This window comes from Crinia signifera, chromosome 2 (assembly GCF_055691185.1).
Source record: "Crinia signifera chromosome 2, ASM5569118v1, whole genome shotgun sequence".
Lineage (NCBI taxonomy): Eukaryota > Metazoa > Chordata > Amphibia > Anura > Myobatrachidae > Crinia > Crinia signifera.
In genome coordinates this window covers 369,456,753-369,600,931 of record NC_139218.1, presented here as the reverse complement: position 1 = coordinate 369,600,931, position 144,179 = coordinate 369,456,753, and the positions used below count along the sequence as shown (strand labels likewise).

General features: G+C 45.6%; 5 protein-coding genes and 2 pseudogenes across 7 annotated transcripts; 2 read left to right on the top strand and 5 right to left on the bottom strand.

Moving 5' to 3' along the window:
- The first annotated feature begins 15,359 nt into the window (after positions 1-15,359).
- Positions 15,360-25,472, top strand: LOC146058059 (hydroperoxide isomerase ALOXE3-like). Its single transcript, XM_083170022.1, has 14 exons — positions 15,360-15,527; positions 16,533-16,737; positions 17,056-17,137; positions 17,663-17,785; positions 19,221-19,321; positions 19,527-19,699; positions 19,791-19,937; positions 22,115-22,318; positions 23,021-23,107; positions 23,253-23,422; positions 23,631-23,752; positions 23,940-24,040; positions 24,842-25,012; positions 25,193-25,472. Exons 1-14 carry the CDS (start codon positions 15,381-15,383, stop codon positions 25,370-25,372), a joined length of 2,013 nt encoding a protein of 670 aa, XP_083026148.1. The 5' UTR covers positions 15,360-15,380; the 3' UTR covers positions 25,373-25,472.
- A 5,926-nt stretch (positions 25,473-31,398) lies between these two features.
- LOC146058566 (polyunsaturated fatty acid lipoxygenase ALOX15B-like) lies at positions 31,399-45,155 on the bottom strand (annotated as a pseudogene). The gene is made up of 13 exons (XR_014469869.1): positions 45,113-45,155; positions 44,846-44,927; positions 44,181-44,303; positions 43,389-43,489; positions 43,010-43,182; positions 42,738-42,884; positions 34,842-35,045; positions 34,123-34,209; positions 33,172-33,341; positions 32,837-32,958; positions 32,543-32,643; positions 31,762-31,932; positions 31,399-31,578 (listed from the first exon to the last, which is right to left on the bottom strand). The product of XR_014469869.1 is annotated as a polyunsaturated fatty acid lipoxygenase ALOX15B-like (transcript).
- Positions 45,156-45,251: 96 nt separating this feature from the next.
- Positions 45,252-49,783, bottom strand: LOC146058565 (arachidonate 12-lipoxygenase, 12R-type-like). The gene is made up of 3 exons (XM_083170847.1): positions 49,776-49,783; positions 48,879-49,057; positions 45,252-45,461 (listed from the first exon to the last, which is right to left on the bottom strand). Exons 2-3 carry the CDS (start codon positions 49,023-49,025, stop codon positions 45,252-45,254), a joined length of 357 nt encoding a protein of 118 aa, XP_083026973.1. The 5' UTR covers positions 49,026-49,057; positions 49,776-49,783.
- Positions 49,784-63,749: 13,966 nt separating this feature from the next.
- LOC146058564 (hydroperoxide isomerase ALOXE3-like) lies at positions 63,750-92,264 on the bottom strand (annotated as a pseudogene). Its single transcript, XR_014469868.1, has 15 exons — positions 92,043-92,264; positions 88,518-88,731; positions 86,656-86,860; positions 86,211-86,292; positions 85,179-85,301; positions 78,321-78,421; positions 76,760-76,932; positions 76,504-76,650; positions 75,923-76,126; positions 75,057-75,143; positions 74,722-74,891; positions 74,250-74,371; positions 73,755-73,855; positions 64,405-64,512; positions 63,750-63,929 (listed from the first exon to the last, which is right to left on the bottom strand). The product of XR_014469868.1 is annotated as a hydroperoxide isomerase ALOXE3-like (transcript).
- Positions 92,265-99,565: 7,301 nt separating this feature from the next.
- LOC146058064 (hydroperoxide isomerase ALOXE3-like) lies at positions 99,566-111,009 on the top strand. Its single transcript, XM_083170027.1, has 15 exons — positions 99,566-99,667; positions 101,974-102,149; positions 102,651-102,815; positions 103,133-103,254; positions 103,793-103,915; positions 104,941-105,041; positions 105,251-105,423; positions 105,545-105,691; positions 107,630-107,833; positions 108,523-108,609; positions 108,755-108,924; positions 109,132-109,253; positions 109,441-109,541; positions 110,343-110,513; positions 110,697-111,009. Exons 2-15 carry the CDS (start codon positions 102,003-102,005, stop codon positions 110,874-110,876), a joined length of 2,013 nt encoding a protein of 670 aa, XP_083026153.1. The 5' UTR covers positions 99,566-99,667; positions 101,974-102,002; the 3' UTR covers positions 110,877-111,009.
- A 5,954-nt stretch (positions 111,010-116,963) lies between these two features.
- LOC146058563 (polyunsaturated fatty acid lipoxygenase ALOX15B-like) lies at positions 116,964-131,415 on the bottom strand. Its single transcript, XM_083170845.1, has 13 exons — positions 131,384-131,415; positions 131,108-131,188; positions 130,443-130,565; positions 129,684-129,784; positions 129,305-129,477; positions 129,034-129,180; positions 120,402-120,605; positions 119,687-119,773; positions 118,741-118,910; positions 118,404-118,525; positions 118,110-118,210; positions 117,327-117,497; positions 116,964-117,143 (listed from the first exon to the last, which is right to left on the bottom strand). Exons 1-13 carry the CDS (start codon positions 131,413-131,415, stop codon positions 116,964-116,966), a joined length of 1,692 nt encoding a protein of 563 aa, XP_083026971.1.
- A 96-nt stretch (positions 131,416-131,511) lies between these two features.
- On the bottom strand, positions 131,512-136,521 carry LOC146058562 (arachidonate 12-lipoxygenase, 12R-type-like). The gene is made up of 3 exons (XM_083170844.1): positions 136,511-136,521; positions 135,116-135,294; positions 131,512-131,721 (listed from the first exon to the last, which is right to left on the bottom strand). Exons 2-3 carry the CDS (start codon positions 135,260-135,262, stop codon positions 131,512-131,514), a joined length of 357 nt encoding a protein of 118 aa, XP_083026970.1. The 5' UTR covers positions 135,263-135,294; positions 136,511-136,521.
- Positions 136,522-144,179: the final 7,658 nt, after the last annotated feature.

Below are 144,179 nucleotides of genomic sequence, written 5' to 3'. Positions count from 1 at the left end.
TTATTACTTTACACTAAAGTCTATGCTGCCCTCTGCGAGGGTGTGTGTATGTCCACTGTTTAACACTTTCTGTGAAAGTCTGTGTTGCCTTCTGTGAAGGCATGGCTGAATAAATATATACTATACACATTTTGTGCTGTCTATATCTTTCCCCTGTGGGGAGAATACTTTCAAAACACCACAGTATTTTATATTAAAAATTATAGTATGTATGTAAAACATCACTATATGTACAATCATCACATTTTCCCCGGTAAAACATTGCATGTCCTCAGGCAATGAACTTTATAAATTTTTAAACATCAATATACTACATATCTATATTTCCAACATTGCAAATCATCACATGTTTTCGGAGTCAGAAAGTTTACATTTGTATCAGAAATCATGCTTTATTTTAACATTTATGTTCAGTCTCTGAATCGGAGGGGTTTTACCCCTCGAGTACTTCTGACTGGCCTTTCTGGTCTTTGTTCTGGTTCAACTCTCTCATGAAACAAAGCCGGTTCAGGCAGCTGAATGATTTCTGAGGCTCTATCATCCCTTGACTGGTGCGACGTCACCCTGCGAACTCCGCAAGGTGGCACAGAGCCGTTCATAAGAAGTAACAAGTCCATAGGGTCACGCAAAAAGTCCTCCAAGTTCGGCTGAAGGTCCTCCGTTCTGTGTTGATCTGCTTCGGAGAAGTCTTGTTCTGTCTGAGCCTTATAGATTTTCAGGTTATTCCGATGGATCATCTTCACATCACTATTTTCTTTTCCCTCTTTCACAATTCCATACACTACCGTCTCTGTTGAAGGTAAAAGAACAACTTGGTATGGAGTACTCTCCCAGATAGGGTCCAATTTACTGTTTCGGTGTTGCTTTTTCTTCAGAACTCGGTCTCCTACTTTTAGTGGCTCTGCTCTGGCATCCTGATTATAGTCTCTTTCTTGGCGGTAATGAACTTCCCCCATTCTCCTGACGACGGCTTCAGCAGCAAGATCAATCCTTTGTTTGTGCTCCAACACCCAGTCAGTTTGGGCAGGATTCGAAAGTTCAGTGAGAGCATTGAGCTCCAGGTCCGCTGGTAGTTTGCCTTTTCGCCCAAAGAGCAAGTAGTAAGGAGTATGTCCCGTTGAAGCATGCTCAAGATTATTGTACACGAAGGTAAGTTCGGGCAATAATGAAGGCCAGGTTAACCGTTGAGCTGTGGACAGGCCCCGGATCATTCCCAGTAAAGTCTGGTTTGCTCTCTCGCAAAGCCCATTGCATTGTGGGTGATAGGGCGTAGTTCTGATCTTTCTACACCCATACGTTTTGCACAGTTCTTGGAATAATTGCGCCTCGAATGCTGAACCTTGATCAGTGAGGATCTGCTCTGGAAACCCGTAGGGCCTAACAAAGTTCTTCATAAAGGCCTCTGCCATGGCTTTTGCAGTCAGATCATGGACGGGCACGGTCACCATAAATTTTGTGTAGTGATCCATTATCATTAAAGCATACTGGTAACCAGCATCACTGGGCCCCAACTTGACGTGGTCCAATGTTACCATTTCTAGTGGGAAGGTACTTTGAATGGGCTGTAATGCAGCTTTCTGTCCGGGTTGCACATGGGCCTTAACTGCACAAGTAGGACACTTTTCAATCCACTTCTCAACATAGGTATGAAGCCCTACCCAGAAGAAGTTCTTTCTAATGGCACTCTCGGTTTTCTTGACCCCGAAGTGTCCAGTTTTGTCATGGTAAGCTTGTAACACTTGAGTTCGCTGTTCCGTGGGGACAAGTATCTGGTTAAGATGGTCATGGGTGCAGGGATCTATATTGCTTTTAACCAGGACTCCATTGACGAAGCTTAGTCTGTCTCGGTACCTCAGCAATTGGACCAATTCAGTTGGAAGTCTTTGACGTTCTTCCCGGCTGGGAACTCTTTGTGAAATCAGGAAGTGTTTTAATTGTTGGAGTATAGAGCATTTACCTTGTAATTCCTTCCAATTTAAATCTTGATGACTGGATGCACCCCCTTGGACTGCTGAAAGGACAACTTCTGCCCCACGGATGATAACCGTTCGTTGTTTAATGGGCTGTGGCCCAAATAAGGGTATCTCGACATCTTCCCATAAATCTTCCTCTTCCGGTTCCACTTCTTGGGGCAATCTTGAAAGGGCATCCGCATTTGAATTCTTCTTCCCGCTTCTGAATTTGATCTTATATTGGAAGTTTTCTAATCGGGAGACCCACCTCTGTTCTAACGCTCCAAGTCGGGCAGTCTGTAGATGGGCCAGAGGATTGTGGTCAGTATATATGGTGCATGGGGTGGCGGCTAAGTAGTCTTTAAATTTTTCTGTCACCGCCCATATTAAAGCCAATAGCTCCAACTTGAACGCGCTGTAATTTTGATCGTTTCTTTCGGATTTCTTCAGACTCCTGCTGGCGTAGGCTATTACTCTTTCTTTGCCGTTTTGGTCTTGGGCTAGGACAGCACCTAACCCTTGATTGCTGGCATCCGTATATACTTTAAAGGGTGAGTCATAGTTTGGATATGCCAGTAAGGGGGCGTCGATGAGAGCCTGCTTCAGCCGTTGAAAGGCATCTTCCTGTCGATCGTCCCATTTGACTCGGGTATTTCCTCGGATTTCCTTTCCCGGTATACCCCTTAACAGATCGTGAAGCGGGGCGGCAATTTTCGCAAATCCAGCCACGAACCTCCTGTAATATCCTACAAATCCCAGAAACCGTCGGACATCTTTAACAGTCACCGGGGTGGGCCAGTCTTGGACTGCTCTGATTTTTTCTGGATCTGCTGTAATCCCTTCGGAACTCACAATGTGACCTAGATACTGGACGCTGGCCTTAAGGAGGTGGCATTTAGAAGGTTTAAGCTTAAAACCATATTTGGCCAGCCGTTGGAAAACTTCTTCTAAATGCTGAAGGTGTTCCTCATAAGTATGGGAAAACACGATGATGTCGTCTAGATACAACAGTAAGATGTTGAAGTTTCTGGATCCTAAACAGCATTCCATCACCCTTTGGAAAGTGGCTGGAGCATTCATGAGTCCGAAGGGCATCTGCAAAAATTCAAATAAACCCATGGGGATTGTAAAAGCAGTCTTTTCAACATCTTCCTGGGCAACTGGCACCTGCCAGTAACCACTCGTCAGGTCTAAAGTTGAGAAGTACACAGCCGATTTTAGGGCAGCTAAAGATTCCTCTATTCGGGGGAGAGGGTAGGCATCTCGATGAGTCACTGCATTCAGTTTTCGATAATCGACGCAAAAGCGGAGTTCTCCATTCTTTTTCCGAACTAGGACTATCGGCGCAGCCCACGGGCTGTGACTATCCCGAATCACCTTAGAAGCTTTCATGTCTTCTATCATCTGCTTCACTGGTTGATATAGAGCAGGCGGTATCGGACGATGCCTTTCTTTTATCGGGGAAGCAGTTCCAGTAGGGATGTAGTGTTGAACCCCTTCCACTTTACCAAAATCGTCCGCGTGTTTACTGAAAGCCTCCTCATTCTTCCGAACAAGCCGTAGTACTCCTGCTTTCTCTTCTTCTGGGGTATCAGGTTCTCCAATCTGTAAACTTCTCCACCATTCCTCCTGGCCATTGACTTTTGTTTCTTTCTGATCGGTGACAGTCTGTTGGACGGCAATGGTGCTTACATCTAGGATATCTTGGAAATTTGCTTCGTAAATCTGTGCAATGGTTTGAAAACGGGCCACCTTGACGGGGTAATTGTGCGGATTCAGGAGTCGTACAGGAACTTTTCCTTGCACAACGGTGACCAGGGCCCGGGCTACAACGAATGGCTCAGTCCAAGTGTCCTTATTTCTCTCCACAACAGCATCGTAATCTCGCCCTCGTGGGCCAACTTTAGTCTTGCACCAAATCAGATGCTCTGAATTTGGGGGTAATATAATGTTTCGTCTCTCAGCACTGCGAACAGTTCCTATCTCCCCTCTCTTGTCAGCAAATCTCTGTTGACTCTGAAGGAATCGGATGGTCTGTTGTACCGATCGTCGTTCGGGGAGATTTCGAGTAGACAATTCTTGTTTTAAAGCATCAATCAATTCTTCTGGGCAATTCTTTAGGACATTCATGCCAATCACGATGGGGGGTAGCCATTGATCTTTGACGGCTGTAATCAAGCATCCCTGATTGAGAAGTCTGGCTCGTCCTATTTCAATCTCAGCCTCCCAATATCCACAACATTCGATACTTTGCCCATTGCTGGCCAATAGTGTCAGCCAAGGCGGTGGTGGAGTTATGATGTTGTCTTCTCGCCAGTGCTGAGTAAATTTATCCCATTGGATGGTGGTCACTTGTGACCCAGTATCTAATAACGCGTGCAAGTTGACTCCATTAATTTTAATTTCGATGATGGGACAACACCCCACGAATTTCGGTGTCCATTCTTGCGAGGTGGGACCTTCTATTGAGGAATCTCCCGACGGTTGGTCCCTGCCCTCGGGATTTCTTCGTTTAAAGGGGCGGAGCTACGGCAATTTCTCTCTATATGCCCGCTTCTCTGGCAACGCCGGCAGATAGGTCTTCCTTGCTCGTCGAATTGATCTGTAGGTAGTCGTCTAGAGCTCCACGAAGTTCCTCGCCCTGCACTACCATAGGGTGGTTCCCTCCCCATCCGCCATGATCTCGGTGGTGCCTGAGTTTCTTTCAATGTTTTCAACTCTCGACACAGTTCAGTCATCCCTTGAGTTAATTCGGCCATTTGCCCTTTTATTTCTGCGATAGGATCTTTAGAGGCGGTGGATTGACTTTGCTGAAGAGTGGTTTCAACAGGTACAATTACGTTTCCCTTTTTGGGTTTATCGCCTAGCACTTTTCTGATCAACTCCTTGAAATTTGAAAAGCTGATGGGTGCTTCTTGCCGATGTAACATTTTTAATTGTCCTTTGGTATTCACATCATAAATTCCGTCTAGGAATTGGTTGGTTAAGGTCTCGTCTTCTTCAATCGGCTCTTTTGGGGCGCACAACTTTATATCCCGGAAGGCCTCTTGCAATACTACAGCATATTCTCGAAGTGTTTCATGCGGCTGTTGTTTCCTAGAATAAAACAGTGTTTTAAGTTCGGACAGAGTCTTCTCATCGAACTCCTTTGCCAACTTGTCCAATATGTCCTTTGCCGATTTCTTTTGGCTTTCCGGCCACGACTTCACTTCTCTTTTCGCGAATCCCTTCAGTTGAGCCAAAAGAATCTCCACTTGTTGGTCTTCATCTAATTTGTATACCTGGAACATGGTCTCAATTTGTTCCCTAAAGTCGCGGAACGCATTGGTTTCAGTTGTCTTGCTGTCTCCAGTATAAGTGGGAAGCCAGGGTGCCCCAAAGTAATAGGGCATGGTTATCGATGCCGGTTGACGCATAGTAGAACTTACTGTATCCGCTGCCTCTCCTTCTCTTGTAGTGTTTATTTTCCTGTTAGGTGAGGGATTTATTGTTGGTAGGAACCTTTTTCCGGATGTTGACGCAGGAGTTTGCGGATTTGACATTTTTCCTTCGTCTCCTGTTCGTGGACGCCAATTGTGAAATCACTTCTCAGTTTCTCCAGGTAAGTATGTAGAAAGTTTCTTTTGTCTTCAAAGATTACACGTTGTTTTCAAAGACTGGTTTTCTTTTATTATTATTCGTTGAACAATGTATTAAACAGACAATATTACAGTGTAATTTTGCTCTCGCAGGAGTAATCACATGAAATACACTACCATTTCAATGCAAATTTTATTAAACCGGAACCTGTCTGTTCTCCACTTGAATTCCTCGGTTGTCAGTCTCTCACGATAAACATAACATAGTATCCTACCTTTGACGCTAGTTATAACAAAAGTAAATGCAATAACACTTAGGTACTCTACACTGTAGGTGAAGTATGTACTAAAACACAGACCAAGATATAGGACTTATTGCGCAATAAGGTATACTTATATAAAGTTTAGAATTTCCTAACCGTAACTAAACCGTTATATCAAATGTTTCTAAGTTGAACTGTTCTTTTTCTAGGTTGAGCTGCTAGGCACCGACTATAATAGACGTAGAGGTACGTTGACTGTAATTTCCTGCTCTGACTCTTTCTACTTTAGTCGTTGTAACGCTGTATCTGCTACTCTGAAGATCCTGTTGGAGGCGTCCCCTGGCCCAACGAAAGCCGGGTTTAGCCCCTGGTGCTCCCTATATAATTTCTCTCCTGTATGCTACGAGTTGTTTCTCTGTCTCTGGTAGAGATGTTGTAGTTCCCTTATGTCAGCTAGGACGATTATAACGTCTCCTTAGGCGTCCCCTGGCTTCTTGTAAGCCGGGTTTAGCCTGTTATATTTATATATGTAGAAGCGAGCAGACCACGGGATAAGTATCTAAATAGTACAAATTTCTCACGCTTCACTTGTATCGGTACTCCTTAGGCTTGGCCATTCAGTTCTGTTATTCTAGACCCTGACTGTTGCTCACGTGACCAGTATATCTCCTCTGAAGGTATCTCAGCCTATATGTAATCTGCCAAGGAAGTGGCTATAGAACTTACATATAGAGTGCACTGGGATGACACAGTCGTTAACTATTACACTGGAACAGTGCCTCCAAAGCTGGACGTCTTATTCTGTCCACTACTGGGTAAAGACTGACAGCAGGATGCTTTTCAAGACACCGCTGCAATTCCTTAGTCAGCAGCTGTACTGTGCTCTTCTGTGTATAACTAAGCTGCACTGATTCCAACTGTACAGAGATGCTTAATAGTAGATTTGCAGCTGTATCGTGCAACCGTGTATGGGTGATGCATTGTCAATCTGAGCTGAATTACCCTGTAACAGTAGTGATAGTCTGCACTGGAGATGAACGATACAGCTTTTGCTTGTACTGACTCTGAGCTGAACTGCTATGTGACAGGAGTGATAGTCTGCGCTGGTGATGTGCTGTCACTCTGAGCTGAACTGCTATGTGACAGGAGTGATAGTCTGCACTGGAGATGAACGATACTGCTTTTGCTTGTACTGACTCTGAGCTGAACTGCTATGTGACAGGAGTGATAGTCTGCGCTGGTGATGTGCTGTCACTCTGAGCTGAACTGCTACAGTATGTGACAGGAGTGATAGTCTGCACTGGAGATGAACGGTACTGCTTTTGCCTGTACTGAGCTGGGTGTAGTGGTGAAACTGGCTGAGGGGGGTATAGGGTTAAATATGGGCTGGAGCAATACACACTCACCGCGCCCCTCTCTCCTTCTCTGTCTCTGGATCCGCCCAGCCTCTGTCTCTGCGGCCGGCTTACTGTGCTCTCCCCTCCTCTCAGGCCGCCCAGCGATGACGCTGTTGACTCCGGCCTCAATATGGATGGACGCCGCCCCTCGATGACGCGCCGGCCTCTCAGCGGGGATCACCTCAGATGCCGCCGGTGATTGCGCCTCTCACTACAGAACTCGGCGTCGGGATCGTCTGCACCGTCCACCGGAGCTCTTCACTGCTGTCACCGGTGACGCTGTCAGGGGACCGGGCACACTGGTGAGTATTAACGCCCGCCGCAGCACCGCTCTCCACACCTTATCCTGCTGCGCAGCTCTGCCGTGTCCTCTCTCCTCTCTTCCTGAGGTAACCGCTTCCCTCCACTCCTGTCAACTGCCTCTTTTATCCCTTTCAGTTAGGCGGGTAAAACCCAGGGAGCTCGTGCTGGTCGCGAGTCTCCCAACTTTATTAATTAGTGTTCATGTCTCAGACACTCGGGGATCAGGCTCCCCTGTAGGGTTAAGTTGATAATTCCGTCCCCTGGCGTTGCCATAGGGCAGATTGCCCTGTGAAGTCCATGCTGCCTGAACGGGGTGGATCTTTTCCTCCCTAGATTGTGCATTACCTTCCATGAAGGTGCCAAGGGAGGCATTTATTACTTTACACTAAAGTCTATGCTGCCCTCTGCGAGGGTGTGTGTATGTCCACTGTTTAACACTTTCTGTGAAAGTCTGTGTTGCCTTCTGTGAAGGCATGGCTGAATAAATATATACTATACACATTTTGTGCTGTCTATATCTTTCCCCTGTGGGGAGAATACTTTCAAAACACCACAGTATTTTATATTAAAAATTATAGTAATTATAGTATGTATGTAAAACATCACTATATGTACAATCATCACAGCAGCCCCCAAAACGGGTTCTGTGCATGCGCAGTACCGCAGACCATACTGTGCATGCGCCGGACCCGGGAATCCGATTAAGCCTCCGGGGGCTGCTACAAAGGCAGCCCATGGAGGCTTGGGCCAGCGTATGCGCAGTATGTATGTAGTTACTGCGCATGCACTGGCCCTGTGCAGAGAACCAGCGCCCGGGGAGCACGGAGAACGTGGTAGTGGCAGTAGCAGTGGCATCAGAGGGGGGCCCTGCATTGCGGCAGCCCCCCATCTCAAGAACGGTAAGAGCCGCCACTGACCACTATGCTACGGTAAACCTTGGTATGCCATTTCAATGTACTATGCCTTTGGCTCTTTTTTTGCATTTAGCAGACCAGCCTGACATCCCCAAACATGCCAAAAAAACTTTTTATATTGCTGTTAGCGGTAGGTGAAAAGCCATCATACAACAATGGATTCATGACTCTGCACCCACATGGGTCCATATGGCCACCTCTAGACTACTTTTTTTTACTTACTATGATTTGCCTGGAGACAAAATTACACAAAGAATATTTAACCCCTATTTTGTTTCAATGTAAAGCATTGCTGGACTGATATGGCACACATGGGGCAACCCTGGAATTATACAACACACATGGCAGCACCCAGGGAATTATACACGTCACATGGCAGCATTCCTGGAATTATACACGACACATACAGTAGCAGCACCTCTGGACTAATATGACACACATGGGGCACTCCTGGGATTATACAGCATACATGGCAGCACCCAGGGAATTATACACGACACATGGCAGCATCCCTGGAATTATACACAACACATGGCAGCATCCCTGGAATTATACAGGACACATACAGTAGCAGCACCCCTGGACTTATACGGCACAGATGGCAGCTTCTCTGGATTTATACAGACGAGCCACAAGGCAGCTAAACCCCATGGACTTACTAGGGTAAGTAGATAAGCATGTATCCAGTAACATGGCTAGTATTGGCAATGGCACAAAGAGGGGGGGCGGGTACTATTTACCTGGGCCCAGGTCTAATACAGGTGCCCAGAGCCCGCTACTCCCTCCCACATGCATAGACCCAGGCTGCAACAGCCTCTCTCCAGCCCAGCACACGCTGCTCAGTGCTGTATGCTGAGCTGGTGAGAGAGTATGCAGGGCCGTCTTTTCGTATGGGATTAATGGGCACTTGCCCATGGGCCCCAGGTGTATAAGCTTAGGATCCCCTTTTTCCAGGGATACCAGAATTTTGAAAATCGGCCCTGGGGAACTGGAGATATCCAACTTCAAAGCAGCAGTCCACAACCGACCTATTAATTACAATTCCCAGTCATATATATTTCTCAGGTTTTCTTTGACAGAGTTTTTCTGAGAGTACATTCCAAAAGCTGGGACTCTCCCCTTTCTGACGACACTATCGGCTTGTCTCTATCATGCCCAGAACCAGAGATATCAGCCTTCCAGCAGCCGGTCCCTGCTCCAGCTCCAAACGTCTGGTGTACAGTTATATATTTTTGTCAATGGATTGCTCTGGCTCCTGATCTCTGATCCCCAAGTACCCAGCACCTCCTGAAAGTTGGGACTCTAGGTTTTTATACTATTGAAGGCTAAGAAATCTATTTCCAGATAATGGCGATATCTGCATTCAAACAAGCTGCCCTTCCACCAGATAATGACGAATATTAAGCCAACTCCATTATCCAACCCTCCCCTGCGTATAAAACACCCCCTACCTCCCTGGAAGTAATTTACAAGGGACCCTTCATTCAGCTCAGTGCCCCCTTCCACACATTAGTGTTCTCCCTCCCACCACCTGTGCAGTAAAGGGGTAATTAGCAGAAGTTACTGCTCCAGGTCCTACATGTTGAGTGGAAGATGGGTAAGGGCCCCAGTGTATTGCTTTGCCTAGGGGCCCACACTGCTGTTAAGACGGCCCTGAGAGTATGTTGCAGCGGTAGCCTGTCCTCTGTCTCTCCATGAGCAGGAGTGTAATGCCGCCTGCAGCCCACAGGCGCCTGCAAAGTTTTTCTTTTCTGTTTAACAGGGGTGTGGCCACGCCTCCTCATTTTACCAGGGCCCAGTAGAGCTGTCACTGTCCTTGAGTATTGGGCACAGCAATATAGAGATTTACATGAGTAAATTTGACGTGAGACAAAATGACTGCAAACCACTGAGAGCTGCAGTGGCAAACGCAGGATTTTCAGAAGGGGGTTTCCAGAGGGGCGGAGCAAAGCACGGAGATGGACACTTAGGTGACTCAGTATATGCCGGGTCAGTTAAAGTATTATAGATAGACCAAATGTATATTAATAATAATAACAATAACAATACACACACATATATACATACATACATACATAACAGCAGTGTAGACCCCTGGGCATAGCAATGTATTGGGGCCCCTACCTATCCTCAAGCGGTAGGGGTGGGGGAAGCTTTGATGTCCCCCGAGTGGTAGGGGGTATTCTATCAACTGCTCATGCATTTAGGGCCTGGATCAGTAATTTCCACTAATTGCCCCTTTACTGCACAGATGGTGGGAGATGGGGTGGAAGAAAGGGGCATTGGGCTGAATGAAGGGGTCCTGATACATAACTTCCAGGGTGGTAGAGGATGTTTAATATGCAGAGGAGGGGTGTATAATGAGTGGGCTTATTATTCATAATTTTCTGGTGGGAGGACAGCTTGCTTGACTGCAGATATCTCCAGTTCCCAGAAATAGATTTCTTAGCTTTTAATGGAATTAAAAACTAGAGAATCCCATCTACCAAATGGTATTGGGGACTAGGGGATCAGAATTCAGCAGGCAGAGCAATCTGCCAACCAGTGGCGTAGCTACAAATTATTCTCCCCCCTGCCAAAAAAATTCCAGCATACCCCCCCCCACACACTCACACCACCACCACCACCTGCTCGACGGGGCGAGGCGATGGACTATGGGCACCGCTGGCTGAGCTGATAGCTGACAGGCGACCCAGGCAGCAGTGAGCGCTGAGCTGGTCCTGATCCATGGATATCTAATGAGCGGGGACCCAGCGCAGTGCATATTTAATGAGTGGGCCCCCGCCTCGTGCATATGTAATGAATGGGACCCGCTCATTACATATGCATGGGGCGGGGACCCGCTCATTAGATATGTACAGGCCCGCTCGTTCAATATGCACTGTACTGGGTCCCCGCTCATTAGATCTGTACAGGGTGGGACCAGCTCAGTGCTCACTGCTGCCTGGGTCGCCTCTCAGTTCAGCCAGTGGCGCCCACCACAGACCCTGCTGGTACCGCTCCCCCAAGCCGCTGCTGGGTCTGCCACATATGTAGCTACGCCACTGCTGCCAACGAGTATATAAAACTACATACCAGGTGTGTGGAGATGGAGCAATAACCAGCTGCTGGAAGGTTGATATCTCTGGTTCTGGGAACAGTAGAGACTAGCTACTAGTGTCCCTCAAAGGGGAAGAGTCCCAGCTTTTGGAATATACCCTCAGAAAAACTCTAAGTCAGACAGAACCTGAAATATCTGACTGGGAAGAGCAATTAACAGGCTTGGATGGGGACCACTGTTTTGAAGTCAGATATCTCCGGTTCCCAAGGGCCGATTTTTTAAATTCTTGTACCCATGGAAAGAGGGGACCCTCAGCTTTCAGGCTAGGGCCCCTAGACTCCTGGGGGGGGTTTCTGGGTACTCATAAACCCCCCCTGCGTGCGCTACTGCGCTGCCACACAAAAACCCTCATACTATCTTAATTTACATCATCTTCAGATATTGAATCACTGATTATGCTGTTTACATGTGTTACAGATTTGCTTTGTTGCCTGTGGTGCGTCCTTTGAAAAGTTATCTTTATCGCACTGTAAAGTAGTTACTTTCAAACACCTGAAGATGCATACACACGGTGAGATTTCACTTTCTATTAAGGTGCATACACACTCTACAATTTTTTTGACCAACTTTTTGACCAATTTCGTTCATTTCGGCCATTCTGAACAAAATTGGTCAAAATATCTTTCAGAGCGTTTGCGACGAACGACGAATGATGATGCGCATACCCGAAAGTTGTTCATCAAGGTTGTTCGTTAACTGTGCATGCAGCTCAATTTGGATATCTCTCAAAAAGAGCCTATAAACTGTAGCTAGATCTTTCGTCTTTCATCTGTTGTCAATATCTTTCGTCCAGGACACTGGGTTCAAGGGAAATTCTTTCAGCAAAATTGGTCAGAAAAATTGTACAGTGTGTATGCACCTTTAGGCCACTATGAGATCTGGGTCTGTGTCTGGATCTGGGTTAGTTACAAGTCTTACAACTGTGTTCACATTTGATTTGACTATATAGTACAGATCTGTATTATATATTCTTGCCTGCCAAGACTATTTATCTAATCGATTTCTATTAAATTTTGCTTCTATAAGCAAAATCAAATAGAAAAAAAGGGCATAGCCATCAACTCTCAGAGCGGGGGAAACAGGGGCATGGCCTCACAGGAGTACTGCATTCATAGGTACTTTGCGTGCACACAAGTGTCCCTACTCCACTGCCACCAATGTAGGGAGGTAGTCCAGAGTGTTAGGTATCTGCTCAAAAGAGGTGACCTCAATATTGGTGTGCAGGTTCATATATTTGACAAAAGATTTGATTAAAGCCTTTAATATTATAATATAAGTATAATAATAAGCAATATACAGTATATGTTAGGAGTAATGATTAGTGCACCTGCATCTCCCTGTCTCTTGCATTTAACTATAAATCTCAGCAAGGTAGCACCTCTCATTACAAGCAGCTAAGGAGTGAGGTCTAGAGCCCAATTTACTATATATTCCATGGTATGGGGATACCTACACACCTGAGGTTGGAGATTGCCTCAGTCTAGATTAGTTCCCCTCCCCCACTGCACTCACACGGTATATAAGCAGGGACCTAGCACTGACTGCTCATTACTGACTCAGGCACAATCCAAAGTAAGTGCTCTTCTATAGTGGCAGGTTTCTTGGGGTGAATGTTTGGGTTTGGGTGTGGGACCCCTGAACTTGTCTGGCTGGGCCGCTTTAGGGCATCACTACTTAACGTGTAGATTCACATTCTATACCACTTTCTTTGTATGTCTTTCATCCGTGTTTTTTTTTTTTTTTTTTTCAACGTTTTTTAAATTTCCTTCAAACATTGAGTAGTTGCTTTCACACAATGCTCTGTAACACTTCACAGCTATATTTAACTCATAATGTCCTGTGGCTTTTATTTTAGCTATGATGATTTTAGGGTACTATGTTCCCACAAATGTAACCCCCCCCCCCCCCCTTGCATATAACTATAAAGCTCAATAAGGTAGCACCTCCCATTACAAGCAGTTGGTGTGCAGTCTAGAGACCCTTTTCCTATACAGTGTCATGCCTCCGAACATGACCCCCTCCAGGAGGGACATAATGCTGTTACTGGACTTCTCTCAATTTATGACTACCCTCACCTGTGGTGGAACACCTTTCTTAGCAATTATCCTGTTCAAAGCAGGTGATGGCAGTCATGAATTAATAGGGAAGTCCAGGAATAGAGCATTGTGTCCCTACTGGAATGGGTTATGCTGGCAAGTATGCTGTGTGTGTGGTCTATATGCAAACACACTAACCATCCACAAGCTGCTCAGCTAAAGGCTGAAATTGCAGTCAGGCTCTCCCCAAGAATGCTGTCATCCCACCTACTCCCAAGGTAGAACACGAAATGGGATTTTCCATGTATCCCGGTGGCAGTGGATAAGACTAATGGTCAATGGACAACAAACACCAGTTGCCTCCTTATTGTCCAGGAATGCTGGCATATGTGGTTCTCCAAGTCTGATCATGCCCGTGCAGGTTTGCTGGACATTATAGTCCATCTTTATTCCCCTCCCCTGCTCTGCCCTTACCCATTATCACCTCTGCTATGCCCAAAGATGTTACATCATGCCCCAACTTTCCCTAGCATACAGAGCTGCCTGCAGGGATAGTCGTGTTGGGTGAACATGGGTTTAGGTTGACAAATGCGTTAGGTTGACATGGGTTAGCTCATGAGGTCAACATGGGTTCTTCACTGGGTCTTTTTGAGCTGACCTGTGCCGACAGGCGGTATTTCATGCCCTACCATCCACTAAGGCGTGGTGAACAAACCCCTGTCGGGTTGACAATAGGATCCACACCTCTTCCTGCAGAGGGCCATCAGAACATCAGTAAATATGGATCGTTCTTGGCTTTGCAGTGCATCAGCCAATCGCTACACCCACAGGCAGGGCTATATATTATTTATGTTGTACATTTTGCTCAGCTGTTTGTGGTTTCTATCTGGCTTACAAAACTGATGGTTACTAAATCTGAGCTTTCTCTGATATGAAACTATGGCATTTTGTTTCTGATGGTTCATTCAGACAGGATATTTTTTTGGCATTGCCATTTGTACATTTGCAGAATCGATGGAGGGTCATACACAAAACAAAATTGAACCCTTAGGGGGGTAATCAATGTCAGCCACTATTCCCAATGGGATATAGCGCCTGCCACCTATTCAATACTATTTCTGATAGCATTGAAGGGGGATTTTGGGAAAACAGATCCACCCTTTAGGTGGTATGCCTGGAAAATTTCCGGGTATACCACTAATATGAGCCCATCACAACACCCTTATCACCTCTACTCTGCCAGCCGCCATTCACTTTACAGCAGTGACGTAGGCGGCAGGCTCGAGGATGTTCGGTGGAACTTGGGAGTGATTAGGAGTTCAGGCACCTTAGTCCTCCTGAGCCACAGCGACCATCCTTGAGCCTACCGCCTGTGGTCACTGTTATGACTAGCGGATGGGGCAGGGGAGCTCAGCCTATGGTGTACATATGCCAGAGCGAAGGTGAGGGGGGGGGGGTGGGCTCTTATGATCTGTGGTGGGTTTTGCTGGGGCAGGACAAACCTGCCATGGTAGGTTTGTCCTGCCCCAGCAAAACCCACCACTCAAGGGGTTAAAGTTGGATCTGTTTTGTTGGAAACGGCCATGGATTGCTAAATTCACTGCTGTTACTCCACGTTTCATGGCTGCTTTCACCACTCAGAAGGCAGAAAGTTAAATTCAACCAATCGAGTATCTTTCAAGCTTTGTGGAAATGGCCTGGGATTCAGACTGTCAGTATGTTCCAATAGTTGGAATCCTGGATTCAATATCGCCCTTAGTAATTTATCCTATTTCTGACACCTTTCTGACTGGTCTCGTTCCTTCCAGCACTGCTCCGTCAGGCATTACCTGAAGACATGGGGACCTACAAGCTAAAGATTGCTACAGGGACTGACCTGAGTGCTGGGACCTGTGACCAAGTCTCCATTGTTCTTCTGGGGGTCCTGGGAGAAAGTGCTAAACATCACCTGGATCATAAGTGGAGTAACTTCAGACCTGGAGCTGTAAGTACTTATTAGTATGCTCATAATACCAGTAATATAAGCTGTTACATGATGTATGAGCTTTGTATCTGATCATTGGACTGTTCAGAGAAAAAAATATATTAATTTCACAAAAGTAGGGTGGGATGTAAGAACATCCGCAGCCCTCTACCGCCCCCCTTCGCCGGCCACCGCATTCTTAATGTTAATATTCTCTTACATATGCGGTCATTAACCCAAGGGACAGCTCTTATGATAAGAGCTGTCCCTTGCGATGCGGCGCCGTTGCTGTACTTCCGGGTATGTGACCCGGGAGTCCATCTGCGCATGTGCAGGGCATGCTGGGAGCGATTTCGTGACGGATCCCTCACACAGCGCTGCGGTAAGAAGCCCATAGGCTTCTGCAGGGAATTGCCAGCTTCGGCTGGTGGTTCCCTCCGCAGCGCTGCCACTGCGGAGGGGCCATACAGCATACAGAACTGCAGTAAAAACCCAGATAACGGGGTTTTTACCGCATTTCTGTGTTAGAGAATCTCCCCCATAGTCTTAAAATGTGAGTTCTCCTACACTTTCATTTCTCAAATGTACATGAGGGCTTGGCCCACTGCCTTGATGTGTTTTCTGTAAGGGCATTTCCTGGAGAGAGTGGTTGGCATGATGGGGGGGCCCACACCCCATACCCAATATGATTGCCAGTGTTCAACCACTGTCCAAATTGCCATTGTTCTAACCAGAGAACATTTGTTAGCACAGACACATTACTACAGGTGTATAGGCAATCTCGTTAGCCATGTGTGCTGATGCCCTTAGTGTAAGTACTTACCTGAACAAACAATTTATATATATTTTTCTTGGTTTTAGCTTTGAATAAATCACAACCCCATTGCTTCAAACATTGCAAAACTTATGAACAATAGAAGAAAATCAGTAAATTGATGCGTAATTCTGTCTGCAAATCCCCTGATCCATAGTGATGTTCTGTGGTTCCTCGGTGCATGTTTCTCAGAAATCGCTCTGCTTTTCCAGGTGACTGACTTTGAAGTTGACACAGTGAAAGATCTTGGAGAGCTCCTGCTGGTTCAGCTGTCAACAAAGACCTACAATAACTTTAATACAGTTGCTTGGTATTGCTGCTATGTCAATGTGACCTGCCCTAATGGTCGGCTCTACCAGTTCCCGTTTCATCAATGGATACCTACGGGAATGACTGTGGAAATACCAGAGGGCAAGGGTGAGATTCTATCCAGACTTGTATTGTGCTCCCTTGGGATCTCTTCCATGTGGGTGGTCACCATTGTGGGATAGGTAAAATTGCTTAAACCAATGTATGACCACAAAGAGCTTCAGCTTACTGTTTGTGTACAGTACTGTCTATTATACAGCTGGGATTGATCTAAAACTAGCTAGCACGCATGTAACACTACAGATGGGAAGGTTTCCATGTATGGGCACTTCCCTTACGGAGTCACAGTATTGATCTTGCATACAGAGGAATCACCATCCATAAACCAGGCTGACTATGGTACACTTGGGATCTGTTCTGTTTCAGGCATCATACTATCCAGCAATACTCACCCACTACTAAAGAAACAACGGACAGAGGAACTGGAGAAGGAGAGAGAAACTCACAAGTGAGTGGCCGATTTACAGCTTTATTGCTGTTTCTCTGTGATAAAATGCATTAATTCTATGATGGCGCCTCCCTAAAAGGGAATACTTTCCGGGAGTTGCGGCCATGATAGGCTTACATGTTTGCTATGTGTAGCTTTCATTAGCATGAACTCTACTGTTACTACCAATTTAGATATGTCTTCAGCCTATGCTGTCATGTGACTAGGTCTGAAATATCTCCGTTCCCGTCTCTGAGCCTTTGCAGATTGAGCCAGTTCTTTCAAGATTTCTTTTGGGTCGCTTATTCTACATTAAGCTGCCTCGTTAATTTAAACAGATCCCACTGGCTGTAAAACATTGGGGCAGATGTATTCAGCCTGGTGAAGAAAGTGGTCTGTGTGTTATCCCCTTCCACTTAATCTCTTCAAAAGGCTTAATACATCTGCCCCATTGAGAGAAACTGTTCTATAATCCCTACATCTAGGAATGGTCCATGTAGTAAAATCATGCATTTCTTTTATACTACAAACCTCTGTATCCTGCAGGTGGAAACGTTATGCAGAAGGTGCCCCTCACTGCATTGCTGTAGACAAGGTTGAGGAACTGCCCAGTAATGACCAGTACTCCTTCCTAAAACTGAGCAGCTTCCAGCATTCCAAGTCAGCCGTGTATGTATCTAGTCTGAGTAGGAAGTTCTGTATATCCATAATGTATATTTCTTTACATGACTGGCCAAATAGTCCTTTGTTTTTACAACCCCTTTAACCTGTTAGTATTATATTTGTTTTATTTGCTTAGTGATTGCCTGGCTATAGTTTTGTCAGGAATATAATGGTTTAATGTGTACGGGGCTTTGGAACCTATGCCCAAGTGCCTTTCCAGGAACAATCTCGGGTTGTGGCAATATTTGTTGGGTGCCAGCATCAGCAAGTGCTTACACACTTGCTGTGAGTGATGGAGGGGGAGCAGCAACATGGCTGTCATTTACAAGGACCTACATTATCTGTACATGTTCAGGGAAGGGATGGGCAATGTACCGGAGCATCCATTGTTAATCTGTACACACACGGGGCGGGATGTTGTAACATCCGCAGCCCCCCTTCGCCGGACATCGCATTTTTAATAACGGCATATGCTATAACATATGCCGTTATTCATGCAAGGGACAGCTCTTGCGGTAAGAGCTGTCCCTTGCGATGCGGTGCCGGCACTGGACTTCCGGGTCTGTGACCCGGGAGTCCATCTGCGCATGCGCAGACCCCGGAGCCGGCCGCAGGGCACGCTGGGAGGGATCCGTGACGGATCCCTCAAACAGCGCTGCGGTAAGAAGCCCATAGGCTTCTGCAGGGATTCGCCAGCTTTAGCTGGCGATTCCCTCCGCAGCGCTGACACTGCGGAGGCGCCATATAGCATATAGAAATGCGGTAGAAACCCCGAAAACGGGGTTTTTACCGCATTTCTGCTATATAGCATCCCGCCCTAGGCGATATAATGACACCATTTTGCTAAGTAGGTCCCTTCTGAGAAATCTTTTACTATATTGCTTAGTGCAGGGGTGGCCAAACTGGTCCGAGATCTAACAATGATCCACTCTTTCCAGGTTACCTAGCTGTAGTCATTACTAACTGTCACAATTTAAAACATGCTGCATTCATTCCTACTATAGATCCGCAGGCTGCCTGGAAAACATGCACCGTTGGTAGATCTTGAGGACCAGTTTGGCCACCCCTGGGTTAGTGTGTATGGGGCTTTAGATCACAATTTGCAAATCCCACTTTTTTTTTTTTTTTGTAGTTGTGGAAATTTAAATGGTTTGTCCCCAAATCAGTGTATGTATTTGTAGGGCTATGGGACATATTAATTATATTTTATGTTAGTAAATCTCTGTAGTTTATTTGGGTATGGTATAGGGTTCCCGACTGCCTGGACTCAGACAGCCTGGTGAGCCCAACCTATTCTATTCTCCCTCTATGGGGGTCGTGGACTCCAGAAGGGAAAATAGTGGGTGGCCGTCGGGCACCGTCGGCGTTTTGACAGTCGGGATCCCGACTGTCGGGACCACGTCCGGTACCCGTTTATTTGAATCCTCAATTTCTTTCGTAGGGGACTTGCAATGATGCTGGAAGGCTTCACAAGTGCAAAATCATGGACTGATCTAGATGAGATCAAACGAGTCTTCTGTCTGAGAGGGTTTGATAACTCAGGTACTTTTTGGCAGTTTCCTTGTAAGGTGAATATCTTGGATAAGGGAGTAACAGAAGCTTGTCTTGTTTGTCACCTCTTTAGTCATAGGACACACTCAGCTTATATGGTGAAGTGCTCTTGTAGAAGCAAGATCAGAGCTATCCCAGTAGTCCCTCTGTCTGCAATAAATGATATCAAATGTTCCTCCATGTCTTTTATCCCCAGATGTGGTAGCTGAGATGTGGAAGGAGGATACCTTTTTTGGTAGCCAATACCTGAATGGCATAAACCCTATACTCATCAGGAAATGCTCCCACATTCCTGAGAACTTCCCAGTTACTTGCAACATGGTGGCTGCATCTCTGGGGACCACCACCACTCTTGAGACAGAACTAAAGGTGAGGGGTCTATTTATTCCTATGAAACAAGGCAGCCCAAAAGCATGGCTACTGACCCAGATGCACTGCAATAAACATGTTTGTCTTGCAGAAAGGTAATATCTACTTGGCAGATTACAAGCTGCTGCATGGGGTCCCTGCCAATAACTCTGTAAATGGAAAGCAACAATATATCGCTGCCCCTGTGTGTCTACTGTGGAGAACTCCTGAAGACCAACTTATCCCAATAGCCATCCAGGCAAGTCTTCTAATGTCTGCTTTCATTTATATTTGAGGAAACATCGTAGTTGTAGGATTATGGTTAATGTGGTGTATAGAAACATGTATTTCAGGTGTCCATATACAACAGACCCATTTACACCATTCCAGTCATGGTCAACTTTAAGATTTTTAAACTGGAACCATGTTTTATCCTTCTGAGGTCACAACAATTTCTAATAAGAGCTTATTAGTATGCCACAGCAATATGATGACATGGAAGGGTAATAATCAGATAAAGGTTATGTTCATATGTAAACATTAACGAATGTGTTATTTTACTCCTGGACCCAAATTTTCTATAGAATCTGGACTAGGCAGGGATGCTGCCTTTTGCCTGTGTTTGCACTATGCATAGAACCTTTGGTGGCAATTTTATCTATTTTTATTTTTTTATGTGGACTATCAATTAGTGTAACGGTTACCCTTGCATAGCTTGCCTCACTCACAATGCTTCAGACACTATTTTACATTCCCTCTATCCTAACATGGATGGTGACCTAAAAGCGCCTTGAGTCCTCTTGTAGAAAGTCCGCTATATAAATTAAACTTCCTAAAAGTCCCAAAAAATAAAAAATTCTGGGAATGACCATTTTTACACGATTGACTTACTGTCTAGACACTGTAGCTCTATTAACTGGATACAAAACCTACTCTGCCACCACAGGACTTCAAGGTCTTTAAGTGAAAATATGAATGTGTGAAAATACTTTGATTGTAGCTATGGACCCAGATCTGTGTGGGTTCCACAAGGGATGACTACTTTGCTAGAGCAGAGTATTTTAATCCATAACTTCTTACAAGGTTGTTACAGATAATGCTATACATGTGGACAAACTGTCTATACTGCATTAGTTTCAATAAAAACTAAGCCTGGGAAATTGAAGTAAAATAGGAGATATTGCCATGGAACGAGACCCATCAGTATCGTACATTACACAACCGGTTGCAGGACTCTCATTCAGATTATACAGTTGTCTGTAGCTCCCACGTATCCTCACTGCTTCTAGTGCCCCAGTCACTGGGTATTTTGTTGCTGGAGGTTAATGGATCAGTCAATCATAAATAACTGTCAGTATATAGAGATGGTGGGTGGTCCAGATGGACACAAGTCCTCACAGAGGTGATTCTCCTATATGCTTCCATTTTCATTCTTCCTAAAAAAAGGTTTGGTTAATTGTTACTGGGCAGAATTGTTTGGCCTTTATTACCAGTTATTTATAAAGCTCACATTCTGCAGTGCTTTGCAGAGTATATTTGGCCACTTACATCAGTCCCTGTTCCAGTGGAGTTTACATGTGGTAGGGAATCTAGCTTATAAACACTAGTTACATTTTGCTCAGGGCTAACTAACCATCCTACCTCTAGAGGAAACCCATGCAAAAGATAAAAAAAAAAAAACAACCTCTGTTAGGGCCATGGTGGGAATCCAATCCATGATCTCTGTGCTGTGTGGCAGTAATGCTAACATTACACTTGCTGCATACATCCTTCGTGGAACTGGTACAGTATTGTTAGTAGTTTTTTTTTTTTTTTTTTTTTTTTCTCCCCCTTTTAAAAACCCATAGTCGGTTCTTCTCTCAGGCATGTAGACAAGTCACACACAGGACCCAGCATTTCTGCGGTTTGTTATCCAAAATCTGCGCTCACCTAGGTCCATAAAATAGTTCTTCTATAAAGTAGATGCAATATCCTATTTTAGTAATTACTTCAACCTTTTGATGGATAGTGGATGGCATATGTCTTACTATTGTATAGGCAGTACTATTTTTCTGGAAAAATAGGTCCAGGAACTTCAGGTCTGGGGGTGGATCAATGAAACAAATAATAAAATAATAAAAAAAATATATATATATATGAGAGAGATCTATATATTTTATTTAGAAACAATGGCACTCACAGGTGACTTTAAATATGACATCAGTAACTAAAAATGTACTTTCCATAAGAAGTTTTATTTTAATTAGAGGTTCAGGAACTGAGTTCCTGCTGGTTCTTCCTGAAAAATAGCACTCTGTGTAGGTGAAACTTGAACACATTCTGTAGGGATATAGATAAATTTTATGCATTAAAGCTTAATTATGAAATAGGCTCATGTGCAGATTTGCTGCCCACTTCTAAACCTCTAATACCATATAATCATCCTGTCTCTTACAGTTGTCTCAAACCCCAGGAGAGCACTCTCCAATCTTCCTGCCCAGTGACTCTGAATGTGACTGGTTATTGGCCAAGATCTGGGTGCGCAATTCTGACTACCAGGTGCATCAAGTGGCCACTCACCTTCTCCGTACACATCTGTTTGCTGAGGTCTTCAACATTGCAACCACCAGACAACTTCCAATGGGCCACCCAGTGTACAAGGTGAGATCTGGCTTCCCAATATTGATATGGAGTGGCAGTCTCCTCATTGGCATATCTGTGGAGCCCCTGTTGTCCTGTTAATGTGGAGGCTTAGGAAGTGTCACCAGTGGTGGTTTATAAGGATATATGTGCAGGCTCTAAGCAGGCCTCCTTAGGTCTGGCAGTGCTGTATATTCTAAATCAGGCATGTCCAACCTGCAGCCCTCCAGCTGTTGTGAAATTACACATCCCAGCATGCCTTGTCACAGTATTAGCATTACCTAATAGCAAAACTGTGGCAAGGCATGCTGTGATGTGTAGTTTCACAACAGCTGGAGGGCTGCAGGTTGGACATAGAGGGGGTAAGAATAATTTTATGGCTGAAGGGAATATGTAAACCCTGTGCACTGCACACCTTGCACCCATTCGATAGGTCAGTGTGAGTCAACTAAAATAGTACTGTCACATTATCTTCTGTTGTAGGCAGTGAACCATTGTACTGCATTAACTTTCAGACTAAATACCTGTACTAGTCATTGGTTTGATATTTTGCATTAATGTTCATAACATAGTCTGGTTTTACGTAAGGATGACGCGACTGCTAATGCTAGAGCAAGAATTAATTTAAAAAAGTATTCTGGTGTGTTCTGTATTTCAAATATATTTGTTACTCCATAAAGGTCTATATCGGATGGGATCCTAATGGCAATCTTTCTCTTTCAGCTAATAATTCCACATCTTCGTTATACCCTTGAGATCAATATCATTGCCAGATCTACTCTCATTGGTCATGATGGGGTCTTTGATAAGGTGAAATCCTTTCTTGTACAATGGTAACAGAAAAGCTAACATTTTATATGCAAGTTAAACCCTAAATCACACACCTGGCCTAAATATATCAGCTGCAGTATTGCACCGGAACAAACATCCACCCTCTTGTAATTATTTTTTCCAGATAATAGTAACTGGGAAAGGAGGGATTCCAGTACTGCTGAAAAAAGCAATGGAAGAGGTCACTTACAGCAGCCTCTGTCTCCCTGATGACATCCAGGCAAGAGGAGTGGAGGCCATTCCCAATTACCTCTACAGGGAGGATGGGATGAAGATCTGGTTGGCTGTGGAGAGGTAGGTCTAAACCTTCTAGCTGACCACCCAGAGGGAGATAAATAGTGGAACATGTGGTCGATGATTTGTCACAACCTGGTCAGTGAATAGGATGTAGAAACCCTTAATGTTGCCAACATATCTGGTCAGCTAAAATTCCACACCCTGTAATCCCTTATGTACATCACCCATACTTTATTCACTCATTGTAACTCTTTATCCATTTCAGCTTTGTATCCAATATTGTTAATTACTATTATGAGAGTGATGTGGTGGTCAGTACAGACCCAGAACTTCAGGCCTGGGTGGCTGAGATCTACAAAGAGGGATTCTTGGAGTATAAATCTACAGGTTAGTGACTTGTTCGGTGATTTTGGATCATAATGTCCACACTAAACCAACCTGATCTTTGAAATGATGGTAATCCTGGTATTATCAAGTCATACAGCACCAAATGTGATGGTCCAGATCTTACCTTGAATGTTCCAGCAGTGTATAGGAAAGGTCTAGATGACTAATGGCTTATTCCATTTGCTAGGAATTCCCTCCTCCTTGACGACCAAGGCCTGTTTGATTAAGTACCTGACCATGGTGATCTTCACTTGTTCTGCTCAGCATGCAGCTGTCAACAATGGTCAGGTGAGTGACTGAATATCACCAGTTTGCAGTATACTCCCATGTGGTGCATTTCATACTCTGTCCTTGATTTGGATAATTGTAGACCATATTGACAAATTTGAGATCAACCATTGGAGACATTGACCTACAGGGTTGCTGACCCTAAACTGTGCTGTGCAACATTTCTCTACATTAGGCATCCATATTATAAATATACTGTGTGCATTCAACACTCTAAACTGTAACATACATGTCACAAGCCTAATTGTATATTCTATAAACCACTTGTGTATTTTTCATAGGACAATGTGCACTAGATAATGTGCTAAGCCTATATACCAGGCATTCCCAACCACGATCCTCAAGGCACACCAACCGTGCAGGTTTTGTAGATATCCAGACTTGAGCCCAGGTGACTTAATTAGTATCTGAGGGATTCTGATTAAACCATCTGTGCTGAAGCCTGGATATCACTAAAACCTGCACGGTTGGTGTGCCTTGAGGACTGTGGTTGGGAATGCCTGCTATATACAGTAGTTCCAGAAACACAATGCACTACAGTAGTTTCCCATACTCTGCCAATACATTCCAGGTTTAAAGGCAATTGCTTTTTAAATCCAGATGGATAATCAAACAGACTGAGGTAGTAATGAAGTCCCCTTTGCATAACCATTGAGATCATCATAAAAACCTGAACAATTGTTAACCAACCCAATTTTGTTCGGGAAATGCTGCACTACACAGTAGCGTGGCCTGTAATGTATTATGATGTGTTGTCTATCCTTTTCTGGTCTAAAGCATTCCTGTCTGGTTTCATTGCAGTCTGACTTCTATACTTTAATGCCTAATGGTCCCACATCGATGAGAAGCCCCCCTCCCTCAGTAAAAGGGGTCAGCACAACCCAAAGTATCCTGGCTGCATTGCCTGAAGTAAACACTACCAGTTTGGGCATATCCACTGTGTGGCTGCTCAGTAAAGAGCCAATGGACCGGGTGAGTACTGGGACCAGTATGAATACTGTAATATGCTCAGAAGAGGAAGTACTAAATCAGCTGATCTAACCAGTGCAATCCCACCATCTATGTATGTGCATATCACTGTTATTTGGTGAAGGGACTTATTCATTGAAATAACTTTGAGGCTTTTATTTAACATTCTCTGTTCCCCTGTAGAGACGTCTGGGGGATTACCCCAATGTGCGCTTTACGGAGGCGGTTCCACAGACCTTCATAAAGAATTTCCAGGAGAAGCTGGCTGAGATCTCCCGCTCCATTAAAGAGAGGAACAAGAACATGCGTTTGCCATATCCCTACTTGGACCCGAGTGTGATTGAGAACAGCGTATCTGTGTAATCGGACTAGTGGCTGATCTACTGACTAAACCGGACCGGATTTGCACTGGCCATCTGTGTTGGCAGAGGACTGGACAGTTGTAGTGGTTTTCAAGCTGTTGTCAAATTATGATTAAATATTTCAGTACAACTTGTGAATTAAATTTCTTACATAGTATGTACAGTACCTCTGATGGGAAAAGTGTCTTAGAGTGACATTCCGCCCCAAAATCTGGACACCGTCACTATATAATGATTAGGGTGAGTGCTGGGGCCATTGGATTTGGCTTAGTCGAGCGGTGGTGAAAAGCTTTGGATCTGGATTTTTTTAGGAAAATGGTCAAACGCCCACAATATTTTATTTTTTGCCCCTAGAGTAATATTCACCTCCAATAACATTAATTTCCAGACAATTTTAACCACTTTGCACCTCACTATTTATAGGGCAAAAGGTTGCACCGAGGTAGCTGGATAACTATGCTAAGCCACACAAGTGTGCGGCACAAACACGTGGCACTGCAAAGGCAGACAGGATTGCTGTCTGAAAAACTAGGCCCCGATCATTGAGATCCATGCAGGCTTCAGTGAAATGTAAAAAATAAATCTTTCTTCATGGTGAAGAAGGCCTCGGGAGGTTTTTGGACCTGAGACGCCTGAACAGGTTCGTACATGTAAGGCCGTTCAAGATGGAGTCTATAAGATCTATACTTACAAACCTAAAAAAAGGGGCTTGCATGACATCCATAGATTTAAAGGATGCCTATCTGCATTTCCCAATTTTTCCAGGTCACCAAGGTTCCTTCGTTGTTTTTTTTTTTTTTTTGTGGCAGGAAAAGATTACCAATTTGTGGCTCTACGAGGACTTTCTTCAAGATCCTTATCATAGTAATAGCAAAATTAAGACAGGAGGGAATTGCTAATCTGGATGACCTCCTAGTAGTAGCGGACACCGAGGAACAGGTCAAAAGGCATACCGACAGAGTAATAGATTGTCTCAAACATCACGGGTCGCTGGTCAACATTGGCAAAAGTCATCTGACTCCCACAAGACTGATAGTATCTGGGGTGCATGATGGATTCTCAGAAAATGAGCTTGAGTTGAACCAGCGAGAGCAATGTCCCGGAAGACAGTGGTGTCCTCAGACAACTGCATGAAGATGCTGGGACTGATGGCAGCCGTGTTAGACACGGCTCCCTGGGCCAGGCTTCATACCAGGAAACTACAAAGGTGCTTTCTTGAACAATGGAACGGGGATTCCAGGGACTTGTCCCAGAAAATAATGCTGTCAAAATTGGCAAAAAGAGACTTGGTGTGGTGGCAAAACAGAAAAAGACTGGTGGAAGGGAAGTCTTTTTTGCCAGGCGAGCAGATAACAATAACCACGCAGCTCAGGTTGGGGAGCAGTATGTGGCTCTCGAACCACCCAAGGCACGTCAGAAGGGTGGAGCAAAAAACACTCAAAAATAAGGGAAATGGCGGCAGTGGTGTTGGCATGCCAACATTTCCAGGAAATACTGTGCAGAAAAGAGGTAGTGATACAATCGGACAATCGTTCGGTCATGTCTATGTAAATCGTCAAGGAGGAACAAAAAGCCAGACTCTGATGGAAGAGGCAACAAAGCTGTTCAAATTGGCCAAACAGTGCATCACAAGCATCAGAGCAGTGTTCTTGGCCAGGAAAAACAATCAATGGGCAGATGGACTCAGCCGAGGAGCTTGCATTCCAACCAAATGGGGGCTCAACAAACAGGTATTTATGGAGCTGCTGCAAAGATGGGGTATGCCACAAGTAGACCTCCATGGCCACCTCAAGAAACAATCAGGTGCCGGTATTCTTCTCAAGGTACCGGGATTGCAGAGCATCTCAGGTGGATGTACTGTCAACTCCATGGGACATGCAACTGGCATATGTGTTCCCTCCTTTTGCGGTGATTCCAAAGGTTCTGCTGAAACTTCAGAGAGAAAAGGCTCTAGTCATAGCAGTGTTGCCTTATTGGCCAAGGAGGGCCTGGTTCACAAAAGTTCTGCAAATGGCGATAGATGGAACAATGAGACTTCCCGACTTACCAGATCTACTGTTCCAAGGGAAAGTCTGGTGGCCTCAGCCAAAATCCTGGAACCTGACGGCATGGCTGCTGAGTCCAGGAATCTGAAAGATCAAGGGTTTTCAGATAATGTAGTAGAAACATTATTGAGGGCAAGGAAAGTGTCAACGTCTAGCTCATACTAAACAATTTGGAAGAAATTCAGTTTCTGGTGCAAGGAGGAAGGAAGCAATCCAGAGGAAATATCTACCATATTGTTTTTTTTTTTTACAAGCAGGGTTGGACAAGGGTCTGGCTCTGGCTTCATTAAAGGTACAGATCTCAGCGTTAGGAGCCATCTTAGATCGAGACATGGCTAATCGATATGTGAGAAGATTCGTACAGGCGGCTGGGAAGATCAGGCCCAGGATTAGGCAACCATTAATCCCATGGGATCTAAATCTAGTACTCAAAGCGTTGACAGAACCTCCTTTTGAACCATTGCAGGAAGTTCCAATTAAGTTTTTGATATGGAAAGTGGTATTTTTAGTTGCGGTGACCTCAGCAAGGAGAGTTTCAGAACTGCAGGCGCTAGGGGTAGAAGAACCCTTCCTTAATTTTTTTGAGGACAAAGTAGTAATGTGTACAAATCCCCTTTTTCTTCCGAAACTAGTGTCCACTTTCCATATCAATCAAGAGATCGTTTTACCTTCCTTGTGTGCAAAGCCGAGAAATGGGAAGGAGGAGAGGCTACATACACTGGATGTAGTTCGGGCGCTGAAGTTTTACGTTCAAAGGTCACAGGAAGACAAAAAGCTTGTTTGACCTATATTTCTACCCTCATTTAACACAGAGGGCCTCAAAGGATACCATTGCAAGATGGATAAGAAGTTGTATCTAAAAAGCCTACGAACTGAAAGGCGAAGAGCACCCGAAAGGTTTGAAAGCTCATTCGACAAGAGCAATAGCTACGTCGTGGGCAGAGAAAGGATCTGTCACGGTGGAAGAACTGTGCAAAGCAGCAGGATGGGTGTTGGTACATACTTTTACAAGGTATTATCGAGTCGACGTCTGGTCCTCGGCAGATGCAAGTTTCGGGAGACGGGTGCTCAGAGCAGTTATCTGAGGCATCGCTCAAGAGGAGCGAGATTTGTTTTTTTTTCAAATGGGAAATCTTTTTCGTTTTTGAAACATTATTATTTTTTATGGTTAGTATGAATTATCCCTCCCTATATTATTACTGCTTGGGTAACACCCAGTGTGTGGCTGCCAGGTAGAGGAAATATCAGATTATTACCTGATATGTTTTCCTCTACTCCTCCATGGGCAGCATATATTCCCGGCTCTTATGTGGGTTGGTGGAGTGAAGTAACTAATGAACTGTGATTTGTTTTAAATCTGGAATCTGGAATACGGAAGACACAGACCAAGGGAGGAGTGACCCTTATATAGGTGTCTTTTTTTCCCCTTTGAGAGTACTGCCCAGTGGGGAAGGAACCCAGTGTGTGGCTGCCATGGAGGAGTAGAGGAAAACATATCACGGTTTGCACAAAGTTCCACTGGCGAGGTAGTTGTGGCGGGGGAGGCTGGCGTCCCGTCCTCCACGCGGTGCACGCTTACCTTGCTTCTTCGGTCCCTCGGTGTCGGCTGTAGGTCCCCACAGCGTCTCATGGCTCAGGGGCGGCTTGCGAAAAAGGACGGTATCACCGGACTCCGCCTGCTTGCTGACCGGATCCCGGGTCGGGCGCTCAACTCCACTGGACAGGAGACTTGTTGAGGGTATAAGTGTGTCTTCTCCAACGCGTGTCGACTTTGCGGCCTTCTGTGGGGACCTACAGCAGACACAGGCAAGAGAGCCAACACCGAGGGACCTAAGAAGCAAGGTAAGCGTGCACTGCGTGGAGGACGGGACGCCAGCCTCCCACGCCACGACTACCTTGCCAGTGGAGCTTTGTGCAAACCGCTCCTGGTGACTTTGCCCTTTGCCCCCACTGCCCTGCCCTCAGCCGAGGTTCACCCCCACCCCCTTCCTTCATGCATTATCAGCCAATAAAGCGGATTGTTTTAAATCTATCCATTTGTACAGCTCATCACTCCAACTTGCCTCACACTATATATATAGGGGTGCATCAGGTTACCTGTTATAGCATACTATTACCCTGCACAATTACTCCTACTGTACAACCACAGATAGCATTACAAAAGCGCAGGTCTCCATACCCCCTGTTCCCATACTGTCTGTTGGAGGGTGGCCCCCCTCCCTTGGAGACCAGCAGCTACCACACGATTGCATCAGGGAGCGCAGTGTCTATTCACATACCCCCATGTTTCAATTGTTGCCTTTCAACTTCCAGGCTGCTAATCGTAACTTTTGACACAATACAAGGCACTCAGCAGATTGGGAGATACAGGAAGAAACCACGGCTCTGCCACCGTCATGCTCTCCACCATAGGGCACATTCTGTGCCAGTATGGAAGGATGAATATCACTTGTACTTGCTCGGTCCTTATTTTCCACAACACCTTGTGAATGAGAGCGAATGGTGGAAAAATGTACACTAGGGAGAAGTACCAGCTCTGGGACAGGGCATGCACTCCGCAGAACCCTTGGGCTGGATACCTGGAAAATAACCAAGGAATCTTTTTGTTGACTCATCACCATCCGATCTATCTCTGGCTGGCTGAACTGATGTACTATCAGACAAAACACTGAATCCTCCAGATCCCACTCTCCTAGCACAAGACAGTTCAGACAGGAAAGCTGCCACATGGTTATCTTCCTCTGGTACATGGAGAGCTGATAGTAGATGTTTCTCGGCCCATATCATTATAATGATTACTTCTTCCAACAGTGGCCGACTTCTTGTTCCACCTTGTTGGTTAGTGTAGGAAACTGTAGTAACATTGTCCAAGAACACACAACGGTGAGAATCATCGATATCTCTGCCGAAGATCTCTATAGCTAACCGTACTGCCCTGAGCTCTTTGTGGTTTGAAGAGAACTCCGCTTCTTGAGGAGACCAGATGCCTTGACAAGTTTTGCCCAGACAATACACTCCCCAGACAATACACCCCCCAATCACACATCTGGAGCCCTGACCCTGCGCTTGTGGGAGGATACATCCCTGCGCTAGGATACCATTTTACAATGCGTTCCTGGGTTGTTGCATTCTGCCCAGATTGCATTATAAATGTGATGGGTTATAGATGGGCCCCTAAATAATTCCAGTAATAGGCATTTAGTAAACTTGGTACAATGTCAACTCACGTTAAACAAATCCCTAAATGCTTCATTTACTGTAGCAATATGGCTACATACCTACAGTAAATGCAGCACCATCTTATGGCCAGAAGTCTACCACTTACATTAGTTCAAAGGAGACCTATAATTACCTGCATTAATCCCCCCTCCCCAAACATAAAAATACCTTCCTGCATGTCCACACCTTAACCCCATCACCAAACTCACTGGCTGGATAGTTGTCCAACATTAAGTACCACACCATTTACTCATATGGTGAGGAGTGGATAAAGCTGCACTTGGGCTTTTAATGACTGCTTTTTCTTAAGTCAAGGCATTCCCTGGTGTGTACAGAAACTCTGCTACAAACTGTATACACATGTCCACAGAGCTCCTGTATATACTGACCACGAGGTATTGTACACTTACCGACTGGTCCAATGCTCCATGTTTGGTTGGGTTCAGCTCCCATAGCAGAAGATAGATATTTAGCTATAACCATTCCCTATACTGATCCTCTGGACACCCCTATGATATTCTGGGGTGTGTTCATTCTAAGAGCCAACACTTTCTCTCTCCCCCTCCCCCCCCCATCAGAGGTATACACTATGTAAGAAATGAAATTCACAAGTTGTACTGAAATATTTAATCATAAATATCTGATAATGGCTTGAAAAACAACTGTCCAGTACTCTGCCAACACAGATGGCCAGTCCAAATCAGGACATTATACACTGGTAGCTAGGTCAGGCATGGTCAGTAGATCACAGACACCAGTCAGTTTATACAGATACGCTGTTCTCAATCACACTCGGGTCCAAGTAGGGATATGGCAAATGCATGTTCTTGTTCCTCTCTTTAATGGAGCGGGAGATCTCAGCCAGCTTCTCCTGGAAATTCTTTATGAAGGTCTGTGGAACCGCCTCTGTAAAACGCACATTAGGATAGTCCCCCAGACGTCTCTACAGGAGAACAGGAAATAGTGTTAAAATAAAAGCCTCAAAATGTCAATGAATACAGTAAGTCCATTCACCAAATAACAGTGATATGCACATGCATAGATTGTGGAATTGCACTGGTTAGATCAGCTGATCTAGTACTTACTCTGAGCATATTACAGTATTCATACTGGCCCCAGTACTCACCCGGTCCATTGGCTCTTTACTGAGCAGCCACACAGTGGATATGCCCAAACTGGTAGTGTTTACTTCAGGCAATGCAGCCAGGATACTCTGGGTTGTGCTGACCCCTTTTACTGAGGGAGGGGGGCTTCTCATCGATGTGGGACCATTAGGCATTAAAGTATAGAAGTCAGACTGCAATGAAACCAGACAGGAATGCTTTAGACCAGAAAAGCATAGAGAACACATTTACATTACAGGCCATGCTACAGTGTAGCACAGCATTTCCCCAAACAAAAACTGGGTTGGCTAACAAATATCCAAAGTGCAGGTTTTTATGATGATTTCAATGGTTATGCAAAGGTGACTTCATTATTAAATCCAGATGGCTAAATCAAACTGACTGAGGTATTAATGAATAGCCTTTAAACCTGGAATGTATTGGCAGAGTATGGGAAACTGCTGTAGTACATTGTGTTTCCAGATCTACTGTATAGGCTCACCACATTATCTAGTACACATTGTCCCATGAAACATATACACAAGTGGTTCATAGAATATACAATTAGGCTTGTGACACATGTTACAGTTTAGAGTGGTTAAAGCATACAGTATATTTATACTATGTATGCCAAAGGTAGAGAAATGTTGCACAGCAAAGTTTAGGGTCAGCAACGCTGTAGGTCAATGTCTCCAATGGTTGATCTCAGATTTATCAATATGGTCTACAATTCTCCAGATCAAGGACAGTATGAAATGCACCACATGGGAGTATACTGCAAAGTGGTGATATTCAGTCACTCACCTGACCATTGTTGACAGCTGCATGCTGAGCAGAACAAGTGAAGATCACCATGGTCAGGTACTTGATCAAACAGGCCTTGGTCTTCAAGGAGGAGGGAATTCCTAGCAAATGAAATAAGCCATTAGTCATCTAGCCCTTATCTTGAATGTTCCAGCAGCGTATAGGAAAGATATGGACCATCACATTTGGTTCTGTAGGACTTGATAACACCAGGATTACCATCATTTCGATGATCAGGTTGGCTCAGTGTGTACATCATTATGATCCGACAGCACAGAACAAGAAGTTACTAACCTGTAGATTTATAGGCCAAGAATCCCTCTTTGTAGATCTCATCCACCCATTCCTAAAGTTCTGGGTCGGTACTGACCACCACGTCACTCTCATAATAGTAATTAACAATATTGGATACAAAGCTAAAATGGATAAAGAGTTACAATGAGTAAATGAAGTATGGGTGATGTACATAAGTGATTACAGGGTGTGGAATTTTAGCTGACAAGATATGTTGGCAACATTAAGGTTTTCTATATCCTATTTACACTGACCAGAAGGTGACAAATCATTAAACATTTGAACATGTGGTAGTCTCCCTCTGGGAGGGCAGCTAGAAGGTTTTTCAAGACTACCTCTCCACAGCCAACCAGATCTTCATCCCATCCTCCCTGTACAGGTAATTGGGAATGGCCTCCAATCCTCTTGCCTGGATGTCATCAGGGAGACAGAGGCTGCTGTAAGTGACCTCATCCATTGCTTTTTTCAGCAGTATTGGAATCCCACCTTTCCCAGTTACTATTATCTGGAAAAAATACAAGAGGGTGGATGTGTGTTCGGTGCAATACTGCAGCTGATATATTTAGGCCAGGTGTGTGATTAAGGGTTTAACTTGCATATAAAAGGTTAGATTTTCTGTTACCATTGTACAAGAAAAGATTTCACCTTATCAAAGACCCCATCATGACCAATGAGAGTAGATCTGGCAATGATATTGATCTCAAGGGTATAACGAAGATGTGGAATTATTAGCTGGAAAGAGAGAAAGATTGCCATTAGGATCCCATCCGAAGTATGGGTGATGTACATAAGGGATTACAGGGTGTGGAATTTTAGCTGACCAGATATGTTGGCAACATTAGGGTTTCTACATCCTATTCACTGACCAGGTGGTGACAAATCATCGACCACATGTTCCAATGTTTATCTCCCTCTGGGTGGTCAGCTAGAAGGTTTTTCAGACCTACCTCTCCACAGCCAACCAGATCTTCATCCCATTCTCCCTGTACAGGTAATTGGGAATAGCCTCCAATCCTCTTGCCTTGATGTCATCAGGGAGACAGAGGCTGCTGTAAGTGACCTCATCCATTGCTTTTTTCAGTAGTATTGGAATCCCACCTTTCCCAGTTACTATAATCTGGAAAAAATAAAAGGATGGTGGATGTTTGTTCTGGTGCAATACTGCAGCTTCTATATTCAGGCCAGGCATGTGATTTAGGGTTTAACTTTCATATAAAAAGGTTACAGATTCTAAACTCTGTGGATGGCACAATATACTGTTACCATTGTACAAGAAAAGATTTCACCTTATCAAAGACCCCATCATGACCAATGAGAGTAGATCTGGCAAGGATATTGATCTCAAGGGTATAACGAAGATGTGGAATTATTAGCTGGAAAGAGAGAAAGATTGCCATTAGGATCCCATCCGATATAGACCTTCATGGAGTAACCAATATATTTGAAATACAGAACACACCAGAATACATTTTAAATTAATTCTTGCTCTAGCATTAGCAGTCGCGTCATCCTTAAGTAATATCCAGAACCTAGTCCGGTTTTAATGTGTAAAAACAAAAAAAAACCCACACATGACTTACAGGTATTTAGTCTGAAATTTAAATGCAGTATAATGGTTTACTGCGAACAGAAGATAATGTGGCAGCAAATGTTCAGCCATAAAATTATTCTTACACCTCTGGATGTCCCATGTGCAACCTGCGGCCCTCCAGCTGTTGTGAAACTACACATCCCAGCAGGCCTTGTCAGTTTTACTATTAGGGAATGCAAACTGTGGCAAGGCATGCTGGGATGTGTAATTTCACAACAGCTGGAGGGCTGCAGGTTGGACATGCCTGATCTAGAATATACATAACTGCGAGACCTAAGGAGACCTGCACACATATCCTTATAAAGCACCACTGGTGACACTTCCTAAGCCTCCATATTAAGACAACATGGGCTCCACAGATATGACAATGAGGAGACTGCCACTCCATGACAATATTGGGAAGCCAGATCTCACCTTGTACACTGGGTGGCCCATTGGAAGTTGTCTGGTGGTTGCAATGTTGAAGACCTCAGCAAAGAGATGAGTACGGAGAAGGTGAGTAGCCACTTGATGTACCTGGTAGTCAGAATTGCGCACCCAGATCTTGGCCAGTAACCAGTCACATTCAGAGTCACTGGGCAGGAAGATTGGAGAGTGCTCTCCTGGGGTTTGAGACAACTGTAATGCAGGATGATTATATGGTATTAGAGGTTTGGAAGTGGGCAGCAAATCTGCACATGAGCGTATTTCATAATTAAGCTTTAATGCATAAGATTTATCTATATCCCTACTGAAATGGTTCTAGTCTCACCTATACAATAGTAAGACATATGCCATCTGATATCCATCAAAAGGTTGAAGTAATTACCAAATAGGATATTGCATGTTCTTTATAGAAAAACTGTATTTTATGGACCCAAGTGTGCGCAAATTTGAGATAATGTGGTTATGTAGCTAAGGACCATTATGTAAGTATTTACACACATTTTAATATTTCCAACTTAAAGACATTGAAGTCTTCTGTTGGCAGAGGTCTCTTATCCAGATGAGAGCTACAGTGTCTAGATAGACAGTAAGTCAACAGGGTCAAAAAAGGTAGACCTTTCTCTACAAATTTTTTTTTTTACTTTTAGTTCACCATCCACATTAGCGTAGAGGGAGAATATAAAATAGTGCCTTAAGCATTGTGAGCGAGTCAATCTATGCAAGGGTAAGAGTTACACTAATTGATGGTCCACATCAACACCCCAAAAAAATAAAAATAAAGTTCTGTCCATGTTAACCTTTTAATGTCGACTGACTATCTAGACACTGTAGATACATCCACAACCTTGTATTTATCCTACACGACTCATCCATTGTGAACCATCTCCATTTAAAAGTGGTATCTGAGTAAAGGCTGTTATTGTAACACCAAGTAATTATTTACCTCTCAATCAAGGTTTGGATCACTTTCAGCCTTTCATTCAAACAGCTTCATAAAAAACAGTAGCAGAAATATATAAGGCAAAAAAGGTCCTTGAGGGTTGGTGGAACTATTAGTCTGCCACCAACAACCTCCACCCCCATTAGGCGGAGCACATGCCAGTGCTAGGGTTTTTGGCAAATTAATGTGAGAACCTCATATTTTACAAAAAGGGCAGTGGTATGAAGACATGGTTACGCAACCCCATTCAAGTTATGCCATAGTAACACAGTATTCACATATCAATTGTAGTGCCCCCAATTAGCACCCCTTATGCATGCTACGACACACCAGCAGTGCCCTTTATTTGTGCTGTTAAACAGTGCTACTCCTTGTGTCCACATACAGTAGTAGTGTCACTCAAACACTGTCCGTTTTATTATTGCCGCCTACACACACACACACCTGTTTGTCAGTCCAGTACTCACCACCCATGTTCCATCATCAGATCCATTCAACAGCTTCCCCACCACCCTGTCAACTAGTCTTCAGCATGCACAGAGACTAATTTTTAGTGGAGTCGCTGGAACAGGCTTTTCGGTTGGAATTATTGTGCAGGGCTATGTTGGAGGTGAAACTAGTACCTTTTATCTTTAGAGGTGACAGAATTCCATTCCACACTGTCTCCCTCCCCCTTCTTTAACCCCAAGGTTTAAACCGAGGATAATACAAAATATATGTACATACCTCTGAAAACGGATTAAGAATTGTCAAATATTTTTTAAGTAAGGCACAAAATCAGAAAAATCCCAATTGTATATCCAACAACTATTAAGTAGGTAAATATAAACATGGCTAACAAGACAAAAAGTACTGACAAATAGCCAGTGAGAAATTAGTAGGGAACAGTAGGAATGGAAATTGAACCATAGGCCCAAGATCTATTGATCTTGGGAAAATATGCGAATTATACTCACCGATAATTCCTTTTCTTCCTAGAGATCCCATGGCAGCCATGACAGTGGGATATTCCCCTCCTCCTACCAGATTAGACAGGACTTTTTTCAGGGACCGCCCACCTTGGGTATAATAGCTCACACCTCCCTTCCCTCTGTGTCTTTCGAGTGTCTCCGCACCAAACGTCCCTGAAAAAAATTCTAACACAAAGGGTGGGAAATTAGTGGCTGCCATGGGATCTCTAGGAAGAAAAGGAATTATCGGTGAGTATAATTCGCATATTTCTTCTACGATCCCCATGGCAGCCATGACAGTGGGACATACCCAAGCTGTATAATAAATGGGAGGGAGCCAATATGAATGCAATAGTAATTTATTCAAGAGACTTATCTTATGGACAAGGCCGATTACAAGATTCCCAAAGTGGGCTGTAGACACATTCAAGGCATAATGGTTAGTAAAGGTATGAACGGATGCCCAGGTAGCGGCTTGACAGATCTCCGATACCGACGCCTTGGCCCTTCTAGCCCATGATGTGGCGACTGCCCTGGTTGAATGTGCCTTGATTATAGGAGGTGGTCTCTTATCTTCATTTTTGTAGGCGAATACGATAACTTCTCGTATCCATCTTGAGATGGTTTGTTTCGTGGCCCTCGAGCCCTTCTTCGGACCCTCAGGAATAATGAACAAGTGATCAGACTTTCTCAACTCTTTTGTACGGTCCAGATACACTGAAACTGGTCTCACCAGATCCAGCGTATGATAGGCCTTCTGTTCCTCATTAATCGGATCAGGGAAAAACCTAGGCAAGGATATTTCCTGATTTAAGTGGAACGCTGATATGACTTTCGGCATGAAGTCTGGATGAGTTCTCAGCACAACCCTGTCAGGGAAGATCACTAAGTACGGTTCTTTGATCCAGAGGGCCTGAATCTCGCTCACCCTCCTCGCTGATGTTATAGCTATCAAGAATAGTACCTTCCATGTTAGGTACTTTACCGAAGTCTGGATGAGTTCTCAGCACAACCCTGTCAGGGAAGATCACCAAGTACGGTTCTTTGATCCAGAGGGCCTGAATCTCGCTCACCCTCCTCGCTGATGTTATAGCTATCAAGAATAGTACCTTCCATGTTAGGTACTTTACCGAAGTGTCTTCCAAGGGTTCAAACGGTTGTAGCATTAGTGCCTTTAGCACCAAATTCAGATCCCAGGGGGCCACTAAAGATTTTCTTGGGGGCCGTATTCCCTTGATTGCTCTGCAGAACTTCTTTACTAGCTTCTCTTCAGCTAATCTTCTGTCCAACAGTACACTGAGAGCAGAAATTTGTGACTTATAGTGGCTACCGCCAGCCCCAATTCGAACCCTTCATACAGGAATTGCAAGACTTTGGCCGTAGAGATATCGGCAAACTGCCCCTCGAACTTCCCCCATGAAATGAACCTCTTCCAGGTCTTGTAATATATGAGCGAGGAACCTTCTTTCCTTGCTTTCAACAACAATTCGGTCACTTGTTCAGACAAGTTATGACGCTTCAAAGTCGCCCGCTCAATCGCCATGCCCTCAGCGAGAAGCTCTCTGGCTCTGGATGACGTATTGGTCCCTGTTTTAACAGATCTGGTATCACCGGCAACACCCAAGGTGGTTGCACCGCCATTCTTAACACCGAAGTAAACCAGGCTTTTCTCGGCCAAAATGGAAGCACTATCAGTACTTCCACTCGGTCTTCTCTGATTTTCTTGAGAACTCTGTTGATCATGGGAAATGGCGGGAAGACATATCCCAGAGTGAACTCCCACATCACTAAAAATGTGTCCAGTGGCTTGTGGGTGAAAGAATTGCGAGCAGAATCTGCTCACCTTCTTGTTGGAGAACGAAGCCATCAGGTCTATCTCGGGTTCGCCAAATCTGGCGACTATTTGACTGAGAATCTTCGAGTCCAACTCCCATTCTCCTGGCAGAATCCTCTTGCGACTTAGAAAGTCTGCTACCGTATTCTCTGGGCCTGGAATGTACACGGCCGAGATTAATTGCAGATTGCTCACTGCCCACAACATGATCTTCTCCAACACTCTCAGTACAGGTAAACTCCTTGTACCCCCTTGGTGGTTTATATGTGCCACTACTGTCATATTGTCTGACATGATCCTTAGGTTGGCATTCCGGACCTTGTCTTGTAGGTAACAGATCGCTTCCCAAACGGCGAGCAATTCTCTGACGTTCGATGACCTTGCACTTTCTTCTGTGGTCCAAGACCCTTGTACCGAGCTTTTCCCGAGGTGAGCGCCCCAACCTTGGAGACTCGCATCGGTCGTCATCACCACAAATTCTGTAATGGAGCTTCTTGTCCTTAAGCCAGAGCTCCACCACCTTTACGAATTCTTCGTCTTGGCATTCAGAACTATCTGGAACCCCTAGTGGGTTTGATTCTTCATGAATGGGAGCAACTGCCACTGTATCTTCCTCATGTACCACTGGGCCCATGGGATGATATGTATACACAATGTCATCATCCCTAGAAGCTGTAGCGCCATCTTCAGGGAGCATCTTCCTTCTGTTAATAACAGCTGCGCCAGATTTTGTATTTTCAGACAGCGGTCTACCGACAAACTCACTGAAAACTTTACTGTGTCTATAAGAACACCCAGGAACTTGATCGTCTGAGTTGGCTGCAGCTGACTCTTCTTGGTTGATCACCCAACCATGCTCTTGCAGGAATTCTATTGTAGTTCTGACACTCATCTGGACCTCTTTCACCGATCTTCCTGCCAGCAATAGGTCGTCCAGGTACGGCCAGACTTGGATCCCCTGCTTCCTTAGTTCTGCCACAAGTGTCACCAAGACTTTTGTGAACACTCGGCGATGTCCTGAGCCCGAAAGGAAGGCAGGTGAATTGATAATGTTGCTCGAGAAGTGAGAACCTGAGACACTTCCTGTCCTCTAGTGACACAGGGACGTGATAATAAGCGTCTTTTAGGTCTATAGACGCTAACCAATCTTCTTGCCTGAGACCCATAAGGATAGAACTTATAGTTTCCATTTTGAAATTTAGTTTCTTGATAAAGAGATTCAATCCTCTCAGGTCCAAGATGGTCCTGAAACCACCTGTACTCTTCTCCACTAAAAAGAGATTCGAATAATACCCCAGACCCACTTGGTCTTTCGGGACATGATTCTATTGCTCCTATTTGTAGAAGCTGTTGAATCTTCAAGGTGAGAGTCCTTTTCCAGTTTCTTCACTGGAACTCTTGACCTGACGAATTTGTTCTTCCAAGGCCTCCTTAGAAATTCTATTTGGTAGCCCCTTTCCACAATCTTGATGACCCATCTGTCTGAGATTGATGTCTTCCAGATTTCCGAAACTGAAGCAACCGGGCTCCGACTCTCACCATTGAACCACCGTCATAACTTGGAACCTCTCCGATATTGCTGCCTAAAGGACTGGCGAGTCATATTCGGATTTCCCCTACGGAAGTACTGGCGTCCGGGCCGATAGCTTCTTGCTTCTTGCCTCTCTGTAAGTTTGCCTGCTAGACGTAGGGATGGGAAACCTATTCCTCCTATCCTGGGGTAGTCTCACGGATTTTCCCCCCCGAAATCCTCTGGATCATCGAATCCAATTTTGAGCCGAACAAGAACCCGCCTTCAAAGGGTAGCGCAGTTAGACGATTTTTGGAGTTGGCATCCGCACTCCAGGGCTTGAGCCAGAGCGCCCTCCTGGCCGTCACCCCTTGTGCCATCGCCTTAGCTGAGAACGACACCGCATCCAGAGAGGCCTCACAGGTATTCGATAGACTTCTGTATGGTTTGTAAGCTTCTCAGCAGATATTGCTTGGAAATCTTCTCGGTTATGTCTGTATGGAGCTCCGACGACCATAGCCTCATTGCCCTTGCCACCGATGCGATAGCCACGCTGGATTTAAGTGCCACGCTGGATTTAAGTGACAGCGCAGAGGTCTGGTGCAATTTCCTAAGCAAATTTTCAATCTTCCTTTCCATAAACGCCGCCCCATCTTCCAGCGGTATGGTTGTTCTAGACGTCAGCTCTGCCACCGCTGCATCAACCTTGGGCACTAGACACCACCTCAGGAAATCCTCATCCTTTAAGGATACATCTTATCCACTCTCGCCCATCCAGCCATCCTTTTATCCGTGTTGAACCACTCCTTATTGATCATCTAATGGACTACTTTGTGAGCCGGGAATGTTCTTCCTTTCTTAGATCTATCTTCGAAAAGTGGATCCGCTGTGGTGTCTGAAACTTCTGGGTAATTCATCGATTTGTAAATGCTTGTCAACACTTTCCACCAATGCGAGGTTGAAAGATCTCACATCTTCCTCTTCTCCTTCCTCAATGTACTCTGCTTCCAATGGTTCTATCTTCTCCGAAGAACCACCCCCTTCTGTCAGCATTCCAGCCTGCTCTCGAGACCTCTTGGGTTTCTGAGACTGCAAGAACTCCTCTTTAGAGACAAATGACTTTTGCATCCAATCCATTAGTTTTTTAAGGACATCTGATTGGTCCAACTTGTCCACCTTAGGCTGTGGAATTTTGTCACAATCTTCACACAGTCCTCTTATCGGCACTGGCAAATGCTTTATCACAACTCATGCAGGTGCAGGTAAGGAATTTCTTCTTAGCTGTCCTTTTTTTTTTATGAACAGGTGATTTAGGCACACTGAAAACAAAGCAGAAACCTAACTAGTATCATGCAAAATAAAATCAAACTAATGCCCAAAACCAAAGGGCTTACCTCAAAGGGGCAATGTCAGGCTGCTGGGAAGAAGGTGCTTGCTGCTGGCTTTCCTCCATGGTTCTGCTGCTGTACAACACCACAGCACCTGTAATCCATGTCCGTTTATATTAGGTCAGCTTTAACCCTTCTACAGCCAGTAGCGCTTCAGTATTGCTATTTTAGCGCTGATTTCCGCAATGCGGAACCAAAATATCGGGTCCCCATTTCCGGGGACACCATTCGGCCACACACTTGGTGCACAACGCTGGCGGAAGTGACGTCTATGCGCACTTCCGCCGCACGCGTCCCAGCACCCGGCAGCGTCGGCTCCCAGCCGGATACCTACACGCGCTGACGGCCGCCCGACAGATCTCCCTGCCAGCTCCATCTTCCGGCGTGCTCGCCACTCAGACCCTTATAAGGTACTGCCGCCACACACCCACACTGAACGGGGGTTTAGTATGCCATATGCTGCCGGGGTTTTAGTAAGCAACTGGCGCTAAGCACAGTCCTTACTCCGCCCAGTTGCTGGAGGCAGGTATCTCAGAGGCCCCACTCCTCCGCAACTCTCCTTCTTGGGAAGCCATCCCATACAGTATACCGAGGTAGCCCTGTTTAAAAGTAAACTAACGCCCTGCCTGTCCTATCTAGACGGAGACAGGAGAAAAAGACACAGAGGGAAGGGAGGTGTGAGCTATTATACCCAAGGTGGGCAGTCCCTGAAAAAAGTCCTGTCTAATCTGGTAGGAGGAGGGGAATATCCCACTGTCATGGCTTCCATGGGGATCGTAGAAGAAAATAAGGAATATATTCCTTGAAGGATATATACCACAACCTGTTAATTCATACATTTGAGATTGAGTTTGTGTGGCTTTCCAGTGCTTGGCTATGAAGAGCCCTGAAGGTTACACATGCATAAAGCAATTTGTTCTGCCTAATGCCAAACGCAAGTGGCCATGAAGCAAATTAATGCATGGATCCAACAAGGGGATTCAGGCCACCATGGTCTGTAGGTTTAGGTAGAAGCAAACTACTCAGAGGGGTTTTTGCTTGCCCAGGTAAAATTTGGCAAATAAAGTTTACAATGATTGTAAACTATGCATTGGTACCCAGACATGGATTGCTTGGAATACAAGTCTGGGTATGGTATACATTTTTACTGCCTTAAGCCTGCCTATCAATGATCAACACAGATGGAACCACACTTGTTCAGCCCACTGGAGCGTTCACCTCAAATATATTTGAAATTTTTAAGCAGACGTTAGAAGACTTGCCTGGATAGCTATTGGGACAATCTGGTCTTCAGGAGTTCTCCACAGTAGACACACAGGGGCAGCGATATATTGTTGCTTTCCATTTACAGAGTTATTGGCAGGGACCCAGTGCAGCAGCTTGTAATCTGCCAAGTAGATATTACCTTTCTGCAAGACAAACATGTTTATTGCAGTGCATCTGGGTCAGTAGCCATGCTTTTGGGCTACCTTTTGTTTCATAGGAAGAGATACAAAGTTCATTAGCCCCCAATTTCCAGAAATAGACCCCTCACCTTTAGCTCTGTCTCAAGACTGGTGGTGGTCCCCAGAGATGCAGCCACCATGTTGCAAGTAACTGGGAAGTTCTCAGGAATGTGGGAGCATTTCCTGATGAGTATAGGGTTTATGCCATTCAGGTATTGGCTACCAAAAAAGGCATCCTCCTTCCACATCTCAGCTACCACATCTAGGGATAAAAGACATGAAGGAACATTTGATATTATTTGTTGCAGACAGAGGGACTACTGGGATAGCTCTGATCTTGCTTCTACAAGAGCACTTTAGTCATATGACGCACTCAGCTTATATGGTAAAGAGGTGACAGACAAGACAAGCTTCTGTTACTCCCTCATCCAAGATATTCACCTTACAAGGAAACTGGCAAAAGAGTACCTGAGTTATCAAACCCTCTCAGACAGAAGACTCGTTTGATCTCATCTAGATTAGGCCACGATTCCGCACTTGTGAAACCTTCCAGCATCATTGCAAGTCCCCTACGAAATGGAGGATTCAAATAAACTACAGAGATGTACTAACATGAAACATAATTAATATGTCCCATAGTCCTACAAATACATACACTGACTTGGGGACAAACTAATTTAAATTTCCACAGATATGAAAAAGGGGATTTGCAAATTGTGATCTAAAGCCCCATACACACTAAGCAATTTAGTAAAAGATTTCTCAGATGGGCCCTACTTAACAAAATGGTGTCATTATAGCGCCTAGTGTGTACAGATGAACAATGTCTGCTCCGGTACATTGCCCAGCCCTTCCTTGGACATGTACAGATAACGGAGGTCCTTGTAAATGACAGCCATGTTCCTGCTCCCCCCTAACCATCACTCACGGCCAGCATCAGCAAGTGTGTAAGCACTTGCTGATGTTGGCACCCAACAAATATTGGCACAAGCCAAGATTGTTCCTGGAAAGGCACTTGGGCATGGGTTCCAAAGCCCCATACACATTAAACCATTATATTCCTGACAAAACTATACCAAGGCAATCACTAAGCAAATAAAACAAAATAAAATACTAACAGGTTACAGGGGTTGTAAAAACAAAGGACTATTTGGCCAGTCACGTAAAAAAAAAAAAAAATATATATATATATATATACACACACACACACACACACACATTATGGATATACAGAACTTTCTACTCAGACTAGATACATACACGGCTGACTTGGAATGCTGGAAGCTGCTCAGTTTTAGGAAGGAGTACTGGTCATTACTGGGCAGTTCCTCAACCTTGTCTACAGCAATGCAGTGAGGGGCACCTTCTGCATAACATTTCCACCTGCAGGATACAGAGGTTAGTAGTATAGAAGAAATGCATGATTTTACTACATGGACCATTCCTAGATGTATGGATTATAGAACAGTTTCTCTATGGATCAGATGTATTAAGCCTGGTGAAGAGATTAAGTGGAAGGGGATAAGCACACAGACCACTTTCTCTTCGCCAGGCTGAATACATCTGCCCCAATGTTTTAAAGCTAGTGGGATCTATTTAAATTAACGAGGCAGCTTAATGTAGAATAAGCGACCCAAAAGAAAGTTATTTTTGAAAGAACTGGCTCAATCTGCAAAGGCTTAAAGACTAAGTCTGAACTATCTCCTCCAGTCACATGACAGCATAGGCTGAAGACCTGAATATATTTTAGTTGGCAGTAACAGTAGAGTTAATGCTAATGAAAGATGTGCATAGGTAAAATGTAAGCTTAACCTGGCCCCAATTCCCTTGGCACCTCCCTAAAAGGGAATACTTTCCATCATATAATGAATGAATATCCTCAGAAACAGCAATAAAGCTGTACTCAATGTATTTTGACCACTCACTTGTGAGTCTCTCTTTCCTTCTCCAGTTCCTCTGTCTGTTGTTTCTTTAGTAGTGGGTGAGTATTGCTGGATAGTAGGATGCCTGAAACAGAACAGATACCAAGTGTACTGTAATGTACCATAGTCAGCCTGGTTTATGAATGGTGATTCCTACAGTATGCAAGATCAATAATGTGACTCCATAAGGGAAATGCCCATACATGGAAACTTTCCCATCTGTAGTGTTTCATGTGTGCTAACTTATTTCTTAATCAATCTAAACAGTACTGGACACCAACCGGGAGATGAAGTTTTTGACAATGTCATACATAGGGGTAAGCCGGTTTACCTATCCCACAATGAGGACCACCCACATAGACCAGATGAGGAGATCCCCAGAGAGCACAATATAAGTCTGGATAGAATCTTACCCTTTTCCCTCTGGTATTGCCACAGTCATTCCCGTAGGAATCCATTGATGAAACGGGAACTGGTAGAGCCGACCATTAGGGCAGGTCACATTGACATAGCGGCAATACCAAGCAACTGTATTAAAGTTATTGTAGGTCTTTGTTGACAGCCGAACCAGCAGGAGCTCTCCAAGATCTTTCACTGTGTCAACTTCAAAGTTAGTCACCTGGAAAAGCAGAGCAATGTCTGAGAAACATGCACCGAGGAACCACAGAACATCACTATGGATCAGGGGATTTGCAGACAGAATTCTGCATCAATTTACTGAATAAGTCTTCTATTGTTCATAAGTTTTGCAACATTTGAAGCAATGGAGTGATTTATCAAAGCTAAAACCAAGAATATATAAATTGTTTGTTCAGGTAAGTACTTACACTAAGGGCATCTATGTGCTTAGGGTTCTAGGCTACAGATCACTCAGCACACATGGCTAACGAGATTGCTTATACACCTGTAGTAATGTGTCTGTGCTAACAAATGTTCTCTGGTTAGAACACTGGCTATTTGGACAGATGTTCACTACATAAACTCAAGATATGAGCCGGTGAACACAACGCGTGGGACAGCACATCGCCATCAGGCATACACAGCGAGCAGTTTAAACTTATTTTCTAAGAGATTTATTCAGATTGCTTTGAATATGGGCTGTTATCACGGTGTATGCTCCTTAATAAAAAAGTTCTGCAAATATTTTAGACTGTTGAATTCAACCCTGGAGCTTTCTTAATGGAATTTCCAATAATTCAACTCCACTATGAACAGGCAACAGTCTGGTTTGGGGAATATGTAACTTATATAATATATTGGAACCAGCTGTAGAAATCTAATTTTTTCTGGCAGAAAATCAAAACAAGTCTGTTTAGGTATTCAATATGGTCACATACTGGTGCAGAAGCCTTTGAAAGCTGTGGAGACATCACTACTGCCTTTGTCCAGGGTCAGACTGGCCTACAGGGGAAATATTTAGTGAGCCCCACCCCCTCAGGTCCCAGCCTGTGCACTTGATTCTACATCTATTACATATTGCTGCACAGGACTATTAGGTCATTATTACAGTGCATTGCCGTTACTAATCTGGTTATTCTTCCATGCACTATGTACATATTTAGGCAGAAGCCAATCCGGAACTGGGTCAAATAAATTGCAGGATAAATTTGGTACTTGTGTATTATCACGGCGCCCACGACTTCCATCTTATACAATTTAAAATTGTATATGGCATATGATGAGATGAGATTTTAAAAATTGTATAAGCACACTAATGGGTGCTTTCAAGGTCAATTGGCCCCCCTATAAGATTTTTAGGTACTTGTGGAGTATCACGGCTCCCACGATGGCCATCGCACAGGAAAAAAAAAAATATCGCATTGCATGCGATTTTTAACAGAAAAGCATCCAAATGCATTGAAATTAGTATGAAACATGTTCAATGGCCCCCAAATGTCATTTTTGAGGCTGTACCACCCCCACTAGCAACGTGAACCTGAAGTGTGGCGAGCGCAGCGAGCCCGCGGTACACGCCCTACGACCTTTTCATACCCCCACTATCCACGTTGGCGTGGAGAATAGAAAGTGTGGTGAGCGCAGCGAGCCACAGAGCCCGAAGCGTGGCGAGCCCCGCGAGGGGACACGGATACCTTCACAGGTGTCCGCGTCCCCTCGCCACGCTTCGGGCTCAGTGGCTCGCTCAGTGGCTCGCCACACTTTCTATTCTCAACTCCACGCCGACGTGGATAGTGGGGGTATGAAAAGGTCGTATTACGCGTACCGCCACCACTCGCCACGCTTCGGGTTCACGTTGATAGTGGGGGTGGTACAGCCTCAAAAATGACATCGAGGCCATTGAACATGTTTCATACTAATTTCAATGCATTTGTATGCTTTTCAGTTAAAAAAATGCATGCGATTTTGTAAAAAAAAAAAAAAAAAAAAAAAAAATCGCATGCCACTATATATGGCATGCGATGGGAGCCGTGATAATCCACAAGTACCGATTTTTAATTGTATAATCCATGTCGGCGTGGAGTTGAGTTTATATAGTGTGGCGAGCGCAGCGAGCCCCGCATAATACTTTACATGTATTACGCGTCCCCTCGCGGGGCTCGCCACGCTTCGGGTTGGCGTTGATAGTGGGGGTGGCGTGGGGGTGCATTTAACATTGTAAGCACCCATTAGTGTTCGTATACAATTTTAAATTTCATCGTATGCCATATACAGATGAATCATGCCTTGTCCTTGCTGGCGGATCGCCAGCAACACGACGCCGCTATCTGACTGACGCGCGTGCGTCCCCCACGCACGCGCGTCACAGTATCCGGGCGGCAAGGCGGACGCATTACTGTCCGCCTCCCGCTCGAGGGGGACCCAAGGAGGCTACGGGGGAGTGCGGTCGCCCGGTGTGGGCACCGGGAGACCGAGGGCAGCACCGTCGGAAGGGGACGCTTCATGCACCCCCTTCCGGCATACAGATGGCGGCGGGGCAGGGGATGGTGACGCCATCGCCATCCCCTGCAAAGATGAATCCCGCTACATCTGTACAATGGTATACAATTTTAAATTGTATAAGATCGGGTCCCATCGCAGCACATCTCATTGCATACCATCTTAAGCCTTATGTTATGCAATGAGATGGGATGAGATGGGAGCCGTGATAGTACACAAGTACCAATAATTCAATGCCAGTTATGAAGGGTGCAATTATATTGTATGTGTAGGCCAAAGGAACAATCCAATATATTACAGTACTTCAAATAAGGGTCAAATAACTTGAAGGATAAATAATTGAATGGCAGTTATTTATCCTGCATCTGTATGTAGGCCAAAGGAACAATCCAGTCTATTACAGTACATAGGACACAAAATAGGTGCAGTACTATAGCATATGATGAACAGTATTCATCCCTCACTAAAAAAAAATATATATAGATATACTGTATTACACAGGTATAGTGCACCGTCTGCCACCTTATATTTATCACACTTGGGCGGGATGTACTAAACTGGAAATATGGTAAAAACCTTTTTAAACACACTTTCATATGCATTAAAGCCCCACCGCCAGGGCTTTGCCACGGGCGGGGTACGCCTAGGTGTTTCTTTTCACATCCCTCCCTCACCTGTGTCCGGGCAGCAACCCTCTTCTGGGTGCAGGGAGGAGCCTAGCAGTGGACTGAGCAGGAGTATTCTAGCCACAGCAGGAGGGGGAGAGCCACAGACCCGCGCACCTTCCCCACCACCAGTTTCACAAAAGGGCAGTTCTCATGGCAAGAATTACCCTTTGCAATGCTAATCACATATGTTAGTACAGAACTGCGATGTGGCAGGATGTACTGCAGTTGCTTGGTACATCCCACCCCATTTCACAGTCTTAATCTAGACACACACAAAATGCCCTTACAGAAGACATCATGCCACTGGGCCAAGCCCTAATGTACAATGAGAAATGAAAGTGTAGGAGAACTCACATTTTAAGACTTTGTGAAATGTATACATTTTTTCCCTGAACAGTCCAATGATCAGATACAAAGCTCATACATCATGTAACAGCTTATATTACTGGTATTATGAGCATACTAATACTCACAGCTCCAGGTCTGAAGTTACTCCACTTATGATCCAGGTGATGTTTAACACTTTCTCCCAGGGTGCCCAGAAGAACAATGGAGACTTGGTCACAGGTCCCAGCACTCAGGTCAGTCCCTGTAGCAATCTTTAGCTTGTAGGTCCCCATGTCTTCAGGTAACAATGCCCGATGGAGCAGCGCTGGAAGGAACAAGACCAGTCATAATTGGGCATAGATTACTAAAGGCGGTATTCAATCCGGGATGCCAACTATTGGAACATACTGACAGTTAGAATCCCAGGCTGTTCCCAACCAGCTTGAAAGATACGATAGGTTGAATTCAATGTTCTGCCTTTCGAGTGGTGAAAACGGCTGTGAAATAACAGCTGTGAATTATACAATCCACAGGAGTTTCCAACAAAACAGATCAGACTTGCTTTAAAGCTGGATCCGTTTTGCCTACGTCTGCCTTCAATGATATCAGAAATAAGGACGGCCTATAATGTCCAGCAAGCCTGCCCTGAGCACACTTGGAGAACCATAAGTGCCAGCATTCCTGGACAATAAGAAAGCAACTGGTGTTTGTTGCCCACAACATCATCTCTCAATTGACCATTAACTTCTCATCCACTGCCACACGGGATTCATGGGAAATCCCACAGGACATCACGAGTTAAATTTAGCAGTGAAGTGTTACAGAGCATTGTGTAAGGTGAAAGCAACTATTCAGTGTTTGAAGAAAATTAAAAATGTGGAAAAATAAAATATGGATGAAAGACATACAAAGAAAGTGTATAGAATGTGAATCTATGCGTTATGTAGTGATGCCCTGAATTGCCCCAGCCAGACAAGTTCCAGGGTCCCACACCCAAACATTCACCCCAAGAAACCTGCCACTATATAAGTATGAGAACTTACTTTGGATTGTGCCTGAGTCAGTAATGAGCAGTTAGTGCTCGGTCCCTGCTTATATACCGTGTGAGTGCAGTGGGGGAGGGGCACTAATCTAGACTGAGGCGATCTCCAACCTCAGGTGTGTAGATATCCCCATACCATAGAATATATAGGAACATAGGGCTCTAGTCTACACTGCACTCCCTAGCTGCTTGTAATGAGAGGTGCTACCTAGCTGAGATGGGATACGGTCATTGGGTCACCAGCATGATGGTCGACACCATTAGGTCAACATGCATTTAGGTCGACATGAATTAATGTCGACATGCAGGGAGGTCAACATGACTTAAGGTCGACATGGGTTAGGTCAACAGGGTCATTAGGTGGACAGGGTCATTAAGTCGACATGGGTAAGGTAGTCAGGGTCATTAGGTCGACGTTTTTTATAATCAACCTAGACTCATGTGGACATAATGACCTGTCGACCTAGACCAGTGGTTCCCAACCTTTTTTCTCTCCCGTACCCCTTGATTAAGCTTTTCATTTATAAGTATCCCCCTCCTCTCAATTTGAACTATCCACAGTACGTACAAGTGGAGTGGAAGTGAGCGGTATGTGTGTCCTTATGCATGTCATTATATTAAGGAATAGCTGAGGAGTAGTGTGTGGTCAGGAGTCCCTCTGTGTCTGGCCTCTGGCTGTGTACTGTCTCCGGGGTTCCTGCTAAGAATAATGCCACTGATTCCACCACCTGTGGAAGCGCAGGTAGCTCCCAATGGATTGCTGATCGGGCAAAAACATAAGAAGACGCTAATGACGATGCAGACAGAACCGGAAGTGATGTAACATGATTCATCTCCATGGCAATGGGAGACTTATCCTGGATACTTCTTCTTCTTCCGCCATTACCAATATTATTTTCAAGTACCCCCAACTGGTCTGCAAAGTACCCCCAGGGGTACTAGTACCCCAGGTTGGGAACCACTGACCTAGACCCATGTTGACCTTTCAGCATGTTGACCTAATGGTGCCGACCCATTGCTTGTCAGCATCCATGCTGTACACCAAATGACCATATCCCTTATAAAGGTCCATGCTGAGCTTCATCTGTGGGATACATGGAGTTCTATAGAACTCCATGTATCCCACATCCGGGTAGATCTCCATTATGTTACAATGTTTATAACTGCGGTAGACCTGCTCCATAATTGATAAGTGAATTTTCCTCCACAAACAGACCTTACTATAAAGATACCTGCTGAGTACCACCTGAGGGACGCATGGTATTTTATAAAGAGTCTTATTTTGTTACAGTGTCTACATTAACAATTTACATATTTCATTGAGGGCTACATTATCTCAACTTGAGCTACAGGACAAATGCTATGGGTGACATTCTATGGGATGCGATTTGCGTTTTTTGGCGTTAATTAGACCACAAAATGGCGATATCGCATTTTTCCTTAAAATCGCCAATTTAATGGGTACGTTAAGGGACTGAAATCGCATATTATGTGCGTTAAGGTATGCGGACCAAAAGTGCAAGATTAATTCGCATTTTTATCGCATCCAGATGTTTTCCAATACAAAAGTATAGAAATCGCTTATTTAATGCGATGCGCATTCGCAATTCGCACTTTTTAGGTGTCTAATTATCGCACTTATTTCAGACCAGGTTCTGTTTGGCGATTTGGCACAGAACTCATTTTGGTCAAGTGCACACATGGTTAATTTCACCACAGGTGCCCTCATTTTCACTCACAAACACCCCTACATAAACCCCAACATCAGTAAGGACACCTGTGAGGGTTTAAATCATGTAGATTTTGCTGACTATTTTGAAGTAGCTTATCTGAGATGTGTCCTATTTGGAGGAGCTACGCAGGAGGGAGTAAGCTGCGCAACAGATCCTGGTAGCCCCCCGACTACTGGGTACCCCACGTATGTATGGTGCTCGCCTGTACCTGGACTCCCTGTCGGATCAACAGGTTGTGGGGATGGTTACGCTGAACCCCATTAACCTGTTGGAGTTATATGAGCAGGTGAGAGATGATTTTTACCATTTTGTGGGAGCCAACTATGCAGTGTCTGCCCAGCACAAATTAATGTGGACTATTTGTCCACAGCCTCCACTCAGTCTGTGACCTCATGGGCCTTGGTGGTATCACAGTCCACTTTGTCTAAGCATTTTACTCAACTGTTACTTGCTATAAAGAAGTTGTTGCGGACATACATCAGCAGCCGTTACTTTTCTGGTAAGCACATGTGCCCTGTACTCCAAAATGTACCAGTGTTGTCAGTGTACTCCTAAACAAATTATTGACCAATGCCATCTGTTTCCACCCACATTTAACCTAATACAGTCCCCAACGAATGCACATGGTGGTGCTGACCTATCCCTTGCTGCTATCTAGCTTGTAAGTACTTTTGATACATGTATGAATGAAGTTTGCAGTCAAACATGGCTCACTGGTGTTGTGGAACTACATGTGCCAGCATGCCCAGACACACTACAACCATTACAGTCCAAACCATGAGTGTCAGAGCCTGCTGGAATATGTAGATCCACAACCTTTGCCAGCCAAGGAGTTATACCACACTACTTTAGTGCAATCCCATAGTCATATACCATTACAATATGTTATAATTCACACATTAATTTGTATTTAGAAAAAGACACAAACACAATGGTATGCGGGTAGCAATTTTTACTTCTGTCTTTTTTTTAGAAGCATTCTGCATTTTGACATGTGGAAAATAACAACTGTGGGGCCATGTAACAAGATGTTTGGCATTTCACAAACTGAACAAACATATATAGCAGCTACCTTCTCCCAGCATCAGGCAGCCCTACACCACTTCTAGACCCTGCACCAAGCCCAACACGGGTCCTCACACTCCGACGGGGTGGGGAAGTGGGGGAGCCACTTATTGGGGTGCTGGATACACTGCTGAGGGTTGATGCTGCGCCACCTCCCACATTGGCTTCCTGCTGCTGTATTTGGGCCTGCATAGCTAGTAAGGCATTGGTCTGCGCTGTGCATGATTGGGTTAGTGCTGTGATACTTTGCTCCAGGCTGCCAATATGCCTATTCTGTTCCCTTATTGCAGCAGTTAGTTCTGCAAAACGGGTGTCAATGCTGTTAGCAATGCGCACATGAGTGCCTACACCTACCCGTACACTACGTGCAATTTTGCGTAACTGAAGGAAGGTGTCACGCATGTACCCCTGTATATTACCTATTTGGAGGTTTTGGGAGGCCATGAATTCTAACTGTTTGTCCTTGAAATTAACCAAGGAGTTAGCTACTTGGGAAGCAGAAGCTGCTGTATGGGGTGTGGGGGTGGGTTGGGAGACACCCCACTTGGGGGAAGATCACTCTGTGACGAGGTCTGCATTTCTTCCTCTGTCGCAAAGGTGTCGACCGGATCAAGAATGATGTCCATTTCGTCTAATACCAGTATTGAAGAATCTGTTTGGTTTGTCCCTAGTTGTATAGCACCTGTGGATACAGATGAAGAGGTAAGTATTGATGCATATATACTATATAGGCCACACTGTCGTCTATACTGTTTTACATAGGGCTATAGATGGCTGACGCACATACCTAGGGGTGTTATGTACTTACACATGTACCCCGATACAGCATGCAACATTGACATTAATAATATATCACATGCCTAGCTCTGATAACATTCATTTCCGTTGCAATGTAGCTGCTGGAGCTGAATGTAGTGTGAGATATTGTTGATGTGACATGGGTGTGTGTACTGTATGTGTAATGGCGTGTTTTTTGTTCATTTACCTGCTTCCACAGATTCTGTAGCAATGGGCCTTCTGTTCTTGGATGCGTGAGCACTTCGGGATGGACAATCTGTGCAAGGAAAGATGGGCAGGCATTATGGACCTTGCTATGGCTAAGCTGTTTCTGAAAACATGCATTGAATTAACAATAATGGACAATACCCAATGGATAAGGACTGCATTATTTCTTCACCACCTTTTTTTTTGTTTATAGGCAAAGATTTTATTTTAAGATTATTAGTAAACTAGTGTACACATGACAACTATTGGTTAATCGGTGGTATGTTGGCATGGCAGCTAAACCACCAGTACACCTCAGGGTTTTTGTACACATACATGTTAGCCTGCTAGAAAGCATGTTACAGTGTTAATCAATATGAGTAGTTGTGGAACTACAGGGCCCAGCATTATCAGCAATTTAAAAGTAGGAGCAGGAATTTTCTTGTGCATGCGATTGCTGGGCTATGTAGTTCCACAGCAGCACTTTACAAAGCATAACAATACAAGTGCACATTACAGCTATAATACATTGGCATGTATGTTAAAGTTTGCATGGGGTCACACTTACCAGCTCTGGATGGCGTTTGCGGCCTATCGGTATCCGCCACGTGCATGCCAGGCAGGACCTCAGGGGGTATGATGCGCTTCAGCTTCACCTCATACGCATTGTAGCACACAGTGGTGGGGCTTCCTCCTCCAGTCTTGGTGGCCTCCTCCATCTCCATTGCCATTTTATGTTTCAACTGCCTTTTGATGTCGTTAAATCTTTTTTTGACATTGCGGACCAGGCGCTTGTGCTGACTGACAGCGTTCACCGCCTGGGTGATGTCCTTCCACATAGCCCTTTTGCACTGTGCAGTGGTCTTGTAGTTAGATTTTCCAAGCAAACGCTCAAACACTGGCAGGATAGCCCGGACAAGTGCTACATTTTCTTCATATGAAAATCTGACCATCCGGCCACTTTTGGTGCGACCAGCTTCCTCCTCCTCATTTTCAACACCAGCCATGTCGCTCCTCCTCCTCCATGCCAGTGTCTTCCTCCTCCTCACCAGAATCTTCCTCCACCTCTGACATGTGGCCCTCCTGCAGCTGGTGTGGGGTATGGTCTAGGACTTGGCTGTAGGATGGGGATGCCAGCGGATCCTCAACCTCCTCCTGCTGGGGCTGGACGCCCAGGGTCTGGGCTGAGGCTGGCCTTGCTGTGGCCATGCTGCCTGCCACACTGCTGGCTCTCCCACTTGTCTGGCTGCTGCCACTGCTCCCTCTGCCACTGCTCCCTCTGCCACTCCTCACTCTGCCACTGCTTCCTCTGCCACTCCTCACTCTGCCACCAACACCTCTTCCTGAACTCAAACTGCCACTGCTCCTCTCCATGCTCCTTACTTCCTATCAAAGATTGAAATGGCGCCAATGCCCCTTTATATAGGGGGTGTGATGCATAATGGAGGGGACACAGGTGGGCCAATAGGTTGGGGGGTTCTTAGTCATGCGGAGACAGTTTTGTAAATCGCACTCCGGTTGGTCCAAAACTCGCACATGACCGGCGGAAGAAATCACAGTTTTTTGTTACTTAAAATCGCACCACTTCGCCGCAAATCGCCCCTCTTCGCACTTTTCAACCTCCAATGCGCATCACATTAAATATGCGAATTTTTACTGAAAAGTGCGAATTGAAAAAGGGCGATTTGCGGCGATGTGGTGCGCGAAAAAAACATGCGCATTTAGCGCAAACCATAGAATGTCACCCTATGTGTTTGCAGGGCAGAAGGAAAATGCTCTTGATGGTGGATAAGCTGCCCAAGTGATAGGCCGAGGTGTGGAGTATGGTAGGAACCACTGCAGCTTCTTAAACTGCTTATGCTATGCTGTGACCTATATGCTGAAAATGCTGTAACCTTCATTACGATACTGATTACGGGTTGACTATCAGTTTAAATGGCCGACAGTCGGGATCCAGACTGACAGGGGCTATTCTCCCGCAAGGGGCTTCATTGCGCTTGTCCCCCTGTCAGAGCACCGGCAGTCGGGATACTGACCGTCAGGATACCGATTGTCGGACCGCCATACCACACCCACTGATTACGTGGTATGCTGTTTACCTGCTATGAAAAATAAAGACCAAGACTATATGATCCATTGTATGGGCTCAATTAATCAAATATACTACACAGCGTGACAAAATCAACAATAGAATCTTCATCACTGCTCTAAATTAAATCAAAGCGAGGGCCGCATAGGCTGGAGGGAATATAAGAGCCTTTGAGTTTGGTGTCCATAAGTAGATCAGATCAGCAGCAGCGTCAAGCCTATGTAAATAGCAGTGAGTGGCAGTTAGTTCTAGCCAATCAGGTAGCAGGAGAGGGCGGTAGCCAGTGAGGTTATATTAGTGGGCAAGAGACAGGAAATGAGCCTCTTTGAAGCTGGATCCAGTGGAAAGAAGTCGCGGTGCAGCTGAAGCTAAGTTACCTCTTACTTACTGTTTGTGCTTGCATCTAATATGTCTGGCCGCCCCAAGCGCTCAGCTCCCCCTCCCCGATGGTTGGCTGATGCTGCCCGTCCGCTGTCCAGCGCTGCCGCGCGCGGTGGCGGGCGGACGCCACGCGGCCGCAGCTACCACACCGCCCCTTCCTCCCCTGGATCCCCTGCCCGCCCCAGCACATCCTCGCTGGGAGCGGGCGTTGCCGCAACACGGAGCGCGGCCGGCGCGCAGCATAGTGCTGCCGCCGGCGCGCCCGTGATGTCACAAGCCGCAAGTCACGCGGCGGGGAGTGACGTGGGAACGCTGTTCCCCGATACACCTCCCAGCAGCGCGGCGGTGGTCGGGTTAGACCACGCTGCCGACGCGCTGACAGGCTCCGGCCTGCTGGCATCTGGCGCCCAGGCCAGGAGCCCGTTTGACACGCGGGGGATGCTGGCCCCCGTTTCTCCTCAGGGCAGGGGGCCTCTCCGCTCATCCACGCCGGCGGGGAGTCCCATGCAGCAGATCTCAGGGGGCCCCGCAGCGGGGGCTATCCCCATGGGGCAGGGCCCCGTTATCGCCATAGGTGGGGGTGGACTGGTGCCACCCAGGGGTGGTTTAGCAGCAGGTATGTTTCCCACGGCAGCTCTGTTGGTGCAGGTGACATGGGACCCTGGGGGGCAACCCGGCGCCCCAGCACCTTCACAGCCAGCTGCTCAGGGTTTTGCACAGCAACAACACTGGTTCCAGGGACCTGGCGCAGGTGTTGGTTATCAGAGTGGTTTTCAAGGGCAGGGTTTTCATCAGCAGGGCGCACAAGGATATGGCGCCCCTGGCATGCCAGCAGGATACCCCCCTTTCCAACAGGCTGCTCCCCAACCACAGGCTCCACAGCCTTGGGCTTTTAATACCCCTCCTGCTCCAGCGCAGCAGGCTTTCACACGTGGACAGCAGTACTTTGGGCCTCAGGCCCAGTGGGCTCATGCACCGGGTTTCCCTTATTTTGCGGGGGCAAGCGGGGTGCCTGGGGGGCCTCACGGCCACAGCGGCGTGGGCTACCCACAGCACCCTGGGCAATACTGGCCGGCCGGCCGGCCAGCAGCAGGGTTACACTGGGACACCTTATTTTCACCCTTACGCTCAGCCGCAGTCTGGGGCTGCACAGCAACCCCACTGTCCAGCCGCAGGGGGCGGGGCAGGACGGCGAGCGCGCAGGGGTGATGCAGGCGATTCATCACTGTTCCTTCCTACAGTTAATGCAGTGCCTTTGTCTCCCGGGTCCAATACAGGTACAGGGCGTGACTCTAGAGCTGGGGGATCCTTTGGCAGCAGTGAGCAGGTGACCGTACAGGATGGGACGCGGTCACCTAGACCGCCGACGCCAAACACCTCGGGCACGGGCAGACGTGGGAGCCCATCCAGTACTGCAGCTGGCGAGCTGCCCAGCACACCGCCGAGGGCCCCTTTGTTGGCATCAACCATCAGGGTCACGGATCCGGGGCCTCTAGCCTCCACTCCGGCTGAACAGGGAGACACATCTGCGGGTGGTGAGCATACTGACTCTTCTGGTTGTGAATCATCATCTGGTCAATCATCCGCTAGCAGCGATGGTTCAGGGTCCCCTAAGCGCCCGCGTAAATTTGCGAAAATGGTGGCCCGCGCTGTAGCCAAGAAAGTGGCGGGTAAGAAACGCACTAGGAAGGATGGCGGACAGGGGGAGGGTCCACCCGCAGGGGACATGGTTCATTGCTCAAACACCGCAATATCGCGGGGTTTGCGCAAGGGTATCAGGGATAAGATCAGGAAGGGCAAGTTTGTAGACCTGTTTTCCCTTACCACTGACATGAAGAAGGACTTGGACAAGGCCAAGAAAGCAGCCGGTAACAGCGAGCTTGCTTTCAAAAGTTTTCACAACTGGCTCAAAGGTTTCTTGGTCTTTTCCTCATGTTACATCAGCACCAGGCCAGAGGAACATGCTAATGTTCTGCGTTATCTTTACTTAGTAAACGAGACGTTCATTTCCTACAAGGGCTCCGCCTGGCGTGACTACGACGAAAAGTTTCGTCTTAACCACGATGGGGCCAGGATTATGCCAATGGGGTGCAAACACGTAGAGATCTGGTTGGAGGTTATTGGTAAGGGCCAGCCATCCTCTGATCCAGCCACTAAGAAGCCCTTTCCCGGGGGTAAACCCGGGGCTAAGCCCGGCAGCAAAGGGAAGTGCTTTGCATTTAACGACGGCAAATGTGACCGAGGCGCTAAGTGCCGTTTCCGTCACGAGTGGCGTTATTGCGGGGCTGGCCACCCCGGTAAGTCCTGTCGGGCTCCAGGTCGCCAGGCCGACCAGGGTGAGCCCGGCACTAGCAGTAAGTAAGGCTCCTTCCCCCATCGTTGTCCCGGAATTGATACGCAGGCTAGACCGCTACCCAAATGGGGCTGACGCTAAATTTTTAAGTCTCGGTTTCTCCGAGGGTTTTCGCCTCCCCATTCCCCAGGCAGTCTCAGTGGTATCATACAAGAACCTCAAGTAAGCGAGGGATTTCCCCGAGGTGGTAAGGAACAAGGTGCAAGCTGAGATCCGCCTTGGGCGTATGGCGGGGCCTTTTCCAGCTGACCCGCTACCTGGGATGTGTTTCTCCCCTCTTGGGGTAGTTCCAAAGAAAACCCCAGGCAAATATAGACTGATTCAGCACCTGTCTTACCCCCACGGGGCGTCCATTAATGACGCCATACCCGAGCAGTTTTGTAGCGTTCACTATCAATTATTTGATGAGGTCCTTGTCATGGTCCGGGGTTTCGGCAACGGGGCACTTATGGCCAAATTAGATATAGAGTCGGCATTCAGGCTACTTCTCCTACACCCCGAGTCTTTTAGGTTCATGGGGTTCCACCTAGACGGGGGTATATTTATTGATAAGTGTTTGCCCATGGGCTGCTCGGTCTCCTGCTCCTACTTTGAGAAATTCAGTTCATTTTTACACTGGTGCATTCAAGACGTCACAGGCTGTAGTGGCGTGGCGCATTATCTGGACGACTTTCTCTTTGTGGGACCCGGGGGGTGCGACACATGTGCAAACATTTTGGCCTCTGCAATGCAAGTTATGGAGTCTTTAGGAGTACCCATTGCTGCAGATAAGACAGAGGGCCCTACCACGGTTCTGTCCTACCTCGGCATCGAGATAGACACGGCGGCAGGTTGCTGCCGGCTCCCAGAGGACAAGGTATGCAAGCTGCAGGCCCTCATTAGGGAGTGCGGGCAGAGGAAGAGGGTCAAGTTACGGCAACTACAGTCCTTGCTAGGATCTTTTAATTTTGCTTGTCGCATCATCCCGATGGGTAGGGTGTTTTGCCGTAAGATAGAGAGGTCTACGGCGGGGTGAGGCAACCCCATCACACCGTTAGACTGTGCAGAGAGATTAGGGACGACCTTATGGTCTGGTCGGTTTTTCTCGACCAGTTCAATAGGGAACTCATCTGGCCTTCCGACCCCGCCTCTAACCTTGAACTTCAGCTGTTCACGGATGCGGCGGGGTCCACGGGTTTCGGCGCGTATTTCAATGGGGAATGGTGCGCGTCGGGGTGGCCTCAGTCGTGGGTTGATCGAGGTTTCACGGTCAACCTGCTGCTTCTGGAGCTGTTCCCGATTATAGTATCTGCGGAGACAGGCTGTAGTGGCGTGGCGCATTATCTGGACGACTTTCTCTTTGTGGGACCCGGGGGGTGCGACACATGTGCAAACATTTTGGCCTCTGCAATGCAAGTTATGGAGTCTTTAGGAGTACCCATTGCTGCAGATAAGACAGAGGGCCCTACCACGGTTCTGTCCTACCTCGGCATCGAGATAGACACGGCGGCAGGTTGCTGCCGGCTCCCAGAGGACAAGGTATGCAAGCTGCAGGCCCTCATTAGGGAGTGCGGGCAGAGGAAGAGGGTCAAGTTACGGCAACTACAGTCCTTGCTAGGATCTTTTAATTTTGCTTGTCGCATCATCCCGATGGGTAGGGTGTTTTGCCGTAAGCTAGAGAGGTCTACGGCGGGGGTGAGGCAACCCCATCACACCGTTAGACTGTGCAGAGAGATTAGGGACGACCTTATGGTCTGGTCGGTTTTTCTCGACCAGTTCAATAGGGAACTCATCTGGCCTTCCGACCCCGCCTCTAACCTTGAACTTCAGCTGTTCACGGATGCGGCGGGGTCCACGGGTTTCGGCGCGTATTTCAATGGGGAATGGTGCGCATCGGGGTGGCCTCAGTCGTGGGTTGATCGAGGTTTCACGGTCAACCTGCTGCTTCTGGAGCTGTTCCCGATTATAGTATCTGCGGAGCTGTGGTGCTCTAGGCTGGCCAACCAGAACATAGTGTTCTGGTGTGATAACCTGGGGGTGGTACACGCCATTAATAACCAGAGGGCAGCTTCTCCTGAGGCTCTGCGCCTGCTACGGCATTTGGTTCTGCTCTGCTTACGGCACAACATTCAGTTTAAAGCCAGGCATGTCCCGGGGGTGGAGAACAACATAGCAGATGCCCTCTCGAGGTTTCAATTCGCAAGGTTTCGCGAATTGGCCCCAGAGGCCTCCCCCATAGGGCTTATTTGTCCCCCTTTTGTGTGGCAGATCATAGAGCAGGCATGATGGACCTGGCTCTACTGTCTTTGGCCCCCTCCACTCGTAGAACTTATGGTGCCGCATGGCGAGATTGGGTGGACTTTCAGGGCTCCCCCGAAGCTAGCGGTAAGTCAGAGGAGGACAGGCTGCTGGCGTTTGTATGGGGTCATCATAGGCGGGGCAGGTCAAAGTCGGCTATGGCGGCGGCATTGGCGGGCATCGCTTTCTATTCGCGCTTGCGTGGCGAACCTGACCCCACAAAGTCATTTGTGTTGTCTAAGGCCATGAAGGGTTGGGCACGGGTGCGTCCGGTTCCCCCGGATTCCCGTAAACCCATAGATATAGGCATACTAAGGGACCTAGTCGGTTCTTTGGCCACAGTGGCGGAGAGCGTATACGAAATGTCATTGTTCAGGGTGGCTTTTACAATTGCGTTTCACGGCGCTTTTCACATTAGTGAGCTAGTAGCAGCCAGCAAAAGCTCCGCCTCCGGGTTACTGGGGGACAATGTAGTATTCCGGGAAGGGCAGGTGCTATGCAAGATTAACAGGTCCAAAACGGATCAGAGGGGTAGGGGCCACTGGGTCACCCTTAACGCGCAGGCTGAAGCGGCCGTGTGTCCAGTGTCCTGGGCTAATGAGTATAACTCCCGCAGGCCAGAGGCTGCCTTGCAGTTTTTGTCGCACGTCGACGGGCTACCACTGACCCGATTCCAGTTTTCTGCTGTGTTTCGGAGATGCCTGGTTGAGCTGGGTCTGCGGGAGCAGGATTTCGGAACGCATTCCTTCCGAATTGGGGCTGCTACTTGCGCAGCGGCGGCAGGATGTTCACCTTCTGCCATTCAAGCAGTTGGTAGCTGGAAATCCTCCGCATACAAGAGTTATGTAAGATTAGATAAGTTGGATAAGTAGTAGTTAAGCGCCTGTTGCTCCGGCTCAAAAACGATTGTTTACAATCGGTTCTGGAACGATAAGCGTTCCGGAATCGACGGTGTGAAGGGAATTTTTTACTTTTTCCTGCATTGTGAACTAATTCAATTGGCTGTCCCCTAAAGTTCACAGGAGGTTTTTTAAGTTTTTCACCTTCACTTGGGCCGTAGTTAATGCATTTCGTTGTGTGTAAAGTTCCATATGTTAACCGCTAGGTTTTCTCTTTTTCAGCTCCCCCCCCTTCCCTTACGGCTCTGGGCAGGGTTTGGTTGGTAGGGCATTCTTTTATTTTTTGGGCTGCTAGGCATCCACTAGCCTCCAGTTCTCCAGTCCTGGAGAGGGCACTTAGTGTACAATGGTTTGGAATCAGGGGCCTACATTGGGACAGTTTATGGGAGCTTCTATCCGCCAAAGCCAGTAAAGGGGGCCGCCCGGATGTTCTGGTTGTGCATTTAAGAGGCAATGACCTGCTCAAAAGGACAGGCATTGAGCTCACCATCAAGATCAAGACGGATTTGGTACGCCTGGCAGACCTCTGGCCAGGTGTGAGGATTGTGTGGTCCGACATAGTTCCCCGCATTAATTGGCGGGGCTGCCGGAATGTGAAAGCAATCGAGAGGGCCAGGAGGAAGTTGAACCATGCGGTGTCTAGGCATGTGGTAGCTATGGGCGGCACGGCGGTTAGACATCCCACCATTGTTACAGATTCAGTAGAATTATACAGAACCGATGGTGTCCACCTTTCGGACGTAGGCATGGCCGTGTTCTTGCAGGACATTTTCCTTAGGTTAGTTTAGTACAGTTAGCGTAGGGGTATTTGTTTAGGATGGCGGGGCCTGGGTACACGAGGTAACCCTACCGGGTTGGCGTGACCAGGCTGTGGCGAGAAGGAGCTCTCGACCAGCAAACAGGTGGGTTGTCAGGTGGTCGCTGTGCGGTATTGCCCCCCCTTTGCCAAGAAGGCGGGCGAGTCCCCAGTTCCGGCTGGGGGCGTTGGTCCTTCCTGGAAGGCCACGTCATGCAATAGAAGGGGGCGGTATGTCCGTCACAGTGCAGGCTGTACCCACAAGAAGGGGTGTGGTCATTGGGGGCGCTAAGGTCGCTACCATGGCACACCCGTGAGTGGGCTGGTCTCAAGCGCTTTCTTTGCCATCCCTTATTACAAATAGGGGTCATACCACTTAAATAAACATATATGACCTTTTAACCTTACGCAGTTGGTGTCAGTGTCTTTATTTATAGATAAGGTGTTTGGTGTCAGTTATTTCTAGGCATAAGTGTTAGAAAGGTATGAATAACAACAACATAAGTCAATAGGCGCCTTAATCAGAGCGAGGGCCGCATAGGCTGGAGGGAATATAAGAGCCTTTGAGTTTGGTGTCCATAAGTAGATCAGATCAGCAGCAGCGTCAAGCCTATGGAAATAGCAGTGAGTGGCAGTTAGTTCTAGCCAATCAGGTAGCAGGAGAGGGCGGTAGCCAGTGAGGTTATATTAGTGGGCAAGAGACAGGAAATGAGCCTCTTTGAAGCTGGATCCCCACCCTCCCTACCCTTTTTCTCTGTGCTACCTGGCATACAGCCTTTTCACCAAATTTGGTTCGCTATTTTCATAGTTATAGTTAAAAATTGGCGAGAAGGCGCTCTCGACCAGCAAACAGGTGGGTTGTCAGGTGGTCGCTGTGCGGTATTGCCCCCCCCCTTTGCCAAGAAGGCGGGCGAGTCCCCAGTTCCGGCTGGGGGCGTTGGTCCTTCCTGGAAGGCCACGTCATGCAATAGAAGGGGGCGGTATGTCCGTCACAGTGCAGGCTGTACCCACAAGAAGGGGTGTGATCATTGGGGGCGCTAAGGTCGCTACCATGGCACACCCGTGAGTGGGCTGGTCTCAAGCGCTTTCTTTGCCATCCCTTATTACAAATAGGGGTCATACCACTTAAATAAACATATATGACCTTTTAACCTTACGCAGTTGGTGTCAGTGTCTTTATTTATAGATAAGGTGTTTGGTGTCAGTTATTTCTAGGCATAAGTGTTAGAAAGGTATGAATAACAACAACATAAGTCAATAGGCGCCTTATAATACATCATTTATTGTATTTCCCTGAAAGGACCTGTCCAATAGAATTCATATGGACAATACAATTCAAGACATGAGAATCTGGTAGCTAGGTCAGGCATAATCAGTAGATCACAGACACTGGTCATGTTATACAGAGACACTGTTCTCAACCACACTCGGGTTCAAGTAGGGATATGGCAAACGAATTTTCTCGTTCCTCTCTTTAATGGAGCGGGAGATCTCAGCCAGCTTCTCCTGGAATTTCTTTATGTAGGTCTGTGGAACCTCCTCTGTAAAACGCACATCAGGGTACTGGCCCAGAGGTCTCTGCAAGGGAATGGGAAATCTTTTTAAATGGATGCCCTAAACACAATTGTTTTAAAAACTAGGTCCAAACATACATGTGAAGTTGTGTGTAATATTTGTGCTGGCAGTGTATCTGAGATCAGTGTTGCTATGTATCACAGCCACTGTGGAGAAACCAATCATCAGGCATTAGGATTCACTCTCCTAAGCCCGCCCCAGACTCTCATTGAATAGTTTCACAGGAGTCTGGAGGTGGGATTAGGAGAGTGAATCCTAATGCACGTCCCGGGTTCTGCACACTGGCTCTGATATACCGCGCCGCTGCCACTCCCGGATACTATACCAGCACATATATTGCATACATTTTCACATGTATGTTTATATGTACTGTAGAACCTCAGTAGAGGAACATAAAAGTACTAAACCTTATTGCAATATTCATAGTTGCCACCAGTACTAGCCACACAGTGGATATGCCCAAACTGGTAGTGTTTACTTCAGGCAATGCAGCCAGGATACTCTGGATTGTGCTGACCCCTTTTACTGTGGGAGGGGGGCTTCTCATCGATGGGGGACCATTAGGCATCCAGGTATAGAAGTCAGACTGCAATGATAAAACAGATCTTAAGGGCTTCATACACCAGCAGGGGGCAATCCTCGGATCCACCGACCTAGGCCCTTATTCTGATTGACGCGGACTTTACCGCATACTTTCGGATCGCGTCTTTACGGCGTCTGCGCATGCGTGGAGAACGCAACGCGCATGTGCCACGCCTTGACTCGGTACCAGTTCGGCCAAATCCCGTCCAGAACTGTTCACCGCTATCATTCGGGAAATAGGGGCGTATTATGGGCGTCATGCGGAATGACACATGGGCGTAGTTTCAAAGTGGGCCAAACGGGGCGGAAACATGGGCGGACACGGGGGAGTACACTTATGTTGGGGGGCGTACATTCGGAAACCACTCCGAATGCACGCGATCAAAAAGGGCAGAAATGTGCGGTGTCCACAAGTGTACTATTGCTTTGCGGACACCACTCGTTCATGCGGTAGGCGAACGTACGCCTAATGACTACAACCATTAACACCTGAACCCAATAGAATCTACTCCTTTACTCATTACTCACTAATAGGCCGCTTGTCAGTGCTTTAATTGAAACCATTGCTGCTTCAAGGAAACCTTACTAGTCCCCCACATATGCTGTACTTGTCAGACACTTTCAAACTGCTAACAATGGACATGACAGAATATTAATACTATCAATACACATGTGTATTTGACATGTACTCATGAAACCACACATTTTGGGTAAAGTAAACACATTTATTTATATTTATGTCACAGTCAATGCCAGTGTGATGCAATGACCATAAAATAATACATACAAACAATAAACAACATGGCAGGAATGCAGCAAAATAAATAATAATACAAAACAAATATAATTGCACACAGATGGACTCCAGCACCTCCTATGTGCCACTGCACATGCAGCCAGTGGGAAATGAGGAGGCTGCTGGCCCTTCTACAGCAGGGCAAGCTGCACCTGACCATTCAACAGCAGGGCACCCTACACCTGGCCCTTCTGCAGCAGGCCAACCTGCAGCTGGCTCATATGCACCATCAGCAGAATCATTTGGAACACAACCGGGGACTTCACAAGATAGTACCATGGCCATCACTTCAAGTACAGCTGACAGTAATGGCAGGCAAAAGAGGGCAACAGGGGAACCACAAAGGACATATGAAGCAAGGGCTCATCTGGTTACCCTCAGCACGTGATTGGACACAAGAAGCTGACACACACAGCACAATGGAAGATTTGGGAACACATAACGGCGGAGATTAATGCAGCCACAAGTTCATTTCCGACCACGTTTGGCCTTGGTAGGCTCCTTGGCCTGTGCAGCAGCTCTTCGGGGACGGCCAGATGCTGGGGCAGGTGGAGCAGATGATGTGGAGGGGTTGGCTGGTCTACCCCTCCTGCCAGCAGGGAGTGTTGCCGGTGGTAATGCACCAGAAACGGATGACATTAGGACCCTGTTGCTGGTAACCAGCTCCACCATAAGCTCATTATGGTGGAGGAGGAGATCATTTTGGCGGGTGGCTTGCTCGGCCAGCACCTGAGCACTTGCAGCCATGGCCTGCATGCTCGCAGCCATGGACTGCTGGGTGCTGACCAAGCTCGCCAGGATCTCCTCGGTCCTACGCACCCGTTCTGATGCCAAGTCTCCCTGCTGGTTGATGTCCCCAAGCACCTGGGCCAAGGCGGCCAAATCGGCTTGGCCCGATGCCTGCTGCTGCACAGGCCTACCTCTGGGGCCAGGTGGCACGGACTCCTCCACCTCCTGAGCAGAGTCGTCACCAAGCGGTGGGGTGTCTGTGGGAAAAGATAAACACAATTAGGAGACATTCTACGATAATTACTTGCACAAGTTTATGGCATGACCAATATTTACCTTCCAGAAAAGACGCAAACACTTCAGCTGGGGCCTCGCTATCCATCGTGCTCACCCCCCTGATCTCCTCAACTGATATACAGCTCTCGGCCATCACCTCCAGGGGGGTGAGCTCTAGCCCTGATGGCATGGGCCCGGCCCCAGATGTCTGGCTGTGTTCCCACCGCTTGGTCATCTTCCTCTTCAGGTTGGTTTTGAAGTCCTGCCACCTGCAATGTAAGTTGACATATTAATACATGTCACTCCCAATGTTAGCTGTTGCAGCCATTGCTCTGTGCTACATATTACAACATGTGATTAATGTCCCATATATAATATTACATGCAACTATGATATCAACCGTTACAATACACATTCACAATCACCCTACTCGAACTCTCAACGAAATAACATGGCAATAATGTATGTGTATCGTAACAACCTCACGGCCCATTTGCTAAATGCATCTAAGCATCAATTCAATCATTACTTGGCTATTACTGGCCACATGTATCACAAAACAACTTGCCTCTTCTTCACATGGTCCGTCTCACGAACTTGTGGCGCTACTTCATTAATCTCTGCCGTTATCTGTTCCCAAATCTTCCATCTGCGTGTGTGTGTCAGCTTCTCGGATGGACACTCTATCCAATCACGTGCTCGGGGAACCAGGATGGCCAGCTCCTGTGCTTCATATGCCTTATTTTTTTTGGGTGGTTCCGCTGTTGCACTGGCTCGCCCCTTGCCACGTCCCTGGCCACGCCCCCTGGCACCAGTCGCTGCACTTGAAGTGCTGGCCATGGTACTACCTTGTGAAGTCCCCTGTTGTGTTCCAAACAATTCTGCTGATGGTGCATATGAGCCAGCTGCAGGTTGGCCTGCTGCAGAAGGGCCAGGTGTAGGTTGCCCTGCTGTAGAATGGTCAGGTGCAGGTTCCCCTGCTGTAGAAGGGCCAGCAGCCTCCTCATTACCCACTGCCCGCATGTGCAGTGGCACATAGGTGGTGCTGGAGTCCATCTGGTCAAATAGTTGCTGCAGCACTGGGTCCACCTCTGGTTGTGATCCAGACATGTTAGCAACAACATTGTCACCTTCTAATACACCTTTATATACTGTTCTGTTTGGCGGACATCAGCGGCAGCTGCGTTCCGTGCGTGAGCGTACGTCGCTGTTTTTTCGCGCCGCATACGGTGGCGGAAATTCCATTGTGTAAAACCTGGCGAAAGTTCTACATGAAATACTGGTCACCAATGCTAACATTGCATAGAATCTTCTGATACACCTGTGACTATTGCACAATACACATGCTATTTGCTAGCATGACATGACATTTGATTCATGACTACTGTGGTATTGTGGCGTTTTAGTGCAAGCTAAAAGTAGCCCAATCCCTTAGAGAATCCAGGCCACAAGTCATGCAATACTCATCTCTACTGTTATAGACCACACATGTGAGAGCCCTATAAATAGTGACTTCCTGCTAGAATCATTTGTCTCCAGATCTGGACTTGTCAGGGTCTAAGGTAAGCTCTTCCATGCTCCTTGTAGATATGATATCCATTAACAATGTAAGTGTATGAATGTATGCACCATTGCCTCACTGACTACAGATTGTTGGGCCAGCAAAGTGGGTGTATCATTATTGCAACATGTCACATGTTCACTATTTCACTCACAGGTCTTAAACCTGTGTGGGTTCATCTATTGCAGGACAACATGTCCCAGCAATAGATGAAATGTGTCATAGTACATGATGTCGGCAAAAAATGCTGACACCTTTATCTGTGTGTTTTGGACGGTGTGTATTGAGTTCATATTATTGTGTCATCATTAGAGAGTCAAATGGATCTGCGGGATTTCACGGGGCGGCCATCTATTGTACGTATTGAAGGCTACAAATCTATTTGTAGTGGGATATGGCCATTATGTGCATAGGTGCATCAGTATTTATGTTCATTTCTTTATAGGTTGCTGAAGCTATTATGCGCTACATGGAGAGGAGGCTAAGGGCACTTGCGGCTCTCCCCACTCGTCGGCCAAGGAGGCCAGGACGTGCTAGAATCTATCGCACACGGGTGACTCTGTTTGCTATGCCCGATGATGAGGTACTTACTAGGTACCGGTTACCGCCACATGTAATTCTGGATCTGCTCACCTTAATTCAGAGCGATCTGGAACCTCTACACGGGATCACGACAGCAATTCCGCCTCACACACAGCTGCTGGCAGTGTTGCATTTCTGCGCCTCAGGATCATTCCAACAAGTAGTGGCAGTACTTGCTGGAATATCTCAGCCGGCCTTCTGCCGAATCCTGAGGCGTGTGACGTCGGCCATGTTCAGGTGCAAGGGGCACTTCATGGCCATGACATTTGCCACCGAGACCCTGCGCAGAAGCCAGCAGGCCTTCCATCAAATTGCTGGCTTCCCTAATGTGATAGGGGCTGTGGATGGCACCCATGTACCATTTGTGCCTCCATCTCGAAGTGAGAAGATATATAGGAACCGCAAATTGTTCCACTCACTGAACGTGATGGTGGTATGTGGCCCATCCATGGAGATTCTCGCCTTCAACTCGAAGTTTCCCGGAAGTGCCCATTACTCTCATGTCATCCGACAAACCGGGATATGGCAAAGACTCCAAGAGCTGGAAGGCCGTGATGCGTGGGTTCTGGGTGACTCCGGTTACCCATGTACGCCCTGGCTACTTACGCCGTACAGCTACCCAGCACCGGGCCCACAGGAGGCATTCAATCGGGCGCATGTTGCCACCAGGCAAGTGGTGGAGCGCTCAATTGGCCTTTTAAAAGGTCGATTTAGAGTGCTCCACCGCACTGGTGGTGACTTACAGTATGCGCCTGAAATGGTGTCGAGGATCGTGGGCCTGTGTATATTTTTCCACAACATTGCTGTGCGGCGTGAGATACCCTTTGATGAGTGGGAGGTACCATCTGAGCCGCAAGATCCGCCCATGCGCCCATCCCGCGCCCCTGAATGCCGGAGGGGATACCAGCTGCGGGACTCTGTGGCGCAAAGATACTTCAGGTACATGTTATAGAGTTGACAGAACACACCAATTATTGTAAAAATCACCCCTTCAAATAAGTACAGTGTGTTAGTTGTCAGTGTTACAACACGAAAATTAGCCAGCCTGCCCTCCTAATGGCAAAGAAATAGGAGATATTTATCATATGTGCTTAGTTTTGGGGGAAGTTAAATATAGGTGCTAATTATTATACCTTGTTCAAGGGATCTTATGTGTTTGTTATATCTTCATTATTGTAGTTGATACTATCCCTGATGACTGGTGAGTACATTGATTTATTCTGTAATGTGTTTGGGATTTTTTCATGTGTTGATGTCTGATTTGTTTGCAGATATATATATATATATATATATATATATATATATATATATATATATATATATATATATATATATATATGATATTAGAATTTATTCACATGTTTCAACATTTCAAGGAGCAGGCAGCCAGGCAGCCAGGCAGGCAGGCAGGCAGGCAGGCAGGGCTGGTGTATAATGCTGGTCTCAGGATACCTGCAAGTGTGTGTATGTGTCTTTTACACATAAATGTACGCATACACATAGATGCATAGAGTAAATAATGCTAAGTACAGCTATGCGTTGCTAAGCTATAGCACGCGTTGCTTGGCGGAGCGAGGCGTCATTGGATTTGCTAAGTGCATACACACTGTGTTTTATATATATCAGATTTGTTCATTGCCATACATCAACACTACTGTTTTGAAGGCATGCGAATTTGTCACCATTTGTGTTGGCGCAGAGACGCTGTTCATGTAAAGCTGAACAATAAAGTTATTAACACAAATAACTGTGATCAACCAATGCCACCACCTGATTGGTTGATAGATGCCATTGTCAACATGGCGGAGACACGAAGGGCAGAACCCTTCACACATGCGGAGCTGAGGGTTCTTGTCTCCGTCATGGAGACAAGGCTGGGCCGTGCTGGGCCGTTTATCACAAACCGCCATAAGCGGAGGGCCTATGCTGCGGCAGGGCGCCGAATTTACGCCCGCACTCGGGTGCGGAGGTCCCTCGGGCAGCTTGAGAGGCGGTGGTCGGACCTCCGCAGGCGCCAGCCCCAGCTGCTCCAGCAACTCAGGGGCGAAATTGCTGATTGTGAGTATTTTAGCTATGAAATTTCGCACTTACAACATAGCATATATAAACAATAAAATGTGTTTCATGATAAGTGGGTGTCCATGGGTTTCAAAGTCCATAGACTGTTATGTGTGCTTCTTCCTGGTTAACATGCAGTCATGTGGCTTTTATATGTAATGCCATAGCATTGAGGATTCTGATGCATACAATGTGCCAGATCTAGGGCCAGATTCTATAAGCTTTAAAAGTGATAAGTTTCACAGTGATAAACAGCCAGCCAATCAGCTCCTACCTGCCATGTCACAGACTGTGTTTGAAAAATAACAGGCAGGAGCTGATTGGCTGGCTGTTTATCACTGTGAAACTTATCTCTTTTGAAGCTTATAGAATCTGGCCCCTAATATGTGTTACACATTGATAAATGCCTGGGTTGTAATGTGTGAACAAATTACTAACAATCACATAATAATTTAAATGTCACCATTTGGAATCCATTAACAGTAAGGAGGTACTTTCCTGCATCGTTTGCCATCATTATCACCCTTCCATGTATGTCTTGTTATGGATTAATACATGTGCCCCAATGACCCGACATTGACCATGATGTTTTTTTCTACCACACAGCACGAGCCCGAGCCAGACAGGCCCGTGAAGAGGCGGAGCCAGCCCTGGGCCAGGAGGAGGCCCAAGACCCGGAGGAGGAGGTGGCGGCAAGGGTGGAGGAGGAGGAAGTGGAGGAGGAGGAGATGGTGGTGGAGGAGGAGGAGGTGCGTGAGGAGGTGGTGGAGGAGGATGTGGAAGCGGAGTTGGTTGCGGAGGAGGAGGTGTTGGTGGCGGAGGAGGAGGTGGAGGAGGAGGTGGTGGAGGAGGAGGAGGAGGAGGAGGAGGTGGAGGAGGAGTTGGAGGAGGAGTTGGAGGAGGAGGTTCTTGTGGCAGAGGAGCTGGCGGAGGAGGGGGCTGAGGAGGCCACGGTTGCCCCGGAGGAGTCTGATGACGAGGGGGAGGAGGCGTGCCAGGCCCCGGAGTACCAGCAGATCGGTATGTTAACATAATGCATCATTCATGAAGTAGTTGTACTGGTATTTGTTATGTAGCACTGGTGATAAAAAATGTTTGGCCCATACTATTCATATAGACCCCAAAGTGGGTAGCTACAGATACAGGTACGGGTTAGATGGGGTGTCCAAGGCATCCCTTTCATCCAGGACACCTCTGAATTACACAGGTTTGTGGGATGGCTTGGAGCTCCATTTTGACTGCCACATAACCGTTGTAGTTAAACAGGATCCTGGAGTAAAGGGATGAGTGGATCATTTGTGGATTAAATTCACCTGCTGCAAGCGTTGATTATGACCCATCAAATAGTGGAATCTATATTGTTGGTGAATGTTATTTATAAACTATAGGATGTATGCTATAAATGGAGTATGGGCCGGCCTACCTTGGAATGGAGTCACAAGTTGCCAGTGTCCCAGGAGCCTCCTCTACCTAAACACCCCCTGTAGTTCAGATTGTTTTTTTGCCCTCACAGAATTGTAGGTTGGTTTAGACAGAATTATTATTTTGAGGATGTGTACTGTGCATTCCTGACATTTGCATAACTCCCATGCCACGAACCATCACTGAACTTAGACTGAGCAGATTGTGACAAGTTGTTATTGACGGAGGCCATGACATGCTTGTCATTGGTTAGTCATGGGTGGGTTGTGACTGAGAAGAAACAATATGACTGTTATGTCTTCTGCAGAGTAAAGGGTAGAGGCCAAAAAAGACAGTATGTAGTAAATAAGTTAGCATGTATGTATATATGTATGTGTCATATCTATTTATCTATGTGTGTCTCTATCTCTCTACATAGATAGATATATATATATATACACACATGTCACCTAGCATTTGTGCAATTTATGTCGCAGTATGTGAAATGTATGCATGAATAACATGACTAATTTTTGCCCCTTTGACATGCCCACAGATGACACGACACCGGCAGATGAGGGGGTGCGTGGGGCCGTCCTGCGAGCGGAGCAGCATTTGAGGCTCCTTCTAGCAGACCTGCAGGACATCCGCGATCTGCTGCTTTAATTTATTATATTTTATATATTTTTTTTTATGTTAATGTTGATTTTAAATAAATTCTTTATGCAAGTTCACAGTTGTTGGTTTTATTTGCACTTGAAACAGTATATGTGTAGATTGTTTATAATCTTTTACACAGGGTGTAATACAAACCATTGCACTTACATTGGTGTAAGGGTTAATGTGTGCAATGCATGTGTTAGGCATGCTTGTAAGGATATATTGGCATCTAATTGATTCCAATTCCAAATAAGCTGTTTTTTATGAGGATAGGTAATTGAATAAGTGGGTCATGTGATGTATTGCAGAATTGACATAATAGTGGGTTGTTTGGCGTAAATACTCCGCTTACGGGCGGTAGCACCGCTTGGCTCCCGTTCGGATGCGGTATTTCCGAGCATACTCTGTAATACTCTGTAATACCGTGCAGAATCGGAGTGTTTCTCCCGCACACGCATGGTTTGTATGTCGTCCGTAAACACGCCCTGTTCTTAAAGAGTGAGTCCGTCCGAATGCGGAGGACACGTGGGCGTTTCTACGGACGATGGCCGCACGCGGCAAAACGCCGTGGCGTGCGGACCGCTCCGTAAGAATGCGGGAATATCCGCACCGATCAGAATAAGGGCCCATATATGCCATTTCTGCGATCCCACTTGGGACCAGGGTATCGGGATTTTTTACACGTTTAAGATCCCAAATCCGCAAACGCAACCATCAGGGATTGGGAGATTGTTCCAATACACCACTGGTGTATGGGCAGCTTTAGACAGGAATAATTTACCCCAGATAGAAACAAACATTTTCATGATACAATACAAGACCATTGGATGTGTTCCCATTGGAGAAGATAAGTGACCACTTTATACATCTGAAATTGTGGACCCAGATCTTGGCCAGTAACCAGATTCATCAGAGTGTAGTACTATGAAATACATAAGCAAATGGTTTGTATAAAATAGACTTGCAACATGTATGTTATAGTTGTCAGTGTAAAGTGGTGAATGGTACCATAATAAAACATTCAAAGGTAGAAAAATGTTGGCCATGAGGATGTGCAGCACAGTTATTAGTTTCAGCAATCCTGTAGGTCAATGTCTCCCATGGTTGATCTCATTCAGATTAGTCAATATGGTCTCCAATTCTCCAAATCAAAGAGAGTATGACAGCATATTGCAAAGCTCACCTGACCACTGTTGACAGCTGCGTGCTGAGCAGAACAAGTGAAGATCACCATGGTCAGGTACTTGATCAGAGAGGCTTTGGTCTGCAATGATGATGGTATTCCTAGCAAAGGGAATAGTCCATTAGTCATCTACACCTCTCCTATACCCTGATGGACCATCACAACTCATATAAAGCACCATATACTGACAACCAAACAGAATAACAAGGTTGAGAAAATTGGATTATAGTGGATTGGATTTTGTTATGTCCTTTGTAGCTGGTTTTAGATACAGTATTCAATGTTCATGTCAAAAAGCTGAAATTCTATGAAATACAATAGTCTATTAGTCATCTAGATCTCTCCCACGCACTGATGGAAAACCGGGATTACCAACATTTCAAAGATCAGGTTGGCTCATTGTGGACACCACAGTTAGTATCCCGGCGCTGGAATCCCGACAGCCGAAATCCCGACAAGGGGGGGTGGGATGCCTTGCACCGGCCCTGAACTTACCTGTGGATTTATACTCCAAGAATCCTTCTTTGTAGATCTCGGCCACCCAGGCCTGAAGTTCTGGGTCGTTACTGACCACCGCATCACTCTCATAATAGTAATTCACAATGTGGGACACAAAGCTGAAGTGAATAAAGCAAGAGGGACCATCAGTGAATTAATAAAGTATTGGTGATGTACATAAGAGAAAATTGGGATGTACTGTAACTTTAAGGTTTTCTATATCCCACAGCATATTCACACTAAAGCCCTGTACACAAGGGATGACAGGTGCCTCGTGCTAAGTGAGCTGCCTTAGCACAGATCGCTCTGCACACATGCACTGTACCTGTGATGTGTGCTGAGCGATCTGTGCGGAGCAGTGTTTTGCCTATGCTTTTAGCTAAAACACTTCGATCTATACGGGATAGACAGTGCATGCAATTGTCATTGCTATAGGCAGCTGGGACAGAATAATGTTTCTCAGAACTACCTCTCCACAGCCAACCAGATCTTCATCCCATCCTCCCTGTACAGGTAATTGGGAATGGCCTCCACTCCTCTTGCCTTGATGTCATCAGGGAGGCAGAGGCTGCTGTAAGTGACCTCTTCCATTGCTTTTTTTATCAGTATCGGAACCCCTCCTTTTCCAGTTGCTATAGCCTGGGGAAAAGGAAGGTGGTGGATGTATGTTCTGGTGCAATGCTGCAAGTTCTATATTCAGGCTAGATATTACGTGATTGTAACATTTAATATATCCTTAAAAAGTCTCCATTTCCTCTAAGCTGGAGCCGTTTTCTGTTGCCATTATATAGGACATGATCTTACCTGATCAAAGAGGGACCCAGGACCAATAACAACAGCTCTAGCAAAGACATTGATCTCAAGGGTGTAACGAAGATGTGGAAGGATTAGCTGGGAAAGTAAAAAGATATTGTCATTATAATACTAATAAATAAATAGTAATAAAGACCTTCATGAGTAAATGATGCATTTTAAATAAGGTAATATAACAAAAGGGGCAAATGTATTAGCCTCCGAGTTCAGCGGCCGTGCAGGATGCTGGTCGAACTCAATTTATTTTAAAAGAAGCAATAATTTACAAGGCAAACCCATGCCTTGTAAATGATTGCCCCTTTAAAAAAATCAGAAGTATGCTGGGCCTATTAAGTAAAGGGAGGTTAGGTTAATGCACTAGGTCAGTGGTTCCCAACCCTGGTCCTCAAGTACCCCCAACAGTGCACGTTTTCCAGGTCTCCACACAGAATCACAGGTGACATAATTAGCTCCACCTGTGGATCTTTTAAAATCTGTCTGAATAATGAGTGCACCTGCCGGGTGACCTGGAAAACGTGCACTGTTGGGGGTACTTGAGGACCAGGGTTGGGAACCACTGCACTAGGTTTAAGCTGTGAGGGGAGGGGTTTGGGTTGGGCTGCAGGGATGGAGGGTTAGGCTTTGGCAGAAGGGGGAGTTAGGGGTAGGCTGTGGGGGAGGGTAAGTTTTAGGCTGAGGGGGAGGAGGGTAATAATATGTCTGTTTGACCTTTATAACCAGATTAGTGTCTTCTGCTGGTTGCAGTGAACTATGTTCAGTTGTCACCTCTCCAGCCTCCATTTTAAAATATACCATTAGCCTTTTTCTAGAGCCCTTTATGTGGTATTCCCTGACGATAATTTAATAACAGATCTCACCTTGTACACTGGGTGGCCCATTGGAAGTTGTCTGGTGGTTGCAATGTTGAAGACCTCAGCAAAGAGATGAGTACGGAGAAGGTGAGTCACCACTTCATGCACCTGGAACTCAGAATTGCGGACCCAGATCTTGGCCAATAACCAGTCACATTCAGAGTCACTAGGCAGGAAGATTGGAACGTTCTCTCCCGGAGTTTGTGCCAACTATAATAGAGACGGAACTGTCACAGCAGTGCCATCTTGTACCACATAATCATCCTCCACCAATTAGGCCATAAAGCATATTATGTATCCCTGTATCTATGTACAGTATATCCATACACAAGTTTTTTTTTTAATCTTTACCTGGTGGGTGGCAAATGGCATAGGAATAATATGCTACAGTAACTTTAGGATATGGTTGTAACCTAAGATGAATAAAACAGTAGCTCACTGTTGACTCTGGTCAAGTGCCATGAATTTGTTTGTTCTATAGGAACATACATTCAAGATGTCATTGTACGCCAGATGAACACCACGTACTAACAACTATGTTTCCTAGAAATGTTTGAAATCAAGTAGACATTACAACAAAGACTTGCCTGGATGGCTATTGGGACAAGTTGGTCTTGAGGGTTCTTCCACAGTAAACACAAAGGGGCCATCATGTATGATTGCTTTCCATTTATGGAGTTGTTGGCTGGGACCCCCTGCAGAATCTTGTAATCTGCCAAGAAAACGTTGCCTTTCTGCAAGACACAAGTACCAGTTTATTGTAGAGTTTCTGGGTTGTTATAGAGGTGTTTTTTAGGCCAGTGCCCCCATGAATAAATAGAATGTCTCATGGCCACATCTCACCTGTAGTTCTTTCTGAAGACTGGTGGTGGTCCCCAGAGATGCAGCCACCATGTTATCACTAACTGGGAAGTTCTCAGGAATTTTAGAGCATTTCCTGATTAGGGTAGGATTAATGCCATTCAGATATTGACTACCGAAGAAGTAGTCCTCTTTCCACAACTCAGCCACCACGTCTAGGGATTAAAGACATGAGGAACATTTTATACAATTATCTGTTACGAGCCTTCATCCCTCCGGCAGGTCTTTTTCATTACTAGGCATGCCACTTCTATCCCGCAGGTGCTAGCAATGGGAATGCTGGATGGCCACAGGGAATTCTAGGGCTGCTTCTGACAGCCTGGACTTGTCTACGTGCAGCACTGAGGCTGCACCAAGTTACTCATTAAGGGGGCCTGTCCACTCTGGCTCTACTGAACTGTCTTAATATCTCTAAAAAGGCATTCTTTCCTGCTATTCCTTGATGGTTATATTTTGTGCTTGGATGTAAACTGCTTGTCCATGTTCTAGGTCCCCACCACCCGTGCTTATCCTGTTGATACTCTGATGGATTCTCTGCCTGACAGAAGTTGACCCTAACCTTGCCTCATTTTTGTTGTGTGCCTGTTAACCCTTTGAGGTCCTCGGTGCTTATCTCCAAGTACTCAGCCAACAAGTTACCATCTGCACAGTGTTCCTCCAACTCACTGCATCTAACAGAGTCTGTGAATATCCTGACCTACATCTACACCATTCCCAGTGAACTCTTGTCTGTAACTCTTGTCTTAAGTACTTCAGCTAATATTATTTGATCTGCAGCCTGTTGTGTAAGCGCCAACAGCTAGAGTTATAAGTCCCTGCAGCCACCTCCGTATCAGTGTGCAAATCAAGAACTAAGGGAACAGGAGGTGGCTGTTAATGCCCAAGCCACTCTCATGGCCTCAGGGTTCTAACACAACTGAGCTGGAATTCACTAATGCATTCATGTGCTCCTCACCACTTGCGTAACTATAGCTCAGCAGACCCTGCGGTGGCTTGGAGGCACTGGGCAAGTTTGGGCAAGCTATTGTTACTGCCGCCGCATCTGGTGCTGCCGTGCCAGGACCACCAGATCCTTCTTTCTGCTGCATTCCCGGCGCTCCTCCTGATAGAAAATCACTTGCCAAATGGCCGCCCCCCCCTCAGAGCAGACGGTTAGTAAGGATGCTAAAGGGAGCGGCAACCTCCTCTTGCATCCTCAATAACGGTCTGCTGTAAAGTGGCGGCCATTTTGCATGTGACATTCTATCAGGAGGAGTGCCAGGACTGCAGACAGGAGGATCTGCTGGTCCCGACGGGACGTGAATGGACCGGGCGGCTGAAGAAAGTATGTAGTGAGTGGACGGAGGGGGGGCTCAAACTGTAGTGGTGGGGGGCGCTGAGATTGAAGTTACGCCACTGCTCCTCACACAATACTACACTATTGTCATATGATACACACAGCTTACATGATAAAGATGTGACGTATGCAAAACTAACTTCTGTTCTGAGATATTGACCTTACTTCAAAATTTAAACATAAGTTGCTAAAAAAGAGTAGACATACCCGAGTTATCAAAACCTCTCAGGCAGAAGACCAGTTTGATATCATCTAGAGCAGTCCATGGTTCTATACTTGTAAAGCCTTGCTCTGTCATTTCAGTTACCCTGCAAAAGCAAGTAGGATAAAGGTTTCAAATAACATACTGTATACCAGATTTACTGACACATACTGTACCTGAAATAGAATTTGGCCTTACCCAGTTACAAGGTTCCTGCAAATTAATTTGCGGATTTGTTCTTATGACCCAAACTCGAGTATATCCCTGAGAACAATGTTATTACTATACCAAGACATTATCACTAAGCCAGGGGCGGATTGGGAATTAAAACCAGCCCAGGAAAAATCTTGAAGCAGCCCTAAGAGGGGGGGGGGGGGGAGTGTTGTTGCGCGCCGGAGGCGCGCCCGAATTTTTAGGGGGTGTGGCCTATCAATATGGGGGTGTGGCCTATTCCAACAAGGCCACGCCCAATTTTTGCCGCTGTGAGGGCATGGCTAGTGGCTCTCTTAGCTGCTGGCTATGTCCCCAGCCCCTCAGGCTGCAGAATAGGCGCATGCGTACAGCGTTTATTCTACAGCCTGTGGGGCTGGGGAGATAGAGATGGGGGGGGGGGGGGGTGACAGGGGGTCTCCCAACACAGTAGAGTGGCAGGGTGGAAGAGGATGCAGGGAGCGAGGGGGGGATGGAGGGTGCCGTAGAATGCTGGGAGGGGAGATGCAGAGTGGCTGAGAACGAAGGGAGTGAGGACTTACACAGGGTGGCACAGGACGCAGAGTGTGAGGGGGCATGGTGGCACAGGATGCAGGGTAGGAGGGGGGATGCAGAGTGGCAGGGGATGCAGGGAGGGGAGTCACAAAGTGGTGGAGGAGACAGTGATGCCCATTATAGATATGCCATACACCGTGATGCCCATTATACATATGCCACACATCCTGATGCCATTATACATATGCCGCACACCGTGATGCCCATTATACATATGCCGCACACCCTGATGCCCATTATAGATATGCCGCACACCCTGATGCCATTATACATATGACGCACACCCTGATGCCATTATACATATGCCGCACACCGTGATGCCCATTATACATATGCCGCACACCGTGATGCCCATTATACATATGCCGCACACCGTGATGCCCATTATACATATGCCTCACACCGTGATGCCCATTATACATATGCCTCACACCGTGATGCCCATTATACATATGCCGCACACCCTGATGCCATTATACATATGCCGCACACCGTGATGCCCATTATACATATGCCACACACCGTGATGCCATTATACATATGCCTCACACCGTGATGCCCATTATACATATGCCACACACCGTGATGCCCATTATACATATGCCACACACCGTGATTCCCATTACACATATGCCTCACACCGTGATGCCCATTATACATATGCCGCACACCCTGATGCCATTATACATATGCTGCACACCGTGATGCCCATTATACTTGTGCCGCACACCGTGATGCCCATTATACATATGCCACACACCGTGATACTCCATTATACATATGCCGCACACCGTGATGCCCATTATACATATGCCGCACACCCTGATGCCATTATACATGTCGCACACCGTGATGCCCATTATACATATGCCGCACACCGTGATGCCCATTATACATATGCCGCACACCGTGATGCCCATTATACATATGCCTCACACCGTGATGCCCATTATACATATGCCACACACCGTGATGCCCATTATACATATGCCACACACCGTGATGCCCATTACACATATGCCTCACACCGTGATGCCCATTATACATATGCCGCACACCCTGATGCCATTATACATATGCTGCACACCGTGATGCCCATTATACTTGTGCCGCACACCGTGATGCCCATTATACATATGCCACACACCGTGATACTCCATTATACATATGCCGCACACCGTGATGCTCCATTATACATATGCCACACACCGTGATGCCATTATACATATGTCACACACCGTGATGCCCATTATACATATGCCGCACACCGTGATGCCCATTATACATATGCCGCACACCGTGATGCTCCATTATACATATGCCCCACACCGTGATGCTCCATTATACATATGCCCCACACCGTGATGCTCCATTATACATATGCCACACACCGTGATACTCCATTATACATATGCCACACACCGTGATGCTCCATTATACATATGCCGCACACCCTGATGCCATTATACATATGCCGCACACCCTGATGCCATTATACATATGTCGCACACCGTGATGCCCATTATACATATGCCGCACACCCTGATGCCATTATACATATGCTGCACACCGTGATGCCCATTATACATATGCCGCACACCCTGATGCCATTATACATATGCCGCACACCGTGATGCCCATTATACTTGTGCCGCACACCGTGATGCCCATTATACATATGCCACACACACGTGATGCCCATTATACATATGCCTCACACCGTGATGTCCATTATACATATGCCACACACCGTGATACTCCATTATACATATGCCACACGCCGTGATGCCCATTATACATATGCCGCACACTGTGATGCCCATTATACATATGCCACACCGTGATGCTCCATTATACATATGCCACACGCCGTGATGCCCATTATACATATGCCGCACACCCTGATGCCCATTATACATATGCCCACACCGTGATGTCCATTATACATATGCCCCACACCGTGATGTCCATTATACATATGCCCCACACAGAGATGTCCATTATACATATGCCACACACCGTGATACTCCATTATACATATGCCACACACCATGATGGCCATTATACATATGCCACACGCCGTGATGCCCATTATACATATGCCGCACACTGTGATGCCCATTATACATATGCCACACCGTGATGCTCCATTATACATATGCCACACACCATGATGGCCATTATACATATGCCACACGCCGTGATGCCCATTATACATATGCCGCACACCCTGATGCCCATTATACATATGCCACACACACGTGATGCCCATTATACATATGCCTCACACCGTGATGTCCATTATACATATGCCACACACCGTGATACTCCATTATACATATGCCACACGCCGTGATGCCCATTATACATATGCCGCACACTGTGATGCCCATTATACATATGCCACACCGTGATGCTCCATTATACATATGCCACACACCATGATGGCCATTATACATATGCCACACGCCGTGATGCCCATTATACATATGCCGCACACCCTGATGCCCATTATACATATGCCCACACCGTGATGTCCATTATACATATGCCCCACACCGTGATGTCCATTATACATATGCCGCACACCCAGATGCCATTATACATATGTCGCACACCGTGATGCCCATTATACATATGCCGCACACCCTGATGCCATTATACATATGTCGCACACCGTGATGCCCATTATACATATGCCGCACACCCTGATGCCATTATACATATGCCGCACACCGTGATGCCCATTATACTTGTGCCGCACACCGTGATGCCCATTATACATATGCCACACACACGTGATGCCCATTATACATATGCCTCACACCGTGATGTCCATTTTACATATGCCACACACCGTGATACTCCATTATACATATGCCACACGCCGTGATGCCCATTATACATATGCCGCACACTGTGATGCCCATTATACATATGCCACACCGTGATGCTCCATTATACATATGCCACACGCCGTGATGCCCATTATACATATGCCGCACGCCCTGATGCCCATTATACATATGCCCACACCGTGATGTCCATTATACATATGCCTCACAGTATGAACCTCTCTCTCACACTTTAGTTACCTTAAAATCAAGCTGGCTGGCACTTCATCTACTTCTTCCTTTCATTAGATGTGTGCTCCCGTGTAGCTCCGCCCCCTTCCACTCGTGTAGCCCCGCCCCTCAACTCCGTGTTGCTCCGCCCCCTTTCCAGTCCCTGCTGTCATGACTGATGACACATGAAAGTGGGTTGGAAGCCAGGGAGAGAGCTCTGTGCTGCCGGCGCTGCTGCCTCTAATGTAGTGTGACAGTGTACTGGCAGCCGGCAGCTACAGAGTCTGAGGACAGAAGCGGCCGGGGATGTACAGCAGGGAGAGAGCCTCCCTGCGCAACCATCCTCACAGAGAGTGCTTGCCACACACAGAACCGCGGGAGCAGCTGCGTGCGGTCGCACATGCGCACCAGCACTCCCGCGGCCATTTTTATTTCTGTAATAGCCGAGGCTGCCCGCAGCCATATTTGTTTGGGGCACAGTGCTGCGGCCACGGCCGCCCGTTAACCGCAGAGATGGCGGTCTGCGGCCCCGCCAATGGGGTGAGCGGCCTTTTAGTGACTATTAGGGGCCGGCCCACCGGGAAATGGCCCGGTTTCCCGGTGGTCCAATCCGCCCCTGCACTAAGCTAACAGTTAATATAATGGACAATAATATAATATGTCTAAAGGATAGACTCTATGAAACTGTTATGCTTGATCTCCTTTTATATAATCCTAAATACATAGTGAGGGAAATGTACAGTACTTGTGTAGCTTCATGGCGCCACGCTACGTGATGGTGTCAGCGTAGGCCAAACTATGTTGTCAGCATAGAGCAACGGCAGCCCAGCGTAGTCAGCGTAGTGTCCCCACAGCAGCCCTGCGTAGTCAGCGTAGTGTCTCCACCAGGCAGCGTAGTCACCATATTGTCCCTGAGAGGAGCTGCAGCTGGGGGGGGGGGGGGGGGGGGGGGGGGAAGCTGGGGCACTCAGGTTCATAGCCTGGTTCTGGTTCTCTATATATGGGGGAGAATACGAGTAGGGGTTCCCCTTATTTTGTCAACTAGCACCGAGCTCAAACAGCCAGCGCTGTCATGTCACAGCCAGGGAAGACTTTTGACACAAGCTCCCCCGGCCAAAACATGACAGCCGTGGCTGATCAGCCTGGGCCGGGCTGAAGCCCAAGGCTGTCCCCAGTGCCCCTTGGTGGTGGGCACCGGGCTGATGGCATAAAAGTGTGTAAAAAATAGAATAACAACCTATTGGGTTTTGTTGTGGAACTACAAGTCCCAGCAAGCCTCCCCGTATGCAGGGACTTGGAGATCCACGAGTCCCAGCATGCAGGTTATTAATGGGCCCGCTGGGTCTTGTAGTTCTACAACAGAACCAATAGCCCAATAAAACACAAACACACCAAGAAAAATAGAACTTTAATACATACAATCACCCATACATATTTACCTATAGGGTCCACTGTAGGCCTGTGTCCTCTTCAATCCATGTAGTTATCCACGAGTGTAAATAAAACAAACCGTGTGTCCTGGTCCTTTGGACTACGGAGCTGCAAGTGTAGTTACACTTCAAGCTCCTCCCCCTAGACTGAGGGATTCCCCCAGTGACGTCATTCGCCAGGTCCTCCCTCAGCCAATCGGGAGCGGGTTTCGGGTGAGCTCCGCGGCTGATGGCTGTGCATGGCTCCTTAGGCACCTACAGTATGTTAAAGTTTAACATGGGCGTTTATGGGAAGTTCCCACCATAGACGACCATGTTAAATCTTTAACATGGCCGCCTGTGGTGGGAACCACCCATAGATGCCCATGTTGAACTCATAACATGGGCGTCAATGGAGCCGTGGACAGCCAATCAGCCACGGAGCTCCCCCGGACCTGGTGAATAACGTCAACGGGGAAACCCTCAGTCTTGGGGGAGGAGCTGCAAGTGTATATACACTTGTGGCTCCTCAGGCCAGAGGAGTGTAACGCTTGGTTTGCTTTTATTCACCCATGGATGCCTACATGGACCGAAGAGGACGCGACCTACGCCGGAGGAGCTGCTGCTGGTGAGTATAATTTATTTGCACAGGTAACCTATGGATATCTACTGGAGAAGAGGACAGGCATACGGTGGACCCTATAGGTAAGTATGTATGGGTTATTGTAGTATGTATTAAAGTTTTTGTTTTCTAGGTCTGTTTGTGATTTATTGGGTCATTGGTTCTGTTGTAGAACTAAAAGACTCAGCGGACCCATTAATGCCCTGCATGCTGGGACTTGTCATTTTCCAATTCCCTGGATGCGGGCGAGGCTTGCTGGGACTTGTAGTTCCAAAACAAAACCTAATAGTTTATTATTCTATTTTTTACACACTTTTTTATGCCATCAGCTCGATGCCCACCTCCCAGGGACACTGGGGACAGCTTCAGCCCAGTCTGGGGGTGTCCTGGAGGGGGTAACCCCTTTATTGGGGGGGTCCCCACTCCCCCAGGGACCCAACCTAGGCTGACCAGCCACAGCTGTCATGTTTTGGCCGGGGGAGCTTGTGTCAAAAGTCTCCCCCGGTTGTGTCTTGACAGCGCTGCCTGTTTGAGCCCATTGCTGGTTGCCAAAATATGGGGAACACCTACTTATTCCCCCCCCCCCCGGGCTATGAGCCTGGCTATGGTTACAGAAATGCAGGGGGACCACAGCTGTTTTTCCCCCTGTATTTCTGCAACCAGGACCGGCTCAATGAGGTGGGACCTCACGTGTTTATTTATTTATTTATTTCTACACATGGAAGCCTGCACATATCTAACTGATCCATGCAGGCTACAGCCCAATACATCTGGAAAATAAGGGTATTTTCCAGGCATTTTTCCTGCTGATTTACTGTTCAGCATAGGCCCGATAGTAAATTTGGATTCACCCGATGGTGTATTCATTTGTAAAAATAAATAAAAATGAATACACCGGTCGTAAAACAGATTACACACATAATTTACAGATGTTAAATTACATTGAATGGCTACGAATAAGTGGGTTCGTAGCCATTGATTTTGAATTTTGGATCTACATACGTGGCCGTCTTGGAGTAGTTGAAGCTGCTCAGTTTTATAAAAGAGTACTGGTCGTTATAGGGCAGATCCTCAATCTTGTCTACAGCAATGCGGAGAGGGGCCCCTGCTGCATAAGGTTTCCACCTGCAAGAAACAAAGGTTAATGCTATAGAAAATCTTAAAATATGTTATTCTTACATTTACCATGTCTATCTATTCCTACTCCTATTGATTACAGAGACATTAACTTTCTTAGGGATGGCCATTGGTGCATTCACCATCGATGGTTGCCATTGATGGCTATACTGCAACTAGCTATCGATAGTAACAAACTATGTGATGGATGACCATTTGTAGTTTTAGCTATTGGTGGTCATCCATTTTCTTTGACTGACTGGCCCGTGGACCAATCAGAATGTGGGGGCAGGGCTTCAGGGTTGTCGGGCATGGAGCTATGCTCAGTACCTTGAATAGAAAAAAAAATCAGTTCTGTTGTGCCATCGATGGAAATAAACCATCTGGTTCTCCCCCAAGTACTAGAAGTTGGCCAAAAACCATCAATGATTTCAAATCATCGATGATCGATGGCCATCACTACTTTCTCTTTCCATAATAATTGAAGGAGGGATATTTCTAAATTCCCAAGTCGACTTGGTGTAGACCGATGGATCCCACAGGAATGTGTTACTTCTTGAAAGAATTAGCTATTTTTCAGAAAAAGGTCTACTTACTTTAGGAATGGATTTTAGATAATATTTCAGACCTATTCAATGGAAATATAGATATTCGGCAAGAGTGTCTTTGGTTTTTTCTTGTAGTTTAACAGTCAAGTTAAATAGCTATGAAATTTGCCATTTGCTAATCATAAACATACATTCATAAGGAAATTAAAGCGTATCCTGGCCACTAGGAAGACATTATGTAGAAGACCACAAGGGAATTACCAAATTAACTAAAAGGCAATACTTTCTGTCCCCTAGAAGAAACAATATATTCCTTAGAGACACAACAGCAAAAAAGTTGTACTAGATGTACAGTATATTGGCCACTCACTTGTGATTTTCTCTCTTTTTCTCCAGTTCCGCTTTCCGTTGTTTCTTTAGAAGAGGGTTAGTAGCCCCAGATAATATGATGCCTGAAACAGAACAGAGTACTGCATTGTAGTTAGCTTGGTTATTATTGATGGTTATTGATCATGGACACAGAAGAATCAGGTGTCTCCATAAGGTGAAGAAAGGTCCATTAATGGAAACCTTGCCACATACTGTATAAAGATATGTATGCTGGTTCTCTTCACTAATCCCAGCTATAGTTCTGTACACCAACATGGAGATGAAGCTCATGTTGTGGTTTATGACAATGGGATGCATTGGGGTGAGAACATTTATCTATCCCACAATGATGACCACCCACTTACACCAGGTGATAAGATCCCCCAGGGAGCACCAGGTGATAAGATCCCCCAGGGAGCACAATACAAGTCTGGATAGAATCTCACCCTTTCCCTCTGGTATTTCCACAGTCATTCCAGTAGGTAGCCATTGATAAAAAGGGAACTGGTAGAGCCGACCCTTAGGGCAGGTCGCATTGACATATCAGCAATACCAAGCCAGTGTATTAAAACTCTTGTAGGTCACTGTGAACAACCGAACCAGCAGGAGCTCTCCAAGATCTTTCTTTGTGTCAATTTCAAACTCAGTCACCTGGAAAAGCAGAGCGATGTCTGAGAAACTTGCACCAAGGAACCACAGAATGTTACTAGGACACATACTATGGATCGGGGAAATTGCAGACAGTTTACATTCTTTATCAATGTACGTAGCATTTTACTGAAAAATATCGCTTTCTATTGGCCACACGTTTTGCATTATTTTTTTGGAGAATACACGGAACCCCATTGCTTTAAAGTTAAATACTAAAAAATTCTCATTTGTTCATATACGTAGTGTTACACTGAGAAAAAAAGTCTAGTGGCATTTTTAAACTGACGAATGAAAACCTGAGGTTATAGGCTTTCACTTTTTGTTGGATCCACCACTAACTTAATGCTAGTGAAGCTCTACTTTGACCATGGATCAAAGATTATGCGTCACTGCTGAATTTCCATGAGAACGCCCAGCGTTTTCATGGGAACACCCATGAAATGCTGGGAGTTCCCATGGGCGCGTCCACCCACTGCAGCCCCACACCCCACCACGCCCGCACTGGTGGGTGCGAATGGGACAGTGAATTTGCAGAAGACCAATCTCACGAAGACCAAGTTTCACAGCGGACTCTATGAAGACATCTTGCTGCTGGGGCTTTAATCAAGCAGAAGCTACTTATTATCTAGGTTATATCAATTGCAGGGTAAGGAATTCTAATCCAGATAATGAGAGGTATAGTTAGTGTATATTGTCTATATACTGTAGGCCAAAGGAACAAATCAGACCACTACTTTTTACTGTATAACCAGTATTAATTATTTTGTTGTTACACAATAAATTGTATGTACATTTTTATTATTCAGAACATGTTAAGGCTCCCATTTTAGGAAACATTCAGTAGGTTATTCACATTGACTAGAATATTACTACCAGCGGTGGCTCCTACCTGTTTTGGGTAGGGTGTCTACCACTATTCATGCTTGGAGAGAAGGAGAAGAGAAGACAGTTGGGTCCCAGCACCTGTGCAATAGTTCGGGAAGGTGCTTGTCTACAAATATGTTATACCCCAGCTTCTATGGACTGCATCGGCTGCAGCCCATAGAAGCCGGATCTGGCTGCCGGGAAGGCAGGAAGTGGCTTCCCATAGGTAGCACACTCTCTGATAATTGCAGTCTGATCTGGCAGTATTAAAGTGAGGAAGTACCACCCACAGGGACTGCCTGTCAGTGGTTGGATAGAAGGTAGCACTTCCAATAGGAATTCACTGCCAGTCATTGTGAAGCCAGTGCAGCCATGGACTACAACAAGTTTACTGCAGTGCTGTCTTTTACTGGGGCGACTGCAGTCCTGCAGTTTTTTCTATAAACGAGAATGCTACACTCAGTATTTGCTGATAAAACATGATACAGTACCTATGCCCTGTAATTTAGAATGTAAAGTATATTATCTCTGGCATATTGTGTAATGTGATATCAACCAATCCAGTTACCAGCTCTAAGAAGTCCCCCAACCAACTGTTACTACAGTAGGAGTATCAGGGCAGTTTAGTGCATACCCAACCAACACTGTTACTTCTGTGCACAATACATTTCCTGGAGGTCTAAAGATGATACCTATCTGAAATATCCATCCATAGTATACATACACAGCTTCTACTTCCTATAATGATTAGCCTGCAATACTGATAATATTGTTAATTTCAGTAGACACCTACTGCTCCAGGTCTGAAGTTACTCCACTTATGATTCAGATGATGCTCATCACTTTCTGCCAGGGCGCCCACAAGAACAATGGAGACTTGGTCACAGGTCCCAGCACTCAGGTCAATCCCTGTTGCAATCTTTAGCTTGTAGGTCCTCATGTCTTCCGGTAACAATGCCTGATGGAGCAGCGCTGGATGAAGTGGACCAGTTAGAAATGTCTCAGACCTGGGGGTTAAGCATCAACTTAGATAGTTCATTATTTTGTGTGATTATCTATCAATACTGCAAATGTACTAAAGGCAAATTCAAAGGAAACATCCACATACATTCAGACTTAGCAGCAGACCATTGGAATCAAACCAGCCATTTTTTTAAGTAGACAGCAAAAGCAGCATCGAGATTTAGTGACCATTGGGTTCATAAACCCAATTGCACCCTCAGAATAGTACAAACAAATGTACCTGCATGTGGGCGGCGTATTTGACTAAAACGCTACACGACCCTGTATGATCTGTCCAAACTTTATTATGTTGTCCTCTCAGCCTGGATCATAGGTGCCGATTTATGTTTTTGCTGGTGGGTGCTCAAGCCAAAAATATAGGGGAGTGGCTTCATGGGAAAGGGGCGTGGCCACAACATATTACTGATATATATTACGCAGCAAGCACAGTTGTCTCCAATATTCAAATTATAGCAACAGTGCCAATTACATAAATGCCCACATAGTGCAGGTACAAAAATCCACCCCACAGTGCCAAATACATAAATGCCCCCACAGTGCCAAATACATAAATGTCCCAACAGTGCCAAATACATAAATGCCCACACGGTACCTGTGCCAGCGACGAGGGATGTGGAGTGCAGTGGGACACGGGCGGGTGGGCCGCTGCTGAGCGGGTGGGTGCTCATCAATTTCCGTGGGTGCTCGGGCCCTCAAGCACCCACAGAATCGGCACCTATGGCCTGGACTAGTTTTGGAAAATAGTGGAAAAACTTGGCTTGCGGCTTCTTATATTTTTTAAAAACCAACACTGGACTGAGCCAGCTGGGGCGATGTGGTGATGGCGGGGTAACACTATAGCAGGGAGGGGTGTAGATTGTATTGTTGACCCGACTTAGGTCGACAGTCATTAGGTCGACACCGTTGGATCGACAGGGTTCTAGGTCGACAAGGAGGAAGGTCGACAGGTGTCTAGGTCGATATGTGACAAGGTCGACATGGTTTTAGGTCGACAAATGTGTTAGGTCGGCATGGGTTAGGTCGACAGGTCGACATGGTTTTTTCACAGTTTTTTTACCTGAATGTCGACACAGTCGACATGGACAGAGTTTGAATTAAAGACTAAGCTGACCTCTTCCCACCCTCCTGCATAAAACCTGACAATCTCTCAACCTAACCTGTTTAAGCTCACTTCTTTCCCTTCTGTGTCACCCCAGTCTGTCTAACCCTCCCCTTTAGAATGTAAGCTCTCACGAGCAGGGCCCTCTCTCTTTATGTGCCTTTCTTAGAATATATAAACCTCTGCCACCCTGATAATTGCTTCAGTGTCCTGTCCCCTGGTGCAACTATCCATATTAACCATGTACTTGTCCTAAACTGTCTTGTACTGTAATTCGTTATGTGTTTTTGATTATAACTATGCTCTGTAAAGTGCCGCTGAATCTGTGTGCGCTATATAAGAAACTGTTAATAAATAAATAAATAATAAGTCAACCGCAGCCCCTCACATCGCTCGCTTCGCTCGCAATGCTTCGGGCGCGGTGCCTCGCTGCGCTCGGCACACTATTTTATTCTCCCACCGGGCCCTAGTGGATGGTAGGGCATGAAATGGGTTAGGTCAACATGTCGGCTCAAAAAAGTGAAAAAAACCATGTCGACCTCGCGACCAGTCGACCTAACCCATGTCGACCTAACGCAGACATAAAGAGGCTGCTGGTGCTTGTAGTACACCTTTAAAAACAATATTAGGAACTCTTAAATAATGATTAACACCATATCCACCTCCACTAGGAGTTCCGGGAGTAGTCAAGATCTGGTTATCTCTTGTCCATTTTTGCAAATGATTCCAGCACTGGGCTGAGCAGTTTGGGACTGGTTTACATTTTCAGGGAGACTCCAAGTTTGCGTCTACCTCCTACAGCTTTACACACCCCCTGCCTCTCAGCAGTTTTTTGGAAAATAAGGGGAACCTTATTTTGTTTTGTCCCCCTATTTTCCTATACCTGGACTGGTTATTGAATTGGAGAGGGGATTTTATTTATTTATTTTTTATTTATTAACAGTTTCTTATATAGCGCACACATATTCCGCAGCACTTTTACAAAGTATAGTTGAACATAGTGGAAATACCATGAGTAATACCAGGGCCGGATTATACTTTCGGGTCACTTTAGACAGGACCCCCCCCCACTCTGTACTGGCTGAAAACTGCATGGGAGAATATTACACTGTCAAAACACAGCGGGCTGTCCCGGAAAATTTCCGGGCATACCACAATACAGTATGTAGATGTGCATGTACTGTCCATTTTTCTGTCCCCCGGGCACTCCTCCTCACTGCCGCTGCTGCAGGTCAGTCCCCTCCGCGCCGCCACAGATTACTCCCCTCACTTGTTCATCCGTCGGTCCCTGGGCACTCCTCACCACCACTGCTGCAGGTCACTAAACGCCGCCGCAGGTCACTCCCCTCCACGCTGCCACAGATCACTCCCCTCCGCCCCCATCCATCATCGCTGTGCACTCGAGCCAAACACTGGAGCACACTCCCTGCTGATGCCAGCCACTCCTCCTCCCTGAGTGGCTGCTCGGGGCCGCTGCTACTGTTGCTGCTTCTAGATGCAGCGCACTACAGTTGGGTGGTGGGGTTTCTTGGGGCAGGACAAACCTGCCTTGTTAGGTTTGTCCTACACCATGAAAACCCACCACTCAAGGGGTTAATATAAACATAAACTTATATATATATATATAAAATACCACATGAAAAGCCTGTGTTTGTCCTTCTGTACCTTACTCTGTAGGAGCCCTGACAGGCTCAGCACTGCCTCTGATTAAAAACCCTCCCATGATGAGGCCGCTGCTGTTCTCCATGGGCATGAGAAGCAGATGATGAGCTCCACCAAGCAGAGTTAAGCACAAGCCTCTCAGCCTCTGACCTCTTGTGCAAAATCTCATGGGACTTAGTCAACTCGCAGTAATGCACTGCACACTTGTGCAGTCAGTGTGCCTTGCTCAGCACCATTAATCATTGTCACATTGGCAGATAGCCGAAGCTGCAGCACTACCCCACCCCATGCACAAAAACTTTAGCTTAAAAAATATATATATATTTTTTAAACAACATGTAAATCACAGGGCACCCCTAGATAGAGGGGTACTGATCCCCTGAGCCCTCCCTTAATCCGGCCCTGAGTAATATGCATGCAGTTAAATTTAGCTCCTTATCCACTAGGTCAGTGTAGCATCACAATCACCAATAAATGAACAACAAATGTATTTCTCCATCACATACTTTAAGGTAAGTTAAAGCAGCACCTTACTTTTTTGTTGTTGTGCCCACTGGCCATCAGTAGAGAGACGCCTGGTTTTTCTTTTTCGACACCTCTGGATCGGGTGATAAAAGCCACAGCACCAACTGATCTGGAAATATCTATTTAACCAATTACAAATGTCAGTGCAAAAAGTAAAGTATTATAGAAAATATTTTTGCATTTACAGTGCATTCAACGATGGCATCAGGCAGGGATGGCAGCAGGCAGGGATGGCAGTTCAAAACGACTGACACACCCAATGGCTGTTACACTAACTTTTATACTGAAGCATACCTGTCACAAGACAACCTTCTCATTGTGGCTTTATGCCAAGTATTACCATAATAGGTACGGTTAGTTGACAAGTCATTACTGCATCATCCATTGGGTAACATTTTCTCTGTGAGGCAAGTTTCTGCTTTAATATATGAATAAATGTGTTTGACTATAGTGAAGCCACTTTGATACTCTGTAAAAACTGTATAAAATGTATCCATTCCCTCAAACTCTCTCTTACATTTGCCCCCCCCCCCCCTCCCCGCAGTGCACATGGTTTTGCCCATTTTGAGCACAAACCTAACCTGCGATCAGGTCTTGATTGGGCTCTGTATCCAGACAGCATTGTATCCTGCACTGTATCCCAATTTGTATCCAACCCACAATGTATCCTGAACTGTGTCTAACCTGCACTGTACCCGACACACACACTATCCTGCACGGTATCTGACGTGCACTGTAACCGACACTGTATCTGACCCACACTGTATCTGATGCATCCTGTATCCTGCACTGTATCTGTCCTGCACTGTAACCGACACTGTATCTGACCCACACTGTATCTGATGCATCCTGTATCCTGCACTGTAACTATCTGTCCTGCACTGTAACCGACACTGTATCTGACCCACACTGTATCCTGCACTGTATCTGATGCATCCTGTATCCTGCACTGTATCTGACCCACACTGTATCCTGCACTGTATCTGTCCTGCACTATAACCCACACTGTATCTGACCCACACTGTATCCTGCACTGTATCTGATGCATCCTGTATCCTGCACTGTATCTGACCCACACTGTATCCTGCACTGTATCTGTCCTGCACTATAACCCACACTGTATCTGACCCACACTGTATCCTGCACTGTATCTGATGCATCCTGTATCCTGCACTGTATCTGACCCACACTGTATCCTGCACTGTATCTGTCCTGCACTATAACCCACACTGTATCTGACCCACACTGTATCCTGCACTGTATCTGATGCATCCTGTATCCTGCACTGTATCTGTCCTGCACTATAACCCACACTGTATCAGACCCACACTGTATCCTGCACTGTATCTGATGCATCCTGTATCCTGCACTGTATCTGACCCACACTGTATCCTGCACTGTATCTGTCCTGCACTATAACCCACACTGTATCTGACCCACACTGTATCCTGCACTGTATCTGATGCATCCTGTATCCTGCACTGTATCTGACCCACACTGTATCCTGCACTGTATCTGTCCTGCACTATAACCCACACTGTATCTGACCCACACTGTATCCTGCACTGTATCTGATGCATCCTGTATCCTGCACTGTATCTGTCCTACACTGTATCCTGCACTGTATCTGTCCTGCACTATAACCCACACTGTATCTGACCCACACTGTATCCTGCACTGTATCTGATGCATCCTGTATCCTGCACTGTATCTGTCCTGCACTATAACCCACACTGTATCAGACCCACACTGTATCCTGCACTGTATCTGATGCATCCTGTATCCTGCACTGTATCTGACCCACACTGTATCCTGCACTGTATCTGTCCTGCACTATAACCCACACTGTATCTGACCCACACTGTATCCTGCACTGTATCTGATGCATCCTGTATCCTGCACTGTATCTGACCCACACTGTATCCTGCACTGTATCTGTCCTGCACTATAACCCACACTGTATCTGACCCACACTGTATCCTGCACTGTATCTGATGCATCCTGTATCCTGCACTGTATCTGTCCTGCACTATAACCCACACTGTGGCCCTGATTCTTGTTGACTCACTGCCCTCCACCCAGCGAATATACGCGCCGCGCTGTGAATGGATGATTTCCATATACATCCATTTGCAGGCTAGAGTGCAGGCCCGAAATCATTCGATGGTCGCCAACCATCGAATGACTTCTACAGTGCTCGCAAATCTAAGTCAGTCTCTGTGGACTTAGACTCTCGGCGTCCTGCTCCAAGAACTGGGCGGGCGGTTGACGTCAGACGGCCGCCCACGGAAGGCAGGTACGCATGAGAACTCCCAGCGGTTTCCTGGGCACACCCAGTGTTTTCGGGGGTGCCCGCAGGAAACACATGCGAACGCCCCCTACATATGAGTATACGCCAACGTGCACAGGACGGATCTCAGCCTTTTTCACTCACGGCGTGTCTCCCCGATCATGAAAGGATGCGTACGTCCGAGCACGGTGGCGTACGCCTCACATATATTGGCCTGCAAATATTCCCTTTGGAGTATAATTATGACAATTACTTAATTATACTAAGTGTAATGTAATAATTGATTCCTATTAACTAAATTGTCTACCTTAATAAACACCCTAATAAAACAACATTTTAACCCTCATTACATGTATATTTATTATGCTCTAATGTGACACTTTGTTGGTGTTAGACGTGATAGATAAATAAATGAGACTTGTATGTTTGTGTTGCAGTGAAAAAGTTAGTCCACAGGCAACACTGCGAAGTTCACAGTCCCCTATGTTAGATACACTTCAGGTCACTTTAAAGCTTATTCCGGCTAGTTCTCATCAAGAAATGGCTTACACAATCTTACACACTGTAGAGCAGAGGTCCTCAAACTTTTTAAACAGGGGGCCAGTTCACTGTCCCTCAGACCGTTGGAGGGCCGGACTATAGTAAAAACAAAAACTATGAACAAATTCCTATGCACACTGCATATATCTTATTATCTGCCTATACAGGGAGTTTACATGCTTGTACCCCAAGGGTTACATGCTCATTGCATTCCCAGCAGAAACAGCACTGCTGCCTCCTTCAGACTCCCACCCCAGCGCTTGCTCATGTCTAGGATCACAAGCGGTGGCCGGGAGCTGCGTGTACCATCTCTAGTTAGTTACACAGCTCCCCCACCGCAGCCGCAGACCTTTCTGCCTCACCTGCCCACAACACGGAGTAATACAAGCCAGTACATACTACCAGCCTGGCACTGTTCTGCCAAGGCTACCCAGGCCAGCAGCAGCCAGTGGCCACCGGAAAACATGAGGGAGGGGTTGCGCCGATGCACTGAGGAAGTGGTGTGCGTTTTTTTTATGTGGCCGTGCACCATTCCTCGACTTCTATATATCAGCGCATCTTCATGTTGGGGGGAGGGGGGGGGGGGTCAGGGAGCAGGGAGCTTTCTCCCTTCTTACCTCCTGCTGCAGCCCGCCAGATATACAGCCCAGCGTCGGGGCTGCTTGGCCGCGGAGCCTGGTGTATGGCAGGAACGGAAGCAGGAGCTGGTTCGCTGTCTCCTGCTGCAGCCCGACACACCGCACGTAGGTGGGCAGTCCTGCCCATGGGCGGTCCTGCCCATGGATGGGAAAAAAAGGTCCATGGGAGGAGCTGCGTGCAGTCGGGCATGCGCGCAGCCCTCCCGTGGCCATCTTTTTGGTGGAATAAAAACCGTCAGCGGCTGTGTTTGTTTTTAAAGGCGCAGGGAGTCCGGGGGGCCATATAAATGTCCTCAGCGGGCCGCACGTGGCCCGCGGGCCGTAATTTGAGGACCCCTGCTGTAGAGTATATCTGTCAACCAAACAGCTCCATCTGATGGTTATAGCTGAGGATACAAGTTGTTCTAAATGCGCACACACAGAAGCAGACCTTCTACACTGCTTATGGGGCTGTCACCATATCCATACATTTTGTAATCACCTCCACCACTATCAGTGGTGGCTTTTACCAGCCCCCCCCCCCCCCCCCCTCCCAGGTAAAATCCGCCACTGTCTTTGCCTAAAGTGAAGTCAAATGCAGTCTGTGAGACTGCTCTGGCTTCAATGTGACTGGCAGTGACTTCCTATTGGAAGTCCAACCTGCCAGTCACTCAAGGCAGTCCCTTTGGGAGGTGTACCCTCCCTCCGGGATGCCTCTCTGTGCGCAAATGCATGGCAGCCCCCAAAACGGGTTCTGTGCATGCGCAGTACCGCAGACCATACTGTGCATGCGCCGGACCCGGGTATCCGATTAAGCCTCCGTGGGCTGCTGCAAAGGCAGCCCATGGAGGCTTGGGCCAGCGCATGCTCAGTATGTATGTAGTTACTGCGCATGCACTGGCATGCACTGGCCCCGTGCAGAGAACCAGCCCGGGGAGCACGGAGAACGTGGTAGTGGCAGTAGCAGCGGCATCAGAGGGGGGCCCTGCATTGCGGCAGCCCCCCCATCTCAAGAACGGTAAGAGCCGCCACTGACCACTATGCTACGGTAGACACATACCCACACATACACATACCCACTATACATAGTCACAATTATTAGGCCACATCTACATCACATCAATACACAGCACAAGAGAAAAGACATAGACACCATTAGCACCAGTATTTTAATATAAGTTAAAAATTTAAAAAATCAGTAAAGCAATGCACAAGGAATAATGCATATAGTTTCACGTAACACAACACCCACATTAGTCACAGTAGTACCAGGGAGAAAGGGGGGGAAAGGGAGGGGAAGGGGAGAGAGGGAGGAAAAGGGGGAGGGAAGGGAAAGGAAGGATAAGAATCAAGAAATCTCTACCATAGATAGGAAATAGGAAATTATGTGCCGGGATTATCTGTAAAAAATCGACGCCATATCGGCTATAAAAACGTATGTGGAATATAGGAGATACAGGAATTCCTGTTTCATGTTTTATGTATTTTTTTAATGTATGTCTGTTAAAAAAGAAAACAATAAAAAATGATTAAATTAAAATAAAATGCTACGGTAGACCTTGGTATGCCATTTCAATGTACTATGCCTTTGGCTCTTTTTTTGCATTTAGCAGACCAGCCTGACATCCCCAAACATGACAAAAAAAACTTTTTATATTGCTGTTAGCGGTAGGTGAAAAGCCGTCATACAACAATGGATTCATGACTCTGCACCCACACGGGTCCATATGGCCACCTCTAGACTACTTTTTTTTACTTACTATGATTTGCCTGGAGACGACATTACACAAAGAATATTTAACCCCTATTTTGTTTCAATGTAAAGCAATGCTGGACTGATATAGCACACATGGGGCAACCCTGAAATTATACAACACACATGGCAGCACCCAGGGAATTATACACGACACATGGCAGCATCCCTGGAATTATACACAACACATGGCAGCATCCCTGGAATTATACAGGACACGTAGTGGGGGCGGGCGGCGGCTCTCAAATGAGTTCCCGGCGGGTGCCAGATGCGGCGAGTGCTGCTGACCTAGCCGGGCGGTGTGATCACAAATAGCAGCAGCAGGGACGGGACGCGCAGTGGCGGCTATTAGATTTTTAAAATTCCTGTCAAATGACCGGCCGTTCTCTAATTGGCTGAGAGAGCTCTCAGCCAATCAGAGAATGGCCGGTCATTTGACAGGTATTTTAAAAATCTAATAGCCGCCACTGCACTGGACGGGACGTCCCCGCTGCTGCTAGTTGTGATCACATGCCCGGCCAGGTCAGTGTGTACTGGTGCTCAGGGACCCGCTGCCCGCCGTGCTGCTCCCGGTCAGTCTGCATGCATATGCCTGTCAGGTGGGCAGGCATATGCATAGCATACAGGGAGGTCAGACGTGATCTTATGTGCTGACCATCCGACCTCCCTGATCCGGTCCGATGCGCACCGGACCGCACATCGGATCAGATCAGATGTCACACAACTGCGATTTTGGGGCGATTTCACCCGAAATCGGATGAAATCGTCCCAAAATCGCATAGTGTATGGGGGCCCTAAGTAGTTGCTTTCAAACACCTGAAGGTGCATACACACGGTAAGATTTCACTTTCCATTAAGGTGCATACACACTCTACAACTTTTTGACCAATTTCATTCATTTCGGCCATTCTGAACGAAATTGGTCAAAATATCTTTCAGAGCGTTTGCGACGAACGACGAATGATAATGCGCATACCCGACAGTTGTTCATCAAGGTTCATCAAGGTTGTTCGTCAACTGTGCATGCAGCTCAATTTAGAAAGAGCCTATAAACTGTAGCTAGATCTTTCGTCTTTCATCTGTTGTCAATATCTTTCGTCCAGGACACTGGGTTCAAGGGAAATTCTTTCAGCAAAATTGGTCAGAAAAATTGTACAGTGTGTATGCACCTTTAGACCACTATTAGATCTGGGTCTGTGTCTGGATCTGGGTTCACATTCGATTTGACTATATAATACAGATCTGTATTATATAGTCTTGTCTGCCAAGACTATTTATCTAATCGATTTCTATAAAATTTTGCTTCTATAAGCAAAATCAAATAGAAAAAAAAGGGCATGGCCATCAACTCTCAGAGCGGGGGAAACAGGGGCATGGCCTCACAGGAGTACTGCATTCATAGGTACTTTGCGTGCACACAAGTGTCCCTACTCCACTGCCACCAATGTTGGGAGGTAGTCCAGAGTGTTAGGTATCTGCTCAAAAGAGGTGACCTCAATATTAGTGTGCAGGTTCATATATTTGACAAAAGATTTGATTAAAGCCTTTAATATTATAATATAAGTATAATAATAAGCAATATACAGTATATGTTAGGAGTAATGATTAGTGCACCTGCATCTCCCTGTCTCTTGCATTTAACTATAAATCTCAGCAAGGTAGCGCCTCTCATTACAAGCAGCTAGGGAGTGCAGTCTAGACTAGAGCCCTATGTTACTATGGCCCTTATTCTGATCTGTGCGGCCGGAGCCGCATACGTTGCTCCGGCCGCACAAACCAATCCCCGCCTACAAGACGGATCGCCACGGCCGTCCGTACGCGGACGGCTGGCGATCCGCATGAAAATGGTGGGGCGTACGCCTCCACCATGGTGGGAGCTGCCCCCTGCATTCGATGGTCGACGACCATCGAAGGCAGGGCCGCACGCTCCCCCCGCTCACGCAAGCTTAGACCACACGGACAATCGTCCGTGTGAAAGCTTGTATGGGGGTGGAGAGCTGACATCCGGCGATGTCAGCTTTCCGCCCCCATCACTGGCGTCATAGCCTCATTACCATGCATACGCCCCGCGTTTGCACGGGAACGCCCATGAAACGCGGGGCGTATGCATAGGGAAATGAGGGTATTAAGCCCCTCACGCCCCTATACGCCCCCTTTGCGGCGTATAAAATTTGTGTGCGGCGATTTCGCCTGCACATGCGCAGAGTGACCTCTGCGCATGTGCAGAGTGAAAACATCGGCGGTACGGCCGCACGCGGGCCGTACCGCCGAGATCAGAATAAGGGCCTATATATTCTATGGTATGGGGATATCTACACACCTGAGGTTGGAGATTGCCTCAGTCTAGATTAGTGCCCCTCCCCCACTGCACTCACTGGTATATAAGCAGGGACCTAGCACTGACTGCTCATTACGGATTCAGGCACAATCCAAAGTAAGTTCTCCTCTATAGTGGCAGGTTTCTTGGGGTGAATGTTTGGGTGTGGGACCCCTGAAGTTGTCACTTTAGGGCATCACTACTTAACGTGTAGATTCACATTCTATACCACTTGCTTTGTATGTCTTTCATCCATGTTTTTTTTTTTTCCAACGTTTTTTAAATTTTCTTCAAACATTGAGTAGTTGCTTTCACCTTACACAATGCTCTGTAACACTTCACAGCTATATTTAACTCATAATGTCCTGTGGCTTTTATTATTTTAGCTATGATTATTTTAGGGTAGTATGTTCCCACAAATGTGACACCCCCCCCCCCCCCCCCCCCATCCCCTTGCATATAACTATAAAGCTCATTAAGGTAGCACCTCCCATTACAAGCAGTTGGTGTGTGCAGTCTAGAGACCCTTTTCCTATACAGTGTCATACCTCCCAACATGACCCCCTCCAGGAGGGACACAATGCTGTTACTGGACTTCTCTCAATTTATGACTACCCTCACCTGTGGTGGAACACCTTTCTTAGCAATTATCCTGTTCAAAGCAGGTGATGGCAGTCATGAATTAATAGGGAAGTCCAGGAATAGAGCATTGTGTCCCTACTGGAATGGGTTATGTTGGCAAGTATGCCGTGTGTGTGGTCTATATGCAAACACACTAACCATCCACAAGCTGCTCAGCTAAGGGCTGGAATTGCAGTCAGGCTCTCCCCAAAAATGCTGTCATCCCACCTACTCCCAAGGTAGAACACAAAATGGGATTTTCCATGTGTCCCGGTGGCAGTGGATGAGACTAATGGTCAATTGAGAGTTGATAATGCTGTTGTGGACAACAAACACCAGTTGCCTCCTTATTGTCCAGGAATGCTGGCATTTGTGGTTCTCCAAGTGTGATCATGCCCATGCAGGTTTGCTGGACATTATAGTCCATCTTTATTCCTCCCCTGCTCTGCCCTTACCCATTATCACCTCTGCTATGCCCAAAGATGTTACACCATGCCCCAACTTTCCCTAGCATACAGAGCTGCCTGCAGGGATAGTCGTGTTGTTGGGTCGACAAATGCATTGGGTTGACATGGGTTAGGTCATGAGGTCAACATGGGTTCTTCACTGTTTTTTTTTTTTTTTTGAGCTGACATGTGCCGGCAGGCGGTATTTCATGCCCTACCATCCACTAAGGCGTGGTGAAAAAACCCCTGTCGACCTAAGTCGGGTTGACAATAGGATCCACACCTCTTCCTGCAGGGGGCCATCAGAACATCAGTAAATCTGGATCGTTCTTGGCTTTGCAGTGCTTCAGCCAATCACTACACCCACAGGCAGGGCTATATATTATTTATGTTGTACATTTTGCTCAGCTGTTTGTGGTTTCTATCTGGCTTACAAAACTGATGGTTACTAAATCTGAGCTTTCTCTGATATGAAATGATGGCTGTTTGTTTCTGATGGTTCATTCAGACAAGATATATTTTTGACATTGCAGAATCAATGGAGGGTCATACACAAAACAAATTTGAACCCTTAGGGGTGTATTCAATGTCAGCCACTATTCCCAATGGGAAATAACGCCTGCCACTTATTCAATGCTGCTATTTCTGATAGCATTAAAGGGGATTTCGGGAAAACAGATCCGACTTGTTTTAACCCTTTAGGTGGTATGCCTGGAAAATTTCCGGGTATACCACTAATATGCAATAGGTGTGCACCCTCTAGAGCCCCTCCATCACAACCCCCTTATCACCTCTACTCTGCCAGCCGCCATTCACTTTACAGCAGTGACGTAGGCGGCAGGCTCGAGGATGTTCGGTGGAACTTGGGAGCGCTTAGGAGTTCAGGCACCTGAGTCCTCCTGAGCCACAGCGACCATCCTTGAGCCTACCGCCTGTGGTCACTGTTATGACTAGTGGCTGGGGCAGGGGAGCTCAGCCTATGGTGTACATATGCCAGAGCGAAGGTGAGGGGGGGTGGGCTCTTATGATCTGTGGTGGGTTTTGCTGGGGCAGGACAAACCTGCCATGGTAGGTTTGTCCTGCCCCAGCAAAACCCACCACTCAAGGGGTTAAAGTTGGATCTGTTTTGTTGGAAACGGCCATGGATTGCCAAATTCACTGCTGTTACTCCATGTTTCATGGCCGTTTTCACCACTCAAAAGGCAGAAGGTTGAATTCAACCTATCGAGTATCTTTCAAGCTTTGTGGAAATGGCCTGGGATTCTGACTGTCAGTATGTTCCAATAGTTGGAATCCCGGATTCAATACCGCCCTTAGTAATTTATCCCTATTTCTGACTGGCCTCGTTCCTTCCAGCGCTGCTCCGTCAGACATTACCTGAAGACATGGGGACCTACAAGCTAAAGATTGCTACAGGGACTGACCTGAGTGCTGGGACCTGTGACCAAGTTTCCATTGTTCTTCTGGGCACCCTGGGAGAAAGTGCTAAACATCCCCTGGATCATAAGTGGAGTAACTTCAGACCTGGAGCTGTGAGTATTAGTATGCTCATAATACCAGTAATATAAGCTGTTACATGATGTATGAGCTTTGTATCTGATCGTTGGACTGTTCAGTCCATCCGCAGCCCTCTACCGCCCCCCTTCGCAGGCCACCGCATTCTTAATGACAGCATATTCTCTTACATATGTGGTCATTAACGCAAAGGACAGCTCTTGCGATAAGAGCTGTCCCTTGCGATCCGGTGCTGGACTTCTGGGTCTGTGACCCGGGAGTCCATCTGCGCATGTGCAGAGTACGCCGCCGCAGGGCATGCTGCGTTAGCCATGTGTGCTGATGCCCTTAGTGTAAGTACTTACCTGAACAAAATGTGTGTGTGTATATATTTTTATATATTTATATATTTTAGCTTTGAATAAATCACAACCCCATTGCTTCAAACATTGCAAATTCTGTCTGCAAATCCCCTGATCCATAGTGATGTTCTGTGGTTCCTCGGTGCATGTTTCTCAGACATCGCTCTGCTTTTCCAGGTGACTGACTTTGAAGTTGACACAGAGAAAGATCTTGGAGAGCTCCTGCTGGTTCAGCTGTCAACAAAGACCTACAATAACTTTAATACAGTTGCTTGGTATTGCTGCTATGTCAATGTGACCTGCCCTAATGGTCGGCTCTACCAGTTCCCTTTTCACCAATGGATACCTACGGGAATGACTGTGGCAATACCGAGGGCAAGGGTGAGATTCTATCCAGACTTGTATTGTGCTCCCTGGGGATCTCTTCCATGTGGGTGGTATTCATTGTGGGATAGGTAAACCTGCTTAAACCAATGTATGACCACAAAGAGCTTCAGCTCCCTGTTGGTGTACAGTACTGTCTATTATACAGCTGGGATTGATTGAACACTAGCTAGCACACATGTAACACTACAGGTGGGAAGGTTTCCATGTATGGGCACTTCCCTTACGGAGTCACAGTATTGATCTTGCATACAGAGGAATCACCATCCATAAACCAGGCTGACTATGGTACACTTGGGATCTGTTCTGTTTCAGGCATCATACTATCCAGCAATACTCACCCACTACTAAAGAAACAACGGACAGAGGAACTGGAGAAGGAGAGGGAAACTCACAAGTGAGTGGCCGATTTACAGCTTTATTGCTGTTTCTCTGTGATGGAATGCATTAAATCTATGATGGCGCCTCCCTAAAAGGGAATACTTTCCAAGGGAGTTGTGGCCATGATAGGCTTACATGTTTGCTATGTGTAGCTTTCATTAGCATGAACTCTACTGTTACTACCAATTTAGATATGTCTTCATCCTATGCTGTCATGTGACTAGGTCTGAAATATCTCCGCTCCCGTCTCTGAGCCTTTGCAGATTGAGCCAGTTCTTTCAAGAATAACTGATTTCATTTGGGTCGCTTATTCTACATTAAGCTGCCTCGTTAATTTAAACAGATCCCACTGGCTGTAAAACATTGGGGCAGATGTATTCAGCCTGGTGAAGAGAAAGTGGTCTGTGTGTTTATCTCCTTCCACTTAATCTCTTCAAAAGGCTTAATACATCTGCCCCATTGAGAGAAACTGTTCTATAATCCCTACATCTAGGAATGGTCCATGTAGTAAAATCCTGCATTTCTTTTATACTACTAACCTATGTATCCTGCAGGTGGAAACGTTATGCAGAAGGTGCCCCTCACTGCATTGCTGTAGACAAGGTTGAGGAACTGCCCAGTAATGACCAGTACTCCTTCCTAAAACTGAGCAGCTTCCAGCATTCCAAGTCGGCCGTGTATGTATCTAGTCTGAGTAGGAAGTTCTGTATATCCATAATGTATATTTCTTTACGTGACTGGCCAAATAGTCCTTTGTTTTTACAACCCCTGTAACCTGTTAGTATTATAATTGTTTTATTTGCTTAGTGATTGTCTTGGTTTTGGTTTTGTCAGGAATATAATGGTTTAATGTGTACGGGGCTTTGGAACCCATGCCCAAGTGCCTTTCCAGGAACAATCTCGGCTTGTGGCAATATTTGTTGGGTGCCAACATCAGCAAGTGCTTACACACTTGCTGTGAGTGATGGAGGGGGAGCAACATAGCTGTCATTTACAAGGACCTACATTATCTGTACATGTTCAGGGAAGGGATGGGCAATGTACCGGAGCACCATTGTTAATCTGTACACACTAGGTGATATAATGACACCATTTTGCTAAGTAGGTCCCTTCTGAGAAATCTTTTACTATATTGCTTAGTGCAGGGGTGGCCAAACCGGTCCTCGAGATCTAACAATGATCCACTCTTTCCAGGTTACCTAGCTGTAGTCATTACTAACTGTCACAATTTAAAACATGCTGCATTCATTCCTACTATAGATCCGCAGGCTGCCTGGGAAACATGCACAGTTGGTAGATCTTGAGGACCAGTTTGGCCACCCCTGGTTTAGTGTGTATGGGGCTTTAGATCACAATTTGCAAATCCCACTTTTTTTTTTTTTTTTTTTGTAGTTGTGGAAATTTAAATTGGTTTGTCCCCAATTCAGTGTATGTATTTGTAGGGCTATGGGACATATTAATAATATTTCATGTTAGTAAATCTCTGTAGTCTATTTGGGTATGGTATAGGGTTCCTGACTGCCTGGACTCGACAGCCTGGTGAGCCCAACCTATTCTATTCTCCCTCTATGGGGGTCATGGACTCCAGGAGGGAAAATAGTGGGTGGCTGTCGGGCACCTGTCTGCGTTTTGACAGTCGGGATCACGTCTGTCGGGACCACGTCCGGTACCCGTTTATTTGAATCCTCAATTTCTTTCGTAGGGGACTTGCAATGATACTGGAAGGCTTCACAAGTGCAAAATCATGGACTGATCTAGATGAGATCAAACGGGTCTTCTGTCTGAGAGGGTTTGATAACTCAGGTACTTTTTGGCAGTTTCCTTGTAAGGTGAATATCTTGGATGAGGGAGTAACAGAAGCTCCTCTTGTCTGTCACCTCTTTAGTCATATGACGCACTCGGCTTATATGACTAAAGTGCTCTTGTAGAAGAAGCAAGATCGGAGCTATCCCAGTAGTCCCTCTGTCTGCAATAAATGATATCAAATGTTCCTCCATGTCTTTTATCCCCAGATGTGGTAGCTGAGATGTGGAAGGAGGATACCTTTTTTGGTAGCCAATACCTGAATGGCATAAACCCTATACTCATCAGGAAATGCTCCCACATTCCTGAGAACTTCCCAGTTACTTGCAACATGGTGGCTGCATCTCTGGGGACCACCACCACTCTTGAGACAGAACTAAAGGTGAGGGGTCTTTCTGGAAATTGAGGCTAAAGAACTTTGTATCTATTCCTATGAAACAAAGGTAGCCCAAAAGCATGGCTACTGACCCAGATGCACTGCAATAAACATGTTTGTTTTGCAGAAAGGTAATATCTACTTGGCAGATTACAAGCTGCTGCATGGGGTCCCTGCCAATAACTCTGTAAATGGAAAGCAACAATATATCGCTGCCCCTGTGTGTCTACTGTGGAGAACTCCTGAAGACCAGCTTATCCCAATAGCCATCCAGGCAAGTCTTCTAATGTCTGCTTACATTTATATTTGAGGCAACATCGTAGTTGTAGGATTATTGTTAATGTGGTGTGTATAGAAACATGTATTTCAGGTGTCCATATACAACAGACCCATTATTTACACCATTCCTGTCATGGTCAACTTAAAGATTTAACTGGAACCATGTTTTATCCTTCTGAGGTCACAACAATTTCTAATAAGAGCTTATTAGTATGTCACTGCAATATGATGACATGGAAGGGTAATGTTCAGATAAAGGTTATGTTCATATGTAAACATTAACGAATGTGTTATTTTACTCCTGGACCCACATTTTCTATAGAATCTGGACTAGGCAGGGATGCTGCCTTTTGCCTGTGTTTGCACTATGCATAGATGGGAAATTGAAGTAAAATAGGAGATTGCCATGAACGAGACCCGTCAGTGTTGTACATTACACAACCAGTTGCAGGACTCTCATTAAGATTATACAGTTGTCTGTAGCTCCCGCGTATCCTCACAGCTTCTAGTGCCCCAGTCACAGCGTATTTTGTTGCTGGAGGTTAATGGATCAGTCAATCATAAATAACTGTTGGATAGAGATGGTGGGTGGTCCAGATGGACACAAGTCCTCACAGAGGTGATTCTCCTATATGCTTCCATTTTCATTCTTCCTAAAAAAAAAAAAAAAAAAAAAAAAGTTTGGTTAATTGTTACTGGGCAGAATTGTTTGGCCTTTATTACCAGTTATTTATATAGTTCACATTCTGCAGTGCTTTACAGAGTATATTTGGCCACTTACATCAGTCCCTGTCCCAGTGGAGTTCACATGTGGTAGGGAATCTAGATTATAAACACTAGTTACATTTTGCTCAGGGCTAACTAACCATCCTACCTCTAGAGGAAACCCATGCAAAAGATAAAAAAAAAAAAAAAGTTAAGGCCATGGTGGGAATTCAATCCATGATCTCTGTGCTGTGAAGCAGTAATGCTAACATTACACTTGCTGCATACATCCTTCATGGAACTGGTACAGTATTGTTAGTATATTTTTATTTATTTTTTCCTCCCCCTTTTAAAAACCCATAGTCGGTTCTTCTCTCAGGCATGTAGACAAGTCACACACAGGACCCAGCATTTCTGCGGTTTGTTATCCAAAATCTGCGCTCACCTAGGTCCATAAAATAGTTCTTCTATAAAGTAGATGCAATATCCTATTTTAGTAATTACTTCAACCTTTTGATGGATAGTGGATGGCATATGTCTTACTATTGTATAGGCAGTACTATTTTTCTGGAAAAATAGGTCCAGGAACTTCAGGTCTGGGGGTGGATCAATGAAAAAAAAAAAATATAATATCCATCAATCACTGTAGTATGCGGCACTCGTCAATCAGACAGCAGGTACATCGCAAATAAATCAGCCAACAGGCAGTGCGGTAAGTCAACGTTTCGGGTACTCAAACCCTTTATCAAGACATGTCTTGATAAAGGGTTTGAGTACCCGAAACGTTGACTTACCGCACTGCCTGTTGGCTGATTTATTTGCGATGTACCTGCTGTCTGATTGACGAGTGCCCCATACTACAGTGATTGCCATATTTTCTCTATTTAGGATTGCGTGCACCGCACAAGCTGTTTAAAGTACGGATGAGTGCTGGGCATTTCATATATATATATATATATAATTAGAAACAAAGGCACTCACAGGTGACTTTAAAATAAAACTTCTTATGGAAAGTACATTTTTAGTTACTGATGTCATATTTAATTAGAGGTTCAAGAACTGAGTTCTTGCTGAAAAATAGCACTCTGTGTAGGTGAAACTTAAACACATTCTGTAGGGATATAGATAAATCTTATGCATTAAAGCTTAATTATGAAATAGGCTCATGTGCAGATTTGCGGCCCACTTCTAAACCTCTAATACCATATAATCATCCTGTCTCTTACAGTTGTCTCAAACCCCAGGAGAGCACTCTCCAGTCTTCCTGCCCAGTGACTCTGAATGTGACTGGTTATTGGCCAAGATCTGGGTGCGCAATTCTGACTACCAGGTGCATCAAGTGGCCACTCACCTTCTCCGTACTCATCTCTTTGCTGAGGTCTTCAACATTGCAACCACCAGACAACTTCCAATGGGCCACCCAGTGTACAAGGTGAGATCTGGCTTCCCAATATTGATATGGCGTGGCAGTCTCCTCATTGGCATATATGTGGAGCCCCTGTTGTCCTGTTAATGTGGAGGCTTAGGAACGGTCACTAGTGGTGGTTTATAAGGATGTGTGCAGGCACTAAGCAGGCCTCCTTAGGTCTGGCAGTGCTGTATATTCTAAATCAGGCATGTCCAACCTGCAGCCCTCCAGCTGTTGTGAAATTACACATCCCAGCATGCCTTGCCACAGTATTAACATTCCCTAATAGCAAAACTGTGGCAAGGCATGATGGGATGTGTAGTTTCACAACAGCCGCAGGTTGGACATAGAGGGGGTAAGAATAATTTTATGGCTGAAGGGTGTATGTAAACCCTGTGCACTGCACACCTTGCACCCATTCGATAGGTCAGTGTGAGTCAACTAAAATAGTACTGTCACATTATCTTCTGTTGTAGGCAGTGAACCATTGTACTGCATTAACTTTCAGACTAAATACCTGTACTAGTCATTGGTTTGATATTTTGCATTAATGTTCATAACATAGTCTGGTTTTACGTAAGGATGACTCGACTGCTAATGCTAGAGCAATAATTAATTTAAAGTATTCTGGTGTGTTCTGTATTTCAAATATATTTGTTACTCCATAAAGGTCTATATCGGATGGGATCCTAATGGCAATCTTTCTCTTTCAGCTAATAATTCCACATCTTCGTTATACCCTTGAGATCAATATCATTGCCAGATCTACTCTCATTGGTCATGATGGGGTCTTTGATAAGGTGAAATCTTTTCTTGTACAATGGTAACAGAAAAGCTAACATTTTATATGCAAGTTAAACCCTAAATCACACACCTGGCCTAAATATATCAGCTGCAGTATTGCACCGGAACAAACATCCACCCTCTTGTAATTATTTTTTCCAGATAATAGTAACTGGGAAAGGAGGGATTCCAGTACTGCTGAAAAAAGCAATGGAAGAGGTCACTTACAGCAGCCTCTGTCTCCCTGATGACATCAAGGCAAGAGGATTGGAGGCCATTCCCAATTACCTCTACAGGGAGGATGGGATGAAGATCTGGTTGGCTGTGGAGAGGTAGGTCTAAACCTTCTAGCTGACCACCCAGAGGGAGATAAATAGTGGAACATGTGGTCGATGATTTGTCACAACCTGGTCAGTGAATAGGATGTAGAAACCCTAATGTTGCCAACATATCTGGTCAGCTAAAATTCCACACCCTGTAATCCCTTATGTACATCACCCATACTTTATTCACTCATTGTAACTCTTTATCCATTTCAGCTTTGTATCCAATATTGTTAATTACTATTATGAGAGTGATGTGGTGGTCAGTACAGACCCAGAACTTCAGGCCTGGGTGGCTGAGATCTACAAAGAGGGATTCTTGGAGTATAAATCTACAGGTTAGTGACTTGTTCGGTGATTTTGGATCATAATGTCCACACTAAACCAACCTGATCTTTGAAATGATGGTAATCCTGGTATTATCAAGTCATACAGCACCAAATGTGATGGTCCAGATCTTACCTTGAATGTTCCAGCAGTGTATAGGAAAGGTCTAGATGACTAATGGCTTATTCCATTTGCTAGGAATTCCCTCCTCCTTGACGACCAAGGCCTGTTTGATTAAGTACCTGACCATGGTGATCTTCACTTGTTCTGCTCAGCATGCAGCTGTCAACAATGGTCAGGTGAGTGACTGAATATCACCAGTTTGCAGTATACTCCCATGTGGTGCATTTCATACTCTGTCCTTGATTTGGAGAATTGTAGACCATATTGACAAATTTGAGATCAACCATTGGAGACATTGACCTACAGGGTTGCTGACCCTAAACTGTGCTGTGCAACATTTCTCTACATTAGGCATCCATATTATAAATATACTGTGTGCATTCAACACTCTAAACTGTAACATACATGTCACAAGCCTAATTGTATATTCTATAAACCACTTGTGTATGTTTCATAGGACAATGTGCACTAGATAATGTGCTAAGCCTATATACCAGGCATTCCCAACCACGATCCTCAAGGCACACCAACCGTGCAGGTTTTGTAGATATCCAGACTTGAGCCCAGGTGACTTAATTAGTATCTGAGGGATTCTGATTAAACCATCTGTGCTGAAGCCTGGATATCACTAAAACCTGCACGGTTGGTGTGCCTTGAGGACTGTGGTTGGGAATGCCTGCTATATACAGTAGTTCCAGAAACACAATGCACTACAGTAGTTTCCCATACTCTGCCAATACATTCCAGGTTTAAAGGCAATTGCTTTTTAAATCCAGATGGATAATCAAACAGACTGAGGTAGTAATGAAGTCCCCTTTGCATAACCATTGAGATCATCATAAAAACCTGAACAATTGTTAACCAACCCAATTTTGTTCGGGAAATGCTGCACTACACAGTAGCGTGGCCTGTAATGTATTATGATGTGTTGTCTATCCTTTTCTGGTCTAAAGCATTCCTGTCTGGTTTCATTGCAGTCTGACTTCTATACTTTAATGCCTAATGGTCCCACATCGATGAGAAGCCCCTCTCCCTCAGTAAAAGGGGTCAGCACAACCCAGAGTATCCTGGCTGCATTGCCTGAAGTAAACACTACCAGTTTGGGCATATCCACTGTGTGGCTGCTCAGTAAAGAGCCAATGGACCGGGTGAGTACTGGGACCAGTATGAATACTGTAATATGCTCAGAAGAGGAAGTACTAAATCAGCTGATCTAACCAGTGCAATCCCACCATCTATGTATGTGCATATCACTGTTATTTGGTGGTGAAGGGACTTATTCATTGAAATAACTTTGAGGCTTTTATTTAACATTCTCTGTTCCCCTGTAGAGACGTCTGGGGGATTACCCCAATGTGCGCTTTACGGAGGCGGTTCCACAGACCTTCATAAAGAATTTCCAGGAGAAGCTGGCTGAGATCTCCCGCTCCATTAAAGAGAGGAACAAGAACATGCATTTGCCATATCCCTACTTGGACCCGAGTGTGATTGAGAACAGCGTATCTGTGTAATCGGACTAGTGGCTGATCTACTGACTAAACCGGACCGGATTTGCACTGGCCATCTGTGTTGGCAGAGGACTGGACAGTTGTAGTGGTTTTCAAGCTGTTGTCAAATAATTATGATTAAATATTTCAGTACAACTTGTGAATTAAATTTCTTACATAGTATGTGCAGTACCTCTGATGGGAAAAGTGTCTTAGAGTGACATTCCGCCCCAAAATCTGGACACCGTCACTATATAATGATTAGGGTTGAGTGCTGGGGCCAAAGATTTGGATTTGGCTTAGTCGAGCGGTGGTGAAAAGCTTTGGATCTGGATTTTTTTTAGGAAAATGGTCAAACGCCCACAATATTTTATTTTTTGCCCCTAGAGTAATATTCACCTCCAATAACATTAATTTCCAGACAATTTTAACCACTTTGCACCTCACTATTTATAGGGCAAAAGGTTGCACCGAGGTAGCTGGATAACTATGCTAAGCCACACAAGTGTGCGGCACAAACACGTGGCACTGCAAAGGCAGACAGGATTGCTGTCTGAAAAACTAGGCCCCAATCATTGAGATCCATGCAGGCTTCAGTGAAATGTAAAAAATAAATCTTTCTTCATGGTGAAGAAGGCCTCGGGAGGTTTTCGGACCATCTTGGACCTGAGACGCCTGAACAGGTTCGTACATGTAAGGCCGTTCAAGATGGAGTCTATAAGATCTATACTTACAAACCTAAAAAAAAGGGGCTTGCATGACATCCATAGATTTAAAGGATGCCTATCTGCATTTCCCAATTTTTCCAGGTCACCAAAGGTTCCTTCTTTTTTTTTTTTTTTTTTTTTTTTGTGGCAGGAAAAGATTACCAATTTGTGGCTCTACGAGGACTTTCTTCAAGATCCTTATCATAGTAATAGCAAAATTAAGACAGGAGGGAATTGCTAATCTGGATGACCTCCTAGTAGTAGCGGACACCGAGGAACAGGTCAAAAGGCATACCGACAGAGTAATAGATTGTCTCAAACATCACGGGTCGCTGGTCAACATTGGCAAAAGTCATCTGACTCCCACAAGACTGATAGTTTCTGGGGTGCATGATGGATTCTCAGAAAATGAGCTTGAGTTGAACCAGCGAGAGCAATGTCCCGGAAGACAGTGGTGTCCTCAGACAACTGCATGAAGATGCTGGGACTGATGGCAGCCGTGTTGGACACGGCTCCCTGGGCCAGGCTTCATACCAGGAAACTACAAAGGTGCTTTCTTGAACAATGGAACGGGGATTCCAAGGACTTGTCCCAGAAAATAATGCTGTCAAAATTGGCAAAAAGAGACTTGGTGTGGTGGCAAAACAGAAAAAGACTGGTGGAAGGGAAGTCTTTTTTGCCAGGCGAGCAGATAACAATAACCACGCAGCTCAGGTTGGGGAGCAGTATGTGGCTCTCGAACCACCCAAGGCACGTCAGAAGGGTGGAGCAAAAAACACTCAAAAATAAGGGAAATGGCGGCAGTGGTGTTGGCATGCCAACATTTCCAGGAAATACTGTGCAGAAAAGAGGTAGTGATACAATCGGACAATCGTTCGGTCATGTCTATGTAAATCGTCAAGGAGGAACAAAAAGCCAGACTCTGATGGAAGAGGCAACAAAGCTGTTCAATTGGGCCAAACAGCGCATCACAAGCATCAGAGCAGTGTTCTTGGCCAGGAAAAACAATCAATGGGCAGATGGACTCAGCCGAGGAGCTTGCATTCCAACCAAATGGGGGCTCAACAAACAGGTATTTATGGAGCTGCTGCAAAGATGGGGTATGCCACAAGTAGACCTCCATGGCCACCTCAAGAAACAATCAGGTGCCAGTATTCTTCTCAAGGTACCGGGATTGCACAGCATCTCAGGTGGATGTACTGTCAACTCCATGGGACATGCAACTGGCATATGTGTTCCCTCCTTTTGCGGTGATTTCAAAGGTTCTGCTGAAACTTCAGAGAGAAAAGGCTCTAGTCATAGCAGTGTTGCCATATTGGCCAAGGAGGGCCTGGTTCACAAAAGTTCTGCAAATGGCGATAGATGGAACAATGAGACTTCCCGACTTACCAGATCTACTGTTCCAAGGGAAAGTCTGGTGGCCTCAGCCAAAATCCTGGAACCTGACGGCATGGCTGCTGAGTCCAGGAATCTGAAAGATCAAGGGTTTTCAGATAATGTAGTAGAAACATTATTGAGGGCAAGGAAAGTGTCAACGTCTAGCTCATACTAAACAATTTGGAAGAAATTCAGTTTCTGGTGCAAGGAGGAAGGAAGCAATCCAGAGGAAATATCTACCATATTGTTTTTTTTTTACAAGCAGGGTTGGACAAGGGTCTGGCTCTGGCTTCATTAAAGGTACAGATCTCAGCGTTAGGAGCCATCTTAGATCGAGACTTGGCTAATCGATATGTGAGAAGATTCGTACAGGCGGCTGGGAAGATCAGGCCCAGGATTAGGCAACCATTAACCCCATGGGATCTAAATCTAGTACTCAAAGCGTTGACAGAACCTCCTTTTGAACCATTGCAGGAAGTTCCAATTAAGTTTTTGATATGGAAAGTGGTATTTTTAGTTGCGGTGACCTCAGCAAGGAGAGTTTCAGAACTGCAGGCGCTGTGGGTAGAAGAACCCTTCCTTAATTTTTTTGAGGACAAAGTAGTAATGTGTACAAATCCCCTTTTTCTTCCGAAACTAGTGTCCACTTTCCATATCAATCGAGATCGTTTTACCTTCCTTGTGTGCAAAGCCGAGAAATGGGAAGGAGGAGAGGCTACATACACTGGATGTAGTTCGGGCGCTGAAGTTTTACGTTCAAAGGTCACAGGAAGACAAAAAGCTTGTTTGACCTATATTTCTACCCTCATTTAACACAGAGGGCCTCAAAGGATACCATTGCAAGATGGATAAGAAGTTGTATCTAAAAAGCCTACGAACTGAAAGGCGAAGAGCACCCGAAAGGTTTGAAAGCTCATTCGACAAGAGCAATAGCTACGTCGTGGGCAGAGAAAGGATCTGTCACGGTGGAAGAACTGTGCAAAGCAGCAGGATGGGTGTTGGTACATACTTTTACAAGGTATTATCGAGTCGACGTCTGGTCCTCGGCAGATGCAAGTTTCGGGAGACGGGTGCTCAGAGCAGTTATCTGAGGCATCGCTCAAGAGGAGTGAGATTTGTTTTTTTTTCAAATGGGAAATCTTTTTCGTTTTTGAAACATTATTTTTTATGGTTAGTATGAATTATCCCTCCCTATATTATTACTGCTTGGGTAACACCCAGTGTGTGGCTGCCAGGGGGGGTAGGTAGAGGAAATATCAGATTATTACCTGATATGTTTTCCTCTACTCCTCCATGGGCAGCATATATTCCCGGCTCTTATGTGGGTTGGTGGAGTGAAGTAACTAATGAACTGTGATTTGTTTTAAATCTGGAATACGGAAGACACAGACCAAGGGAGGAGTGACCCTTATATAGGTGTCTTTTTTTCCCCTTTGAGAGTACTGCCCAGTGGGGAAGGAACCCAGTGTGTGGCTGCCATGGAGGAGTAGAGGAAAACATATCACGGTTCGCACAAAGTTCCACTGGCGAGGTAGTTGTGGCGGGGGAGGCTGGCGTCCCGTCCTCCACGCGGTGCATGCTTACCTTGCTTCTTCGGTCCCTCGGTGTCGGCTGTAGGTCCCCATCCCCGTCTCATGGCTCAGGGGCGGCTTGCGAAAAAGGACGGTATCACCGGACTCCGCCTGCTTGCTGACCGGATCCCGGGTCGGGCGCTCAACTCCACTGGACAGGAGACTTGGTGAGGGTATAAGTGTGTCTTCTCCAACGCGTGTCGACCTTGCGGCCTTCTGTGGGGACCTACAGCAGACACAGGCAAGAGAGCCAACACCGAGGGACCTAAGAAGCAAGGTAAGCGTGCACTGCGTGGAGGACGAGACGCCAGCCTCCCACGCCACGACTACCTTGCCAGTGGAGCTTTGTGCAAACCGCTCCTGGTGACTTTGCCCTTTGCCCCCACTGCCCTGCCCTCAGCCGAGGTTCACCCCCACCCCCTTCCTTCATGCATTATCAGCCAATAAAGCGGATTGTTTTAAATCTATCCATTTGTACAGCTCATCACTCCAACTTGCCTCACACTATATATATATATATATATATATATATATATATATATATATATATATATATATATATATAGGGGTGCATCAGGTTACCTGTTATAGCATACTATTACCCTGCACAATTACTCCTACTGTACAACCACAGATAGCATTACAAAAGCGCAGGTCTCCATACCCCCTGTTCCCATACTGTCTGTTGGAGGGTGGCCCCCCTCCCTTGGAGACCAGCAGCTACCACACGATTGCATCAGGGAGCGCAGTGTCTATTCGCATACCCCCATGTTTCAATTGTTGCCTTTCAACTTCCAGGCTGCTAATCGTAACTTTTGACACAATACAAGGCACTCAGCAGATTGGGAGATACAGGAAGAAACCATGGCTCTGCCACCGCCATGCTCTCCACCATAGGGCACATTCTGTGCCAGTATGGAAGGATGAATATCACTTGTACTTGCTCGGTCCTTATTTTCCACAACACCTTGTGAATGAGAGCGAATGGTGGAAAAATGTACACTAGGGAGAAGTACCAGCTCTGGGACAGGGCATGCACTCCGCAGAACCCTTGGGCTGGATACCTGGAAAATAACCAAGGAATCTTTTTGTTGACTCATCACCATCCGATCTATCTCTGGCTGAACTGCTGTACTATCAGACAAAACACTGAATCCTCCAGATCCCACTCTCCTAGCACAAGACAGTTCAGACAGGAAAGCTGCCACATGGTTTTCTTCCTCTGGTACATGGAGAGCTGATAGAGAGCAGATGTTTCTCGGCCCATATCATAATGATTACTTCTTCCAACAGTGGCCGACTTCTTGTTCCACCTTGTTGGTTTGTGTAGGAAACTGTAGTAACATTGTCCAAGAACACACAACGGTGAGAATCATCGATATCTCTGCCGAAGATCTCTATAGCTAACCGTACTGCCCTGAGCTCTTTGTGGTTTGAAGAGAACTCCGCTTCTTGAGGAGACCAGGTGCCTTGACAAGTCTTGCCCAGACAATACACTCCCCAGACAATACACCCCCCAATCACACATCTGGAGCCCTGACCCTGCGCTTGTGGGAGGATACATCCCTGCGCTAGGATACCATTTTACAATGCGTTCCTGGGTTGTTGCATTCTGCCCAGATTGCATTATAAATGTGATGGGTTATAGATGGGCCCCTAAATAATTCCAGTAATAGGCATTTAGTAAACTTGGTACAATGTCATCAACTCACGTTAAACAAATCCCTAAATGCTTCATTTACTGTAGGAATATGGCTACATACCTACAGTAAATGCAGCGCCATCTTATGGCCAGAAGTCTACCACTTACATTAGTTCAAAGGAGACCTATAATTACCTGCATTAATCCCCCCTCCCCAAACATAAAAATACCTTCCTGCATGTCCACACCTTAACCCCATCACCAAACTCACTGGCTGGATAGTTGTCCAACATTAAGTACCACACCATTTACTCATATGGTGAGGAGTGGATAAAGCTGCACTTGGGCTTTTAATGACTGCTTTTTCTTAGGTCAAGGCATTCCCTGGTGTGTACAGAAACTCTGCTACAAACTGTATACACATGTCCACAGAGCTCCTGTATATACTGACCACGAGGTATTGTACACTTACCGACTGGTCCAATGCTCCATGTTTGGTTGGGTTCAGCTCCCATAGCAGAAGATAGATATTTAGCTATAACCATTCCCTATACTGATCCTCTGGACACCCCTATGATATTCTGGGGTGTGTTCATTCTAAGAGCCAACACTTTCTCTCTCCCCCTCCCCCCCCATCAGAGGTATACACTATGTAAGAAATGAAATTCACAAGTTGTACTGAAATATTTAATCATAAATATCTGATAATGGCTTGAAAAACAACTGTCCAGTACTCTGCCAACACAGATGGCCAGTCCAAATCAGGACATTATACACTGGTAGCTAGGTCAGTAGATCACAGACACCAGTCAGTTTATACAGATACGCTGTTCTCAATCACACTCGGGTCCAAGTAGGGATATGGCAAATGCATGTTCTTGTTCCTCTCTTTAATGGAGCGGGAGATCTCAGCCAGCTTCTCCTGGAAATTCTTTATGAAGGTCTGTGGAACCGCCTCTGTAAAACGCACATTAGGATAGTCCCCCAGACGTCTCTACAGGAGAACAGGAAATAGTGTTAAAATAAAAGCCTCAAAATGTCAATGAATACAGTAAGTCCATTCACCAAATAACAGTGATATGCACATGCATAGATTGTGGGATTGCACTGGTTAGATCAGCTGATCTAGTACTTACTCTGAGCATATTACAGTATTCATACTGGCCCCAGTACTCACCCGGTCCATTGGCTCTTTACTGAGCAGCCACACAGTGGATATGCCCAAACTGGTAGTGTTTACTTCAGGCAATGCAGCCAGGATACTCTGGGTTGTGCTGACCCCTTTTACTGAGGGAGGGGGGCTTCTCATCGATGTGGGACCATTAGGCATTAAAGTATAGAAGTCAGACTGCAATGAAACCAGACAGGAATGCTTTAGACCAGAAAAGCATAGAGAACACATTTACATTACAGGCCATGCTACAGTGTAGCGCAGCATTTCCCCAAACAAAAACTGGGTTGGCTAACAAATATCCAAAGTGCAGGTTTTTATGATGATTTCAATGGTTATGCAAAGGTGACTTCATTATTAAATCCAGATGGCTAAATCAAACTGACTGAGGTATTAATGAATAGCCTTTAAACCTGGAATGTATTGGCAGAGTATGGGAAACTGCTGTAGTACATTGTGTTTCCAGATCTACTGTATAGGCTTACCACATTATCTAGTACACATTGTCCCATGAAACATATACACAAGTGGTTCATAGAATATACAATTAGGCTTGTGACACATGTTACAGTTTAGAGTGGTTAAAGCATACAGTATATTTATACTATGTATGCCAAAGGTAGAGAAATGTTGCACAGCAAAGTTTAGCGTCAGCAACGCTGTAGGTCAATGTCTCCAATGGTTGATCTCAAATTTGTCAATATGGTCTACAATTCTCCAGATCAAGGACAGAGTATGAAATACACCACATGGCAGCATACTGCAAAGTGGTGATATTCAGTCACTCACCTGACCATTGTTGACAGCTGCATGCTGAGCAGAACAAGTGAAGATCACCATGGTCAGGTACTTGATCAAACAGGCCTTGGTCTTCAAGGAGGAGGGCATGCCTAGCAAATGAAATAAGCCATTAGTCATCTAGCCCTTATCTTGAATGTTCCAGCAGCGTATAGGAAAGATATGGACCATCACATTTGGTTCTGTAGGACTTGATAACACCAGGATTACCATCATTTCGATGATCAGGTTGGCTCAGTGTGTACATCATTATGATCCGACAGCACAGAACAAGAAGTTACTAACCTGTAGATTTATAGGCCAAGAATCCCTCTTTGTAGATCTCATCCACCCATTCCTGAAGTTCTGGGTCGGTACTGACCACCACGTCACTCTCATAATAGTAATTAACAATATTGGATACAAAGCTAAAATGGATAAAAAGAGTTACAATGAGTAAATGAAGTATGGGTGATGTACATAAGTGATTACAGGGTGTGGAATTTTAGCTGACAAGATATGTTGGCAACATTAAGGTTTTCTATATCCTATTTACACTGACCAGAAGGTGACAAATCATTAAACATTAGAACATGTGGTAGTCTCCCTCTGGGAGGGCAGCTAGAAGGTTTTTCAAGACTACCTCTCCACAGCCAACCAGATCTTCATCCCATCCTCCCTGTACAGGTAATTGGGAATGGCCTCCAATCCTCTTGCCTGGATGTCATCAGGGAGACAGAGGCTGCTGTAAGTGACCTCATCCATTGCTTTTTTCAGCAGTATTGGAATCCCACCTTTCCCAGTTACTATTATCTGGAAAAAATACAAGAGGGTGGATGTGTGTTCGGTGCAATACTGCAGCTGATATATTTAGGCCAGGTGTGTGATTTAGGGTTTAACTTGCATATAAAAGGTTAGATTTCTGTTACCATTGTACAAGAAAAGATTTCACCTTATCAAAGACCCCATCATGACCAATGAGAGTAGATCTGGCAATGATATTGATCTCAAGGGTATAACGAAGATGTGGAATTATTAGCTGGAAAGAGAGAAAGATTGCCATTAGGATCCCATCCGAAGTATGGGTGATGTACATAAGGGATTACAGGGTGTGGAATTTTAGCTGACCAGATATGTTGGCAACATTATGGTTTCTACATCCTATTCACTGACCAGGTGGTGACAAATCATCGACCACATGTTCCAATATTTATCTCCCTCTGGGTGGTCAGCTAGAAGGTTTAGACCTACCTCTCCACAGCCAACCAGATCTTCATCCCATCCTCCTGTACAGGTAATTGGGAATGGCCTCCAATCCTCTTGCCTGGATGTCATCAGGGAGACAGAGGCTGCTGTAAGTGACCTCATCCATTGCTTTTTTCAGCAGTACTGGAATCCCACCTTTCCCAGTTACTATAATCTGGAAAAAATAAAAGGATGGTGGATGTTTGTTCTGGTGCAATACTGCAGCTTCTATATTCAGGCCAGGCGTGTGATTTAGGGTTTAACTTTCATATAAAAAGGTTACAGATTCTAAACTCTGTGGATGGCACAATATACTGTTACCATTGTACAAGAAAAGATTTCACCTTATCAAAGACCCCATCATGACCAATGAGAGTAGATCTGGCAAGGATATTGATCTCAAGGGTATAACGAAGATGTGGAATTATTAGCTGGAAAGAGAGAAAGATTGCCATTAGGATCCCATCCGATATAGACCTTCATGGAGTAACCAATATATTTGAAATACAGAACACACCAGAATACATTTTAAATTAATTCTTGCTCTAGCATTAGCAGTCGCGTCATCCTTAAGTAATATCCAGAACCTAGTCCGGCTTTAATGTGTAAAAACAAAAAAAACCCCACACATGACTTACAGGTATTTAGTCTGAAATTTAAATGCAGCATAATGGTTTACTGCGAACAGAAGATAATGTGGCAGCAAATGTTCAGCCATAAAATTATTCTTACACCTCTGGATGTCCCATGTGCAACCTGCGGCCCTCCAGCTGTTGTGAAACTACACATCCCAGCAGGCCTTGTCAGTTTTACTATTAGGGAATGCAAACTGTGGCAAGGCATGCTGGGATGTGTAATTTCACAACAGCTGGAGGGCTGCAGGTTGGACATGCCTGATCTAGAATATACATAACTGCGAGACCTAAGGAGACCTGCACACATATCCTTATAAAGCACCACTGGTGACACTTCCTAAGCCTCCATATTAAGACAGGGCTCCACAGATATGCCAATGAGGAGACTGCCACTCCATGACAATATTGGGAAGCCAGATCTCACCTTGTACACTGGGTGGCCCATTGGAAGTTGTCTGGTGGTTGCAATGTTGAAGACCTCAGCAAAGAGATGAGTACGGAGAAGGTGAGTAGCCACTTTATGTACCTGGTAGTCAGAATTGCGCACCCAGATCTTGGCCAGTAACCAGTCACATTCTGAGTCACTGGGCAGGAAGATTGGAGAGTGCTCTCCTGGGGTTTGAGACAACTGTAATGCAGGATGATTATATGGTATTAGAGGTTTGGAAGTGGGCAGCAAATCTGCACATGAGCGTATTTCATAATTAAGCTTTAATGCATAAGATTTATCTATATCCCTACTGAAATGGTTCTAGTCTCACCTATACAATAGTAAGACATATGCCATCTGATATCCATCAAAAGGTTGAAGTAATTACCAAATAGGATATTGCATGTTCTTTATAGAAAAACTGTATTTTATGGACCCAAGTGTGCGCAAATTTGGGATAATGAACAGCAGAAATGCTGGGTCTGGTGTTTGACTTCAGGCATGTAGAGAACAGATTATGGGTTCATAAAGTGAATAAAGCAAGCTAACAATCTTGTACCAGTTCTATGAAGGATGTAAGCATTAATGTAATGTTAGATCATGAATTGGTTTCTCACCAACGGAGAAGGTTTTTTTTAAATCCTCTGCATGGGCTTCCTCCAGAGGTAGGATGGTTAGTTAGCCCCGAGCAAAAAAAATAATGTTAACATGTGGTTGGGAATCTAGATTATAAGGTCCACCGGGACAGGGACTGACGGCCAAATACACTTTGTAAAGCACTGCAGAATATGAGCTTTTTAAATAACTGGTAATGAAGGTCAAAAATTTTGCCCAGTAAAAATTAACCAAACCATTTTAGGAAGTACAAAAATTGAAGTGTAGGAGAACACATCTGTAAGGTCTTGTGTCCATCTGGACCACCCACCTCCTCTATATACTGGCATGGGTATTTTACTCTTGTTAATGGATCAGTTAATCCTAAATAACTAAGGATTGGGGGTACTAGAAGCTGTGAGGATACATGGGAGCTACAGACAACTCCAACTGTATTACCTTAATCAGAGTCCTATAACTGATTATATAAATGTAGGATACTGACGGGACTCGTTCATGGCAAGATCTCCTATTTTACATCATATTAGGACTCTGGGTTTGTTTGTTTTTTACTTCTATTTCCCAGGTTTCGTTTTTATAGAAACTAATGCAATATACTGTAGTCAGTTTGTCCACATTTATAGCATTATCTGTAACAACCTTATAAAAAGTTATGGATTGAAATATTTTGCTCTAGCAAATTAGTCATCCCTTGTGGTACCCACACACCTGTGGTTATGTAGCTAAGGACCATTATGTAAGCATTTTCACACATTTTAATATTTCCAACTTAAAGACATTGAAGTCTTCTGTTGGCAGAGGTCTCTTATCCAGATGAGAGCTACAGTGTCTAGATAGACAGTAAGTCAACAGGGTCAAAAAGGTAGACCTTTCTCTACAAATTTTTTTTTTGACTTTTAGTTCACCATCCACATTAGCGTAGAGGGAGAATCATTAGCGTAGAGGGAGAATATAAAATAGTGCCTTAAGCATTGTGAGCGAGTCAATCTATGCAAGGGTAAGAGTTACACTAATTGATGGTCCACATCAACACCCCAAAAAAATAAAAATAAAGTTCTGTCCATGTTAACCTTTTAATGTCGACTGACTATCTAGACACTGTAGATACATCCACAACCTTGTATTTATCCTACACGACTCATCCATTGTGAACCATCTCCATTTAAAAGTGGTATCTGAGTAAAGGCTGTTATTGTAACACCAAGTAATTATTTACCTCTCAATCAAGGTTTGGATCACTTTCAGCCTTTCATTCAAACAGCTTCATAAAAAACAGTAGCAGAAATATATAAGGCAAAAAAGGTCCTTGAGGGTTGGTGGAACTATTAGTCTGCCACCAACAACCTCCACCCCCATTAGGCGGAGCACATGCCAGTGCTAGGGTTTTTGGCAAATTAATGTGAGAACCTCATATTTTACAAAAAGGGCAGTGGTATGAAGACATGGTTACGCAACCCCATTCAAGTTATGCCATAGTAACACAGTATTCACATATCAATTGTAGTGCCCCCAATTAGCACCCCTTATGCATGCTACGACACACCAGCAGTGCCCTTTATTTGTGCTGTTAAACAGTGCTACTCCTTGTGTCCACATACAGTAGTAGTGTCACTCAAACACTGTCCGTTTTATTATTGCCGCCTATACACACACACACACACACACCTGTTTGTCAGTCCAGTACTCACCACCCATGTTCCATCATCAGATCCATTCAACAGCTTCCCCACCACCCTGTCAACTAGTCTTAAGCATGCACAGAGACTAATTTTTAGTGGAGTCGCTGGAACAGGCTTTTCGGTTGGAATTATTGTGCAGGGCTATGTTGGAGGTGAAACTAGTACCTTTTATCTTTAGAGGTGACAGAATTCCACTCCACACTGTCTCCCTCCCCCTTCTTTAACCCCAAGGTTTAAACCGAGGATAATACAAAATATATGTACATACCTCTGAAAACGGATTAAGAATTGTCAAATATTTTTTAAGTTAGGCACAAAATCAGAAAAATCCCAATTGTATATCCAACAACTATTAAGTAGGTAAATATAAACATGGCTAACAAGACATAAAGTACAGACAAATAGCCAGTGAGAAATTAGTAGGGAACAGTAGGAATGGAAATTGAACCATGGGCCCAAGATCTATTGATCTTGGGAAAATATGCGAATTATACTCACCAATAATTCCTTTTCTTCCTAGAGATCCCATGGCAGCCATGACAGTGGGATATTCCCCTCCTCCTACCAGATTAGACAGGACTTTTTTCAGGGACCGCCCACCTTGGGTATAATAGCTCACACCTCCCTTCCCTCCGTGTCTTTCGAGTGTCTCCGCACCAAACGTCCCTGAAAAAAATTCTAACACAAAGGGTGGGAAATTAGTGGCTGCCATGGGATCTCTAGGAAGAAAAGGAATTATCGGTGAGTATAATTCGCATATTTCTTCTACGATCCCCATGGCAGCCATGACAGTGGGACATACCCAAGCTGTATAATAAACGGGAGGGAGCCAATATGAATGCAATAGTAATTTATTCAAGAGACTTATCTTATGGACAAGGCCTCTTCGATTACAAGATTCCCAAAGTGGGCTGTAGACACATTCAAGGCATAATGGTTAGTAAAGGTATGAACGGATGCCCAGGTAGCGGCTTGACAGATCTCCGATACTGATGCCTTGGCCCTTCTAGCCCATGATGTGGCGACTGCCCTGGTTGAATGTGCCTTGATTATAGGAGGTGGTCTCTTATCTTCATTTTTGTAGGCGAATACGATAACTTCTCGTATCCATCTTGAGATGGTTTGTTTCGTGGCCCTCGAGCCCTTCTTCGGACCCTCAGGAATAATGAACAAGTGATCAGACTTTCTCAACTCTTTTGTACGGTCCAGATACACTGAAACTGGTCTCACCAGATCCAGCGTATGATAGGCCTTCTGTTCCTCATTAATCGGATCAGGGAAAAACCTAGGCAAGGATATTTCCTGATTTAAGTGGAACGCTGATATGACTTTCGGCATGAAGTCTGGATGAGTTCTCAGCACAACCCTGTCAGGGAAGATCACTAAGTACGGTTCTTTGATCCAGAGGGCCTGAATCTCGCTCACCCTCCTCGCTGATGTTATAGCTATCAAGAATAGTACCTTCCATGTTAGGTACTTTACCGAAGTGTCTTCCAAGGGTTCAAACGGTTGTAGCATTAGTGCCTTTAGCACCAAATTCAGATCCCAGGGGGCCACTAAAGATTTTCTTGGGGGCCGTATTCCCTTGATTGCTCTGCAGAACTTCTTTACTAGCTTCTCTTCAGCTAATCTTCTGTCCAACAGTACACTGAGAGCAGAAATTTGTGACTTATAGTGGCTACCGCCAGCCCCAATTCGAACCCTTCATACAGGAATTGCAAGACTTTGGCCGTAGAAATATCGGCAAACTGCCCCTCGAACTTCCCCCATGAAATGAACCTCTTTCAGGTCTTGTAATATATGAGCGAGGAACCTTCTTTCCTTGCTTTCAACAACAATTCGGTCACTTGTTCAGACAAGTTATGACGCTTCAAAGTCGCCCGCTCAATCGCCATGCCCTCAGCGAGAAGCTCTCTGGCTCTGGATGACGTATTGGTCCCTGTTTTAACAGGTCTGGTATCACCGGCAACACCCAAGGTGGTTGCACCGCCATTCTTAACACCGAAGTAAACCAGGCTTATCTCGGCCAAAATGGAAGCACTATCAGTACTTCCACTCGGTCTTCTCTGATTTTCTTGAGAACTCTGTTGATCATGGGAAATGGCGGGAAGACATATCCCAGAGTGAACTCCCACATCACTGAAAATGTGTCCAGTGGCTTGTGGGTGAAAGGATTGCGAGCAGAATCTGCTCACCTTCTTGTTGGAGAACGAAGCCATCAGGTCTATCTCGGGTTCGCCAAATCTGGCGACTATTTGACTGAGAATCTTCGAGTCCAACTCCCATTCTCCTGGCAGAATCCTCTTGCGACTTAGAAAGTCTGCTACCGTATTCTCTGGGCCTGGAATGTACACGGCCGAGATTGATTGATTGCAGATTGCTCACTGCCCACAACATGATCTTCTCCAACACTCTCAGTACAGGTAAACTCCTTGTACCCCCTTGGTGGTTTATATGTGCCACTACTGTCATATTGTCTGACATGATCCTTAGGTTGGCATTCTGGACCTTGTCTTGTAGGTAACAGATCGCTTCCCAAACGGCGAGCAATTCTCTGACGTTCGATGACCTTGCACTTTCTTCTGTGGTCCAAGACCCTTGTACCGAGCTTTTCCCGAGGTGAGCGCCCCAACCTTGGAGACTCGCATCGGTCGTCATCACCACAAATTCTGGAATGGAGCTTCTTGTCCTTAAGCCAGAGCTCCACCACCTTTACGAATTCTTCGTCTTGGCATTCAGAACTATCTGGAACCCCTAGTGGGTTTGATTCTTCATGAATGGGAGCAACTGCCACTGTATCTTCCTCATGTACCACTGGGCCCATGGGATGATATGTATACACAATGTCATCATCCCTAGAAGCTGTAGCGCCATCTTCAGGGAGCATCTTCCTTCTGTTAATAACAGCTGCGCCAGATTTTGTATTTTCAGACAGCGGTCTACCGACAAACTCACTGAAAACTTTACTGTGTCTATAAGAACACCCAGGAACTTGATCGTCTGAGTTGGCTGCAGCTGACTCTTCTTGGTTGATCACCCAACCATGCTCTTGCAGGAATTCTATTGTAGTTCTGGACCTCTTTCACCGATCTTCCTGCCAGCAATAGGTCGTCCAGGTACGGCCAGATTTGGATCCCCTGCTTCCTTAGTTCTGCCACAAGTGTCACCAAGACTTTTGTGAACACTCGGCGATGTCCTGAGCCCGAAAGGAAGGCAGGTGAATTGATAATGTTGCTCGAGAAGTGAGAACCTGAGACACTTCCTGTCCTCTAGTGACACAGGGACGTGATAATAAGCGTCTTTTAGGTCTATAGACGCTAACCAATCTTCTTGCCTGAGACCCATAAGGATAGAACTTATAGTTTCCATTTTGAAATTTAGTTTCTTGATAAAGAGATTCAATCCTCTCAGGTCCAAGATGGTCCTGAAACCACCTGTACTCTTCTCCACTAAAAAGAGATTCGAATAATACCCCAGACCCACTTGGTCTTTCGGGACATGATTCTATTGCTCCTATTTGTAGAAGCTGTTGAATCTTCAAGGTGAGAGTCCTTTTCCAGTTTCTTCACTGGAACTCTTGACCTGACGAATTTGTTCTTCCAAGGCCTCCTTAGAAATTCTATTTGGTAGCCCCTTTCCACAATCTTGATGACCCATCTGTCTGAGATCGATGTCTTCCAGATTTCCAAAAACTGAAGCAACCGGGCTCCGACTCTCACCATTGAACCACCGTCATAACTTGGAACCTCTCCGATATTGCTGCCTAAAGGACTGGCGAGTCATATTCGGATTTCCCCTACGGAAGTACTGGCGTCCGGGCCGATAGCTTCTTGCCTCTCTGTAAGTTTGCCTGCTAGACGTAGGGATGGGAAACCTATTCCTCCTATCCTGGGGTAGTCTCACGGATTTTCCCCCCCGAAATCCTCTGGATCATCGAATCCAATTTTGAGCCGAACAAGAACCCGCCTTCAAAGGGTAGCGCAGTTAGACGATTTTTGGAGTTGGCATCCGCACTCCAGGGCTTGAGCCAGAGCGCCCTCCTGGCCGTCACCCCTTGTGCCATCGCCTTAGCTGAGAACGACACCGCATCCAGAGAGGCCTCACAGGTATTCGATAGACTTCTGTATGGTTTGTAAGCTTCTCAGCAGATATTGCTTGGAAATCTTCTCGGTTATGTCTGTATGGAGCTCCGACGACCATAGCCTCATCGCCCTTGCCACCGATGCGATAGCCACGCTGGATTTAAGTGACAGCGCAGAGGTCTGGTGCAATTTCCTAAGCAAATTTTCAATCTTCCTTTCCATAGCGTCTTTAAACGCCGCCCCATCTTCCAGCGGTATGGTTGTTCTAGACGTCAGCTCTGCCACCGCTGCATCAACCTTGGGCACTAGACACCACCTCAGGAAATCCTCATCCTTGAAAGGATACATCTTATCCACTCTCGCCCATCCAGCCATCCTTTTATCAGTGTTGAACCACTCCTTATTGATCATCTCACGGACTACTTTGTGAGCCGGGAATGTTCTTCCTTTCTTAGATCTATCTTCGAAAAGTGGATCCGCTGAGGTGTCTGAAACTTCTGGGTAATTCATCGATTTGTAAATGCTTTTCAACACACTTTCCACCAATGCGAGGTTGAAAGATCTCACATCTTCCTCTTTCTCCTTCCTCAATGTACTCTGCTTCCAATGGTTCTATCTTCTCCGAAGAACCACCCCCTTCTGTCAGCATTCCAGCCTGCTCTCGAGACCTCTTGGGTTTCTGAGACTGCAAGAACTCCTCTTTAGAGACAAATGACTTTTGCATCCAATCCATTAGTTTTTTAAGGACATCTGATTGGTCCAACTTGTCCACCTTAGGCTGTGGAATTTTGTCACAATCTTCACACAGTCCTCTTATCGGCACTGGCAAATGCTTTATCACAACTCATGCAGGTGCAGGTAAGGAATTTCTTCTTAGCTGTCCTTTTTTTTTATGAACAGGTGATTTAGGCACACTGAAAACAAAGCAGAAACCTAACTAGTATCATGCAAAATAAAATCAAACTAATGCCCAAAACCAAAGGGCTTACCTCAAAGGGGCAATGTCAGGCTGCTGGGAAGAAGGTGCTTGCTGCTGGCTTTCCTCCATGGTTCTGCTGCTGTACAACCCCACAGCACCTGTAATCCATGTCCGTTTATATTAGGTCAGCTTTAACCCTTCTACAGCCAGTAGCGCTTCAGTATTGCTATTTTAGCGCTGATTTCCGCAATGCGGAACCAAAATATCGGGTCCCCATTTCCGGGGACACCATTCGGCCACACACTTGGTGCACAACGCTGGCGGAAGTGACGTCTATGCGCACTTCCGCCGCACGCGTCCCAGCACCCGGCAGCTCGCAGCGTCGGCTCCCAGCCGGATACCTACACGCGCTGACGGCCGCCCGACAGATCTCCCTGCCAGCTCCATCTTCCGGCGTGCTCGCCACTCAGACCCTTATAAGGTACTGCCGCCATACACCCACACTGAACGGGGGTTTAGTATGCCATATGCTGCCGGGGTTTTAGTAAGCAACTGGCGCTAAGCACAGTCCTTACTCCGCCCAGTTGCTGGAGGCAGGTATCTCAGAGGCCCCACTCCTCCGCAACTCTCCTTCCTGGGAAGCCATCCCATACAGTATACCGAGGTAGCCCTGTTTAAAAGTAAACTAACGCCCTGCCTGTCCTATCTAGACGGAGACAGGAGAAAAAGACACAGAGGGAAGGGAGGTGTGAGCTATTATACCCAAGGTGGGCAGTCCCTGAAAAAAGTCCTGTCTAATCTGGTAGGAGGAGGGGAATATCCCACTGTCATGGCTTCCATGGGGATCGTAGAAGAAAATAAGGAATATATTCCTTGAAGGATATATACCACAACCTGTTAATTCATACATTTGAGATTGAGTTTGTGTGGCTTTCCAGTGCTTGGCTATGAAGAGCCCTGAAGGTTACACATGCATAAAGCAATTTGTTCTGCCTAATGCCAAACGCAAGTGGCCATGAAGCAAATTAATGCATGGATCCAACAAGGGGATTCAGGCCACCATGGTCTGTAGGTTTAGGTAGAAGCAAACTACTCAGAGGGGTTTTTGCTTGCCCAGGTAAAATTTGGCAAATAAAGTTTACAATGATTGTAAACTATGCATTGGTACCCAGACATGGATTGCTTGGAATACAAGTCTGGGTATGGTATACATTTTTACTGCCTTAAGCCTGCCTATCAATGATCAACACAGATGGAACCACACTTGTTCAGCCCACTGGAGCGTTCACCTCAAATATATTTGAAATTTAAGCAGACGTTAGAAGACTTGCCTGGATAGCTATTGGGACAATCTGGTCTTCAGGAGTTCTCCACAGTAGACACACAGGGGCAGCGATATATTGTTGCTTTCCATTTACAGAGTTATTGGCAGGGACCCTGTGCAGCAGCTTGTAATCTGCCAAGTAGATATTACCTTTCTGCAAGACAAACATGTTTATTGCAGTGCATCTGGGTCAGTAGCCATGCTTTTGGGCTACCTTTGTTTCATAGGAAGAGATACAAAGTTCATTAGCCCCCAATTTCCAGAAATAGACCCCTCACCTTTAGCTCTGTCTCAAGACTGGTGGTGGTCCCCAGAGATGCAGCCACCATGTTGCAAGTAACTGGGAAGTTCTCAGGAATGTGGGAGCATTTCCTGATGAGTATAGGGTTTATGCCATTCAGGTATTGGCTACCAAAAAAGGCATCCTCCTTCCACATCTCAGCTACCACATCTAGGGATAAAAGACATGAAGGAACATTTGATATTATTTGTTGCAGACAGAGGGACTACTGGGATAGCTCTGATCTTGCTTCTACAAGAGCACTTTACCATATAAGCTGAGTGCGTCATATGACTAAAGAGGTGACAGACAAGACAAGCTTCTGTTACTCCCTCATCCAAGATATTCACCTTACAAGGAAACTGGCAAAAGAGTACCTGAGTTATCAAACCCTCTCAGACAGAAGACTCGTTTGATCTCATCTAGATTAGGCCACGATTCCGCACTTGTGAAACCTTCCAGCATCATTGCAAGTCCCCTACGAAATGGAGGATTCAAATAAACTACAGAGATGTACTAACATGAAACATAATTAATATGTCCCATAGTCCTACAAATACATACACTGACTTGGGGACAAACTAATTTAAATTTCCACAGATATGAAAAAGGGGATTTGCAAATTGTGATCTAAAGCCCCATACACACTAAGCAATTTAGTAAAAGATTTCTCAGATGGGCCCTACTTAACAAAATGGTGTCATTATAGCGCCTAGTGTGTACAGATGAACAATGTCTGCTCCGGTACATTGCCCAGCCCTTCCTTGGACATGTACAGATAACGGAGGTCCTTGTAAATGACAGCCATGTTCCTGCTCCCCCCTAACCATCACTCACGGCCAGAATCAGCAAGTGTGTAAGCACAAGCCAAGATTGTTCCTGGAAAGGCACTTTGGCATGGGTTCCAAAGCCCCATACACATTAAACCATTATATTCCTGACAAAACTATACCAAGGCAATCACTAAGCAAATAAAACAAAATAAAATACTAACAGGTTACAGGGGTTGTAAAAACAAAGGACTATTTGGCCAGTCACGTAAAAAAAAAAAAAAATATATATATATATATATATACACACACACACACACACACATTATGGATATACAGAACTTTCTACTCAGACTAGATACATACACGGCTGACTTGGAATGCTGGAAGCTGCTCAGTTTTAGGAAAGAGTACTGGTCATTACTGGGCAGTTCCTCAACCTTGTCTACAGCAATGCAGTGAGGGGCACCTTCTGCATAAGGTTTCCACCTGCAGGATACAGAGGTTAGTAGTATAAAATAAATGCATGATTTTACTACATTGACCATTCCTAGATGTAGGGATTATAGAAAAGTTTCTCTATGGATCAGATGTATTAAGCCTGGTGAAGAGATTAAGTGGAAGGGGATAAGCACACAGACCACTTTCTCTTCGCCAGGCTGAATTCATCTGCCCCAATGTTTTAAAGCTAGTGGGATCTATTTAAATTAACGAGGCAGCTTAATGTAGAATAAGCGACCCAAAAGAAAGTTATTTTTGAAAGAACTGGCTCAATCTGCAAAGGCTTAAAGACTAAGTCTGAACTATCTCCTCCAGTCACATGACAGCATAGGCTGAAGACCTGAATATATTTTAGTTGGCAGTAACAGTAGAGTTAATGCTAATGAAAGATGTGCATAGGTAAAATGTAAGCTTAACCTGGCCCCAATTCCCTTGGCACCTCCCTAAAAGGGAATACTTTCCATCATATAATGAATGAATATCCTCAGAAACAGCAATAAAGCTGTACTCAATGTATTTTGACCACTCACTTGTGAGTCTCTCTTTCCTTCTCCAGTTCCTCTGTCCTTGTTTCTTTAGTAGTGGGTGAGTATTGCTGGATAGTAGGATGCCTGAAACAGAACAGATACCAAGTGTACTGTAATGTACCATAGTCAGCCTGGTTTATGAATGGTGATTCCTACAGTATGCAAGATCAATAATGTGACTCCATAAGGGAAATGCCCATACATGGAAACTTTCCCATCTGTAGTGTTTCATGTGTGCTAACTATTTCTTAATCAATCTAAACAGTACTGGACACCAACCGGGAGATGAAGTTTTTGACAATGTCATACATAGGGGTAAGCCGGTTTACCTATCCCACAATGAGGACCACCCACATAGACCAGATGAGGAGATCCCCAGAGAGCACAATACAAGTCTGGATAGAATCTTACCCTTTTCCCTCTGGTATTGCCACAGTCATTCCCGTAGGTATCCATTGATGAAACGGGAACTGGTAGAGCCGACCATTAGGGCAGGTCACATTGACATAGCAGCAATACCAAGCAACTGTATTAAAGTTATTGTAGGTCTTTGTTGACAGCCGAACCAGCATGAGCTCTCCAAGATCTTTCACTGTGTCAACTTCAAAGTCAGTCACCTGGAAAAGCAGAGCGATGTCTGAGAAACATGCACCGAGGAACCACAGAACATCACTATGGATCAGGGGATTTGCAGACAGAATTCTGCATCAATTTACTGAATAAGTCTTCTATTGTTCATAAGTTTTGCAACATTTGAAGCAATGGAGTGATTTATCAAAGCTAAAACCAAGAATATATAAATTGTTTGTTCAGGTAAGTACTTACACTAAGGGCATCTATGTGCTTAGGGTTCTAGGCTACAGATCACTCAGCACACATGGCCAACGAGATTGCTTATACACCTGTAGTAATGTGTCTGTGCTAACAAATGTTCTCTGGTTAGAACACTGGCTATTTGGACAGATGTTCACTACATAAACTCAAGATATGAGCCGGTGAACACAACGCGTGGGACAGCACATCGCCATCAGGCATACACAGCAAGCAGTTAAAACTTATTTTCTAAGAGATTTATTCAGATTGCTTTGAATATGGGCTGTTATCACGGTGTATGCTCCTTAATAAAAAAGTTCTGCAAATATTTTAGACTGTTGAATTCAACCCTGGAGCTTTCTTAATGGAATTTCCAATAATTCAACTCCACTATGAACAGGCAACAGTCTGGTTTGGGGAATATGTAACTTATATAATATATTGGAACCAGCTGTAGAAATCTAATTTTTTCTGGCAGAAAATCAAAACAAGTCTGTTTAGGTATTCAATATGGTCACATACTGGTGCAGAAGCCTTTGAAAGCTGTGGAGACATCACTACTGCCTTTGTCCAGGGTCAGACTGGCCTACAGGGGAAATATTTAGTGAGCCCCACCCCCTCAGGTCCCAGCCTGTGCACTTGATTCTACATCTATTACATATTGCTGCACAGGACTATTAGGTCATTATTACAGTGCATTGCCGTTACTAATCTGGTTATTCTTCCATGCACTATGTACATATTTAGGCAGAAGCCAATCCGGAACTGGGTCAAATAAATTGCAGGATAAATTATTTGGTACTTGTGTATTATCACGGCTCCCACGACTTCCATCTTATACAATTTAAAATTGTATATGGCATATGATGAGATGAGATTTTAAATTGTATAAGCACACTAATGGGTGCTTTCAAGGTCAATTGGCCCCCCTATAAGATTTTTAGGTACTTGTGGAGTATCACGGCTCCCACGATGGCCATCGCACAGGAAAAAAAAAATATCGCATTGCATGCGATTTTTAACAGAAAAGCATCCAAATGCATTGAAATTAGTATGAAACATGTTCAATGGCCCCCAAATGTCATTTTTGAGGCTGTACCACCCCCACTAGCAACGTGAACCTGAAGCGTGGCGAGCGCAGCGAGCCCGCGGTACACGCCCTACGACCTTTTCATACCCCCCACTATCCACGTTGGCGTGGAGAATAGAAAGTGTGGTGAGCGCAGCGAGCCACCGAGCCCGAAGCGTGGCGAGCCCCGCGAGGGGACACGGATACCTTCACAGGTGTCCGCGTCCCCTCGCCACGCTTCGGGCTCGCCACACTTTCTATTCTCAACTCCACGCCGACGTGGATAGTGGGGGTATGAAAAGGTCGTATTACGCGTACCGCCACCGCTCGCCACGCTTCGGGTTCACGTTGATAGTGGGGGTGGTACAGCCTCAAAAATGACATCGAGGCCATTGAACATGTTCTCATACTAATTTCAATGCATTTGTATGCTTTTCAGTTAAAAAAAATGCATGCGATTTTGTAAAAAAAAAAAAAAAAAAAAAAAAAAAAAAAAAAATCGCATGCCACTATATATGGCATGCGATGGGAGCCGTGATAATCCACAAGTACCGATTTTTAATTGTATAATCCATGTCGGCGTGGAGTTGATTTTATATAGTGTGGCGAGCGCAGCGAGCCCCGCATAATACTTTACATGTATTACGCGTCCCCTCGCGGGGCTCGCCACGCTTCGGGTTGGCGTTGATAGTGGGGGTGGCGTGGGGGTGCATTTAACATTGTAAGCACCCATTAGTGTTCGTATACAATTTTAAATTTCATCGTATGCCATATACAGATGAATCATGCCTTGTCCTTGCTGGCGGATCGCCAGCAACACGACGCCGCTATCTGTCTGACGCGCGTGCGTCCCCCACGCACGCGCGTCACAGTATCCGGGCGGCGAGGCGGACGCATTACTGTCCGCCTCCCGCTCGAGGGGGACCCAAGGAGGCTACGGGGGAGTGCGGTCGCCCGGTGTGGGCACCGGGAGACCGAGGGCAGCACCGTCGGAAGGGGACGCTTCATGCACCCCCTTCCGGCATACAGATGGCGGCGGGGCAGGGGATGGTGACGCCATCCCCTGCAAAGATGAATCCCGCTACATCTGTACAATGGTATACAATTTTAAATTGTATAAGATCGGGTCCCATCGCAGCACATCTCATTGCATACCATCTTAAGCCTTATGGTATGCAATGAGATGGGAGCCGTGATAGTACACAAGTACCAATAATTTAATGCCAGTTATGAAGGGTGCAATTATATTGTATGTGTAGGCCAAAGGAACAATCCAATATATTACAGTACTTCAAATAAGGGTCAAATAACTTGAAGGATAAATAATTGAATGGCAGTTATTTATCCTGCATCTGTATGTAGGCCAAAGGAACAATCCAGTCTATTACAGTACATAGGACACAAAATAGGTGCAGTACTGTAGCATATGATGAACTGTATTCATTTCACTAAAAAAAAAAAAAATATATAGATATACTGTATTACACAGGTATAGTGCACCGTCTGCCACCTTATATTTATCACACTTGGGCGGGATGTACTAAACTGGAAATATGGTAAAAACCTTTTTAAACACACTTTCATATGCATTAAAGCCCCACCGCCAGGGCTTTGCCACGGGCGGGGTACGCCTAGGTGTTTCTTTTCACATCCCTCCCTCACCTGTGTCCGGGCAGCAACCCTCTTCTGGGTGCAGGGAGGAGCCTAGCAGTGGACTGAGCAGGAGTATTCTAGCCACAGCAGGAGGGGGAGAGCCACAGACCCGCGCACCTTCCCCACCACCAGTTTCACAAAAGGGCAGTTCTCATGGCAAGAATTACCCTTTGCAATACTAATCACATATGTTAGTACAGAACTGCGATGTGGCAGGATGTACTGCAGTTGCTTGGTACATCCCACCCCATTTCACAGTCTTAATCTAGACACACACAAAATGCCCTTACAGAAGACATCATGCCACTGGGCCAAGCCCTAATGTACAATGAGAAATGAAAGTGTAGGAGAACTCACATTTTAAGACTTTGTGAAATGTATACATTTTTTCCCTGAACAGTCCAATGATCAGATACAAAGCTCATACATCATGTAACAGCTTATATTACTGGTATTATGAGCATACTAATACTCACAGCTCCAGGTCTGAAGTTACTCCACTTATGATCCAGGTGATGTTTAGCACTTTCTCCCAGGGTGCCCAGAAGAACAATGGAGACTTGGTCACAGGTCCCAGCACTCAGGTCAGTCCCTGTAGCAATCTTTAGCTTGTAGGTCCCCATGTCTTCAGGTAACAATGCCCGATGGAGCAGCGCTGGAAGGAACCAGGACCAGTCATAATTGGGCATAGATTACTAAAGGCGGTATTCAATCCGGGATGCCAACTATTGGAACATACTGACAGTTAGAATCCCAGGCTGTTCCCACCCAGCTTGAAAGATACGATAGGTTGAATTCAATGTTCAATTCAATGTTCTGCCTTTCGAGTGGTGAAAACGGCTGTGAAATAACAGCTGTGAATTATACAATCCACAGGAGTTTCCAACAAAACAGATCAGACTTGCTTTAAAGCTGGATCCGTTTTGCCTACATCTGCCTTCAATGATATCAGACATAACAGCATTGAATAGGTGGCAGGTGCTATTTCCCATTGGGGATAGTGGCTGACATTGAATACCCCCTAAGGGTCAGTTTTGTTTTGTGTATGACCCTCCATTGATTCTGCAAATGTACAAATGGCAATGCCAAAGAAATATCCTGAGTGCATTTTATAGCAGATAGAAGTCTCAGATTTAGTAACCATCAGTTTTGAATGATGTAGCATCTTTGGGCATAGCAGAGGTCATTATAGGTAAGGGCAGAGCAGGGGTTGTGTCTCCAAAATAGCATCATTACAGATCCACCCCTTATACAAGATTACAGACATTGTGAAGCCATGATTACTTCATTTTACAACTATTGCTCTACCACTGAGAGCCATGAGTTCCCCCATTACAGAACAGAAAGCACCCACTGGTCAGCCAATGAATGGAAGCCCACCTCCCCCCCCCCCCCCCCAAAAAAAAAAAAAAAAAAAAAAAAAAAAAAAAGTTATGATAAGGACGGCCTATAATGTCCAGCAAGCCTGCCCTGAGCACACTTGGAGAACCACAAGTGCCAGCATTCCTGGACAATAAGAAAGCAACTGGTGTTTGTTGCCCACAACAACATCATCTCTCAATTGACCATTAACTTCTCATCCACTGCCACACGGGATTCATGGGAAATCCCACAGGACATCACGAGTTAAATTTAGCAGTGAAGTGTTACAGAGCATTGTGTAAGGTGAAAGCAACTATTCAGTGTTTGAAGAAAATTAAAAATGTGGAAAAATAAAATATGGATGAAAGACATACAAAGAAAGTGTATAGAATGTGAATCTATGCGTTATGTAGTGATGCCCTGAATTGCCCCAGCCAGACAAGTTCCAGGGTCCCACACCCAAACATTCACCCCAAGAAACCTGCCACTATATAAGTATGAGAACTTACTTTGGATTGTGCCTGAGTCAGTAATGAGCAGTTAGTGCTCGGTCCCTGCTTATATACCGTGTGAGTGCAGTGGGGGAGGGGCACTAATCTAGACTGAGGCGATCTCCAACCTCAGGTGTGTAGATATCCCCATACCATAGAATATATAGGAACATAGGGCTCTAGTCTACACTGCACTCCCTAGCTGCTTGTAATGAGAGGTGCTACCTAGCTGAGATGGGATACGGTCATTGGGTCACCAGCATGATGGTCGACACCATTAGGTCAACATGCATTTAGGTCGACATGAATTAATGTCGACATGCAGGAAGGTCAACATGACTTAAGGTCGACATGGGTTAGGTCAACAGGGTCATTAGGTGGACAGGGTCATTAAGTCGACATGGGTAAGGTAGTCAGGGTCATTAGGTCGACGTTTTTTATAATCAACCTAGACTCATGTGGACATAATGACCTGTCGACCTAGACCAGTGGTTCCCAACCTTTTTTCTCTCCCGTACCCCTTGATTAAGCTTTTCATTTATAAGTATCCCCCTCCTCTCAATTTGAACTATCCACAGTACGTACAAGTGGAGTGGAAGTGAGCGGTATGTGTGTCCTTATGCATGTCATTATATTAAGGAATAGCTGAGGAGTAGTGTGTGGTCAGGAGTCCCTCTGTGTCTGGCCTCTGGCTGTGTACTGTCTCCGGGGTTCCTGCTAAGAATAATGCCACTGATTCCACCACCTGTGGAAGCGCAGGTAGCTCCCAATGGATTGCTGATCGGGCAAAAACATGAGAAGACGCTAATGACGATGCAGACAGAACCGGAAGTGATGTAACATGATTCATCTCCATGGCAATGGGAGACTTATCCTGGATACTTCTTCTTCTTCCGCCGTTACCAATATTATTTTCAAGTACCCCCAACTGGTCTGCAAAGTACCCCCAGGGGTACTAGTACCCCAGGTTGGGAACCACTGACCTAGACCCATGTTGACCTTTCAGCATGTTGACCTAATGGTGCCGACCCATTGCTTGTCAGCATCCATGCTGTACACCAAATGACCATATCCCTTATAAAGGTCCATGCTGAGCTTCATCTGTGGGATACATGGAGTTCTATAGAACTCCATGTATCCCACATCCGGGTAGATCTCCATTATGTTACAATGTTTATAACTGCGGTAGACCTGCTCCATAATTGATAAGTGAATTTTCCTCCACAAACAGACCTTACTATAAAGATACCTGCTGAGTACCACCTGAGGGACGCATGGTATTTTATAAAGAGTCTTATTTTGTTACAGTGTCTACATTAACAATTGACATATTTCATTGAGGGCTACATTATCTCAACTTGAGCTACAGGACAAAAGCTATGGGTGACATTCTATGGGATGCGATTTGCGTTTTTTGGCGTTAATTAGACCACAAAATGGCGATATCGCATTTTTCCTTAAAATCGCCAATTTAATGGGTACGTTAAGGGACTGAAATCGCATATTATGTGCGTTAAGGTATGCGGACCAAAAGTGCAAGATTAATTCGCATTTTTATCGCATCCAGATGTTTTCCAATACAAAAGTATAGAAATCGCTTATTTAATGCGATGCGCATTCGCAATTCGCACTTTTTAGGTGTCTAATTATCGCACTTATTTCAGACCAGGTTCTGTTTGGCGATTTGGCACAGAACTAATTTTGGTCAAGTGCACACATGGTTAATTTCACCACAGGTGCCCTCATTTTCACTCACAAACACCCCTACATAAACCCCAACATCAGTAAGGACACCTGTGAGGGTTTAAATCATGTAGATTTTGCTGACTATTTTGAAGTAGCTTATCTGAGATGTGTCCCATTTGGAGGAGCTACGCAGGAGGGAGTAAGCTGCGCAACAGATCCTGGTAGCCCCCCGACTACTGGGTACCCCACGTATGTATGGTGCTCGCCTGTACCTGGACTCCCTGTCGGATCAACAGGTTGTGGGGATGGTTACGCTGAACCCCATTAACCTGTTGGAGTTATATGAGCAGGTGAGAGATGATTTTTACCATTTTGTGGGAGCCAACTATGCAGTGTCTGCCCAGCACAAATTAATGTGGACTATTTGTCCACAGCCTCCACTCAGTCTGTGACCTCATGGGCCTTGGTGGTATCACAGGCCACTTTGTCTAAGCATTTTACTCAACTGTTACTTGCTATAAAGAAGTTGTTGCGGACATACATCAGCAGCCGTTACTTTTCTGGTAAGCACATGTGCCCTGTACTCCAAAATGTACCAGTGTTGTCAGTGTACTCCTAAACAAATTATTGACCAATGCCATCTGTTTCCACCCACATTTAACCTAATACAGTCCCCAACGAATGCACATGGTGGTGCTGAGCTATCCCTTGCTGCTATCTAGCTTGTAAGTACTTTTGATACATGTATGAATGAAGTTTGCAGTCAAACATGGCTCACTGGTGTTGTGGAACTACATGTGCCAGCATGCCCAGACACACTACAACCATTACAGTCCAAACCATGAGTGTCAGAGCCTGCTGGAATATGTAGATCCACAACCTTTGCCAGCCAAGGAGTTATACCACACTACTTTAGTGCAATCCCATAGTCATATACCATTACAATATGTTATAATTCACACATTAATTTGTATTTAGAAAAAGACACAAACACAATGGTATGCGGGTAGCAATTTTTACTTCTGTCTTTTTTTTAGAAGCATTTGGGGTGCTGGATACACTGCTGAGGGTTGATGCTGCGCCACCTCCCACATTGGCTTCCTGCTGCTGTATTTGGGCCTGCATAGCTAGTAAGGCATTGGTCTGCGCTGTGCATGATTGGGTTAGTGCTGTGATACTTTGCTCCAGGCTGCCAATATGCCTATTCTGTTCCCTTATTGCAGCAGTTAGTTCTGCAAAACGGGTGTCAATGCTGTTAGCAATGCGCACATGAGTGCCTACACCTACCCGTACACTACGTGCAATTTTGCGTAACTGAAGGAAGGTGTCACGCATGTACCCCTGTATATTACCTATTTGGAGGTTTTGGGAGGCCATGAATTCTAACTGTTTGTCCTTGAAATTAACCAAGGAGTTAGCTACTTGGGAAGCAGAAGCTGCTGTATGGGGTGTGGGGGTGGGTTGGGAGACACCCCACTTGGGGGAAGATCACTCTGTGACGAGGTCTGCATTTCTTCCTCTGTCGCAAAGGTGTCGACCGGATCAAGAATGATGTCCATTTCGTCTAATACCAGTATTGAAGAATCTGTTTGGTTTGTCCCTAGTTGTATAGCACCTGTGGATACAGATGAAGAGGTAAGTATTGATGCATATATACTATATAGGCCACACTGTCGTCTATACTGTTTTACATAGGGCTATAGATGGCTGACGCACATACCTAGGGGTGTTATGTACTTACACATGTACCCCGATACAGCATGCAACATTGACATTAATAATATATCACATGCCTAGCTCTGATAACATTCATTTCCGTTGCAATGTAGCTGCTGGAGCTGAATGTAGTGTGAGATATTGTTGATGTGACATGGGTGTGTGTACTGTATGTGTAATGGCGTGTTTATTGTTCATTTACCTGCTTCCACAGATTCTGCAGCAATGGGCCTTCTGTTCTTGGATGCGTGAGCACTTCGGGATGGACAATCTGTGCAAGGAAAGATGGGCAGGCATTATGGACCTTGCTATGGCTAAGCTGTTTCCAGTGACGTGCGGTGAGGTCAGTGGCTAGTGAGGCACTAGTTTGTAAGCAGTGGTGCAAGTAGATATTTTTTCTTACATCGTACCAAAAATGGTCGTGGTCAAGTGTCATGAGGGTGTGTGGTTACACACAGCTGGGGGAGCGGCTATATAACAAATGAGGCATGCCCCTTAAACATTATGACACACCATAATGCCCATGACATTATACTGCAGGTGGGATGTGAATGGTTGGGCTGTAGGGGGTGTATATATAGGGTTAGTCTATGGGGGATGTGTAGTTAGGGTTAGGCTACGGGGCATGTATAGTTAGGGTTAGGTGATGAGGGTATAGTCAGGATTAGGCTAAGTGGATGTATAGTTAGGGTACTTGGTGAGGAAGGTGTATGGTTAGGGTTAGTTGGGGGGTGCAGGGAGGTGGCTCCTGATCACACTGAAGGTTTGAACACATTAACCCCACTGTAGTCACTACTAACCTGATCCTCCTGTGGCTTTAAATGGGCGGTTTGTGGGCAGGATGCTCTGTATTACTGCACTACATCGGGGACCTTTGGTTCCTGGGATTCCTCTCAGCCTTGTTCTACTTCGTGTGCACTGCGCCCCCTGCTTTCATATGGCCGAGTGTCCGCACCATTGCTGGCCAGTATATGCCCAACCTGTAGCAGCTTCCAGCAGTGGACAGCCCAGCACACACAGATAATGCGGCTGGAGTCAAGGGAGGTCCCCAAAAAATGCAGTGTCGCAATGCCATATAGGAGCCGGCCCACAGTGATGGTTTGGGGCTCCAGGTCAAATCCAGCTCCCCAGAGAAGATCTCCTCTTTCTCTCTACATGCTTTCTCAGTAACTGACTTATTATTCTGCACATATACAGGAAAGAACCCCTTTAGGCCATTGACTGCGGAGCTGACAACCGCCATATACATACTACATACGCTGTTATTTACATATACATACTACATACGCTGTTATTTACATATACATACTACATACACTGTTATTTACATATACATACACTGACATTCTTCATACATGCACTGCCGCTATCATTCATACATACACTGACACTCTTATTCATACATACATACACTGACGCTCTCATTCATACATACATACATACACTGACGCTCTCATTCATACATACATACACTGACGCTCTCATTCATACATACATACACTGACGCTCTCATTCATACATACATACACTGATGCTCTCATTCATACATACATACACTGACGCTCTTATTCATACATACATACACTGACGCTCTTATTCATACATACATACACTGACGCTCTTATTCATACATACATACACTGACACTCTTATTCATACATACACTGACGCTCTTATTCATACATACATACATACACTGACGCTCTTATTCATACATACATACACTGACGCTCTTATTCATACATACATACACTGACGCTCTTATTCATACATACACTGACGTTCTTATTCATACATACATACATACACTGACGCTCTTATTCATACATACATACACTGACGCTCTTATTCATACATACATACACTGACGCTCTTATTCATACATACATACACTGACGCTCTCATTCATACATACATACACTGACGCTCTCATTCATACATACACTGACGCTCTCATTCATACATACATACACTGACGCTCTCTTTCATACATACATACACTGACGCTCTCATTCATACATACATACACTGACGCTCTCATTCATACATACATACACTGACACTCTTATTCATACATACACTGACGCTCTTATTCATACATACATACACTGACGCTCTCATTCATACATACATATACTGACACTCTCATACATACATATACTGACACTCTCATACATACATATACTGACACTCTCATACATACATACACTGACGCTCTCATTCATACATACATACACTGACGCTCTCATTCATACATACATACATACACTGACGCTCTCATTCATACATACATACACTGACGCTCTCATTCATACATACATACACTGACGCTCTCATTCATACATACATACACTGACGCTCTCATTCATACATACATACACTGACGCTCTTATTCATACATACATACACTGACGCTCTTATTCATACATACATACACTGACGCTCTTATTCATACATACATACACTGACGCTCTTATTCATACATACACTGACGCTCTTATTCATACATACATACATACACTGACGCTCTTATTCATACATACATACACTGACGCTCTTATTCATACATACATACACTGACGCTCTTATTCATACATACATACACTGACGCTCTCATTCATACATACATACACTGACGCTCTCATTCATACATACATACACTGACGCTCTCATTCATACATACATACACTGACGCTCTCTTTCATACATACATACACTGACGCTCTCATTCATACATACATACACTGACGCTCTCATTCATACATACATACACTGACACTCTTATTCATACATACACTGACGCTCTTATTCATACATACATACACTGACGCTCTCATTCATACATACATATACTGACACTCTCATACATACATATACTGACACTCTCATACATACATATACTGACACTCTCATACATACATATACTGACACTCTCATACATACATATACTGACACTCTCATACATACATATACTGACACTCTCATACATACATATACTGACACTCTCATACATACATACATACATACACTGGCTCTCTCATTCATACATACATACACTGACACTCTGACCCCCTCCCATCTCCAGCGGCTCTCTTCTCACTGTAGCACCCGACGACCCACCACCCTCACAGGGATCTTTCTCCCTGCAGCACGCGCAAACCACCCCCCCACCCACAGCGGTTCCACAGCGGATGGAGCCGGGCGTCAGCAGGGTTACTCTGACTGCAGTTACTTACCCTGCTTGCACGGCCGCCGATCCGCTCTCCACTGCTCTGCTGCTGTAATCATGCTGCTCCAGAGTCCCGGCTAGCCGGAGCAGCTTCCGATTTTCACGCGGAGCAGCAGCCCCCTGCCTGTCAGCCAGCCCCAGGACAGCCAACGGACCAGCCCGCAAAGAGATTTATTGGACCGGCGCACCGGGCACAACACTCCCGCGCCCCGACCCTCCTGGGCTGCTGTTACCGCTGGGCTCCCTCTTCATCATGGGACACGGCTTCTAAAGGTGTGTGAGGGTGAAGTGCAGGGTGGGCAGCGACGGCGAAGGGGGCGGGCGGCTTTTCGATGGCCTCAGTGACAGGGGCATGTCTTCATAGTGGCTGAAAGCGCACCCTGTCACTGAGGCATTTGGAAAGGTGCCGCTTTTAATAGGTTTTCAAATGGGCTTTTACAGCTCTCTGTTATCTCCGCCCACTGCCCACCTCCGGCTTCCAGCTTTTTATAAGGGGCAGCTGGAGGCACTGCTTTCGGTGCCTCCAAAACCATTTGAACACATTATGCAACAATGAGAATGATTAAATTAATATAAAAAAATACTTATGACACAGAATATGTGTCATAAGTATCTTCTTTGTATTATTTTAATCATTAATGACAGGGGAGGCACTGCCTCCCCTGCCTCCCCTGACTGCACGTCCCTGGCTGTTTCTGAAAACATGCATTGAATTAACAATAATGGACAATACCCAATGGATAAGGACTGCATTATTTCTTCACCACCTTTTTTTTTGTTTATAGGCAAAGATTTTATTTTAAGATTATTAGTAAACTAGTGTACACATGACAACTATTGGTTAATCGGTGGTATGTTGGCATGGCAGCTAAACCACCAGTACACCTCAGGGTTTTTGTACACATACATGTTAGCCTGCTAGAAAGCATGTTACAGTGTTAATCAATATGAGTAGTTGTGGAACTACAGGGCCCAGCATTATCAGCAATTTAAAAGTAGGAGCAGGAATTTTCTTGTGCATGCGATTGCTGGGCTATGTAGTTCCACAGCAGCACT

Bases quoted from the DNA above. Each gene is read 5' to 3' on its own strand.
- LOC146058059 (XM_083170022.1), top strand. From the start codon at position 15,381: ATGGGGACCTACAAGCTAAAGATTGCTACAGGGACTGACCTGAGTGCT. The intron at 22,319-23,020 runs GTGAGATCTGGC...TTTCTCTTTCAG, and splicing joins TGGGCCACCCAGTGTACAAG to CTAATAATTCCACATCTTCG. The intron at 23,753-23,939 runs GTTAGTGACTTG...TCCATTTGCTAG, and splicing joins CTTGGAGTATAAATCTACAG to GAATTCCCTCCTCCTTGACG.
- LOC146058565 (XM_083170847.1), bottom strand. From the start codon at position 49,025: ATGGGGACCTACAAGCTAAAGATTGCTACAGGGACTGACCTGAGTGCT. The intron at 45,462-48,878 runs GTGAGTATTAGT...CTGCTTTTCCAG, and splicing joins GTAACTTCAGACCTGGAGCT to GTGACTAACTTTGAAGTTGA.
- LOC146058064 (XM_083170027.1), top strand. From the start codon at position 102,003: ATGGGGACCTACAAGCTAAAGATTGCTACAGGGACTGACCTGAGTGCT. The intron at 108,610-108,754 runs GTGAAATCTTTT...TATTTTTTCCAG, and splicing joins ATGATGGGGTCTTTGATAAG to ATAATAGTAACTGGGAAAGG. The intron at 108,925-109,131 runs GTAGGTCTAAAC...TATCCATTTCAG, and splicing joins ATCTGGTTGGCTGTGGAGAG to CTTTGTATCCAATATTGTTA.
- LOC146058563 (XM_083170845.1), bottom strand. From the start codon at position 131,415: ATGTATGACATTGTCAAAAACTTCATCTCCCG. The intron at 129,478-129,683 runs GTACTCTTTTGC...TTTTATCCCTAG, and splicing joins GAGAGGGTTTGATAACTCAG to ATGTGGTAGCTGAGATGTGG. The intron at 119,774-120,401 runs GTGAGATCTGGC...CTCTCTTTCCAG, and splicing joins TGGGCCACCCAGTGTACAAG to CTAATAATTCCACATCTTCG.
- LOC146058562 (XM_083170844.1), bottom strand. From the start codon at position 135,262: ATGGGGACCTACAAGCTAAAGATTGCTACAGGGACTGACCTGAGTGCT. The intron at 131,722-135,115 runs GTGAGTATTAGT...CTGCTTTTCCAG, and splicing joins GTAACTTCAGACCTGGAGCT to GTGACTGACTTTGAAGTTGA.